Genomic DNA, 121896 nt, shown 5'->3' with positions numbered 1-121896 from the left:
GCTTTGTGTCTCAAGTACCTCGAAAAGTATGTGACCTGGAGTCAAGAAAGTTAAAGGAAGATTGGTCATGATGTGAACACATGTTAGATCCGGAATTTTATTTAGAATTATCGACCCATCCCCTCTCCTAGCCAAAGGCAATTACACTTTCAGTTTCTTTTATCTTGTTCTTCTTGGTGATATTGTGTAGTATCTATACCCCCACCCCAACTCTGGTGGGTGGGTGTGGCGGGGTGGAAACTGTCACACCCAACCCAAAGAAATCTGAAAGATTATTTAGCTTTGCATTGTCAAGAAGCAACATTTAACCATGTATCATATGGACGCGCATCTAGTAATTATATCAAGATTGGCCATATTTTAGGAATGTTTTCAAAAGCATACTTCCAAGAATATCTAAAGGTATTATTGGGCGATTCCTTTGCTGGTATATATGAGCCGCACCATGAGAAAACCAACATAGTGCGTTTGCGACCAGCATGGATCCAGACCAGCCTGCGCATCCCCGCAGTCGGGTCAGGATCCATGCTGTTCGCTAACGGTTTCTCTAATTGCAATAGGCTTTGAAAGTGAACAGCATGAATCCTGACCAGACTTCGGGGATGCGCAGGCTGGTCTGGATTCATGCTGGTCGCAAACGCACTATGTTGGTATTCTCTTGACGTGGCTCATATAGGCACTGGGTCAGGATTATATTGTTAAGGTTGTTGTTCAGTACTGTGTTATAATATTGAACCTCTCTAGGGTAGTGGAGACTTAGTGGTTAAAGTTCCGACTGCTTAGTTCTAAGGTCGAAGGTCATGTGTAAAATCTCCCGATGCTGAAATATCACAGTATGCTGAGTATAAAACGAAGCAAAAAGTGTAATATTAAGAGTAAGTCAGAATAAGATCGGGAGATAATAAACCATCAAACTATTAACCTTTTTTTCACTTGAAAACATCTAAAGTGACCATTTTAAACGTAAATAACTGAAATAGGCCTTGCTTGAACCTGAACACAGTTTACGATACTTGAGATGAAATGTACAATACATTTTGCAAAATTTGTAAAATGAAAATGGGTCTCAGAAGCTACTGTTTCTAAGCCTTGAAAAGCATTTGCAAATGTTTCCTTTAGATCTAGTCACAAGAAAACACGTATAGTTACTATACAACTGAATTCCTATTTATAAAGTGGAACTGCAGACATGTGTTTATATACTCATGTTGTAACTGAACTTAGACAATAAAAGGTAAAGCTATGACTTGACTGTGGATTCAGGTTGTGAAACTAAGTTTATGAATATTCTCAGAATTAATCTGTTTTAAGATAGTGCTGAGAAACGTATAAACAGAGTCAAGTGTTATAAAACAGAGTCTGAAGCCAAGTCTTACATCGCTAGCTTGTGGTCAACCTAATCTGAGCCCTCTCATTAACCAAAGACAACGCTGCATTCCGAGATAGATCTCATAACTTTGTTTTACATTTGGAACTTTGGCTTCGGGAGGCATTTAACCATGTCTTTGTAAATGAGTTTTAAGATTAATCGAAACCAATTTAGAATGGATCATGGTCATACAGTGACTTTTTTCTACTTAATATTTAATGATGTGATTGTAATTATATTATATTTGTAGGATGAGGCTAGAGAGGCTAATGTGGCTCTTAGTGGTGGTACACCTATGTTTAGCGTGGCAAAATTTTCTGTGACATAAAAGAGACAATTTTCGATAGATTTGAAAAGGCATTTGGGACGAATTTGATTTAAACGGATAGATAAAGTGTTAGTGCATTGTTCTCAAGTGTGGTATTGGTGATATTTTGCTGACTTTTGGCGAAAATTGAGTTTTTACTGAAGCGGACTATTCGCTCGGGAACAATTGTACAGGTGCTCCGGGTAAAACTGTTTTGAAAAGTCTCTTCCGGGTTCGTATTTAAGATATTTAAGACATTTGAAGACACAGAATGACTGATATTTCCTAAAATACAAGAACTTTTCCTCTACGAATTTTAAAATTTATCTGAATAAAAAGTCCTGTCAACATTTCAATGCCGTGAACTCCTGCTTCTGAAGCTGGCCTGTTAAGTACATAGCTCTTTAAAATATTTTCTTTCAAATACACCTGTTACTAGTATGATGACAGGGAAATATCTAAAACTGAATTAATCTTTTCTAATTACAGATATGTACTGGATATACGGGGGTATTTTTTGACATAGAAAGAGATGGAAGAATGTGTTTTAAGGATTGGAACAGGCTTGCGCTACGAACATACATACACTGAACAAATATATATGCCCCAGAACCTTCAGTTTGTTATTATTGCAAACACATTGTTTTGTTTATAAAGGCATATTGAGACTCCAAACATCAAACCTAAATATCTGTTTATTTTATATATTACTTACATTATAATTTATTTTATACACGTGAATATATATATATATATAGAGAGAGAGAGAGAGAGAGAGAGAGAGAGAGTATGAGAAAAAATATATGTTCAAACAGTGTCAAAAGTTTAATTATAAACCCGAGCGCTTTCGGCTTTTTAAAAAAGCCTTTTTCAAGGGTAGCATAAATCAAAACAACACAGCAACGGCGTAAATACCGCCTGTATAGTTGATATATAAATGCTTAATGAACATATCGATCAACAGAACGAGTGATAAATAAAAATAGCGGTTTTATAAAAATAGAGCGTTTTTGATTGGTTCCCTGTATTTTTCCTGAGGATTTCGTTCATTGGTTTTGTGTTTAACGCCGTTTTCAACAGAGAAGGTATTGTAAAAAGAAAATCTATGTTGTGGTCGATGTTAATTAAAAACTATGTCCGATTGCCTGAAGTGATTTAATATATGCTAAAATGAACTTCTAGTATCTGTGTTTTTAATCTTAGTGGGGAAAATAATGCTTCAGCAGGCTAATCTAGTCTCCCTTATTGATGCCTATAGGTTGTAAGGTGTTGAGACGGCGGATCCAGTAGGTTTCTCTTTCCTTTCTTTGCTTATCCGTCCATCTGTCATTGAATTCAATGCAACATAGTAGGATATCCGCAAAGGTGTGACTCTCCATGTTAAAATGTTCAGCTACCGGTGACCGATTGAATTTGCGTGTTTTCCAGTCAGATCAGTGGAGATTCATTCGCTTGCTAGCGTCTGTTTTGTTTCCCCGACATATTTTTTGTTGCACTTCCTGCATGTCATAAGGTATATGGCATTTTCTGTTTTGCAATTAGCCACTTCTTTAACTGCAGATTTGCTTCCATTGGAGGAAAGGAATGTACTAGTGCTTGGCATGGTAGTGCATGTTTGGCATCTTGGGGCACCACAAGGACCTGACTGGCCTGAACTGGTTGTGTCTGTAGCCGAATTGACTTTGGCCCGAACTAGAATGTCTCGCAGACTTTTAGGCCTTCTGTATGCGATGAGGGGTTTCTCAGGGACCATACGACTGAGCCGCTGTGATGACTCAGTTGTAGGCCAGTGTCTGTCTACAGTTGCACGTATGTTTGGCAGATTTGGATGGTACGTGACCACAAAAGGTGTGCGTTTGCTTGATTCAGTTGTTTTGTGTTTGTATTGTAACAGTTCTTCCCTTGAGAATGCAAGTGCTTTTTCGGTAGCAGCGAGAACGCAGTCTGAGGAATAGCCTCTTTTTAGGAGGTGTTTTGATAGCTCCTCTGTTCTTTCTTGATACGTTTCTGTGTCTGAGCATATACTGCGGATTCGCAGTGCCTGACTATAGGGAATGTTTTGGCAACAGTGTTTAGGATGACAGCTTGTGGTGAGAAGATACTGGTGGGTGTCGGTAGGTTTTGAATACAGGTCAACAACAATTTTGTTATCTTTAAGCTTTGATACTGTGTCAAGAAACACGTGTCTTTCATTTGAAACCTCACTGGTGAACTCTATAGATGGATGAAAGTTGTTTGCATGGTCAAGGAATGTTTGAAGAGATTCCCGGCCATGAGTCCATTGCATATCCACATCGTCTATAAAGCGTAACCATAGATGCGGCTTCAATGTGACCGTCGAGAGTAATTGCCTCTCAAGACGGCCCATGAATATGTTCACGTATGAAGGTGCCATTTTTGTTCCCATGGCTGTACCTTGAATTTGAAGGTAATGCTTGTCATTGAACACAAAATTGTTGCATTTAAGAACCAGCGTGAGCAATTCCACTAGCATTTCAGTAGGAGGGATCTTAACACTTCTGTTGTTCCATACTTCTTTACATGCAGCAATACCGTCCTCATGCGGTATGTTTGTGTACAATGACGTGACATCCATTGAGACCAGTAAAGTGTCGCTAGGTACCTGCTGGGAATAAATTTTTCTCAAATAGTCAGTGGTGTCTTGCACGTAGGACGGTAGGCTACTTACATGTGGTCTGAGATGCATATCAATGAATTCTGAGATTCGTTCTGTAGGGTGTCCATTGGCTGAAACGATAGGACGGCCAGGGTTTCCAGCTTTGTGAATTTTTGGAAGATGATAAAACCTTCCTTCCTTGGGATTCGGAACCGATAGATATTCTAAATTTTTATCGCTAATGAAGCCCCCATCAAACAGTTTGTCGAGTGACTTGGAGACATCCGCAGCAAATTCTTCTGTCGGATCGTGATCAAGTGGTTTGTAGAATCTGGTATCACTAAGTTGGCGATCGGCCTCTGATAAATAGTGCTCTGTGTCCATAATTACTACTGCTGATCCTTTGTCGGCTGGCTTGATAATAATGTCAGTTCTTGTTCGCAGTGACTTAAGAGCCTGTTTTTCAGATTTAGTGAGGTTATCTTGACATTTCGACTTTGGTTCAAATTTTGATATATCAGATTCAACATTTTATATAAATGTCTCAAGTCCAACAGATTGTCTTGGGGGCTGCCATGTGCTTTTAAGTCTAAATTCCGGATATTTTTCTGCTTCAACATTACTTTCAGATGCTTCAGTTATGCAGGGTATTTGCTTTACAAATGAAGAAACATCTTGTGTATCGGAATCAGGCTGTGACAGGGATTGACTGAGATCTGTAGAAGTATTGTCATATTTTGGATCCGGCTTTGTAAAGTGCGAATTGAAGCAAACTAGGAATAAATTTCATGACAAATTGGTTTAATTTCTTAAATTTTCAATTTTGTGCACAGGTTTTAGCTAATGTCATATACATCAGAAAGAAATTATTAAAATCATGGGTATCCATGCTTTATTATGCTATATTTAGGCATTTCTCGAACTTCAGTTTTGCCAGGGGCCATCTACTACTATCCGAGTGCATTGTTTCATCCTTTGGATGTTTGATTTAGAAAATCTTATGGAACAGATATGAATAAAGATGGGTAAGAGTTTAACTGCAATAGTATCAATTCGTGGCTACACTACCAAAAGCTACATACTCTTTACTTCCCGTCGTCTTACTGGTGAACAGACATCTCTTTTTCATTGATTTTACCTTTCGTTTCAGTCAGTATTTTAGATAAATTCGAGATTATATTGAAAGTTTCTTTCCTAATCGATATATTAAATAAAACTGAAGGGTCTTCGCGTTAGATTTTGCTGTATTTTTGCGTCGTTTCCTATTCCACTTGTCTTATCCGTATGTATAATGCATTTATATTCAGCTTTATTTATTGAATAAAATATTGATGCTGCTGCTGTTATAGATGATGATAATATTGATGGTGGTGGTGGAGGTAATGATAGTATAGTAAAATAAAAATGATTATAAATATAATAAATCAATTATAATGATAATGATAATTTATTGTACCCCCCGACGACAAAGTTGTAAGGGGGGTATACTGGTTTCAGGTTGTCTGTCCGTCTGTCCGTAGACGCAATCTTGTGCGCACCATCTCTCCTTATCCCCTTGACACAATTTAATGAAACTTCACACAAGTGATCAGTAACAACAGTAGTTGTGCATGGGGCATGTTAGGTTCTTTCAGCGACAAAAATTGCAGAGTTATGGGACTTTGTTTCTTGTTAACATACTATGTACATACAGTCTGCATAATGCAATCTTGTGCGTGCCTAATCTACCAAACCCTTACACACAATTTAATGAAACTTCACACAAGTGATCAGTGCCAACCCTAGTTGTGCATGGTGCATGTTACATTCTTTTAGATAAATATTCTGCATAGTTATGGGACTTTGTTTTTTGTTACTATACTGTATACATACAGTCTATATACATACAGTCCACATAATTATGCAATCTTGTGTGCATCAAATTGCAATGTACTGTGTCAGTGCATGCGGGGGGTACATTCATCACCTTTAGTGATAGCTCTAGTTATTATTATTATTATTATTATTATTATTATTATACCTAAATGAGAAAAGTGAAAACCAAACAAAAATATTTAAAAAAAAACATCCAGACGTTTTATGTTAGAACAAGAGCTTGTGACAGGGCTACTTGAAGACATGAACACTAGCTTTTGCAAAATGTTTAAATTTAAAAAATGAGGCATATCCCCAAGTACTCGTCTGTAATTTTGACGCCGCTGATAGCCCATATGGGCAACTCCTCCAGGGCACTGCCAGTAATTTTAAAGGGTTGACAGTACAAGATACAGAAGACGCTCCTGAAGTTTCCCTAGTTCTTTAGCGTGTTAGATGTAAAGCGACCATAAACCGGGCTCTTATCCGAATGTTAGTAATTTAGTATAAACGAGCAGGCGCTCGGACTCGCGTTCTCTGGTTTCATAGTCAGGCAGTATTACCACTTCGTCTGCTTTTTTCCTAATTACTGCTATCCTTGATAGGATTGTGCACTGGACTCCAGCATTTGCAAGAAGTCCCTTTGTAGTTTATACCCTTTTAAAATACCTATCAAGAGTCATTTATAACGCTGATTGTGTTCAAACTTCATGTTTCAACAATGACCCTATCTTCCTAGCTGTAAGATGATCACGATCACTTAAAACGCTCTCAACTGAAACAAAAACGTCAGAAAACTTTTGGGAGTTTATTATCTTCTAATCAATACATTGCACTTAGCTTCGGTTTTTTTTTGTCCTTAACATGTTACCGTATTTCAGTTTCGGAAGGACTCGTACAGTTCTGATATTTTACACTTGAAAATCCATTGGAGGGGAGGAAAAAATGTGGCAACGTTTCAGATAAGATTGTTTTCTTGAAAACAACATTGTTTTGGTTTCATTCACACCATCCAGATAGCTGTTGTAGAACTGCAGACATATGTCTATATGATCATGGTGTAACTGAACTTTGACCTAAGCAATTAAAGGGAAAACGTGACGGCTGCAGGAGACCAGTTCACAGTTTATGCCTGTCATTGTTCAGCTTTAAGGTATTGCTGAGAAACGAACAATCGGAATCAAGTGTTTTGAAACTGAGTTTGAAGCCAATTTTCTTAACTTCTGCTGAAAATGAGCCGATTCTGATCTCAGCCTTCAGTCAAATACAACTTTGCATTCAGAGACAGATCTTAAAAACTTTGTTTTATACCTGGTACCTTGGCTTTGGGAAGTTTTAAACTATATATCCAGATATATAGGTTGTAGATTAATCGAATACAATGAAAGAAGTGGATCAAAGGCCAAACATGTTGATACATATTACATGATATGATAGTAAATACTTATTATCATGATAAAGAGCTTACGTCGGTCTTTATACTTGTTAAAAAGAAGTACTTATATTTGTCTGTATGAAAAGTGTCTGTATTCATCATTTAGACATTTTAATCACTTGCACAGCTGTTTTGTTGTTATAAATACTTCTGATATCATTTCCTGTAAAACATTTGCTTTGGTTGGCAATATCCTCTTAAAATGTGTCGCTTTCGTTGTAGAATGTACTTTACCTAAGATTTTATTATCATACACATTGTGTTAACGTCAAACGTTGCTGACTACTTCATGTATTCAAGATGTTTCAAGCTGAGTGTTTTATCTGTTCACACTAAGAACATCTTGGTCCTGAGGTGCAAGAAAAAAGAAACGGTTTCAAAATGCATCTACATTTTATTTTCATAACTCCTATATAAAGTCACAAATGAAACATAAAAGACAAGAACATGGGCGTATAAGCCAGGCTTAGTTAGTTCATCAACACATAGAGTATTTTTTATCCACATGGCATGGTTACGGCAGCGGGACACTGTCACAACATACATCCGGCAATAAGTCGATCTCATACAATTATATATTAGTTTTGTCAATACAACAGTATACTGGTCACGGCATAGCGATGTACTTAGCACAGTGTCCATGGTCCGAGACTGATGTAAGTGTTGATTTAATGCGCATGCGTGGAATATGTACACGTGAATGTTGCTATGGATGATACGCCAATGTACATGTCCATGAGGAGAAGCGCGTTAATTCCTGATTGTATACAAGATCGCCAATATCTCTAGGAAAGTCCTTTTTCTGGTCCAAGTTGATTAATACTTCTTCCCTATTGAAAGAAAGTGAAATGCAGTAATATATGTACATGTATGTAAATATACTATCGGCCTTAAAATAGAAAAGCAATTGTTGTTTTTCGCGATTTTATTTTTATTCTGGTTTTTCTTTTTCAAAACAGGGATCAAAGAAAACATACGGTCAGAAAGAGGTGTAAATGTTCATGTTAACATATAAGCATTCAATACAATTGCCCGACAAAAAAATAGGCACCTTATGCCCCTTATACTATATCATCGATTAAATATAGAATCATGTCTAAGAAAATAAAAAATGTCAGAGATAGGCCTACGCGAAGTCAGATGACATCAATAGTTCGAATCCCATAGGAAAGAACTTTCAGGTATTGTTAAAATACTGTTCTCTAGAAATGATATTACAGTTCGTAAATGATCAGTTCACGGCGTGCATTGTGGTAACTGCAAGCATATGTACCTTCATGTTGGTGATACGCTTTTGTAGAGTGTTACCCTTTTGTAAAAAAGATTGGCACAACTTATTTTAAAGATATAATTCTGTAATAACCACGCATGCTATTTCTAATGTCATTCAACCTTTGGAGTCTTTAAATGTATTTAACGTATGACAAGCAACACAACAGTATAAATTCAATTCTGCATACTATGAAAACTATATTTGATGCTAATACTTCAAAGTTCCGATAAAAGCCTAATTATCTTAATGTAATATCTGAGAAGTCTTAATCTTTACTGCTAACGTGTGTTCTGATATAATAGCAGTGTCTGATTGTTTGAAGCACCTTTTGATAGTAAAGAATTCTGACATTGGCGGACACCTAGTTAGAACCATCAACCTTCCGTAAATCATCACATGGAGAATTCTGCACCTAAGCAAGGTTTCGATACTGCATCAACTTGAGCAAGTGATTCGAAGTCAGAGACCTTAACCACGCGGAAGATCCTGGGAAAACTGTGGAGTTTTAATCTAACAATATGTGCATGTAGTTGTTTAGATACAACTTAATAAGTCATCTTGAGTTTTACTGGATAGTAGCATTTTGTGAACTTGTAATGTTACTTAAATACAGCTTGATAGGTGCACGCAAAACTTTTAACAAATTTTCTTAAGTTGAAAATGGTCTCAATTTATACTAAATTCAACCACGACGTATCCAACAACTTAATTAGATATGTGAATAACACTTTCAGGTAGGAAGCATTGTTTGAAATTTTAGTCCAATATCATACGTAATTGTTCCTAAGATATTGCTTTAGAGTTGCGTGGAAAACTTTAATAAGATTAAATAGAAGTACACAAAGGGAAATACTATATAATCAGTTCAAATATTCGGTTATGTAACCTGATCATGTATGTGATTTCACGACAGAGAAGCACTGTGTGATATTTCGATCTAATACATGCAATGGTTAGAGAGAAATTGCACTGAGTACAAAACAAGTGTAGTATTGGCGCCGAAGAAAAACTCTCACTTCGCGCTAAAACCAAGATGTCATTTAAAAAAGCTATGGAAATACGTTGTATTGTAACGTGCTACAATTAATAAGACATGATTGAGGATATACTGCACGAAAACAAGTCATGTGCAAATTATTTCACGTGTTCCGTTTCATGTTTTCGTTATGGATGTACGCCGTGGCATTCTAGCTCAATTTATTTTATGCAAATTTCTATTATAGTTAAGCCGGTTCTGGACAAACCACAAAATGCAGTTGTTCAGTATAGGCATGGAACTTAGGAAATTTACTGCATGTGTGCCTATGTTAACTGATTTCTTGTTTTTGTTGTTGTTTCTTTTTTTTTATTAGAAAGAATTTGTAGGTCTATTCAAATTCCATATCGTAAATGAAGTGTATGCTTTATCAAGCATGTCTCACAAACAGTAATTATTAACGTTTGGAAAACATTATCTTGTTTTTTGCCTGTTTGTTTTTTCTTTCTTCTGTTAAAGGTCCATCATTCTGGTTGTATTAAAATAAATTCTGGTAGCAATTTACAGAAAATTATGTCAGGCTTCAACTTAAAACAAGATTCAAAATTTTGGGTGTTCTTGTATAATTTTGCTTTTATAAACATTAGAGCATCTAATAAATATAAAACGAACACGTCACCTATAATTATCATTAGTTATTTTTAATTTATCAACAAAATGACCCAAATATTAGAAAAAAAAAACCTTTAGAAAGTAACTGTCAGATGTACCTTTAAACTGGCTGACTTCGAATCAGTTGCACATTATAGCTGATTCTGATATATGAGATAGCCACCCAGCTGTTTATGGAAGGATGGTGTTTCCACACAGGTGCCTACCTAGTTGAATGGACACCTGGTTTATGAATCGTCCCTCGCAATTTCTAAGTCGCCATTAGACTTAAACTGAGTCAGTCCGACGTTAACCCAATGGTGGTAAACAAATACACAATAACCATGGCTCAATGTTTGTGATCTTCCCTTAATCGGGACATGCAGATTAGTAAGCGTACAGGACCTATTAAATCTTCATTTGCGTGATCTAGATAAAATCAGAAATACAACTGCCTGTGTACCTTTTTCCTTCCTGTTTCTTTATAAAACTATAGTCCTTCTAAATTTTCTAATCTAGCAGACAAATGTTATCGACGTTAAAGTTATTGTTTACCTCCCATTCCACCTCCCATTGGCATCATCATACCGCCGCCCATTCCTCCATTACCGCCGCCCATTGGCATACCACCTCCCATTGGCATCATCATACCGCCGCCCATTCCTCCTTTACCGCCGCCCATTGGCATACCACCGCCCATACCACCGCCCATAGGCATCATCATCATACCGCCGCCCATTCCTCCTTTACCGCCGCCCATTGGCATACCACCTCCCATACCACCGCCCATTGGCATCATTGGCATTCCACCGCCCATTCCTCCTTTACCGCCGCCCATTGGCATTCCGCCTCCCATACCACCGCCCATTGGCATTCCACCACCCATACCTACAATAAAGATAAAGTTCATTAAAATGCTCATCAAGTAATTGCTGTTTAAAAAAATGCAAATAGAAATATATCGCGACAGTTCTGATCATCCGAAAGTATTCTACACTTTTAAATTAAATTGAACTAATAGTATATTATAAAAACAGAATAAGTTCTTTAAATAGAAAAGTCTTACCTCCTTTTCCTCCCATTGGCATTGGCATTGGCATTGGCATTGGCATCGGCATTGGCATTGGCCTTGGCATTGGCATTGGTCTCGGCATTGGCATAGGCATTGGCATAGGTTTAGGCATTGGCATCGGCATTGGCATGCCTAAATTATGATAATGCATTTCGGTTAAAGCAGATAAAATCGAAAGAAATAAAAGCTTGCATAACGCTTTAAAGATCATCTATTATTTATTAAGCATATTCTTTTATATTCATTTACTACTTTTTATGTGTTCTTTTTAATTTTTTATAAAATTGTATGACATTCTCACTTATTTATTATACTCATATAAAAAATATATTCTAAAGTATAACCAATTTAAGTTTAGCTTCATACCTCCCATGCCGCCTCCCATTTTGCCCATGGGCATACCACTACCCATAGGCATACCACCACCCATAGGCATACCACCACCGCCGCCCATAGGCATCATCATTCCACCACCCATTTTGCCGCCCATGGGCATCATGCCGCCTCCCATTGGCATACCGCCTGAATATAAAAAATAAACACCATAAAAATAGAAAAGGTGTATGCGACATTTTTGTTATGTTAAATGTGATTTAATTGTTGTTTTTTTTTTGTTGTTGTTTTTTTTAATAAATGGTTTCATACTTAAAAAAGAGATGTAAATAGACAAGAATTATGCTGATACATTATAAAATTGCATTAGATTTCATCTGCTTTTGTTTCCTTACGTGATGCATTGCATTTATGATTTATAAATATCGGTTTATATTCTATTTTGTGTTCGTTAACTGCGCCTGTGCGAAATCAAGATGAAACTAGAACTGTCACAGGAGTGACTCATACCCCCACCATACAGTCTTGTCACAGAAGAATGGCAACCATAAGTAATCTTAAAAATACTTAGAATAATATGAAAATGTCAAAAAAGCTTAAAACTTAAAAAGAAGTTTACTCGTCTTTGGAGTACTTCATCCTGGGCTTCCACATATAAGTAATACTAGTGTAATTATGTGCCCTGGATGAGGGATGAGGTAAGTATAAAAAATCTCTAATATTAGAGATACACTAACAGTGAATACAAAAAAGTGTCTTACCGACCCATGTAACCACAGAAAAATGTATTTACTTTTTACATAGGAGTGATAATAAAAAAGTTAGAAAAATACCAAAAATATTGAAAATCTAAAAATAGGATTTCCAAAAATAGACTAATTCATGGAATTTAAGGGGAAGAAACTCAGTACAAAAGTTAAAAAAGGTTACTTCCCTTTGGCTCTAAGCCAATCAGAATGAGATATAGTGAAAATACAACAAAATTAACCTTAAATTCTAAGTAAAAGGGGACATAATTCATGAAAACTTGGTGTCAGAGTTATGCACATTGTGTCACATGATGTGGGTGATAAGGTTGAACATCTATTTTAAGTTTGAATCAAATCCATTTAGCAATAATTGAGATAATAGATTTCGGGACGGGACGGGACGCGACGCGACAAAACTGACTCCTATATACCCACCTCCAAACATGTTTGGTGGGGGTATAACAATGAAGAAGACTAACCCATACCGCCGCCCGGCATCATTGGCATCATTCCGCCACCACCACCGCCGCCGCCACCACCTGTAAAGATTAAAAAGAATAGAATAGAATTTTATGTACCCAAATCATGGGCCATCACTAGCATATAAATCTCCGTATAAATGGAATGGTATCAGTAGTGCATTACGCCTAAATTTCTTAACAAAAACTTAGCACTGTAGCACTGGTAACCATTACCCTTAAGTGGGTTTGCTTTTTGTAACATGTTTTTTGCAGATTTATAAGAAAATATCAACACTGTAAAAGAAATAGTCAACAACTTCCAACAGTATGTCATTTTTTCCATGATATAACGTTCTTTAAAGGCATTTAACTGTTATCACTCCTTCTACGGGAAGTAAATATAAAAATTTTCTGTTTCTTGTTAATACCGTCATTGACCCTTCGTTCTACTTATTAAAGCGTTTTTTTATACTTACCTTTATATGCGGTGCTGAGTGCCAGAAGGGCAGAGATCAATGTTACGTGAATTGGATTCATGTTGACTAGTTCTGAAATATCATAGAAACGCTTCATTTATTTATTGCTCCGTAAAAATACAAAAAAGAACTAACGAACAATAATACTCGCGAAAGTGGAGCAACGAAAACCTATTACTTTGATGATATTCATTTTACTATTTATTTAACTTACAAAAAAGTGATGTTTTTTATTTGCTTGTTTCTACCTGAAAGTAACCTCATTATGTTTTGTTTCTTGGGAGCGAGAGGGGTTGGGGTTAGAGACACACTAACAAAATATAGGTCGTCTCGTGACTTTTCACATTTGATGGTGAAGGAATACCGCAGGTGCCTCAAGGCATTATCTCAGGTATAGAGATATTGACGGGTACCTGGGTAGACAACCGATTTTCTATAAGCTAGCTGAATAGCTTTCTCACATGAAGATATCGGCGAGGGGCAAGTGATTTGACATTAGCCAGCTTAACCACTAGGCCCTGCTACTTTACAGAAGTTTAACTCGCAGTATTTTACAAAACAAAAAAGGAAAACTTAAAATGCCTTTGATTTGAGTATTTCCAATGAAAACTGTCATCTATTATTTTAGATAGCTCCTAACTGCATTCTTAATAGGCTACAAATACCATCTAGCAATGGAAAAATTTTAAATGCCAAGAAAAACACTTTATTTCTCAGATTGTATTACTATTTTAACAGACTCTCGGCCAGTATTGAATGCATTTCCAAGTCGGTACATTATCATCTGATTCGGACCATGAAGAATTATCTACTAAATCTCTCATGGACTTTTATATGATAACAACTAACACTGTAAATATATATAATCAAAATGCTTTAATATTGTATAAATGATAATTTAATGAAGACAATGAAACTAATTGTAAATAAATGACAATGGTTTGCTTGTTAAAAGTAGTACATAAACACCGTTTTAAGAATTGCCGTTAAATTTATGTTGTTTCATGTATGACCTTTGCTTCGAAAAATATACAAATTTTTTATCATATGCAATTGTCTATAAAATGTTTATTTGTAATATGTATATACGTCATGTTTCCCCGTGACATTTTCTTTTAAAGTATATATAATCTATATCACTAAAAGGAGCAAATAGATTCTATATGTATTTTAGCATATAACACATTTTGCTATCATTTGTTCGCATATGTAGACCTATATTTATGTCTATATTTGAAATCAGTCTAATAGAAAGTGGAAAACATAGATTGTATATAGATAAAGCATCAAAACATTTTTCTATTATGTGTTGTCATTAGCAGACAAGTGTTTAGTTCTATATCAAAAATCTGTATTACTATAAAGCGAAAACAACGATAGCCTATATAAAGCTAAAAATAACATTATGTATGTACAACTATTAAAAGGACAAATTTCCTTTTATTGTCTTGACATCAATGTAAGATCAAAAATCTGTGTTAAAAAATGAAGAGAAAATGAAGAGGTATCCGTAATTTTAAAGTTAAGTGCCAGTTATCTTTTCCTGAAATACATGAATATGAAATAAATATTTTTAACAGAAACACGTAGAAGTAAAGTGGATACAGTTCTTCTTCACAAATATGTTCTGCTACTAAATACAATGTACACATATGAATTTATTTTACTTACATTGAAAGACGCGCGGATGTGCGATGAGGTCCGATAGTCCTGGAGGCCTGCTGAGACAAACTTAAAAACACTCTCTTATATATCCATGCGTAGGGAATATCATCACGTGACTCGGCAAACAGAAAGGAGGCTTGTGACCGGAAATTTAGGGAACAATTTTCAAGGGTTGATACATGTGTTTGTTTTTCGCAATTGTACATTTTTACTCCCATACACGGACATTTATAATAGTATATTAATGAATCTTAAAGTTTTCTTAGGTGTATTTGGCGGAGCCTTCAGCTTATTGGTTCCATTTTCTGAAGTGATCGTTCAAAACACACGTATTTTGGCGAAATGCATATTGACTACTACATTAGATGACATATAATTACTCATTATATCTTTTTAAAATTCATTAAAATTTAACCTATAATGGCATGGTGCGAGTTAATTTTATTTTTTGATAAACATTTTACAGAATTTAAAGCTAAAGGGAAAATGATTTGATTAAGGTTTACAAGTATTTATGTACAAAGTTAATACAGAAAAAGAACTTTATGGACCAGCCCTTAATTTTGCCTTCTATATCCGCAATAAATATTACACATTTTACGCCGGTGTTACATACTAACTACAATGTTAAGCCGTTGTTTTTACTTATTGCAAGATATGATCAAAAGAGGGGATGTGTGAAGCGTGTTCATACCTTCCTACTAAACGAGACGTAGAGTTGTCTTAATCAGCGTTTAAAACAACTACATAGATATTAAGAATGAATGGGCTAACATGCGTGGATGTAATTTAATGTATATATAAAATAATGACTAAAATATGCTTATATGGATAAACTGGTTGGCAGTGGACGAAAAATTAAAATATATTTCTTAATTGAATAAATATGTTTAGTACCATATTATGTATTATATTTCACTTTGGCGGCGTGGGTGTGCAAATTTCATGAGTTTGCTAATCTGGCCTATGTATGCGTACGTACATACGTTTTTGAAAATTTATTGAAAAATAACATCTGCATGTATAATATTATGTATCTATACGTCCATGTTTCGTCTTAATGAGCTACCGTCGTTAAATAAAGTATATTATCATTATTCTTATTGTTATTGTTGTTGTTTTTATTATAATAATAATAATAATTATTATTATCATTATTATTATTAGTAGTAGTAGTAGTAGTAGTTCTTATTACAGCCGTATAAGAGAAGATCACACTTGGCGATTTTAATGCGTAAAGTTATAATGAAAAACGGTTGTTAATAGAATAGAATTTTTAATGATAATAACTCTTTAAAAGAAAAAAAAAGAAGCAGACCTCACAAAATTAAAAGTTAATTGCCGGTTTCTTTGCTTTTATATCTATACCATAGATACATCAATATGAAATAAATAACTCTAATAACAGAAACACACAGGAAAATTGTATTTAAAAGCACGGTAAGATTGTTTCCAAAAACTTGAACTTTTTGCAAAGGAAAATAAATTGATACTATCTGAAAGAATATGATCGCAGAAACTTAATACAAAAAGTTGCATAAAATCGGCCTAGCAATTTTAACAAGAACACACTTGAAGATTTTCCGATGGCCAAACGCGAACACCATATTAGCGTGTTTCAGTTAGCGCGTGGCAATAATGACGGCCTACGATAACTTCTACATCGCCATGTTTTCAGTTCTTAAGATTAAAACAAAATTGCGCAGGCAGTTTGATGCTTTAAACAGGGAAAGTTTAAACCGTAAGTTGTTTTTATTTATTTTAAACTTGTTTATGCGACTAAGTATAAGGACAACTGCCTAAAATTCTTTCAGAGGTCAACGGGTCATATCACATGTGCTATTGCAATTTGTTGGTATACATTTTTAACAACGAGTATATATAAACCTTTAGAACAACCACTGATGATATTTTCAACTTGAAATTATTAGAAAAGAGACACAATTTGAAAAAAGTGAATTGTTTTTGAAAAAGAGGTTTGTCTGAAAAATAAATGTACGGAAGCGGATAAGTGTCATTTTACAGAGGGGGTGTCTGGTGCCTCTTAACTGTATCTACAACGGTTGTTTAGCAACTGGAAATGAATTTAAGTTGACGTCAAAATGGAATGTACAGTTTAAAAGTATGGAACTTATTCCTTACTTTGAATTTTCGTATACTCAAACAATTAGCTTTAAGATAAATCGGTAAACATAATATCTCTTGAAACGCACTAACCTCCAGATTTGGTTCAAAAAAATATCTTTCTTTCAAATTGAAGTTTGGTCATACTTTGAACATTAGAATATTCGTTTTTGTTTCTAAAATATTTTTAAAAATTCCAAGTCAAGAAAAAAAGACGACTGCGTCGGGAATCGAAGCCCGGACCGCTGCGCAATAAAGACATTTTCCAGTCGTTGTAACCAAAACTAAAACTAAAATGTGGGATAAACACAGAACACAAAAAGGTCTATATGTGCAATAACAGGATGTGACACAGAATCTAGAGTATCCGGAATAGGGAAAGGGACAGCTTTGAAAGCATTTATTTCTAATACACGCTTACGAGAAACTTCATGCAGGCGCTGACAAAATATGAGATATCTTAAACAGGTGAACAGGCTTTGATTCACCTTTTTGGAGATTTGACAGCAGATAACCTAAACGTTTTAGGTTTTAAGACGTTTCCAACCAAGGTAATGACAAGTACGTCTTGTGTTCAGGTCTACACACTGCCACCTACAACAGCTGGATATGGATGACTGATAATAGGCTTTACTGATTTAAAGAAGTAAAAACAAACGAAGGAATTATGACTGGAATATTTATTCAAAATCAATCAAATAGTATGCTGAAAATACTTACATCCATTTCGAAATAACACAAACATATATATATATATATATATATATATATATATATATATATATATATATATATATATATATATATATATACAATAGTTGATGTTTTGTGCAGTTTGTATTTAATTAAAGTTATCGCTGATGGAATGAAACTGTGATTTAATAGATATTGTTAGGATTGTTAATAGTACATTATGACATTGTCAGCATTGTTTATACGTATTTTAAGTAGGTGGGGTATAATATAGACCCTTGACCAAATTAAATTGTTATGCAATAAAGAATTTCCAGTTTCAGCCTAATGTGGTTATATGTTTATTAGAATTGATGTGCTTATGTTTTGTAAAGGTAAATCTTAAATTATTTTGACACATGTATTTGTATTTTAAACAGCAGGTTAAAATGAATTCAAATTTAGCGAATACTTTCAGATTAGCAATACCTTCAGATGTTTATAGACGTAGTTTGTATATATCATCTTGACACTCTATAATAACGTTCATATCAATTGTACTGTGACTGATAAGCATTACAAATTTTGAAAGAATGTTAGTCTATTTTAGACGAGATAAACATTATTTCAAATGTCTTTGAAATAAAAACACTTTTTTTTCTACAAAACTATCTGCATAAATTTGTATGTCAGAAATGAAATGTATTTTAACCCTTTACCAGTCTTTTAATGTTTTTTTTTTCTTGTTTTAGATATAATAGATGTCAAAATACGAAAAGAAGTTGATATTTATGATTTTTATATCTGGACTGTGGCATTACAACAAAGCGGGTGAGGTAATTTAACCCCTGTTCAAAAGGAAAAATATCTATTTTATAATAAATTAAGACAAACGAAGAAGGAAATGTTGTTTAAAGCTAATATGAATATCCATTTACCCTAATATATATAAAAATATTTTTTACAGGGGTAACAAATGTAGATTTAGTTAAATTCGGTTTAGCGCAACATTTCACTTTATATTTTACTATGTGTGTTCAGGGACCAATTCACAAGTTTTGGGTACTTGCCATGACATGCAACTTTTAGTTGGTCAAAAGAAAGATATGCCCATGTCAAATCTGCCTGAAACATATCTTTTGCATTTTCTTCAAGGTTGGGCCCTTTTTAAGGCTAGCCTGATTAGCCTATATATATTAATGCGCAGGGAGTATCATTACGTCACACGGCGAACAGAAGTGAGACTTTTGTTACGTTGTTAAGGGAAAGTAAAAATGTTTTTATTGTTTTGCAATACCATATACGAACATCTATAAAAGTATATTTATGAACTGTTTAACTAATAGTAATGTTTAAAAAATGGCATTTGCTCGGTATATTCTTAAAGTTTCGCACTGTGTTGCAAATTTTAAACAATTTTTACCATGCCGTTTTCTGTAAATTATGTATAATTTATGGTTTTTCCTCAAGCTCAAGTAGAGACAAATTTCAATGTGACGGCCACTATCTAAACGTTTGCAGAGAATTCATTACAGCATTAATTTTGATAAAAGAAACATCAAACTATTGTTAAACAATTATAAAACACAAAATAAAACTGTAAATATCATTTTTTCTAGGGTGCCTCAATTAAACAGATTTAATGAGACAGAATTCTAACTCCAACATTGAAAAATTACGGTCGAAACCTCTGGGTATGTGTTGAATTTTGCTCACTTCATTCAAAAATAACCTTGGGGCAGAAGTAAAACCTACCTGCATTTCTTTCATAATATGTAATCTTAAGAATGAAGGCAAAATAGAGAACTTTTACCACAGGTAACTCAGTATTTTTAAAGATGTCTAACTCTGCCTCTCCTTATTCAGAGGTAAATTCACTTTGAACAGCAAGAAATCGCTTATAAAATGAATATTTTCCACTTTTATACAATACATCCATTATAAGTCTTGAAAGAAGTAAAATCTTACGAGAAAAAAAGGAAAATATGGAAACAAAACTTTTGGTCCAAGTGGGGCTTGAACCTACGCCCCCTGAAAATTGCAATCAAAGTAGGTTTATGGTAGGAATTGAATACTCTTCAAAAAGGAGGCACTCTATTACGGGTCCAACACCTTAATGTGCTTAGGAGTATTAGTCGGAAACTAGCTTTTAAGTGCCGTTTTTAGTGATCGTTTGAAATACGAATATTCAAGTATAACGCATAAGAATGCGCGTACGCAATACCAAATCGCATAGAAAACTCGTTAAAACTCAATAAAATTAAGCCCTACCATCAGGGAGCGGGGAAGAACTGATTTATTGATGAAACTTACAGAATCAAACACTAAAGGAAAATAATGCGGCTTAAAGGGATAATAAATATCTTATAGAACAACCCTTATTTTTCACATATATCAGAAAACAAGAAATATCTTTAAAAAAGATGGTCGGCGTGATGTAACTGAAGCACAAGTTATATATGGGCAGAAACCTGTATTTTAAATATTCTGGCAATGTTGAAAGGGGCCTCTGTAAAGTTTTGTATAAATGAGGACAGTAGTTCTGAAGAAGACTGTGTTTAGAAATTGTGGAGGGACACACGACGGATACCAAACAATCACAAAAGCCCACTTTGAGCCTTTGGTGCTTAAAAGATGGTAACAGTAAGCAAACAATATTGAAATACGTTCTATACTTTTATTTCTGGAATTGTTGGAAGCAACATGAGCCCTTGCCCTACTTCAGCTTATTATCAAATTTGTCTATCATTCAGAATATGTACAGTACTGTTTTCACCAGTAAGATTAATTTAAAATTTAGAGTCTAAAATTTAACAGTATCGGACATGTTGTTGCAGGTTAGTAATGATTTGCACTGGTTAGAAATTGTTGCTGTAATGTAGGGTAAGTGTTAATGACTGTATAAAACAAATAACCTTTTTGTAAAAACAAAACTTAAGGAAAGGAAACTTAACAAAACAGAAATAACTTAAAAAGAAAACTTAACTAAACAGACTCTATTGAATATGGTCGGATGAGCAGATGAATATTTGGTTACGCACACCTGTTCAGGTGGTACGCATACAATCCGATGGTGCTGTACTTATAGAGGTTATAGATGACGAACGCGTTGTCATTTCACCCAGTGTCACACATGACTCAGCCCTTCCTCCAATCAGCACCACTCTTACAAAATCTCTCGTTATGGCTGAAAATACCGAGAATACCTTACCAAGCAATTGGTACATTATTCAGGCGGCATAAGGTCATACGAGGTCATAAAATCGTGCTTAATACGGCACGCCGAAAAAAACATTACATATTTTATATCTGAGAGCCAGCTATTGCTATATAAAGGTGAAGCGTGTCCCAACCTTCGCGTTAAACAAGACGTAGAGCTGTTATATGACATGTAAATTTTCGTTGAATTAGGTCCACAGATGTAGAGACACTTGTAAAAGGTTAAACATGAGTTTGCCATAGATAAACTACCTCATAACTCTTTAATGTTTTCTTTTTACGGTTGCTTAACATAAAAATGTTCCTGTTTATGGTATATTTAAATTCTTTATAAATATGAACTTGACAAAAGAAAAGAGAGTAAGTCATGGTATTTTGATCTTCTGTCTTTGTTAATGTCTTAAAGAAATTATGCTTTATCTACTTTATCTAAAAAGGGAGCACCAAGATGTCATTTAAAAGACTGTTTTAGAACGTGTTTAGAACAAAGCATGTCAGGTCTGTTATATTACTAGAAATATTGTCAGAACCTTAAACTAATTCCGATACAGGGTTCTGTTGATGATTTATAATCTTTAGTTACTTATGCAATACAGGTAAAAAGGGCCTGAAAAGAAATCTAAGCCAAACTCTGAAAATTAGGTGATATATAAGGGTAGCTTTCTTTAAATTCTAGTTAATCAACGTGCCGTAAATTCATCTAAAACAAACTCAGTTAAACGAAATATGAGTTTTATTTCTTTATTCACATGCATGCATTGCATGATAAAACAGTTCAAGAAGCATTTCCTAAATAATTGCTGTAACCGTTTAAGAATATCGAAAAAATATTAATGTTAGCAAGTACCTAACCCTTCTGCTGTAACAGTGTGTTTACAAACGCCCTTTGAATGTTTTGTGTGCCCCCCTCCTCCCATGATTGTTGGGGGCATATAGATTTGCTCTTGTCCGTGCGTCCGTCCGTCCGACCGTGCGTCTGTGCGTCCGTCCGAAGTTCGTGACGCGCCTAGCTCAAAAAGTATTTGATATAAATTGATGAAACCTTGCATGAGTCTTTATCATGACATGAACTTGCGCACCTCCCATTTTTCGTCTGGCTCCGCCCCCTATTTTTAGAGTTATAGCCCCTGAAATAGTAAAAAATACACATTTTCACCTTGTGACACGCCTAGCTCAAAAAGTATTTCATATAGATTCATGAAACCTTGCGTGAGTCTTAAACATGATATGAACTTGCGCGCCTCTTATTTTTCATCTGGGTCCGCCCTCTATTTTCAGAGTTATGGCCCGTGAAATAGTCAAAAATGCACATTTTCACTTTGTGACGCGCCTAACTCAAGAAGTATTTGATATAAATTGATTTAACCTTGCATGAGTCTTTATCATGATATGAACTTGCCCACTTCCTATTTTTTATCTGCCTCCGCCCCCTATTTTTAGAGTTATGGCCCCTGAAATAGTCAAAAATTCACATTTTCACCTTGTGACGCACCTAGCTCAAAAAAATATGATATAAATGGATGATAAATTTACATGAGTCTTTATCACGATATGAACTTGCATACCTCTTATTTATTTGCTGGCTCCTCCCCCTATTTTTAAAGTTAAAGTTATGTCCCCTGGAATAGTAAAAAAATGCACATTTTCACCTAATAATGTGCCTAACTCAAAAAGTATTTAATGTAAATTCATGAAACCTTGCTTGCGTCTTTATCATAATGTGACTTTGCACACTTGGCATTCTTCTGTAGAATCTTAGCATTTATTACAGAGTTGTGGCCTTTGAAATAGCCAAAATAGTGGATTTTCGTTTGTGATGCTCATAGCTCAAAAAGTATGTGGTATAGAATAATGAATCCTTTTCATATTTTTAAGCTATATCCCATTAAGACATTTGCAAACATTTGAATTATTTCCCTTTATTTGTGACAAATGTACTAGTGGGGGGCACACCCTGTGTCCTACAGACACATTCTAGTTTGTTTGTTTTTTTTGTCTGACTTTGAGATAAACATGTTTGGTGTTCAACCTCTTTTGACACCAATGCCGTAGAGTTTATTTTAGAAATATTTATGTACATGTATAAATTTGCTTAGAAATTCTATGTTCTGATTTTTGAAACCAATGTTCTGAATTTTGACAAACCGACGCTTCTTGACAAAGGATTTTACTAAACGTAGCCTAACAGTACTTGCTAGAAATCTTAAAATATATCTTTTAATATATTTAAAGTAAACATTTATGGTAAAGTATCCCAGTAGCAGAACAATACAGCATTGATTCACTGTAACGGCCACAATGTTGCTGAAGTCAGCAGCCTAGCGGCTTGAAGTCAGCAGCCTAGCGGCCTGAAGTCAGCGGCCTGGCATGCTACTCGTGTATACCTTCTTGGAGAATGATTTATATGATAAGATCAAAATAACGAAAACTAAACTGAATATAAACGTTAAAACTCATAAAGCGTAAAAAAGAATTTTGCTTATTTGCAACGCAGACTTTGAGAGATTAACAAACATCAACATCCTGTATGCAGTTAATGTTATGTCCGATAGAATACAAAAAAAATTACCCTGAAAACTTCAAACCGAGCGGCCTGGGGCCTAGTGGCCCAGTAGCCTGGACGAATGATTTCTATGATAAGGTTATTGTAACGAAACCTATGAATACAAACGTTTAAACTCAATAATGCATGAAAAAGATTTTTTTTTATTTGCAACGCAGCCTTTGAGAGTGCACTTACTAGAAAGAAATTAACAAAGAGTCGTGTACATAATTAATCTATGTTCAATAAAATACACAAAACAGCATTTTTAATTACTCTAAAAATATCCGATCAAGCGGCCAGGCGGGAGAGGTTTGCTTCGCATGCATCTGAAGGAGTATTTGACCGAGAGTCATGAAGTACCAGCGGATTATGTATCTTGATATATAAGTGACCCGGAGTCAAGGACGTAAATAGGAATGTTGTTCAGCATGTGAGATTATGTCACTCCCGGAGATTTATTTGAATTTACCACCGACTATCCAGAGGCAATTACTCTTTCAGTTTCTTTTATATTGTGCTTTTTAAAATGATGATACTAAAAAATAGCTATACTTCCTTCGCAGAGGACTCTCACACATGACCCAAAGGATTAGGAAAGTTTATATAGTAACATATTACCATGTAGTTACACAAGTGGGGACACCATGTCGTACGGACATACATCGAGTAATTTTATCAGTATTGACCACATTTAAGCAATGGTTTCAAAAGACGAATTCCAAGAACATCAAGCTAAAAGTTGAAGCATCATATACAGGCAACGACCGAATCCTTACCTAGTATATAAAGGCACTTAGTCATTGTCTTTTTGACTTACAACATTAAATATGCTAAGTCGAGGATTTTTTTCAGAAGCGACTTAGGTGGTAGGTCAAGTGTAAAAGCTCAGAGCTAAACGAGTCCTCCAAATATGAAAAGCCTCAGCATACTGAGGATGAAACTAAACAAAGCGCAATATAGAGAAAAAGTCAGGATAAGAGATAACAAAACCTCAATTTATTTCTCATGTGTTTTCTTTTGACCATTTTTACATCGAGGAAAGTTAAACGCCAACAAATAAGAAAGGCTATGATAAAAGCATTAAATCTAAACACACGGCTCTTGAGATGCAATATGCAATAAGTTTTACATAATGTTTAAAATTAAAATGGGTCTCAGAAGCTATTGTTGTCAAACCTTGAAATGCTCATGCAAATGTACTGGATTTCTGTTTATAAAAATGGACTGTAGACATGCGTTTATATACTCATGGTGAACTGAATTTAGACCTAGAAAATTAAAGGTAAAGGCATGACGTGACAGTAATTGTGGATTTAGGTTGCGAAACTTCGTTTGATGACCATTCTCAAAAGCAATCCCTGTTATTTTATGCTTATTGGTGAAATACTGGAAAATAGCAGTGAGATATAAATCGATATCACTCACAGTGCCGAACTTCTTTTTTTCCAGATATATTATCTCCCTTGAAATATATTCTTTAATTACCTCCCTTTGCTGCCTTTAAAATTACTGGATTATACTAATACTCAAGCCATACAGTGATACACGAGTCATGAACTGCTAGACAATCCTATATAAAACAGGTTAGCTATAATTAAATCTGCAAAAGAAATAATGTTACCTAAATGTCAGCATGGTTGCTTGGCCTTGCCATTCGTGTATCTATGCTAATTTCCTCTACTTTTTTCCATTGTTTCACTATCGTGTGGTAGATTTTACTGGCGACAGCACATTTAGTTGGTTGTTGTCTTAGTTAATTATCACAATCAACTCAACCTTACGTAATATGCCAGCATTTTCGTCGAAGTACTTTCCCACTCCAAGCCTAGTCCTGGCTTCCAAAACTCTAAATGCCGCTTTTTTATATTTTTTTTTCATAGTTGCGGCTTTAGAGTTTTGGACCAGGCCTACTATGAAACCATACAAAAATAAAAAGTTGTCCAACTTTTCGTCGCAAACGTAGTCAACTGAAATTTTGAACGAGGACGTATGGGTATCTTGATAAAGTAATCACTTCTACATCAGTTAACACCATTTATCAAATTCTGCAAGCAAATCTTACAATAAAATCGCCGATTTTTACAAGTCACTGTTAGATCAGCATCATTTCAGCGGCCATTGTTGAATAGCTACAACGAGATTCTCGCATGACGTAACCGCGCGAGCCGCTAAAAATATACATGTAGAGCACCTTGTAAACAAAAGAAATGATTTATACATACAAGTTTTCTTAAGGATTTGTCTATGAAAGTAATAATTCAAATCAATTTCGATAAAAAATAACCATTTTCCCAAGTTTTTTTGCCACCGGGATGCTGATGCAAGTTCAAACGCGAAGTGGCACATGTAAGTGCTCTCTTAGCGGTTCGCGCGGGTGAAAGGTCAGTCTCGTATTTCAAAGGAGCAAGATGGCGGCGTAGAGTAAACGTTTCAGACCAGTTCGAAATTGTCAGGTAGTTCTGCCATCAATTATGGGTTTTAATGCGTAAAATTTGGCACAATGGTAGATTTTACTATATATTAACTGATCAGAAAGTGCTGCTGCCGATTTCTTTTAAAATGTACAAACGCGAGCGTGTCAGATTTCTGGCACGATTATTGGTATGATTTCCCTACGGAGTAAACTTCAGCTCTCCCGTCCAAATCCAGTATATAAACCGAGAGAGCTGAAGATCTTAAGCTACTCCAAGCCAAGCCAGTTGTGTTCCAACTTCCATCCATTTTGTTATGCTATGCAGCTCCTAGATCAATATTTCCTAGCTATTTCTATTGAATCCGTGATGATATTTTATTCTGCAGCTTGCTTGATTTTCCAAGGACTTACGCATATTCCACAGTTGTTTAGATTTTTCGTGTCGTTTTTTTTAATATGACCTTCAGCGTGTGTTTGGTAAACAAAGCAAGCTTCCGGTTATTCAACGAACTGACGGATTGACACGAAAAGTTTTAAATATGCCTCTACTTAACTACCGGCATCTGTCAATGTCTCTGTTAGCCGCGGACTGTGTATTTTTTTACACAAAATATTTAAATGCAGTTTTTGTTTTTAAAAACAAAATGGCGTCGTGTTGATTTAATGAACCTAATCACCAATATTCGATATTAATGTGCCTAAGTGTCCATGGTAATTTAGCGAATGTATCATATGTAACACGGTAGCTTAAATAAATCCGAATTTCGTCATGAAATATTGGATTTATATGAACATTTATGTACGTAACAAACAGAAAATTCGTTGATCTTCACAAACTAGCATAAAATAAAAAGAAAATCGCCTGAGTGAAAATATCAGAATTGTCTCCCTTATCGGTGATGATATATTTCGATATCTCACTGCAAACAAACAAATATCCTCTATTTATTGGTCAGTTTTAAGATAGAACTGAGAAACCTATAATCAGACTCAAGTGTTATGAAACTGAGACTGAAGACAAATCTATGGTCAACCTATTCTGAGCCGTGTCTTTAACCAAAGACAACACTGCAGTCTGAGACTGATCTTAGAACTTTATTTTATATAAAGCTATGATATATATATAAATCATATTTACGTTTAATATTATTTTTCCTCTTTCAAGCCCTCTGGAAAAAGGCATTAGATATAATGACAATATAGATGTCCAACACAAGTACAAAGTAGTCCCTTATAGTCGATATCGTTACGTCGAACTTCGGATACGTCGATGCAATTTTTACAGTCCCTTGAATATCGAGGTAACGGTATTCGACTGTATATATATATATTGAATATTATAATATAGTTATGTACATGTCTTTATACTTACTATTGACCTTAACATGGCACAGCAATTCAGAAATTATTATTTGTATAATGTCATCTGACAAGTGACAAAAAGTGTAAATTTAATTCTGTATACAATGTAAACAGCGATAATGTTTAACCTACAATGAATATGACCCTTTCTTATATGAGTTTTTTTTTTGTTTGTTTGTTTTGGGTTTAACGCCGTTTTTCAACAGTATTTCAGTCATGTAACGGCGGGCAGTTTACCTAACCAGTTTTCTCTGGATTCTGTACCAGTACAAACCTGTTCTCCGCAAGTAACTGCCAACTTCCCCACGTGAATCAGAGGTGGAGGACTAATGATTTCAGACACAATGTCGTTTATCAAATAGTCACGGAGAACATACGCCCCGTCCGAGGATCGAACTCACGACCCTGCGATCCGTAGACCAACGCTCTACCTACTGAGCTAAGCGGGCGGGCTTTATATGAGTTTAAATGATCTGAACAAAAAGAACTGTCAACAATTTGATACCGTGAACTCCTGCACCTGAAGCTGGTGTGTTATGTACATGTTCCTTCAAATACAAACAGTTTAAGATAACAGGGAAATAGTATCTAAAACTGAACTGATTTTTTCCAATACCATATATGTACTGGACATACTTTTTGTACATAGGAAAAGATGCAAAACTATATTTTAAGGATTGGATTGCGCTGTGAATATCATGTACAGTGAACAAAATGTAGGCCCAAACACCTTATTTGTTTTGTTTGTTTTGTTGGATTTAACGTCGCACCGACACATGATAGGTCATATGGCGACTTTCCAGCTTTAATGGTGGAGGAAGACCCCAGGTGCCCCACCGTGCATTATTTCAACACGTGCGGGCACCTGGGTAGAACCACCGACCTTCCGTAAGCCTGCTGGATGGCTTCCTCACATGAAGAATTCAACGCCCCGAGTGAGGCTCGAATCCACATCGATTAGGGGCAAGTGATTTGAAGTCAGCGAGCCTTAACCACAAGGCCCCTTCCCAAACACCTTAAGTTACATGTGAATTTAGGTATAAAGAATACATATACCTTTTTCTGAGTAAAATATTATATTAAGGGCATTTCCTAGATTTTTTCTAATGACATTTTTTTAATGTTTCATAAATCTACGTTAGTATGTACTCTATCATTTTCAGCGTTCATAAAGGTATGTCACCACGCTCGTTTTTATGTAATTGACAGGATATATAAGTGCATGGTCAATTTGAAATTTGTTTCTAAATATGAGAAACAAGGACTGAAGCTATGAATAAATTTCATGACAAATTGGTTTCATTTTCTTAAATTTACAATTCAGTACATAGGATATTTCGAAATTGACACAAAAGATTATACTTTGTTTTAAATTCCAAACATTACAATAAAAGTTATTCAGATTTTGATCATCAAAAGTTCAACAAATGATCATTTACGCTAAGGCTTATTTGTGTTCACTGAATGTTTAAAACATGACTTCATCTATCTTGGTTGCGCAACAAGGATAGATTTAAAATCAGTGAATTTGGAATCTATAGACTATTTTAAAACTTACATTTTGGTTAAGATTATTGAAATATCTCAATATCTATCAAATGCAAACATAATTCTCGAAAGTATATTGAAATCAAATGAAATAGTCCACTTTTTGAATACTTTTATATTAAAGGGGAGTAATTACAAAAATTCATAAAATATAATAAAACATGCATTTCTGATTGGGATCCAAGTCTATGTAATTAGTACTTTTGTTCCTTAAAAATTCTCAGTACAGAATACACTAAAAATGAAAAATGTCATAAAATGTGGCTTAAATGTGATTGACCTCCTTTAATTTCTATTTTTGAGAAAATTCTCGCATATACCAAAATGTACAAAAACTATACTTTTTTTCATATATTTTTTTTCAACGGACATTTTTTTCTTCTTTTTTACCTCATATCATATACATCAGAAAGAAACCATAAAAATAATGGGTAGCCATGCTTTTTCGGCTATATTTAGATATTTCTCGAATTTGATTCATTTTTGCCAAGGGCCATATCTCTACTATTCGCCTGCATAATTTCATTCCTAGAGTGTTTGATCCAGAAAAATCGTCCTTTATACACGTTTCTTATGGAACACTTAAACATGAATTTAACAGTAATTGTATTACTTCGTGGCTTCACTTCTTAAAGCTACATACTCTTATTTTTGTCTTACATATACTTGTAAACAGACATCTCTTTTTAAATGCGTTTATCTTTCATATCAGTCAGTACTTAAAATGAATTCGAGATTATAAATTGAAAAATCGTTTCCTTGTCGATATATTTAATAAAACTTAAAATGTTGATGCTGCTGCACTGCTGTGGATTATGATGATGATGATGATGATGAATGATGGTGATGATAGTAAAATAAAATTAAAATAATAAAAATATTTACAAATCAATGATAATTACAATAACAATAATAATATCGAAATGAGAAAGGTGAAAAGCAAAGAAAAACATTTTAAAAACTACTATTCACACGTTTAGTGTTAGAACAAGAGCTTGTCTACTGACAGAGCGCTAGACTACTTGAAGAGATGCCCCATATTATATACTCGTCTGTAAGGTTATATTTTGATGTCGCTGGTAGCTCATATTGGTGACTCCTCTAGAGGACTGTTAGTTCTAGTTTCCCTAGTTCTTTAGCGTGTAAGATGTAAAGCGACCATACATCGGACTCTCATCCGAATACTAGTAATTAAATTTTGACGAGCAGGCGCTCGAACTCGTGTCCCCTGGTTTCGAATTCAGGCACTGTTACCACTGGACAACTTCGTCCGCTTTTCCGTGAATACAGTGCTATTTTCAAGATTTGCAGGAAGTCCCTTTGTAGTTTATAACGTCAGTTTTAAAATACATCTCAAGAGTCATTTGTAACACTGATTGTGTTCAAATTTCATGTTTCAACATTGATTTATGTTATGTATTGGCGGAAAAATCTTCCTAGCTGTAAAAATGGTCGCTTTAAACACTTCCAACTGAAAAGGAACGTCAGAAATATTTTGTGAGTTAATTACTTTCATTGCACTCGACTCGTTATTTTGCTGTTGCTGTTTTTTTTTTTTTTTTTTTTTTTTTTGTCCTAAACATATTGCTATATTTCAATTTTTGAAGGACTCGTATAGCTCTGATATTTTACATTTTGAAGGAAGACAAAATGTAGCAACGTTTCAAATAAGATCGATTTCTTGAAAACAACATTGTGTTGGTTTCATTCACACCATCCATATGGTTGTCCTAGAGCTGCAGACATGTGTTTATATGCTCATAGTGTCACTGAACTTAGACTTAAACCATTAAAGCGAAAGACGTAACGGCTGACGGAGACAAGTCACAGAATTTATATCTGTCATTGGTCAGTCTTAAGATATTGCTGAGAAACGAACAATCGGAGTCAAGTGTTTTGAAACTGAGTTTTAAAGTCCAGTCTCTTAACTTCTGCCTTTGATCGCCTTTAAGAAAAGACAACGTTACATTCTCAGACGGATCTTCATTTGAAACCTTGTCTTCGGGAAGTTATAAACCGTATATCTAGATATATAGGTTATAAGATTAATTGAATACAATGGAAAAAATGGATCAAAGGCCAACATTTTGATATATATTACATGATATTATAGTAAATATTCATTATCATGATGAAGAGCGAGCTAACGATCGTCGTTCTTTATACTTGTTACTTTAAAAAGAAGTATTTGTCTGTTTGAAAATTGTCTGTATTCATCATTCCGACATTTAATCACTTGCACAGCTTTTTTGTTGTTATAAATACTTCTGATATCATTTCCTGTAAAACATTTGCTTTTGTTGGCAATATCCTCTTAAAATGTGTCGCTTTCGTTGTAGAATGCATTTTACCTAAGACTTTATTATCATACACGTTGTGTTAACTTTTTGGGCTACAAGTCAAGCGTTGTTGACTACTTCATGTATTCAAGATGTTTCATGTGGAGTGTTTTATGTCTTCACACAAACATCATCCTTGTCCTGAGGTAAAGAAAAAAAAAACTGTTTCAAAATGCATCTATTTTTTATTTTCATAACCCCTACATAAAGTCACAAACGAAACATAAAACGACTAGGAAATAACAAGACAAGAACATGGGCGTATAAGCCAGGCTTAATTTGTTCATCAACACATAGAGTATTTGTTATCCACATGGCATGGTTACGGCAGCAGGCCACTGTCACAACATACATCCGGCAATAAATTGATCTCACATGACTATAGTTCAGTTTTGTCAATGCAACAGTATGCAGGTCGCAGTATCACAGTGTCCATGGTCCGTGACTGATGTAAGAGCTGATTTAATGCGCATGCGTGGAATATATACACTTGAATGTTGCTATGAATGATACGCCAATGTACATGTCCATGAGGAGAAGCGCGTTGATTCCTGATTGTATACAAGATCGCCAATATCTCTAGGAAAGTCTTTTATATGGTCCAAGTACATTAATACTTTTTCCCTATGAAAGGAAAGTGAAATGCAGTAATATATGTACATGTATATAAATATATTATCGGCCTTAAAATAGAAAAGCAATTGTTGTTCTTCGCGACTTGATTTTTATTCTAATACTTTCTTTTTGAAAAGAGGGATCAATGAGAACATGTGGTCAGAAAGAGGTGTAAATGTTCATATAAGCATACAGTACAATTGCCCGACTAAAAATGAATAGGCACTTAACGTCCTCTATACTATATCATCGGTTAAATATAGCAATTTGTCTAAGAAAATAAAAAAGTCGGAGATAGGCCTATACGAAGTCAGATGGCATCAATAGTTCGAATCCCATAGGAAAGAATTTTCAGATATTGTTTAAATACTGTTCTCTAGAAATGATGTTACAGTTCGTAAATGATCAGTTCACGGCGTGCATTGTGCTAACTGCAAGCATGTGTACCTTCATGTCGGTGATACGCTTTTGTTGAGTGTTACCTTTTTGTAAGGAAGATAGGCACAAGTTAATTTAAAGATATAATTCTGTAATAAGCACGCATGCTATTTCTAATGTCATTCAACCTTTGAAGTCTTTAAATGTATTATGCTTGAGACAAGCGACAAGATAGTATAACTTCAGTTCTACATACTATGAAAACTATATTAACACTAATACTACAAAGTTCTGATAAAAGACTAATTAATTAAATGTAATATCTGAGAAGTCTGAATCTTTACTGCTAACGTGTGTTCTGATGTAAAAGTAATGTCCGATTATTTAGACCTGAATGGCCGTTGCTTCCTTCAATAAACAAGACAATTTACTTAGGTGGGACTGGTTTTACTTGAATGCACTTTCATAGAAATGTACATAAATTAAATATGTATCACATTCTACTAGTTGATACTCACGTACATTTAACATTATTTTTCATGTATTTACGATTTGTTCTTTCTCTTTTGTTAAGGTGAAGTACACCCCGCCCATTTTGGCAAAATAATCGGACAATACATGTTCAACACAAAAAGCTCACGAACGTACATGAGTTAATCCCCTTTGGCACCACCGGCACCACCTGCACCACCGGCTCCGCCTCTCATTCCACCGGCTCCGCCTTTGCCTCCTCCCATACCACCGCCCATACCTCTTCCCATACCACCACCCATACCACCTTTACCCATTGGCATCATCATTCCTTTATAAAAAGTAATAATGATTCTTAAATTACCGGTTAATGCCGTAAGTTGGCGTGGTAAAATTGTTTTAAAACTTAAAGTAGACATACCCTTTAATCAAATCTTCACGAAGAACCCTTTGAAATATAGAATGCAGCCAAGTAAACTTATTACAGACTTGGTTTGAATGATTTTTATGTCAAGGACAAACATCCTTACCTTCACCTCTAGCATTAGCTTAAGCGGAACTCTGTTATGTAGCAACATTAAATGAATTATATAGTAACACTTAATATAGGGCGACCATTTATGGCCGCTGCACGACAGTTAAAGACTGTTACAATGAAGGTCAGTGGAATCTATAAGAATATTTTGGCAGCAAAGAATCTAACCAAGCAAAATGATAGCAGACTCCTACTGATCAGTTCGTGAGATGTGATGAAATGTGCAATGCTCATTAGGCCATCGTGCACTTAGTCCGCTACATTAAATATATGATATGCAGTGTTCAAATTGTAGGAACATATACTATAGCATATTGATTAGACTTAGTTTTCCGAAGTAAGTCACAAAACTGTGGGTCTCCCGTAGTCGAGTCACCATACAGCTGTAGATACATGGTAAAATAATATGGATTTAGCAGCTGTTTTATTCCTAGATCTGCGTTAAGCTCTTCATCTATTGGCTACGAATGTATCTGTACATAATAAAAAAAATGTATCTAATACATTTAGGCGTATTTATACAGCAGAAGGCGTAAATCTATGCGATAATGGTGGAGTTCTATAAGAATAGATTAATTTCATTTAAACTATTTAAATCATTTTTATCGATCTTTCTGCATATAGATCTCAGATATGACGAGTAATATGGATTGTAAAATAAAAACTTTTCTCAAACGGCTTGCTGATGCACCAACACAAAAACATTAATTTCTCTTTTGAACAAGACACCGGCTTGCTGAAACATCAAGAGAAACTTCGGTTTGAAGATAAATGAGTCTGTTAAAAAGTTTTGGTGTTCGAATTGATGAGTATTAATTTAAAAAAAATGCAAATACAAAACGCATGATCTACCATCAGTTCGAGGGTATCAAAAATTTAACTCGAGTGTATCATTTTCAAAAGGAATTTCAGTCTTTTTAACCATGAACCAAATTTTCTTTGATGCCAGTATCGTGCCCACGTTGAATTGTTGCATTTTAGTATAAGCGCAAAAGCTACTTTTCTCTTAAAATTAAACTTTAAAAAAAGCCGCTGTGCTAATTTTCTGTAAGCCACTTATAACCAATTCTGGTGATCTGTTTCAATTTCTCACATGGCTTACCTTTGATAATACAATGTAGATGCATTTATGTTGCGTTGTCAGCTTATAAATCTTTAACAAGACCTTTCACTGGGTCATCGCGTGGCTTGACTATTCGAAAGAAATTACCACAGTGATAATGACTGACACGGATGCAAATTTGGATTTAGTTGCATCTCAGTAAATTCGTACTCACAAAACGTTCTTCCTATTTGATTATGCAAGCACGTCTGATGACAAGAACGCCTCATGTGAAGTCTCAATACAATATCTATGTAATTACTACAGCTTGATATTTAGCTGCAGGCAAAACTTTTGGTAAAAATAGCCATAATATACTAAAATGTTAACCAAATGTCATTTAACTTGGTTATTAGTACGTAAGTACAATAAAGGTTCATCTGGTTGTATTGAAATAAATTCTGGTAGGAACTTACAGGAATAATGGCTTGCTACAACTTAAAACAAGATTCAAATATTTTGGGAAATCTTGTATAATTTGGTAGTTTTAGTTTAGCTTTCATAAAAAATAGAGCATCTAATAAATATAAAACAAACACCTGACCTTTAATTATTATTAGTTATTTTCAATTCATTTGTCAAAGTCAACAAAAGACTACAATATTAGAAAAAATCTTTTAGAAGGAAACTGTCAGATTTGCCTTTAAGTTGGCAGACTTCGAATCAGTTGCACACCATAGCTGATTCTGAAATATGAGTTTGCCAAGCAGCTGTTTATGGAAGGATGGTGTTTCTGCGCAGTTGTCTACCTATTTGAAGGGACACCTGGTCTATGCATCTACCGTATCAAGTTTCTAAGTCGTAAATTAGGCTTAAACTGAGTCAATCCGACGTTAACCCAATGGTGGTAAACAAATACACAATAACCATGGCTCAAAGTTTGTGATCTTCCCTTAATCGGGACATGCAGATTAGTAAGCGTACAGGACCTATTAAATATTCATTTGCTTGATCTAGATAAAATCAGAAATACAACTGCCTGTGGAGTTTTTCTTCCTGTTTCTTTATAATACTATAGTCCTTCTAAATTTACTAATCTAGCAGGCAAATGTTATCGACGTAAAAGAAATTGTTTACCTCCCATTCCACCTCCCATTGGCATCATCATACCGCCGCCCATTCCTCCTTTTCCGCCGCCCATTGGCATACCACCGCCCATTGGCATCATTGGCATACCACCACCCATTGGCATCATTGGCATACCCTCGCCCATTCCACCCTTTCCGCCGCCCATTGGCATTCCACCTCCCATACCCCCGCCCATTGGCATCATTGGCATTCCACCACCCATACCTACAATAAAAATAAAGTTTATCAAAGTGCTCATCAAGTAATTGCTGTTTTAAAATTTTCAAATAGAAATATCCTGCGACAGTAAACTGTTCTGCTCATCCAAAAGTATTCTACGTTTTTAAATTAAATTAAGTAGATTAAACTGATAGTATATTGTAAAAACAGAATATGTTCTTAAAATAGAAAAGTCTTACCTCCTTTTCCTCCCATTGGCATTGGCATTGGCATTGGCATCGGCATTGGCATTGGCATTGGCATTGGCATCGGCATCGGCATTGGTGGCATCGGCATTGGCATTGGCATTCCACCGCCCATTTTACCTCCGCCCATACCTCCCATCATTGGCATACCACCCATACCTCCCATCATGGGCATTGGCATCCCACCCATACCTCCGCCCATCATGAGTTGCATCATCATACTACCCATACCTCCTCCCATACCACCGCCCATACCTCCTCCCATACCACCGCCCCTGCCTCCTGAAAAGATAATCATGGAATTGTTTTATAAAACGGAATCTTCACTTCTTCCTTCACGAAAATAACAGCACCAATGTGACAAAATCCCGCCATCAGATTGTATAATATACACACTATACGCGGCAACATTTGCGAAACATGAAACGTAATGGTAGCAAAACCATGGAAACTTGATATATCACATAATTGTTTAGCCCTGCTGTCTGGAAAAATAATACCTAGCATGAGCGTAAATTTAAAAAAAAATGATCTTGACAAAGTCCTAACAACTATTCGAACCCGCAAAATCCTGCTTGTTATGTAGCTCTGTAAATTAATTCCATACAAATACAAATGTTTTCAGATGTCAGAGATATATCTTCATGAGAAATTTCTTTTACCAGTAGTATATATGTATAATGGCGATACTCTTTTTAAATAATGCATGCTTCCGTTAATATGTTTTACGAATAGAGACTTGCGCTTCGAACTGAACAAACAAACGTACACCAATTTTTCCGTTTGTAATTATTGCAAACACCGTTTAAGTAAAAGAATAAAGAAACCTCTTTCTGAATCTATTCATCTATATATTTTAATTTTTATCTATGTAATTTACTGTGCATTTAGGTATAAAGAATATAAGAATCAAAGGTGTAACTATACCTTTTCTGGCGTAACGCTTGTATCCTGCAATAAAGAAAATTAATTTGAAATAGTTAATTATATTTAAAAACGAAATAGAACTAGGGAAAACAATTTTACGTAAATTATTTTCGTTGATGTTTAAATTAATCAGAGAGTAAATTAGATCTCAAAAAATGTATTATTCGATGTAACATAAAATAAAAATTAATGTAAAAATTAGTTATTAATTTACTTACGTTTTCCTCCTGAAAAAAGAGAAAGAAAGATAAAGGTTTAAATACATAATTTTATGACTAATTATAACATGTAAAAACACGGATTATTAGAATCGCAAATGATCTATTATAATTCCAGATAGATATAAATGATTGAGTTTTACACAGCTGAAATTTCTTTATATATTTTAATTGATGCAGACGGTTATGTAAAGCTCGTTTGGTGTCTTCGTAAACATGTCGATATTCTAGAAAAATGCGAAGTGTCTGTATGTGTTATTTTTGCACTGTGACGACTCGCGTATTGTATGTATATAGTACCTACCCATGCCACCTCCCATCATACCGCCTCCCATACCGCCACCCATAGGCATCATACCGCCTCCCATACCGCCACCCATAGGCATCATACCACCTCCCATACCACCACCCATAGGCATCATTTTCGGCATTGGCATTGGCATTGGCATTGGTCTCGGCATTGGCATTGGCATAGGTTTAGGCATTGGCATCGGCATCGGCATCGGCATTGGCATTGGCATGGGCATTGGCATGCCTAAATTACAATAATGCTTCGGGTTAAAGCAGATAAAAACGAAAGAAATAAAAGCTTGCATATCGCTTTAAAGATCCTCTATTATTTATTTAGTATATTCTTTTATATTCATTTACTATTTTTATGTGTCTTTTTTAAATCTTTCATAAAATTGTATGACATTCTCACTTATTTATTACACTCATATAAAAATATATTCTCACGTATAACCAACTTGTTTTGTAGCTTCATACCTCCCATGCCGCCTCCCATTTTACCCATAGGCATACCACCACCCATTGGCATACCACCACCCATAGGCATACCACCGCCCATAGGCATCATCATTCCACCACCCATTTTGCCACCCATAGGCATCATGCCGCCTCCCATTGGCATACCGCCTGAATATGAAAAAATAAACATCATAAAAAATAGAAAAGGTGCATATGACATTTTTATTGTTAAATGTGATTTACTTTTTTTAAATAAATGGTTTCATATTTTAAAAAGAGATGTAAATAGACAAGAGTTTTGCTCATACAATATAAAATTGCATTAGATTTCATCTGCTTTTGTTTCCTTACTCGATGCATTGCATTAACGATTTATAAATATTAGATTATATTCTGTTTTGTGTTCGTTAACTGCGCATGCGTGACATCAAGATGAAACAATAAAGAATATTAAGCCATACCGCCGCCCGGCATCATTGGCATCATTCCGCCACCACCACCGCCGCCACCTGTAAAGATAAAAAAGAATAGAATAGAATTTTATGTACCCAAGTCATGGGCCATCACTAGCATATAAATCTACGTATAACCTGGAATAGTATCAGTAGTGCTGTACGCCTAATTTTCATAGCCTAACAAAACAATGCACTGGTAACCATTACCCTTAATCGTGTTTGCTCTTTGTAACATGTTTTGCAGATTTATAAGAAAATATCTACAATGTAAAAGAAATATTCAACAAGTTCCAACAGAATGTCATTTGTTTTCCATGATATAACATTTCACTCCTTCTACGGGTAATAAATGTAAGATTTGTGTGTTTGTTGTAAATATTGTCATTGGCACTTAGCTCTACGTATTACTGCGGTTGTTTGCACTTACCTCTGTATGCGGTGCTGAGTGCCAGAAGGGCAGAGATCAACGTTACGTGAATTGGATTCATGTTGACTAGTTCTGAAATATTAAAGAAACTCTTCATTTATTTATTGCTCCGTAAAAATACAAGGAACTAGTGAACAATATTACTGTCAAAAATAGAGCAACGTTAACCCTTTTCTCCGATGATATTCATATAACTATTTATTTAACTTACAAAAAAATAATAATGTTTTTTATGTTTGTTTCTACATGAAAGTTACCTCATTATGACTTTTTTTCTTGGGGGAGGTATGGGGGAAGGGCGGCGTTGGAGTTAGAGACACACTAACAAAATATAGGTCGTCTTGTGACATCACATTTGATGTTGAAGGAATACGCCAGGTGCCTCAAGGCATTATCTCAGGTATAGAGATTTAGGCGGGTACCTGGGTAGACCACCGATCTTCTGTAAGCTAGCTGAACGGCTTTCTCACATGAAGATATCGGCCAGGGGCAAGTGATTTCAAAATAGCCAGCTTAACAACTCGGCTTTGCTACTTTACATTGATTGTGACGGAGAAGTTTAACTCACGGTATTTTACACAAGAAAAGGAAAACTTAAAATGCCTTTGATTTGAGTATATATTTATTTTTTTAAAGAACTGCCATTAATTATTTTAGATAACTCCAAACTGCATTCTTAACCGTCTACAAATAACATTTAACAACGGAAAGATTTTGAATGTCAAGAAAAATACCTCTAATTTCTCATATTGTAGATCTATTACTATTTTTACAGATTCTCGGCCAGTATTGAATGCATTTCAAGTCGGTACAATATTTCTGATGCAGACCACTAAAACTCTCATGGATTTTTATATAGTAATAATTAATACTGTAAATATATATATACAAAGGAACACAATCGAGATGCTTTAATGTTGTATTAATGATTATTTAACGAAGACAACGAAACAAATTTTAGTTAAATGACAATGGTTTGCTTGTTAAAAGTAGTACATAAGCACCTGTTAAATATGTTGTTTCATGTATGAACTTTGCTTTGAGAAATATACAAATTTATAATCATATGTAAATGTCCACTTCATAATTGAACAAATTGCTTATTTGAAATATGTATATGTCATGTTTCGTCTTGACATTCTCTTTTTAAGTATGTATATGTCATGTTTCGTCTTGACATTCTCTTTTTAAGTATCTCGGCGATACATGAGCATTTTGTGTCGATTCGCCGTAAAACCCAACTCACTCACTTTTTAAGTATATGCAAAATTTGATCTTTTATTTTCATATTGTTAACCGCTTTATACGATTTACACGAGACAATTTTCTATTTTTTGTCATTAGAAGACCTGTGTTTAATTTTATGTATAAAATCAATATCACTGAAAGGGAGAAACAAAGACTGTACCTATGTAACAAATAAAACATTTTGCTATTAATAATTGCCATTAGTAGACCTGTGTTTAATTCTATAAACAAAGATTGTATATATAAAACATAAGAAACATTTTGTTATCATTTGTTCTTGTTTAATTATGTATATAGGTTTATGCTCACCTTTATCTTTTAAAGTTATATTATTAAACGCTTCTGTCATTTATACGATTTACACGAGATAATTTGCTATTATTTGTTATCATTGGTAGTTCTGTGTTTAAGTCTATATATAAAAGGAATTTCACTAAAAATGGAAAACATAGACTGTACTGTATATGTAAAGAAAAGCGTAAAAACATTTTGCTACTATTTGTTGTCATTAGTAGACCTGTGTTTAATTCTATATGTCAAATCAGTACGACTATAGCTTAAAATAACATTATAACTATTGAAAAGTACAAATCTTCTTTTATTGGCGTGACATTACTGTAAGATAAAAAAAAATGTTCAAAAAAAGAAGGGAAAATGAAGACGTATCCGTAATTTTAAAATAAAGTGCCAGTTATCTTTTCCTGAAATTACATGAATATTAGATAAATATTTTTTTTTATCAGAAACACGTACCAAATATACATATGAATTTTATTTTACTTACATTGAAAGACGCGTGGATGTGCGATGAGGTCCGATAATCCAGGAGGCCTGCTGAGAAAAACTTTAACACTCCCTTATATATCCATGCGCAGGGAATATCATCACGTGACTATGTAAACAGAAGGGAGGCTGGCGACCGGAAATTTTGGGAACAATTTTCAAGGGTTGATACATATGTTTGTTTTTCGCAATTGTACATTTTTCCCCCATACACGGACATTCATAATAGTATATTAATGAATCTTTAAGTTTTCTTAGGAGTATTTGGCGGAGCCTTCAGCTTATTGGTTCCATTTTCTGAAGCGATCGTTCAAAACACACATATTCTGGTAAGATGCATACTGATTATTTCATAAGATGACATAGAATTATTTAGAAGGAAAGATTAGTGTTGTAAAGTAATTGAAACTCATTAAAATTGAACCTATAGTAGCAGGATGCGAGTTTGAATTCATTATTCGATAAAAATCACACAGAATTAAAGGCTAGGAAAATGATTTGACTTAGGTTTAAAAGTATATTTCTAAAAAATTAATACAGAAAAAGAACTTTATTGACCAGCCCTTATTTTTGCCTTCTGTATCCGCAACAAATATTACACATTTTACGCCGATGTTACATACTAACAACAATGTTGAGCCGCTGTTTTGCCTATTGCAAGATATGATCAAAAGAGGGGATGTGTGAAGCGTGTTCAAACCTTCCTACTTAACAAGAGGTAGAGTTGTCAAATGGCATGTAAATTGCCGCTGAATTAGGTCCGTCCACAAATGTAGAGAAATTTGTAAAGGGTTAAACATGCGTTTGTTAAACTTTAATTACTTTACAACTCTAATCTTTCCTTCTGATGTTTGCTAAACATAAAAATGTTTCTGTTAAATGGTATGTTTAAATGCTTAATAAGCTGAACATAGCAAATACAGAAAAATGCCACGTAAGTCGTGCTATTTTGACCCTCGATTTGTCTCAATGTTTGAAAGGAATTATTCTTTATCTAAAAATAGAGCCCCTAGACAGAAAATGCGACTGATATGTGTTAGATGTCATTCAAAAACTTCTGTTTTTCAAACCTTTTTGAATAAACTTTGTCCTTTTACATTAAAATTTTGACACTATGTTTTAACATTTGTGTTTGGAGCACAATTAAATACGTTTGTTTGTTTTTTGTTTTTGTTTTTTTTTTTGTATATTATTTTTATTGTCAGCGTCTAAAAGAACTATATTAAGAATGAATGCGCTGACATATTAGTAACAGTTTAAGTGCATGTAATAATGTATAGGGAATAAATTATACGACTTAAATGTGGTTAAACTGGTAAACTGATCGTTAGTGGACGAAAAATTAAAATATATTTCTAAATTGTATTAATATGTTTAGTAAACTATATGTGTTATTTCTTACTTTGGCGACGTGGGTGTGCCTGCAATTTTCATGAGTTTGCTAACCTTGCCTACATATACGTACGTACATACGTTTTGAAGGCTTTATTAGTTTTAGTTTATACTAATTCGTTTTATGTCGATTGTGAAGCAAGTTCTACACCTTATATTAATCACTCGCGACACCTCATTCCTGATGGAATCTATCGCCACGAGGGTATGAGAGAAGAGGCCAGTTTCCCTCTTAATGCTAAGCGCCAAGCAAGGGAGCTACTGGTACCATTTTCCACGTCTTTGGTATAAAAAGGCTTTATTAAAAGTAAGATTTGCATTTATACGTACTTATCCGTTAATGTCTACCGTCTTTAAATAAAGTTTATTAGATTCTAGTATTATCATTATTATTATTGTTATAGCCAGTTAGTAGATTAAACTTGGTGATTTTAATTCATAACTTTATAATAAATATAAATTAGTAGAATATTTTTTCAATAATAATAACTCTATAACAAGTCGGTTTTCTAAGTTAAGAAGCCCAAACCATTCATGTACTGCAGAAGAACTATCTCATTATTGAATAAATTCAAAAGTTTTGTGACATCTGAGTTTTTCATTGATTTGAATTGTTTCAATATTATTAAGTAACAATGTTTGATAGAATATATGGCTAGCAGTATATACCTAGATATCTTGTGTAAAGGTAGGATCAATGCATAAAACAGTTGATTTTTTTACATCTAGCAAATTATATATCTAGGTAGTTTTTTTTAAGTTTAAACTGGCAAGCTGAAAACGTTTTCTATTGGTTTTTGATGCACACGTGTTGTAATTATGTAATTGTCTGCAAATATGAAATAAATAGTAGAAACAGTATTTTCAATTTGATTTTAGAATGTAAAACAAACGAAAAACTATCAAAATGTTTTACAATTTTACATGTCAAAATGTGTTCTTATTATCTAGAAAATAAATATGAAAGATTACAGGGAATTAAAAAGGCATGACCGTATCAGTAAAATGTGTAGTACAAACATGGATGAATTTGAGTTTCACTTTTTTGTTATTTTAAAGGCACTGGCCTCCAGATTGTTCGACATCAAATAAAAATAATTTTTGTTAGATATCTGGAAATTAATGCTATAGTTCTTAAGAATGCTTTGAAATTTAATTACTGACAGACTATACGTTAAGATAAAAATTGAAAAGCGTTTGTAACGCTAAACTCGACGTAAACTGCCTCGATTATAAATATGTATATTTAATGCGCATTGACCACTAATTTCTTCATAGCGCTATTGGTAGCGACAGCGGTTCCCGACGCGGTCATCTTTTTTTCTTGATTTGGCATTTTTAAAAGTGTTTAGAAACAAATACTCATATTCTAATGTTCACAATATGACCAAACTTCAATATGAAAGAAAAATATTTTTTAGCCAAAATCTGGAGGTCAGTGCCTTTAATATTATGTTATCATTAACGTTCCAACCTTTTATCTATGATTACAATAAAAAATCATTTATTTTATGTTTTTCGGTGGTTTATCGAAATATAACGGTGAATTATATCCTGATAAACTCACTGGCCACTCAGTGAAAATTATCAAATCTGATACCCGGATTAACGTCAAAAAGTTTACCGAGCGTACTGAAAGCCGGAAACAATATGACGATGACGTCGTTAAAATGACGTCATCTTTGCGATGCTTCCTGATAAAATTTCCCGCAGATTTCGACATCTTATTGAAATAAACACAACAAAAGTAGAGTTTTAGACATAAAATAAACAGAAAAATTGTTGGTATCGATGTAATATCACGGTAATTTCACTCGTGAACACCAAAAGTTGTTATTTTCACTCGTGGCTGTGCCACTCGTGAAAATATCACTTTTGGTGCCCACTCGGTGAAATTATAACGTGATATTACACCGAAACCAACAATTATCCTCTATGTAACATTAGCCAAGATTTATACCAGCCGCTACATCACATATTTTAGGCAGTCAAACATACTTCAACTTGAGGTATAAATACCAAGGTTCGTCCGCTAAGTCATACAAAACTGCAAAATGTCTGTACGAGGCTGTCTAATTTTGGGAGAAAACCAGTTTCATGAATGATGTAAATCTGTTTTCTTTTTGTTTGAAAGCATATTTTACACTTAATGAATAGGAAAATTTTCTGGTCGTGTTAGAATGATTTTCTTCTCATTTAAGTGTATTTTATGACTTTTCGAAAATGAGAAGTCGTAAAATAAATAAATGTTTATGATAGCACAGTTCGATTTCGTTGGAATTTTCACATACGCTATGCAATGCTTTTGACCAACTTGATGAACATCCACCAAGCATTTCAAGAAAAGTGTTGTAAAGGTCTTTTGTTCATTTAAAGGCCTGGATGTCACTAAATGCAGTCAAACGGAAAGAAAGATGTTTGAATATCCATGAATAGTTTGTGTGCATGCTAGTTTAAAGTAAAATGTTGATGACAGCCGGTCACCAGATCACCTACCAACACAAACTTTTCTCATTTAAATAAAACGCTTTATGCGTTGATTACCAAAAGCGGAATGGGCACAGTCATGCCTACATTAAGATGACAGAGCCTTGTACCTTTATAACCTACAACAGCGTTATAGTCCTCATCTTTGTGCGTGTTTTTTGTGTGCAGTCGAGTTTTAGCATAATTTTTCAATGACTTTTCAGTCATATAAACGACGGTGTCTACTTGTAGCAGTGAGCACAATACCCAAAGTCATAGTACTGCCTTACTGAAAAATCACGCTGCAAACACCTGTTATGATACTCCACCCAGTCGTAATGTATTGACACCGGACTGACTAGTCCTTTATCTATCCTCTTCATGCCGAGCGCCAAGCAAGGAAGCTACTAGTACCATTTTCCACGTCTTTGGTTCGGCACGGCCTGGGAGTGAGCCCACGTCTTCCCGCACTCACAGCGGATGCACTTCCACTCTAACGAGCATCATCCATTATACAGCTATACGTGTAACAGCTATATTATCAAAAGGAAAGCTAGATTCAAACCAATTTTTTATTATTAACGTTACCCGGCATTGTTATATATCCGAGTCAAAGGCGTTTGGTGTTTATGTGGAAAAGGTCGTCTTGTGTACTTTCACACCATCTATTTGATTTTAACCGTTCATTTTGTTTTCTGCTGGGTGGCGACTTGAATTTGATTTTTTTTTTGTAAATACAATGTAGTTAATTCGGGTATAAAGTTGCGATTTTGAATAGTAATAACACTTCAAATTCTCAAAACTTCTACGGGGTTCAAACGAACTACCAATTATGAAGATGTCGGGACAAAACTATTCGGTCTAAGGATGTTTTAAGGGTTTTGCTGTATATGTAGATCTATTCACCTAAGTCAATTCACTTGAAGGACAGTACATATTGTAGTCCATTTTTGATCAATTGTCGTATCATGGGGAGGTACTAACATATGAGCCATGCCACGAGAAAACCAACATAGTGGGTATGCGACCAGCATGGATCCATACCAGCCTGCGCATCCGCGCAGTCTGGTCAGGCTCCATGCTGTTCGCTTTTAAAGCCTATTGGAATTGGAGAAACTATTAGCGAACAGCATGGATCCTGACCAGACTGCGCGGATGCGCAGGCTGGTCTGGATCCATGCTGGTCGCATACCCACTATGTTGGTTTTCCCGTGGCACGGCTCATATATCTACTTCCGCTTAAAGTAATTTATAGATATAGCAGACAACTACATCAATTAATGCGTATCCAACCTTTTCACTTTTACTTAAGGATGTACGAGCGTTTTTTTTTTCAGGATATCCGCCATTTTGAAAATTGTTTCTTTAAATATTGCCTTCCAACAAAAGTTTTGCCGAAAATTGATGCTAATCATTAAAATATGGCTAATAAAGTACCATTTAAGCAAATAGATTGTTTTTTGCGAAAAAAAAAATTCACCCTTAGTTTTGGCTAGCATTTGTCTAAAATTGACATATGTTTTACAACGGAGTAGGGGTAGGTAATTTCAAATATCTATGAAAGTAGATCTAGTTTCGTTTTGATATTTTCCTGACTGATACATATAATGATAAGCTATAATTGAAATAAAGTTTTTCAAGATATCTCTTTTTTATATGGAAAATATTAATTCAATGAAAAAGAACACAAAATATCAAAATTTACCAGTTTTTTTCTTAATAAATCTTTTAGATGCACGGTGACCCCTACTTTTTTTCTTTCCATTTCAAAGCATTTTTGTGCGTCATTAAAGCTGCAAAATATTTTTAAAATCTTACAGTCAGAAATTTATTTTTCCATTGAAAATAAAGTGGGTGGGGTAATTATGTCAACATGTAAAAATGAAAGAGATTTGTTTGTGACATTTATGCTTATATAATACTGACATCACCTTGTATTCATATTAACCTGTAAGACATGAAACCCCTATAACATTAAATGGGATATTATATGTTTTATAAAGTACAACCATTTTTTCAATTTTACAAAATTTCAGAAATGCTTGAACAGTGGGTGTAGAAAATGCCCTATAAAATTAAAACGAATTCGGTGACCTATGGTTTTTCTTCTCTTGTTTGTCTTAGAAACTAAATGTTCTTCAAGCTCACAGAGTATGAAAAAATTCTTAACGTTAGAAAAAATTCGATCGTACATCCTAAATGAACCAATGTACTAATTTCGACAATTGTTTACACTGATCAAATATCATTTCAGATTCTGTTGTATGGACAGTCAACAGAATTTCTTAAAATGTAATCACCGACGGAACAAAATTTAATAAAATATATGGAGCTTATATTCACCAAATTTTCCGGCCATAAAAATTTTGTAAACTGGACGTGCAATAATAGATAGCACTGCTAAAATAAAACATCTTGTATTGGTATCAAATACACTTTTCCACAAAAAAAGAAAACAAGTAAATCCATAAATTTTATTCAAACGACAAACCTTCAACGTATTTCATAACGTTTTTCATAAATTAAATTAATTATTTTAAGTATAACACAAGACAGATGTTCATCCTATATTGTAAAACAGAACATACTGGACGGAAAAGATTTATACGTTCATACTGAAAACAGCATGTTTAACTTGCATGTATGTAAATATTTTAATTATAAATATATATATTTATTCATAACAAAAAGGTTAAACAAATTATTAATCATAATCGATCGATAATATTGAAATGATACAACTTAATTCTTTAAATAAATAGCAAATACATTGTATGCAAATTTAAGCATGACACTGCATCATTTTATATAAAAATAGTTCCATACATATTCGTATTAACTTCAAAGCGACTGTACTTCCTTCAACACCGATATTTGAATCTGGATCTCTTATTCTTTACGTCGAATCAGATGGAATACAACTTAATACAACTCGATCAACAAACATGTCATAGATATGTTGTCACGATCTTATATCTGACCAGCACTGCATGTCCTTAGAGTCGGTCAATTTTGCTGCTGTTCAACATTATAAGTATTGCCTACAAGTAGCTCATAAGTTAGTCTTCTCAAATGAAATTTTCACACATATATAAAGTTAGTCAAGTTAGTATATCGTGTAACACGTTTAAGTGCCTGGTAGAGTACGAAGAGTATTACACCTGTAGAAGCAGGGCAACACCTCCCAGAATCCATTTACTGGGCTTCTCCTTTGTCTTCAAGTTGAATGTCCAGACGAATGTCGGTCCTCTGGTCTTTGTCTTGTATACGGGGCACTCGTAGACGTTTCTCATGTCTTGTCTGTCCACTGGAATGGCCTTCAGGAAAATGACTGGCATAGCAGGGGCGAGTTCCTTCAGTCGAGCTTCACTGATCATACCCGTCTGCATGTCCCACCGTGCACCTTCCATGTAAAGACCATGTACGTATGCGCCTTCACGTGGCGGTCCCGCCATATCTTCACGTGCTTTCTTCGTGACGTCACACTGCAGACACATACGATCAAGCGGCCATTCATTCTTTCTGGCCATCTGCTGCATAATAGCGGTAAGGAAGGACTGTGGGTTGAAGAATCCACCGAGCCAGACTGCGGCTGGCAGCTGGAAGTCAGAAGTCCAAGTCTCCAATTCCTTAATACGCTGTAACAGATCCGGGTACCATGGGCCAAGGTTGTGCAGTGATGGATACGCTTTCTTCGACCATGCAGGAGGAACGTTGTCCAGGAAAAGGGCGTTTCCAAGGTCTTCCATATCAGCAGTGATAGTCAACTCTCCCTGTATTGATAAAACAGAGACTTAATTAAATACAACATATCATGATGGCACTTCACTTTTTATTCTTTCTGACACAAAGCAAGTGCTTTAAAATACAACAGACGTTTCAGTACCTCATTTTCCGTAACGTAATATTACTAAACTTTTCTTGTTTATACAAAAACAGTAATTACTGTATTGATATGCATGTACTGCTAAATGGTTTAATTTAAGAATTGTGTATTTCGAAAGAAAACATTATGAACCTGTTGACATTATGATAGTGCAGGGGGCACGAGTAGTATATATATCCATACCTTCAAACCAAGATCCAGTTCTTTAAGGGATCTTCTGATCTCGGATGTCAGGCCATTCATTCTTTCACATTCTTGGAAGGCAACAACAACATATGGTGTTCTCTCCTCCGGAGGTACTTTACCCATGATCTCAAACATATTAAACTCCTCAGGTAGTTTCTCAACAATTTCATCCAGTATACTCTTGATCTGTAATATACACATCAGGCGATTACTATGTTGTTTAACAATTATTTTGTTTTAGAGTCACATCAACATAATGTAGTCAAATGATGACACTTTCCGCTTTTGATGGTGGAGGAAGAACGAAGGCGCCCCTCCAGATATTGCTTTGAATCAACATCAGTAAAGGGCAAGTGATTCAATATCCCTTTTAAAAAAACTCTTATGGAAAAGCGTATACAAACAACTTTCTTATGGAAAAGCGTATACAAACAACTTTCTAACTAAATATTTTATACTGTAAGCATTTAAAAAATGCAAATTTTACTTGATTACAGATAAAACAGCAAGAAATGGACGCAATTCATTAAATGTTACCTTCTCTTCTCGACTGATTCCACCAGCAGCACCGGCTCCAGAATCACGTGGCTGCATTTCAAAAACAATACGGAACAAGTTCTCTGAAGTGTTGGTCAAGAACTCAATTTCAGCATTGGGGTGAAGACCATACAAGTATGGCGTCTCTGGTGGCAGGCATTCATCTATATAGTTGTGGTAACCCTTGTAGTCAGTGTTTGGTGGGATGGGGAATCCTGGGGCGAGGTACAGCTCACCTTCCAACTGTAAAAGTTAAAATTATTTTTGATAAAGAATGCATTAATCGAAATATGCAGATAACGAAATTCAAAAACATCTAAACTGTTCAAATTGACTGTTAAGTATTTATAACGGTCTTACTAGATAAACATACTACTTAACTTAAATCCGGTACATTCATTTCAAGAAGTAAAATACACCACAGCTCAAAACCAAACGCCACTTAATCAACTTGAAGGAAAATGTTGCAGAAAAAAAAATAATATGACAAAGTAATCACTTTTTAATAATTAACATCCAACTACTAATGCATGCTCAAACAAGTACTCTTCTTTGGCGAGTAGATATTTAGCAATTGGTATATGTATGGGGGTCTGTATTTACGCCAGTCGGACCTAAGTGGCATATGACGATGTCCATGAGGCACTTTTTGTCTGACCGTAAACTGCACATAGACCGAAATGTTTTGTATTCTTTCTTATTTCTTATTAAAATAAAATCAAAGCATGCCCATGTATAAATCACACTCTGTGCTATATACAACGTTGCCACGTCATACTCAATAAAACGGGAACATATACAAGTGATATATAAAACACAACTTGTATGTTTATAAACAGGTGAAAATATATCGATACATACCATGTCAGGGTGCATGTATACTTGTAGGTAAGTTCTGCAAAGGTTTCTGTCCCAATCGTCTGTGATGTGACCGCCGTACATAATTTCTCCAAACAGGTAACGCAGATCTTCCCATGGTACCTAAAGTAGAAAAATTCACCCATGTCTTACAATAGTGTTAATTCATAATAATTATTTTTGAAGTGTGTTTCTAATTTGGCAAAGCGAATATTGTCGTTTTAAAATTGTGTCTTTTAATAAAAAATTACTAATGCAAAAATAGAATACAGATTAAAGAACATAAATAAATATTTTCTCACTCGTATTTCCTTTGTATTATTTTGCAATTTCTTACAAGTGACATTGTAAAGAGAAAATGCCAGGTCTAAAACCTTACGCTACTTTCTCTGAAAGGCGAAAAAAAAAACACCTCAGAATGTGAAATCTACGTTCAAGTAGAAACATAATATATCAAGATGATGTACCTTTGGATTTGCCTCCAGATAGTTGTAAAGTACGTTGACAGAGATGGTAAGATCTCCAGTGTTGAATGGATAGACTCTGTTCCATCCCTGGGCGCCGAACTTCCTCCTCTCGCATACCACAGCGTGGAAATAACAGAGTGAAAACAGGATGGCCTTGAACTCTGTCTCTCTGGCACACATCTCCAAAGTTTCCTGTAAACAAATGAAAACTGATAGTGAGCAAGGTAAAAGGTAATTATCATACATACTCATTTATAAACTCCGCAAGGTTGCAAGTGAACGTCAATGTTTTTCCTTATTATATACCTTACTATAAATAGTAACACAATGTACTTGTAACTCATGCCAATAACTGGGTTACGTTTAGGTATATAATAAACAACTTGTTAAATGACAACGGCGTGCCTGAAGTTACTACGAGTAATTGATTTTTTTTTTATTTTTAAATGTGTAATTAGGTCTAATATATCTTTAATGAATAGTTCGCACTCACTATTACGTGCTTACCTGTGTGAAATTATCAAGTGCTTTGTGCAAGTTAGCCATCATACCAGATGGGGGTTCATTGGTAATTTTAATGGACGCCTGAAGGATACCCTGTGGAATAATATGGGAATCTGCGGTTGCTGCTGGTTCAGCACTGATGTATAATCGGTATGCTTCATGACTTCCTGTCGAGTACTCCTCCACTTTCTTCTCAAGCTTTGCCAACCATTTAGCCACTAAATGGACGTTCTGAAAATAAATATTAAAATTCATTCAATATTGATAATTGACATTGTGTTACTGTAATATAAATTGATATACTAGAGACAAAATTTGATCAATATAATAACATTTATGATTATCAAATATTTCAGCATTTATTCTCCTACTAAATGAAATCATTCTCTTGTTAGCAATCAAAGACCATCATGACCTCCTTGTTTAACACAGAGATGAGACCAAAGTTCTAATGTAAATTGATTTCTTGTCAGCTTTAAACTTAATGACTCAAGCTTAGCTGTGATCAACAACTCGATAGTATTCTATAACTACATCTAAATGATAGTAAATACATTAGATGGACAAACATATCAGTTGCTGCTAAATCTACCTGGAGAACAACCCAATGTCCTTCTTTTGATCCTAGCTCCATCTTTTGTTCTGCAACAATCTCCTGACCTTGACCTAGTGAGACATTGTGGAAGTTTCCATTGTCCATTGTAAATCCTAGTTTCTGTCCCTGCTTCTCTACATCCTTCAGGGGATCCACACCAGGTGACAGGATAAAGAAGATTGGAGTTCCAATGCCAGATTCTTCATACGATTTAGCAAATTCAACAGCACGACCCTCAATATATTTAGTGCCCATTTTTTCTTCAATAAATAGTCTAAGTGCATATGTCATTCTGTCTGGACGGAGAGCACGCATCATACAGAGTTTCTGTAGGGATGACTTGTTCTTCCATTCTTGTGGGAACTTCTCTTTTTCTGGGCATTCACTCTCAACAAACTTCTTCCATCTTTTTGCTGAACCTTCAATATCACGATCAAGGTTGCGGAAATCGTCCATGTTGGCTAGGGCCTTGATACCACCCCAACCATTGTTACTGAGGAAGTCTACAGGTGTTGTGACGTTCTGTGTAGCTGGGAAACGCAACAGGAAATCTAATTCAATGGGATTAAGATCTTTAGCCAAAAGAAGAATTTGGAAGCACATCTGGGTTGTGAAGATAAGCTTATCCTTCTCAAACAATCCTCTAGCTGTGTATGTATACACAGAGAATGTGATGCAATCAATAAGATTGACAACACGTTGTTTCACCTCTTCGGCTGGCTCAGCCTTATCGATGGCTTTCTCAAACACAACACTAAATGCTTTCAGAGAGAACTGGTACATAGGATTGATCTTGTTCAAGTCATTCAAGATGAAGTACAGAAGTGACGCACGAGCGGCAGCAGGTCTGTAGTGCTCACGAGCAGTGTTGATTTCCACTTCTGTTTTTTTGGCTTCCTCAGCCTTCACTTCAATCTCAGCTGCTGTTCTCTTGGTGGTCTCAAGATTTTCAACAAGTGCATAATCTCCGAGGAAGTTACCTTCAGCAGCAGACAAACGTGCCAGCAAGTTGTCTTCAAGTTCTTTCAATGTGATAGTGAACTGATTCTGTTGCTGTGTCAAGTCCGATTTCAGCTTTTCCAAATCAGGTCTTTCCTTGCTGACAACAGCAGCCAAAAGCTGGTCTTCCAAACCATCTCTTGTTACTGTAAAGTTGATAAGTGTTGTCTGGGCCTGCATCTCAGGCTTGTAATGAGGGTTGGCTAATTTGGTGTGAAGAATGAGGCGGAAATCAGCGTGGTATTCTACCTCTTTGTCACCCATCTTAATGGCTCTTCCCTTTTTAATAGTGTTTCTTCCAACAAGGGCATCCAGCACGGGGTCAATAGATTCACCCATATTTTCAATTAAAACTACATCACCGTTGCATACAGCCCTTTCAATAGCATCAAGGTATCCTTTCTGACCCAGCTGAATAATTTTCAAGTCGGCGCCATACCGTGTCTTAATCCATTTGGATCCCTGGAGCTGAGGATCAATCATCAAAGGCCATCGTTCACAGCTGGTAAGGATAGTGGCATTTTCAGTGGACATTCTGTCACTTGGCAAACCCTCGTTGTTCCATGAGGCAATCTGGGCATCGTCTGTCAGCAGCGTAAGAGGATCAAGACCTTCAGATACAGGTATAGGATTCTTTAAAGTCTTCAAGAAAGGCAACCAGCATTCTTCTTGCAGATCCGTTCTGTACTGTTTGGTGAAGCAACCCACATATGACACAAAGGCTGTGATCAGTAAGACATCTCCAGGTAGTGTTTTTTCTTGTTCTTTGTAATTTTTCACTGAATCGGCCCATCTGACATTTTCTGATGCCAATCCTCCCACAAGACGATTAGCCAGTTCAATGGTCTTCGCAGTTGTCTCTGCTTCTTGCTGACAACGAAGCTTCTCATTTGTAGCCTTTTCAAATTCGGCTGTCAATGTGGCCAAATCAGACTCGAGCTGCTGAATCTTGTTGGTAATAACTCGTAACTTCTCTCTGGCTGCAGACAACTCAGCGTTTGCCTGATTTAGAGCAATTCTCTTGGGCTCAACTTCACAGAATACCGTGTAGTACATCATAATGTTGATAACCCATGAGCAAAGACCGGAAGCAGCTAATGACTTGGCCCGAATGAAATCTGGATCGAATTCAGGGTCATTCAAAAAGGGTTGGACAGCTTTCTGGCAATTTTCATGAATATTGTCCTTATCATAGTTGACCAAATTATCCAAGAAGACGTCAACCTGTAGCGGAAAGAAAGAATTGGTATGTTTCGTGAAAACAATATCAAGATAGCTCTCAAAACAAATGTTCGTTTTCCTTTATACTGACAGGCATATTCAATGAAAGATCTTTTCCTAGTCCAAAAAGTCTGTAGAACATTACAACAGATCATATAAGTGGTTTTTGAAAGGACACTGCACCTCTATTTCAAAATATTAATGGTTTAAACTTACCTTTGACATAATGGTGCTCTTGGCTGCTTTCCAGCTCTTGTCCTTTGGAACTTTTCCTCCTGGAGCTAACAGACACATGACAGCAGCTGTAACGTTCACTACAGCTGCGGGTGGAGAACCGAAGGACTTCAATTCTGTCAAGTTATTCTGAAAGATGAAGAGAGCGTAAGATTATCATTCAGAAAACTTTCATTTTGTCAGCCTTTAACAATATTTTCTGTATTTCTAAGTACACTTGTGTTCTACTGAAATATATTTATGGCATAGGGTATATCCTTCTATGTCTGAAAAATATTTCTCAGTACTACACTCTTTGGTAGTCATCAAAATTTTGATATTCTAAATGGTAGAAAAAATACTGTGAAATCATTAATTTTTTGTGGGGGACTAATTTTTCGTGGATTTCGTGTTTGCATCAATTGACAAAATTACCAGTGCATCCAAACAAACATTAAAAATCACGTTTCTTTATCTTTGAAATTAGTTATCCACAAATTCAAAGTCTCAGCAAAATAGTCATGACTGGCTTAACAATGAGATTTTATGCCAATGAAATTGAATTCACAATATTCACCTTGTTTAGAGTGTTCAAGGCTTCCTTAGCTGCGAGCAAAGCTGGTTCTGCTTTAGCCAGGTCATCACTACAATCCTTGGCCTTTTTAGATACTTCTTCATTAATTTTGGAGACTTTCTTTTCTTCCTCATCAGCAATTGCTTTCTCCTTTGATACTTTTTCAGTCTCGGCACCAACAACTGTGATAAGTTTGTTTGCATCTTCATTCTTCTGGGCTAGTTCTACCTCTTGTGAGGCAAGCTTAGCTTTCAGATCATCTACCTATTTAACAGGGAACAAGAAAATCTTACTTTTCTATTTGAAACGGATCAACAATACCTAATCTATAACGCTACCGCCTCCATTTATGCAGCTAAACCAGTAGCTTTTCAAGTCGGACTTTTGTATTTGTGTTTTTAGCCAATAACAGAATATTTTAACATACAAGTAACATAATTATATGATATTACACGTACTGAAAATAAGTTACAATACTGGTTATTATATGTATAAGTAATGGTTTTTAAGACCTTGTATGAAATATTTTAACAAAATGTACATCATGTATGAAATTGTATTCAACATAATTATATACTTCACATTTCATACCACCTTATTCAATGTCCTTTATCTAAAGCACATAACACCAAAAGCTGGAAAACTTGATTTAACAGTCTATCTGCATAGAAAAGCATACCTGCTGTGCTGTGCTCTTCAGTTTCTCCAGACCATTCTCTAAACGAATGATCTTTGCCTGTAATTCAGTGTTCTTTTTCCCCAAAAGATTCTGGTAGAGAGCAATTTGTTCTAAGAAACTCTTAGGTGTAGTGTAGTTGTAACGTCTTTCATTAATGAAATACTGATGGCTCTTCTCATTCACAGATTTGTGCACATAGGCCATAAATGTGGAAATTGAGTCACAAAGATCAGGCTGAAATGGTTCAAATCAGACATAGAGTTCAACAAATTATGACTTGAATATTTTAACACATCTTTCAGTTAATAATATAGATAAAGAGGGTATTACGCAAGTGTCTTTTCATACTGAATTTATTAGGTGAGCTGAATGAAATCATAATATGCGAGGCTCTGTCTAGCACTTTATTTTCTTTTATTCAACAAGTTTCATAAATTCAATGTGGAAAGACACAAATGTAATATTCTTTTCATTATATGTTTGCTTTTTCTGCTGAAATATCGAACTTCCTTCTTTCTTTACCTGCTAGACCAAGTTAATTTACCAATTCCTCTATGCTTGAAACGATGTCAAGGTCAATATGTTATTACACTACTGCAGTGCCAAAAAATATGTAATGAATTTATTTCACTCTTATAACTGTCAAACATGTGATATTATGCCCCATAAGAATGTGTTAAAGTGACCACAAGATCACAATTCATTGCATATATTATTAAGGCATTATTCTAAAATATTGGTAAAATGTTTAGAAACCTAGATTTTTCAAACTCATTTCAAATGTATGAATTGTTTCCGTTGCAAAAAATAACATCTTCTTTTTGGTATTTTATGTATGTAAGTTCCTATAAGGAAAACATGCAAGTTTTTTTTAACTTTTTTCAGAACTTGTATCATCTATGCAATTCACGAAATGCTTCCACACAAGAAAGAAAGGTGGAGGATAACGGACTTTCAGACATAATCTCTTTAGTCACAAAAAATGTCAGACTTCTGAAAACTTTTATTTAATATTACCGGGGGCCTACTACATACAAAATGTATAAAACAACAAAATCTACTTGCTATACTTTGTGTACTTACTGGTAGTTCTGTTCCCTCGGACAAAAATCTTGCTGATACAGACATCAAAGCGTCTTCTGGCCACTCATGGAACCAGTCAATGCTGGTGCAATTTGTCAAAGCAGGGAATTTACGACTACGTACACGTAATGTTGCACCAACTGGTGAGAAACATAGGACAACCTGAAATTCAATAAAAAAAAGTTGTTTTACGTCAAACTAGCATATATCGGGTCATATGGCTTCTTTCAAGCTTTCAAGATGCAAGGTGCTCCTTTGAGCATTATATCAGGCATGCCCACACTCCAGGGTAGAACCAGACTACGACCCAAGCAATGCTATAAACAGGGGCAAGAGGAAAGAGCTTTGAAATCAGTAACTGTATAACCACTAACGACATCTCAATAAAAAATGAAGTACAATCTTGTTCAACAAACACACTGTTGAAACAGCTATTTATAGTACTCTATACAATTTGACATCTCAATAAAAATGAAGTACAATCTAATTCTTGTTCAAGAAACACACTGTTGAAACAGCTATTTATACTACTCTATACAATTTGATGTTAAAATCAACAAGTTCTTTTTTGGAAATAAAGAAAATTTTGACATCGCCATTTTTATAAATTTTTCTAAATATTACAGCTCTAATAATATAATTAAAAGAAAAGTCATTCACCTTTAGAAAAGAAGATTATAAAAAAAAAACTAACCTTTAGAGTTCTACGGACTTTATCAATAAAGAAGCTCCAGCAGTTTTCTCGACTATCTTCTAGTCCCATTCCTTTTACTTCATTTCTGACACCATTAATAATGTTTTCATATTCATCATCGGCAAACAGGTCTGGAATCTCACCGGATGCCAACAAGTCATTAATCAACACCAAGAACTTCTCGTCAGCAACTTGTGCATCGGTCATCAAGAATACAATACCCATATTTTTCAGTCCTGCTTTCAAGTAAAGCTGAGCAAGTTCGGCTTTCAAGTCGGCAACCGAATAACCTTTTCTTAGGGTAATTTGATACACGTCTAAACTGCTAATAAATGACGACAGCCTTGACAAACTCTGTTTACCACTACCACCGACTCCGATAAGCAGGGCATTACCCCGAGGAGATTCCAGAATACGATTGATTCGGCAAATATGTGACATGGCATCTTCAAAGAGCACAAGGTTCATTGCGGCGTTAAGTTCATTATAATTGTCAAGAGCTTCAACAAGAATCTTATTCAGCTCTGCCCAACCCTCTACTGGGAGGTATTTGGCTTCTCCAATGCCATGTGCAAAATGGCAATAAATTAATGGTTGCTTGTACAGAAGATTCTCATCAATATCCTGAAAAATAATCATTATTATGATTATATACTGTTAAACTGTTATATACTATTATAAGAATTATTAGGCGCATAGCTTTACATATGAGCCGTGCCATGAGAAAACCAACATAGTGGGTATGCGACCAGCAAGGATCCAGACCAGCCTGCGCATCCGCGGATGCGCAGGCTGGTCTGGATCCTTGCTTGTGGCATACCCACTATGTTAGTTTTCTCGTGGCGCGGCTCATATGCATTCTTTACAAAAAAAATTCCTCTTACATATTTATTTTTCTTCATCTTTCCTGGAAATATAACAAGAGCTGTCTAATGACAGTACATTCATCTATATGAAGCCCTTTCACCCAATACTAGCATATATACTAAAGCTTCAATAAAATTTTCAAAGTTGAAAAACAGGCATATTTTTTTAAATTATAACTTGGATATATGGAATATAGCTCAGACTGGTCATATCATGATGCCAAAAACTGGAGATTTTTATCACATTCCTAATAATAGTTTCAGTAAAACTTCTAAGTAAAAAGGGGGCATAATTTTGATTTATAAAAATCTAGAGGTTTGTATCTTATCCTCTGATGTCATCTCAAGATGCCAAAAACATGCATGAAGTTTGGAAGCATATGGCTAAGCAGTTTAAATTTCAAACAGTCGAGCTAAAAATATGTTTCAAGATCTGCAATAGCACTTCCAACATTTCTTATATGTAATTTAAGTTTTCTTTCTGTCTTAATGTTTCTAATAATTTTTGAAGAAATTTGTGTCTAGTTTTTATTTTCCATGCAAAACTTATAAACTCGGAATAAAAATCTTGGGTTTTTTATTTTCTTAGCAAGAGAATGTTTTTTCAGCAGAAAATCTTATAAATGTTTCCAAATTTCTTCATCCTGTACCTCAAATGATTTCTTGACTATGTCCTGTCTGAGTTTGTCAAACGATTCCATATCTGCTAAATCTACAAGTTTGTCTCTGTAGACACGATCTGCTTCATGCATCCACAATCTCACAAGCTCCACAGGTGTCTTAGCACAATCTGACATGGCAAACATCACACCCTGAAGTAAAATGTAATACACTTTGAATTATGCATCATTCATCGAATAAAGTTCTACCAGTTTGTGCTTTTATAAACTCCTAATTCCATCATAAGTTTACATTAGGCCAGATTTTATATTTTAGGTCTAGCACCGTTTTTCAGCAGTATTAAGATATAAATGTGACGGCTGGCAGTCAACTTTACCAGTGTTCCAGGATTCTGTACCAGTACAAACTTGTTCTCCACAAGTAACTGCCAACCTCTCCACATGAATCAGAGGTGGAGAAAGGACTTAAGATACGATGTCTTTGATCTGACACTTTTTTCTTGCTTTATAACATTGAATTTTCTTGTTTCTTGAAACATCTATTTCTATTTTATGTGAATCTATTGAAAGCACAAAACTGCTGTATCAGAAATCTTTGTAAGAGATTTATGCATTAAGTGTCCATATTTGCGAAAATGAATATTTGAAAAAGATGTATTAATTTTATAAATAGCCCTATTTTTATATACATCTCAAAACTGACGTTATATCATGAATATTGTACCACAAGACTCAATTCCAATTCTTAATGTTACAAACATTCAGCCCAGCGGAAATTTTAATTATACAATACAACACGTTATTATTATTATTATTATTATTATAATTCCAGATTTATATAGCGCCCTCTTCATGATAAACACGTTCAAAGGCGCTTTACATCCTCTACTAGTACAGACACAGAGCGATCTGACCAGAGGGACAGAGTGAGATAAAGCCCCCAGAACAGATACAGAGAAATCCTTTTTAGATACAGACTTGTCCGGCTAACTTAGCCTAGCTCTTTGCGAATAGACAGTCTGGTTCTTTAATGTGCCCTGTGTATAGCACCGATACACGTGAATCCTTCTTTCCTGGGAAGAACCAGTACAGGCCTCTAAGTTAGGTGGGAGACACTCGAGAGCATCTCAGAAATTTCCAGTGCCTGGACCGGGATTCGAACCCCGGACCTCTGGATTGACAGTCAAGTGTAATACCACTAGACCACCGGCCAACGTTACCTGGAAGATGTTGGACAGATCTCTCAGGTTGAAAATATAGTGGAACTTGATGGCTGTAGGCAGGAAGGTTGATGTCACTTTGTTGTGCAGGGCCAAAGCACCGTTGATCAGTGTGGTAGCATATTTCTGCACATTTCCGGCAAAGCTGTTCATTGCCAAATGCTGAGCCAAGATACTTGTGTAAATTGTCTGCAAAGCCTCTTGGTTAGGGAAGTTCACAGAGAACACGCAGAAATGTCTCTGAAATGTACCATACGAAAATATTTTAATTAACTGGGTTGGAAAAGGAAAGAACAGAATTTAGATTAATGTATTACATCTCATGCAGTCTTTATACCAGTTTCTCATTTTTTCAATGGACAATGAAAACTTCTTTTGAATGAAATAAGATTAGAAGGTATTCAGATACAAATGATCGTAACAGACACGCACTTTAGTATAATATTACAGACAAAACTGGACAAGAATAAGGTATCTTACAGCAACTCTTTCAATGATGAATCCTTTAAGAACTTACATTGAAAGCAAAACTTAAAAATTTCAATAATAAAATTGTACCTGAAGTCGAGAGTCAATTGTGAAACTACCAGCTGTTGGGTTCATGCAAGCCACATACTGGGTATTGTGAATTTCCTTTAGAGTCAGCTTGGCACGATCATACCAATGGCTATGGTCAACATGCTGTCTCATCATGGTGTGAGGCTGTACTGTGAAGTATTTGTCCACCTCTGGCATGTTCAAATCGTCAACAAAGTATATCAGACGTCTTGTTCCAGGTGGACCAAAGTTACGGCCAGCTTTCTTCTCCAGTGGTTTTTCTAGAACGCTCTGCAGCATGTGTGAGGTTGTGTAGAAATTGAATGGTACATTGGCCACCATGTAGTCCTCACTGAGCGAACGAAGTTTGTCATTCATCAGTACAGTCTTTCCGGTACCTGCATTACCTACCAACATCACTGGACGGCGCTTCTCAATCAACATGTCAAGGAACCATTTTACCCTTGTTGTCTCTGATGTGTGCACCAAGGCTGCCTGCAAGCATTCAAATAAGCATGCTGAATTGTTCTTCCTAAGGACCGTTTAGTTTAAAATCTGCATAAAGTAAACAAAATGTAACTTTTTGGAGATAGATACAACATTTCTAACTCTCTATTCAGGGTCAAAGGTTATAGACTAAAACTTCAGAATCTGATGTGACAACTCTGAGCTCAGTTTTGAAACTGACCAATGGAAAAGCTGCATTCTCAAACTAATCTCTAAGCTCAGTATTATAATCTCGAACCCCAGCATATTTTTGAATGTGTACTTTTAAATACTTTGACCACATACAAACCCTTCTGGTATCACTTTACCAAAAAGTCATTTCCTCATTGACAAACAAAACTGCTATATTGTAATATTTATTCTACATAACTTACCCCTTTTTTTTATGAAATTCTCGACTATCAATTTTACTGACATTAAACACATTATAGGAAAAAACTGAATAAACAGGCAATTATGAAGATACAGAACATTTTCTTTTTCAGTGGCAGAACGGAATATCTTTCAACAAGTGAACTACAGATACAATAGTGTAGAATAGTATGTTAACAAGTGAAAGGTATGCAGATAAAATTACTCAGCAAATTACTCACTTGAAGCGGTAGATCAGGATCCAACTCAAACTTGGGCACCATTTTTGTCCAGGGCTCAAACTTGTGTGTCTCATTGTCAATGTAGTAGTCAAATACAGTACCTTGGGCTGGGAACTTGATGGTCTTAAACTCAGTGGTCCACCACTTTGTGAACTCTACACGGTAATCTACCAACTAGTAAAAATATGAGAGCGTGTTAGTACTGGTACAAAACTACACATTAATGGAATCTCTCTATAGACTGCATTACAGATAACATACTACACTCCAACGTATTGAGAATAGTAGTAACTTATTTTACAGTCATGTAAGTAAAGTAAATTGTTTCCCTTAGCAAGTACAGTAATTCATTCCCTTTGCAAGAACAGAACTGTCTCCCTTGACAGTGTTTTCCTTGGAAAGTACAGTAAATTGATGAAGGATGCAGATATTCCTTACAAAGATTATTGTTTGATACTATTTTTTCAACAGTATTTCAGTAATGTAAAGGCCATCACTGAACCTAACTAATGTTCATTGACTGCTTATCTATACAAACTTGTTCTCAGCAAATTGGTAAAAACTTCTCAATATGAATCAGAGGTGGAGATCAAATGATGTCAGATATACTGATTTCTATTCAACCTAAGAAATGAATTTACAACCTACTGATTCAGTCTTGTGTCCTACCTATTGAGCAATGTGTGAAAAATGCCTAACCAAAACCCTATATAGCAAGTTTAAAGGTAGTGTATCCTTAAAAACATTTGGCAAATTCTGTTCGAGCATGCAATCTCGATACTTCTTCAGCATTCTTCAGCGTTATTGTATTTCACATCGTCACATGGGTTTCCGTACCAATAGATTAATGCCAAACTTGCATATAGCAAACACCTAATAAAACATCATTACAGGTTCACTACCTTAAGAACAGCACATTTATCTGGAATTCATTCTTACCTGATCTTGGAATGTACAACCACCAAAGGCCCACACTGATGCAAATACAAAGTACAACTCATAGAGTTCCTTTGGACAATCTGGTGGTGTGTTTTCGGCGATCAGAAGACATTCAAGCAGATGACACAACATTTGTACATGACTGATCTCGGCAATGGGTGTGATCTTCTTGAAGCGGTGCTTCATTGTCTCAAGCAAGATAGGAACGTACTTTTCGAACAAGATCAGCAAGTTTGCTCTCTCTGACTGTACTTCACGTGTATCAATCCAACTCTGAACATATCTATGACATATAGAAAGAAGTACTATATCTAAATGCAGAATGTGTCTATTAAATGTCTATTAAAGAAAAAAAAAAGCAACTGAAAACTCTATGCAGGCTTCCATTGATTTTGGACTTCCTAGCACAGTAAACTATTTGATAACTACTTTTTAGAGCTAATTTCGTTTTGTTCGATACCACCAAAACCAAAAAATGATAACTTACAAGATGGTATATCTATGAACTAAGGAGTCAAAACTATGCAATAATCTCTGTGATAATGGGCTAAAACCTTATCAAACATACAGATTTGCCTACATACCGTGGAATAATTTTATTTAGTGGACATGTAATTTTGTGGAGATATGATTTTCATGGATTTTAACTTTTAATTATAAAATGAATATGAATTTTATGTTTTCGTTGGGTTTTAAATTTCGTGGATCAACTTGACCATCAACTCCATGAAATTTGGTCCATCTTGAATATTAATCATTTCACAGTATTTGCATTGCTTAAGTAATTTAAGACTTACGGGTTCCAGCCAAGATCTGTGGTGTTAATGAAGAGGATACCAGCTCTTGATACTGTAGCTGGGGTGGCTGTTCTCAAGTGACTGATCTCAAACAGCAGTCTCATTGATGGTGTCAGTGGGATTCTCTCATTACTGGCCAGAGTGAGCACTTTGTTGTCGTCCATCACGGTGTTCAAGGATTCAATCCACATAGGATCAATGTCACCGTCCAGGACAATCCATTTGGGTCCATCAGTTGTCAAGTTGGCCAAATCTCTCATGATAACAGAGAAGAGACCTGAAGCAAACAATCATGTGTCTGTTACAGTCAGCCAGTCAGTCCGTTAGCTATTAAACTATACAATTACAAAATAATAATTAAAATTTGATGAATATAACTGGCTTAAATGACTTGAGAGTGAATTTTATGTTGCTTTAAAATTTCAAGGCAAAATTATAATTTTCGTTATTGTCATTTGGCAATTATCATTAGAATAGTCACTGAATATCTCCATATACTGTAAAATCATTAATTTTCATGGAAGACTAATTTTCATAGATTTCATGGTTGTGTCAATCCAAAAAAATTATGTTCCAATGAACACAAAACAATTTCTTTATATTCTTTAATCTTAGTCATCCTCTAATTTAGGCTACTGCGAAATAGCCATTTTGGCCAAAACCAGGGATTTTTATGCCTGTTTAATGATTTCATGTTACTCTGTTAATTAGAAGACTAGACAGTTTTCATCCTTCATGTGTTTAACCTTTTCTATCTCAAAATCAAAGAAATTATAAAAAGTATTGTAAAATATAGGCTGTTTCAAGAAACCTCTCGAAGATACTCTGAAATCATATAATTTCCTGGGTATGAAATTCCATGGTTTTGCCCAAAATAGCTATTTCATGGGGATTTGAATTTATAGATTCCATCTTTTTAAAGATAAAATTAAAAGGAATTTTATTCGTTTGTTGGGATTCAATTTCATGGACTGATTCAACCATGAAATCCTTGGAAGATTCGTCCCCTATGAATATTAATGACATAATTCATGACACAGTAAATTATAGGATGAGGCAACTGGCTATTGGCCCATGTCCCCAGATCCACTGTAAACTTACCGTCTTTCCATTCACGAGTAGATGGGTTAATGATACCGAACAGCTCATTGTTTGTTACAGCCTTGGGGTCAAGGTCAATGGCCTGGGGTTTACGTCCCTGGTTCCTGTATGTGCGTATCAGTGTGTTCCATACCTTACTCTTGCCAGCTCCGGCACTACCCAGCAAGAATACAGAGTGACGTACTTCAAACAGCTCCTGCAGCTGTACTACCTGTGAATGAACAATTATCGTTCTATTCAATCATTGTTCTGATTTTCATCACTAAAAATCAAAACAAAGTTTTTTCTTTGGAAGGGACTAAACTCAATATAAAACAGAACACTGTTAGAAATAATTATAAGTGTTTGTACTATGCAGAGGTCAATTTTATGTGAATCTCTTCTACAGGAAAACAAAAATCTGCCTGCCTTTATAGAGAGGTGTTTGCTTCCCAGACGTACTGTTAACAAGAGGTATCAATAACAAGGTGTCAATAACGAGAGTATTAACTGAACATGAAAATTTTACCTGGAGAATATAGTGGTGTAATTAACAAGAAGTTAATGGATGCCAATTTACCTAGAAAAAAAAGGTAGCACTGAAAATAAAAATTTTACCTTGAGAATAAAGTTATCCTCAGGTTGAAGTTTCTGATCAAGAGTTGCCTGTCTGATCAGTTTCTCAAAGTCCATGTCACGCTTTCTGGGTACGTCAAGAGCCGGGAACAAGTCCCCAATGAGACCCATGATAATTGGAACGTCGTCTGTGACGATCTTCGGAAGGTTGAAATCTCTCAGAGCTCTCATCAATACCTAGTAATAAATAAAAGTAAATTTTAAAGGCATCATTCATAGATGAAAAACAGAAATTAACAGTCAGCTTCCGGTATATCTGAATTCATCAAAAGGATCCCGATGAAATAATTACGCTGAAAAACAAACCAAGCAAAATATCAATATGTGAGAATGGTTAGGACAGGTGCTTATTTGACATCTATATGTTTACTAACAGACTTGTGTAAGTATAATTTACTTACTGAACATCCACTATTTTCAGATAAACTACATAATGGAAGTAGAGTATATCTAAATAAACATTAACAAAGCTTTTAAAATATATTAAGCTGATACTTTATTGCAGTTTTCAACAGATTATAAATCTAATTTTGATTGGATGTCAAGTTTAATTATTTAAATAAGATTTTAAAGAGACAACATAATGCAACCACAATTGATCATGTACAACATTCTGACTGACAAAAAACACTGTACAATGTCACATGCAACATTGCACCACCATTACAAATACAACCACTTTTGACAGAAAAAAAAATCATTCTTTCTCAGACTTGTGACTAAATACCATTTCTGACAGAAAAAAACAAAAAGCGACTGGTGACTAAATACAATTTTTGATAGAGAAAAAAGCATTTCATCTCTGACTGGTGACTAAAGTAAAATGTAATTCTTAAAAAATGCTACTCTGTTGATTAAGTGCAAAAAATCCTATCATTATAACAATAAATATTTCTTTGAGAAAGTACAAATATTTGATTCTCTATTCTTGTTCTTGCCAAGACACAATCAAAAGAAATTTTTATTTTTTTTAAATTAAATAATCATTAAATTCTACACTGGTGGTATAAAATATTTCATTTTGTTTCTTAAAACAGTAAATGTTTCACTCCCCCACCCTCCAAAAAAATGCAACATTTTCTATTAATAGCAAATGTGTGAGTAGGTTATTAGTATCATAAAAACAATTAAAAATCTCTGAAGTATTCTGAAACAAGACAAAAAAGTGCATATTTCATGCTATATGTTTGGTGTCGATATATGACATCACCACAATGTGTGGACCAAAACTGAAAAAAACATATATACAACATTTCGAAGAAAATAAACAACATTAGGCGAAGTTTCTAACATTCTCTTGATGAAGAAATATGGCGGGATTGATGGAACGTCGTGGTGCAATTGGGTCATCAAATTCACTCAAGTGAATCTGAAATATAAACGTGGACGAGTTTACGACAATGACGAAGCCCCATAGTTTCCGCTGAACAAACCTTAGCCGCATGTGGGCAAAGAAACGAAGTTTGAACTTCCTGCGGGGAGGATTCGTTCTCGTCATCACGAGTGATTTGATGAAACAAATCCAGATCATGCTATTCAGGATAAATGTACAGTAAATAATAATTACAAATTTTGAATGTTATTATCTCCCTTTATTCAACTTCAATCCTAAATTGGCTAACAGTGCAAATTCAATATTACAAGAATACTATTTTTCTCTTCTCCAGAATTTTTGTGTTTTTGCTTGTAACTGATGAGCAGCTGAACATAAAGAAGCAGTTCATCTAAAGCAAAATTGTTATTTTCTCTTGAAATTACTAGAATTAAGCAAGTTCAGGCCCCACTGAGCTCTGAATTGACATGACTTACCATCATTACAGATGTGTCAAGTCTGCACCAAATTTACTTTTGTATCACAAGACTTAAAACCTAGAACATTGATCTATTAAGCACTTACTTGAGTGATCAATTGTGTTCTCTGACCTAACTTGGAAACACTTTTAAAAAGGCTTCATGCCCCTCTCAAGACAACTGATAAATTAAACTTTTCAGTTTTCTAATTATATAAATACTCAGAAATCATTTCATTTAATGGATACTAAATTTGGTGGTTTTTCATAGAAGAGCTATTTCACCCTGATACAAGTTCTTGGATTTCCATTTATCAACACAAAAATAATTGGAACTTTACATGTTTGTTGGGACTTAATTTCGTGGAAAGGCACAACTGTGAAATCCACGAAAATAAGCCGCCCACAATTATTAATGATTGTACAGTATAATAATCATGACTTTATATAATAACATCAGCAGTTTATACCAAACTGTCTTTAATATCATCAAGAAGCTACTAATCATAATTTACAGCGGCTAAGTTCCTCTGTCAGTATTCACTGCAAGTTACTTGACACCTTAAAGAAAACAAACTGGCGTCATATAACATATTTCACTTCAAATCATTAGATAATATTACCTGATCCTCTGGTCTGTCAGGATCATTTCTCTTCAGGGAACCAGCCACGACCAACACAGACTTGATGGCACGCAAGCCCCAATCGTAATGGTCCTGTTTTGAAAGCAGTTCTCGGCACAAGCTGTACAGTGTCAAGAATTTTCTGGCCAGCAGTCTGGCTTCCAAGAATCCTTCAGCCACCAACATAATTTCAGCAATCAACTCAAAGTCAGGAACAACCATAGCACATGGTCTGTTTTAAATACAGAATTTAAGAATTAACATTTCATGTAATATTATTTGAAGAAAAAGTGTCTTAAAATTTCTGATTTTTTAAAAGAAGTTTACATTAGTTACAAAAAGAGACATAAAATGACATCAGTTTCCTCGATAAAATATGGCTGATTTGACAAAACTTGACTTTTTTTTCCCCAAAACTCCAGGGGATGCCTGAGCAAACTTAATTAATCCAAAAAATTATAATCTGACATTACAGTCACAACAACATGCAAATGTATACTAATTCTATATGTTCAAGACATATACCAAGTTTAATTTCAGCTGGATGGAAACTGTAGGAGACCCCTAGTAAACAAAATATACATGTATGTGTAACTTTGTAAAGTCTAAACAAGGGGCATAATTAAAAAAAAAACAGAAAATCCCAACAATATGTTCATGTCCACTTCATGATGCTGATGTTTACCAAGTTTCATTTGAAATTGATGGAAATTATAGCAGTTGAGTACACAAGGAAGTGTGATGAACTGACGGACAGGCTGACGTTTAAAAATAAAACACTACATGACTCCCCGGTCTTCAACACTGGGGACATGAAAATTCAATAAAAGATAAAAACAAACCTGAACAGAGCTTTGAGGTTTTCTGGCAATTCTGTTCGTCCAGCATAACCTGGGTTCATGGTAATAAAGAGACCGACTGTTGGTTTCAGCGCAATGTTTTCACCCAAGAAATCGAAGCGTTGTTTCTTGTACTTGATGGCATCCTGAATACATTTCACTTGTACAGCAACCACGGACAACACCTCTACGGCAATACGGTTAAACTCATCAAAACATCCCCAGGCTCCAGACTGGGCTAGACCTTTGTAGATGTTACCAATTGACTGGAATCAAAATTTAGCAAAGTTAAGACTTAAACTATGCCATTACTAAATTTATATCAGTTAATTTCTAAAATTTCATATTTCATATTACTATAACAATTATGTTATCATTGCATCATGATTATTAATATTAAAGCCAATAAGGGAAAAAGCATGTATAATTTGCAGTGACAACTAAATACTGCATGCTGCAGGATTTAACAGCAGCAATTCAAAGAAAGTTAACCTCAAGGTCTAGGGCACAGTGAAATACTTTTTCTTTTCGAAAATAAAGTGGAAAAATTTATGACAAGTTTCAAGTAAAATTTAGTCTGAAGATCAGTCTCAAAATGAAACTTTCAAAAAATGTGCTCAGAATTGGCCAATCAGATGCTGTAGTTTCCAGACTGGTCTCAAAACTCTAGAGTCATAATTGTGAAAGAAATATCTCCTGGAAAATTAATAAAGTAAGCTTTTACCTTGTAGTCCATCTGTTCTGAGCAGTTGAACACGTAGACCATGATACCAAGGGCACGACCCAGATCCTTGGTGGTCTCTGTCTTTCCTGTACCAGCTGGACCAGCAGGAGCACCGCTCATGATCAAATGGAGAGACTGTGTCAGAGTGATGTAACATCTAAAATAAAGTGAAAGTCAGAATTTTTCCTTCAAATTGAGAAAGACTTTTAAGCAAAAGCTATGTCAATTCATTTTTTTTTAAATATTTTCTTTTGTGTTCTCGATTAAAAAATATTTTTAGATTGCTTTTTAGTTTTTGTTTGGTTTTAAAATCAAAGTCAAGAAAAGATAAATAAAGCACTATGGTGGCTTTCCAGAGTTCAATGGAAGAATCCCCCTCTGACCATTATTTCAAAGATGGGCAGACAACTGTGTAGAACACTGATCTCCTATAAACCAGCTGAATGGCTTTCTCACGCGCAAGCAGGGATTCCAACCCGCCTAGGTGACGTACAAGTAGTTTGATTCCACCATATAATTAATTAAGCATGCTTTGTATGGAAAAAGACTTAATTAAGTCAAATATTCATTCCTTTTAATAAAATTCATGGTAAAAGGTAACTTTTTTTCACCTGTCAGTCAAAGGGGTGATCACAAGACGTGGTGTGTTTCCAAGATACTCATGGGAATATCTGAACTGGGCATCACAAATGTTTGCGAAACAGTCACGTTCATTGTCATCCCATCTATGTCTGAGCTGTGACAGCCAAGCAAAGGCTTGGGAACTGTCCACCTTTGTAGAAATCAGTTTGGCAATGACGTCACGAGCGTGCACATCAATGGTACACACGGTCATAATCTTCTGACGGTCTCCAGAGGACAGTTTTCCGATCAACATCGTAATCAAAGCATTCAACTGTGCAATCTGTGAGCCAGAAGAAAACAAATATTCCAAAAGACTTGTAACTAAAATAATGCACTTTTCTCCGAAACCGCAATACATAACACAGCAAACATTCAACTGTTATCAAATATTTATTTTATACAGAATGGTAACTAATTTAATTTGCTCCACATTTTAAGATGAATCAATCTTGACTTTTTAAAAGTATAAATAATTACAAAAACATCTAAAGATAATTTACCTTTATTATATGAGCCGTGCCATGAGAAAACCAACAAAGTGGGCTTGCGACCAGCATGGATCCAGACCAGCCTGCGCATCCGCGCAGTCTGGTCAGGCTCCATGCTGTTCACTTTTAAAGCCTATTGGAATTGGAGAAATTGTTAGCGAACAGCATGGATCCTGACCAGACTGCGCGGATACGCAGGCTGGTCTGGATCCATGCTGGTCGCAAACCCACTATGTTGGTTTTCTCATGGCGCGGCTCATATTATGTTAGGCTATTCCTAATATTGTTTACCTGTTTTTTGTTGTAATCCTTGAGGGCATTTTCATAACCTTCCTCAAGACGGCTGAAAGCAATGTTTACTTCTGTTGTCCACCAAATCTGTGTGCCGCACAAAGCTACCTGGGCAGGGAAGTCAAACAGCCACTGGTCACGTGGTTTCTCCTCATAGGAGGATACTGCTTCCGTCATCTGGTAGCGGACAGTTGCACAGTGACGTTCCAACAGCCTCATCAACCATACCTCAACCTATGTACATGAATAATAGGTAGTTGTCAAAACAAGGCTGCTCTCTATGATGTAAAAGGCTAATTTTCTGATCATAAGCTTTTAATTTAAAAAAAAAACTGCAAAAATACTAATTCATTGGATTCTTATTCCTGATATGTTTAGAAATCTAATTATCTAACTACCAAGCACTTGAAAACATTTTTAAAAATATAATTTTATGACCAGCTAACACTGATACAGCAATTCATAAAAAATGACAGCAATTCTAGTCAAAGAGTCTGACTTTGTTTGTAACTTCAGTGTTTGACATTCCAAGTTAAAATGCCTTTGACAATACCGTATTTACTCACCTATAAGGCGAATCACTCATAAGACAGGGTGCCTACTTCGCATGTCATTCAAAAATCTTGCTAGTTTGTTTAAATCTAATTATAAAGAAATTTATCTACAAAGAGTTTGCACTGACTGACCTGTCCGCCAAGATCACATTCGGCATCAAGGTCAACATATTCACCATCCTTACTGAACATTCCAAGTGCCACCTTCGTATCATTACCCTTGTCGTCTTGCTTGAACTTCAGTTTAGCCATGCTGTCAAACAACTTGGTCAAATGACGAGCAACCTATTATACAAAGATGCAAATATTTTCAAACACTGTTATATATCCTGCGCCGCTCAACTGATATATCTATATTCACTTCCGTGACAACTAAGGAATATAAGACAACAAAGGACTATAGTTGAGTGTTTTACTTCAAGGGAAATATTAGCCAAAAGATGTGTTTATTATTTATTAAGACAAAATATTTTATTTCTTCAAGTCTTTATTACTTCTACTTCTCCGCATCAAATTATCAAAAAATTACATATTTTATAACTTGGTATTGAAAATATTATTTTTTATTTTCAAACTTACTTCAAAGCAAACTATTTTGTCAAAAAGTGATTTTCAAACAGAAATGCCTGAATTGGTATACCGACTGAACCGCTTTTATTACAGTATAGGGATACTTGATGTAAGTTCTTACCACACTGGGGTTATTGCCGTTAGACAGAATGTCGAGCAGATCAGCAGACGAGACGAAGTAGAAACGTGGGAAGGCCAATCTCTTGGTTTCCAGGTATTCAGCAAGAGCTTTCTCACAAAGAGTCAACTGGCCTTGCAGGGTATCAAGTCTCTCATACAGGTTTGGAATGTTTGTGGCATCAACAACGTTCTTTGTCTTCTCAACTTCTTTCACCAGTTCCTAAAACATCAGAAAATGACAAATGCAAACAATGCAGCAATAATTTGATTTCTGATTTCTGCTGTTTTTTTGTTTTGTTTTTCAAAAGTTTAATTATATCATAATCATCATGATTTAGGACTTTTCACCCAGCTAATATCTGATTTCTTTAAGACACAGGCTTCTCAATGCATTTGTTTTCAGTACCGACAAATAACATTGGTCATAATATTATGATGGGAGACAATCAATATGTGACACCATGGAAAAAGAGATTAACTTTTGAGACCAAAGCTTTGAACAGGTAGGTCATCCATTATATGTGAAAAAACCATGAGCATAGATAAGCAAGAAGACACTATAAATTTCACAGCTGGCTTGAACAAATTTGGTAGAAGGTCACACAAAGGAAATATCTGTGAAATTATGTATTGAAATCAGGCCAGCGAGTGAGTTTTGAGACTTTTAAAGCTTTTTCTTCTGGTTGCCATGGCATGCAAAATTCTGCATGGATGGCTTAGACGAGAATCTGCAAGTAAACCAACCTTAGAACATTTCTGTGGTGTATGGTTGAAACTGACTTGGTGGTTTGGAGATGTTCTTTGTGCTCATGTGAGCTAAAACAGCTACACATTACAAATCATATGTAAATACTAATAAAATTCAATTATATTACCATATCACTGAACTATTAAAAAGAGTCAGATATTTTTGACAATTTACAATAAGTTGGGTACACTGAAAAAATAACACGACTTGGAAATGAACAAACCTTGAAGTCAGTATCAATGCCGTCAAATCGTTTAGAATCTTCTGGCAGCTGATTTCTGATATCCTCAGACCCAATAAAAATACTCTCAAGATGGGACCAGGTCCTCTGCACTTCCATCCAGATTCCAATGACCTGATCAGCTGTCGACAGTTTCTTCTGCCAAGTCGACACTTCTTGCAGGAAGTGGGCAATGTATTTGGAGGTGAGCATGTTTTGCAGTTGTACCTGGACAAGTAAGAGGATACGTTTATTGCTAAATATGTTTCTAATATTCATTCCTTGTTACAAAACTGGAAACCCTAATGTCTACGAGTATTAATTGGATATGAATTCATTCTTGATTAACATCCCCGAGTCCAAAACTTGTACCTTACACACTTTAACAAGCTATAGTTTCCATTCCAAATAATTTTCAAAGATAAGAACGTATCATAATTAAGTTTTGCATAAATAAAGCTCCTACAAACTTTGAAAATTTCTAATATTAGATGCCTTACAAACACAAATAAATGACACTGAATATTTGATATAATTAGTTCTATGTCTTCATTTAAGATTTGAAAAAATATGAGCCCCATAACTTTTCCAAGAAATTGTCCTTTTCTCAGATAAGAGTACCATTAAAAACTTTAAAATTATCCAAATGAATCAGACCTATTAATCTACATTCTTGGAATTTTTTTTATTATAAGAACTATCTCCATACAGACTCATTTTCTCAAAATTTAAGCCAAGTTATATGAAACCTGAACTGTCCAAAATTTCAATACATATAAAAAGTACCTGGTTGTCCTCAAGGGTTTCAATAAGTTCTTCACTAGTCTTCAGCATGGTGATCTTTGTACGTGGGTGAGGATCATGTTCAAACTCCATCTGTGCCCATGTTACGTCGAGTTCCTTCAGCACCTTCTCCATGCTCATTTCCTTCACGGCCTTGTCCACAATGTTTCTTACATCATCCTCAAAGTTGTGCAGGTTGAGGGACAGAAGATCGGCCAGTGTTGTGCTCTCATCCATGACAAATCGTACCTATAAATAGAATTTATATAATTGGCTGCATTCATAAAAGATACAAACAAAAGTTTTTGAGTAAATTCTTGTTCAAAAATACAAAAAATAAATAGGACAAAATAATATGTTTCAAGGTTATAAAACTGAATTTTGGTAAACCAGTCTCAAAATACAACCTTGTCATTGGTAGATTTAAAAATTGTGCTCAGCATCAACCAGTTAGATGCTGCAGTTTTGAGTCTGGTCTCCAAACTCAACTCTACAACTGTGGAACCAGGATATAGTAAATCAATATATATAAATTTACACTAATACAACATTACTTGTATTATAACTTTACATTTCTTTAAAAATCCTTTCTGCAATTCTGATGTAAATTTTTTATAAAAACACTAACACAGAAACAATATACCTACTTCTTACAATGTCTTCTCTAACAATTTTAATAGTCAAAAGAAATAGTTTTTGTACAAAAGAAGTAATAAAAGTTTCACGAAACAAGGAAGTAACTAGATACCTTGGTTGCTGCCATAAGCTGTTGCCAATGTCTCTCTCTGATAGCTGGGTTCTGGAGCTCACTGACGGCACGGAGCGATGTCAACATGTTCTTTACAACGTTCTCCACCCCGCTGTATGTGTCCCAGGCACGCATTTCCTTGTCGAGCGTGCGGATGTCTTTAGCAAACTTCTTACAGTCCATGTCCATCTGTTCCACATTGATCTCCTTCCACGGTGTTGTTTTCCAGTCGTCAATACTGCTACGGACCATGATCACATAGTCCCACAGTGTCTTCAACATCTTGATCTCTTTGCGACATTGTTTGAGCTGCTTGAAGTCAGGAACATTCACTTCAAACAGTCCGGCAGATGCCAACAGTGTTTGCATCTCTTTCTCCATGGTCGCAATCTCCTCATGGTACTGTGAATAAATTCAAGTAAAAAGTTTAAAACGTCAGTAATGACAAGAAAATAAAGAAATGTCAAAGCTGCTAAAATGAATTTATTTATAGATTCTACAGCAGTTTTCTAATATGATCGAAATGGGAAACAATGACATGTTTAACAGTTGACTGTGTAATTTTCAAATCACTTATGTTTTCAAATTTGAAAAAGAACAGATTTAGACTTAGGAATTTAAACTATGAAGTTTGTTAACCTTTTTTGTGTCTCTCTGATATTAGCAAATAAAAAATCACAGGGAACAATACCCAATCAAAAGTATTCTTAACAAAAAATATAACAAAGACATGAAATCTTCACTACCTGCATATACCTAACACATGAACTAGGTGAACTTTAATAACTGTCTGAGATAACTGTAAGATGCTGAAATCTCAAAGCCATTACATGTACAAGTAGATGATTTAACTTTTTTTTTAAATAGTTTTTTAGAAAAAGAGGTCTTTAACATCTTTCAATCCATAACTACTAATTCAAAATACTTAGAACCACTTTTGGATATCCTATCCACTCACCTTATCAAGTGACTCGTATGGCCTTTCGCAGTCATATCTGAATGCTGGAATCTGTCGGAACTTTTCTCTGAACTTATGTTGGTTGACATCAAACGTGGCACTCTTACGTCTGATGTTGGCCACCTCTGTTGCCTGTAGTGGTGCCACCTGCTGTTTACTAGTGATGGCAATCTTCTTTGTGTTGTTCCACTGTTCTGGCAGTTCCTGTTTAAAGACAAGAGATATTGATTATTCATGAGTCATTATAAGTCTACTTTTTTTAAGAGTATTCAATTTCTCCCAAAAATGCTTACAATTTAACCAATGGAAATTTTCTGCATTTCTTTCTGACTCTTCAGAAAACAAGAAAAAATATGCTGCTTTCTGATTTACACTTAAAATTCATTTCAAATGGAACATTATTTATTTAAAATTGTAATTTGTTCAGTTAAGCAGTAAAATTTACCCAATTTCAAAGAAAACTTGCGCCTAAATTTTCATTTTTTTTTCAATTTATGATAGTCTTGCAGAACAGTTCTCGAAAAGTGCTATTTGTATCTGAAGCTTTGTGTTATTTTTTCAATAATCAATTAGAAATATCCTGCGGAATGGTATTTTACCTGAAATAGTTAATCTCTTGCTGACAATCTGTCTGTTTTTGTTTTAACCCTTATTATGTTGGACACAATTGGTCCTGGCTTTGCGACCAGTGTAGATCATGATCAGCCTGCACATCCGTGTAGTCTGATCGTAATCTGCACTGTTGGCCATTCAATCAGCATCTTTTTGCTAAGCACCCCTTTTAACAGTTAATGGTACTGTCCAAAATTGAAAGATGGACAAGTTCATTATAGAAATTTGGCAGGGTAAGGGTTAAGTCCCACTTACAAAGTTAGGTCATAAGGCGACTTTCCCACTATTTACAATGAAGGAAAACAGTTACTGCATTTGCCAATTTGTGCATTATTTCAGAACTGACCTTTAGCAAGCCAGCTAGACGGTTTTTTTTTTACATGGCGACCATAGCATGAAACTCGTACCTACAGATGACAGCGGCAAGGAATTTTAGTCTACCATTTTAACCACATGGCAACGGTGACCTCTTGCACACAGAAAAACTAACAAACATCTCTACCTGGAGTTGCTGGTGAACCTCCTCGGGCATTTCCTGGTCGTAGGTTTTCAGTAGCTCAATGGTCTGCTTGAGAGGATCAAACATATCATCAGTGGTGGCCTGCCGGTCCTTCACTGCAAACAGGTGACCCATACACTCAACCAGTTTATCGTACTCTCCCTCTTCCACAGGCTTTGTCAAACCCTTGTCTGTCACCTTGATGAACTCAGAGAGCTCCTTCAAGCTGTATATTATAAAGGTCAAGAGGTCATTGGGGTATTTTTCTATCCATTTCTTTCAAATAATGCTTACTTTTCTCAATCATAAGTTTCATTAAGAGCCGTGCCATGTGAAAACCAACATAGTGGTTTTGCGACCAGCATGGATTCAGACCAGCCTGCGCATCCACGCAGTCTGGTCAGGATCCATGCTGTTCGCTAACAGTTTCTCCAATTCCAATAGGCTTTAAAAGCGAACAGCATGGATCCTGACCAGACTGCGCGGATGCGCAGGCTGGTCTGGATCCATGCTGGTCGCAAACCCATTATGTTGGTTTTCACATGGCACGGCTCATTTAAATTCATCCATGTGACAGAACTGCAACTTAATATTCAAGAAATAATCTACAGGAGAATCATGTACAACAAAACACGTATACTTCCTAAGGGCATAGTGAATTATTCTGCTCAGCATATAACAAATTTGGAGCGATTAATTTAATTAAAACATCTTTCTGTTATTTGTAAGTTTGATTCTAATAGGACTTAGCAAATATTATCAACAATGTTAAAATGACCTGATGTTATACTTTAAATCAAATGTACCTGTTGGTGACATGGTCAATGAGATGCTGCTTGAACATGAAGCTCCACCTCTTGATGATATTAAGGAGAGCTTGTTTGAAGGGCTTGGCATCGATCCTGAACCAACTGTCAAACACCTTCACTGGGTGGATTTGTTCGCATTCTTCATAGATCTTCTCATACGTGTCAATCTATATTAACAAAAAATCTTATTGTCTAGAGTCACTAAATCTTACTGATACAAAGTTTGATTCACAAAATGGAACAAGGTAGTCAACAGTAATAAAAATGTCCATGAAACTTACACATTGCAAAAGTTATCTTTGACTTTCCGAAATCACTTTTCACCGACATTCATACAGTCTACACAAAAGGTCTATTTCAGTACATTTTACATTTAAACCAATTCAAGTTGAAAAAAAAAAAACGAAAGTCAACAGTTATGCATCATAAAGGTTACATATTCATTTAACTGATAAGAGCTTTTGTAGCATAATGTCAAACTGGCATGATATGTATTTTTGAAGTTGAAAATGTTCCTTAACTTACCTGTTCCTTGAACTGCTTCAGGGTTGGTGGATTCTCCGGAACACCTTCCTCAGCGTGAGCTTCAATCTCCTCTGTCGTGAGCACATGACCATACAACAAGAACTGGCGCATGAACTCATTCCTGTAATGCAGGACAATATTTTACAGATTTTGCATGAACTAACAAATTTGAAGTGTATTTCAGATACTATGAAATTGTTCTTCTTTAGGGGATACTTTTTTTTTATTTCTTGGTTGCATAGATACACTGAATCTCACAGGAAGTACAAAATTCCTATTCTTTTAATCATACATTAAATGTAGAATCAAAACATTAATGTCCCCACATATTGCTATTTTTGTCAAAACCAAAAAGTATGTGCCCAAGAAATTAAGTGATTCATTGTATCAAATTTGTATCAAACTCCCAAACAAATGTTAAGTTGAAAAATTCGTCTGAGACATCTGTTATCTAGATACTCTTGAGTAAAACTGAGATGAAAATTTGTAAAACTTTTGCTGCATTTTCCAACAGTCTGCATAAGTATCAATTTGAAACTGGTTCATTTATCATGAATCACCTGCATACATTATCAACTGTTCCTAAATGTACAATATTTTGACAGAAAACTGAGCAAGCCAATTCATGCAAGTTTTGCCAAATTTTTTATGAAATTCGTACCTGTCATCGACCCAGAGGTAGGCATAGTTGTCGAAGGAGTTTCTGTACTCCATGCTCTTGTTCATGATGTTTTGGATACGGTCCATCAGCTCTTGTCTCATGTCTGATAACTCTTCCATGTCTTCAAGGTCTGGCTGATAGTGCTCCTAAATAAACAAGCAAAAAACGCTTATTATTTTGATATTTATTCATGCTATTTTTCAATTCAGTTCTAATTTATTGTTTTAGCTATTGATGTTACTGGCATCAACAGTATAGCAATAAAAATATTTTGGAAGAAAAATGCGGAACAAAGTAAATAACTCTATTACCTGGCCACTGTGCGCTGCCAGACGTTTGACAAGGGATGCCTGCTTGTAGATATCACCGACAAGACCATCAACCAGATCATAGAACCCATCTGGTACACCGAACTCTAGCGAAGGTACAAACACCATCTCTGGAGCTTGTAGTTCAAGGATTGCCTAGAAAAGGAGGTTAAACAATTTTAGTTATCAGAATAATAATTATTATCTTTGTATTTCATACTGACTTACTGAAAAAAGCTTCTAGCAGTTCTGATCTGTTGTTTTTTTAAAGGAATTACATGTAGCTTCTGGCTAATAAAGCTATGTCACTAGACTATCTTACATTTACTTCTACACCAGCTATTAAAAATGTCTTGATTTCTTGTCTTACACTGCTGCTACCTTTGCTATACATTTGTATACCTCTTCCCCACTGTACACTAATAGGCATAAATATTTAATGAAGAAAGACATAAATTTTATGATGTTGGTTTAAATCAGACTAATATTAAGTTGAAAAACAAAACAAAATCCATAGTTTTTGGTTTTCATGTCCTCAGCCAACTAAAATTGGAAACCAGTCTCAGAATGAAACACTACCATTGGCCAATTTCAAAACTGGGCTTGGTTGTTTTAACCAATCAGATGCTGTTATTCTTTTTTGGACTGGTTTCCAAACACAGATTTATAAACGTATGACCAGTACAGACTTATGGCCTACCTTGAACAGATCATCAGGATTGTTCTTGACATCTGTGTTGTCAAGCAGGAACTTCAAGCTACAGTGGATTGTGTTGAAGAAGCCATCGACTACCATCTCGTCCACATAGTCTACATATGCCTTCCAGATGTCCGAGGTCTTATCAGCCTTGAACAACTCAAGATTTTTCTGTGAAATAGAAAAGTGCCATTTGAATAGAACATTTAGTGCAACTGATAGCACGCTACTGCATCATCACCTAATAAGGTCCAGATATAATCTTAATAAATATATATTATACAGTAAGCCATAACGTTATACAGTCAAACTTTGTTCGCTCTAACTCCACAGGACAGTCAAAACTAGTTTGAGTTAATTGTAGTTTGAGCATTGGAACAATATACATTACATAGGAATTTGCCGGGACCTGACTATGAGTTTGAGCAAAAACTGCCATGGTGTTCGAACTATCCGAGTTCAAGCAAAGTAAGTCCGACTGCATATGATAGAAACCGCTCATTATATCATAGAATGACAGAGCAAGTAGTCATGAGGTACTAGTGCTGACATTCTTATTAACCTCATTGTTTTTGTGCTGTAAATTTGAAAAAAAAAGTAATGGGCCACAGTCTGTTAATTTCTGCAGTATATTGGATAAAACAATGGGATTTTCCCTCAACATGAAGTACAGTTGAAAATCAGTATTTCAGATTCTAAGGGATCAAGCATTTTAGACAGGGATAACTGAAATACGACTTAAAATAATATTTTGTGTATGTGTTTTCTGTATGGGACTAGAGAATATTTTTGATATAGCCTAAATATTGAGATATGCGAGTTCGGGGTAAAAAGATCTGACATAACTGCATAACACACAAAAAAACCTCTGTTCTATGTGAAAAAAAATGTTTGTTACAATTTACTAACCCCAAGCAGACCATGGATCTGGTCTCCGATGTTCTTGATCTCATCGTAGCGTTTCTTGAGGCGGTCTTCCCGATCGGTCAAGTTGAGCAGAGTGTCGTTCTTCTCTTCCTTCCTTACGAAGAGTGCATTCTTGCTCCAGGTGGACATGAGCTTTTGTACCTCCTCCACATTGTTCTTCGTCTGCTGGACACGTGACTGGAGATCCTGTACCTGGTCGCGTGTACTCTGGATGTACTCCCAGATACCTAGCACATGATATCATTGCAATATTATGTTGGGTAAAATTAAAATCACTTAGTACAAAAAGGGCCATAATTCTGAAAAAATGCATATCAGAGTTATGGTTCTCAGCCTACATAGTCTCCTAATGATGATAAACAAGTGTGCAAAGTTTCAAAGCTGTAGCTCTTATAATTTTTGAGAAAAGTTGGACCTAAACAAAAATTGTAACCAACGCCGACACTGACAATCAAGTGACGACAATACCTCGTAGATTTTTTTCAAAAATCAGATGAGCTTAAACTTTAAATGGTTCTGCCAAAAAATATTCTCAGAAAATCTGTTGAAAGTGTTTACCCATTAAAAGCAAACTAATGTTGCTGCAAATGGTTTCTAACATAGAGTATGAATGCCTCAAACAAGGAGTCTAAACTTTTATTGAAGTATATAAGTTTCAAATCCTTGTAGTGGATACGATGTCCCGAGAAACGATTCATCCTAGACATAAACAATATTTAACAATCTTAACATACTGGAAATCCTAAATATCAAATAAATCGGAAGTACCGTCAGTATTCCAGTTCAGTGTTCCCTCAGCCTGCTGAAGCTTCTGGTCGATCTCGGCGACCTGACTCTCGATCAGCGGGAACTCGACCTCTAGGACAGTGGTTCTGACCTTGTTGTACAGCATAACTGTTAGGTCAAGGTTGGTCACATACTTCCAGAGAGTATCGTAGCGAGTGTAGATGGCAGATGCACTTTCAGGTATCTGTTCCTCTGCACGCACCTCCAGGTACTTCACTTCACGCAGCACGGCAACAAGTTGGGGGTCAAAGTTGACAGTGATTAGCTTGGTCTCTTCGTTGCGGGTTATCAGTGGTTGGTTCAGGTTGAAAGAACAAGCCTCGTCTACACCAGCAATCCATTCCTTGTAGATCTCCTGGTCCCATCTAGATTTTGAATTGAAATATTATCAGTAATTTTGTTAATTTGGATGAATCAGTTTCTTAATTAATCAACAAAGGCTTTAATCTTTGCCTTGATGAAATTACGAACCAGAAAAAATAAGGTTATAAATTCATGTTTCTTGATATAAGTCACCAAAGATTTGAAAAATGTTAAACCTCCAGGCTGATTAAAACAAATTTAAATGTACAGCTTTCATATCACTTTCCTAGTTCTGAATCTATTCTGCTTGTCTGCCTACAGATAATTTTGCCTCAATTTAAACAGATCCATGGCTACTTTTAATTTTTATTCATTTAAAACTTTCCACATACGAGAAAGTTCTTCAAAGTTAAATGCGCAATAAAAGTATAGACACAGTTCTTACTTGCTGAGAAGTTGTAACATCTCCTCATACTTGGTGAACACCAGCTTGGCTTCCTCACTCTCCATCACTCTGTTGTAACAAAAACATAATCATGCGTCAGCTTATCGATAATACTTAAAATTTGAAAACTTCAAATCTTTTAACTTTTTTTAGTGTATAATATTATTTAACCATAAAAATATCCACCTCTATGCATTAGTGAGTCAACAAAAAGTAAATGAGTGTAAATCTTAAGGTCAGTGTTTTTTCCTTATTTGTATAGGTAGACAGATCTTTTCCAGATTTTAAAAAAAAACTACCAAGTTTTCAAAAAAATCTCTTTTTTATTTTAGTCAAAACTCTCCCTATGACAAGTTAAACATTTGAAACAATAGGCAATATGTCTCCAATTAAGTGATTAGTGAAACAATTTATTGTGAAATGCAGCAGCTATTCCATAAAAGTACAAATTTTTCAAAAGTCCCAATTCGAATTTTTTTGCAACTTGTGTTTTCCAAATTGACAGGTTAAATTTCACAACTCAAATTAACTGGTACTAGACCTGCTCCCAAACAGGTAAAGAAAAAACACTGAAGTTTCATAGTCTTGTATAAAACGTTAACCCTTACCAAGCTGGACACGACTGGTTTTGCCTCCTTTGCAACCAGTGTAGATCATGACCAGCCTGCACATCCAGGCAGTCTGATTATGACCTGCACTGTTCGCTATCCAGCCAGTATCTTTTTGGTAAACACCACTAATATAACAGTTAATGGTACTCTCCAAATTTGAAGATGGCCAAATTCATAACAGAAATTTAGCATGGTAAGGGTTAAACACAGGCATACCAGAAAACAACAGAAAGGAAATGACATGCAGAAAAGAAAAGAAGAAAAACCATATAGTATGTGCATTATTCTTTTTGTCAAAAGATGTGTACGTAGCTTTTTCTCTTTGTTGGCTAAAAAAGGTTAGAATGGAAAGCATTCATCAAAGGTAAGTATAGAATTCCTCACATCAAAACATAGACAAAAGAGATCAAGCAACAACACAGACATATGAGCAGCGCCATGAGAAAACCAACACAGTGGCTTTGCGACCAGCATGGATCCAGACCAGCCTGCGCATCTGCACAGTCTGGTCAGGATCCATGCTGTTTGCTAACAGTTTCCCTAATTGCAATAGGCTTTGAAAGCGAACAGCATGGGTCCTGACCAGACTGCGCGGATGCGCAGGCTGGTCTGGATCCATGCGGGTCACAAAGCCACTATGTTGGTTTTCTCATCGCGCAGCTCATATATGCTTTCTTGTACTACCAGAAAAAGACAAAATAGTCGCTGTGAATTCCATGGAAAACAAGAACATGTGCATCCTTAAAGTCTTCAACCCAAAGAAGAACATATAAAGAAGTCCAATACATTTTCCACTGTAGTGCAATACTGTACTCCACAGCCATATATTTCAAATACACATAAAACTGTGCGCATTTCTACCTCCCCGTCCAGACTTCTTCAAACTCTGGAGCCGTAGCAACATGAAAGTATCTACTAGCTGCAGTAGTACATGGCTTGGTATCTTCAGGCTGTGGCATTTGCTCTATCATATCCTTAGTTGCCTTCCTTTAGAAATATTGTTATGTTTCGTCATGAATAACTTGACTGTTTCAAATGTTTTTGACAAGAGAATGAGTGGACCGAGAAAAATACCCCTGACCTCCGCACTCCAAAACATGCTTCCCAAGAACTAGATTAACCCACCTCCCAACTGTTTATCTTTTATTCCATTTTCATGCATTTTGTTCTTTTTTTAAGCAACACAAGAAATCTGGCATAAAAAAAACTCACAAAAAGGACATAAATCAAACAAAATACGAATAAAAATCTCAACAAAAGAACTAAAGTCCAGAAAGCAACTTTGAGCTAATATACTCACATTCTTTTTGAAATAAAATAAATAAAGAGGTACAAGTTTTATTTCATACATTTCATCTATGTTCTATTTACCATGTATATTAGTTCTATATTTTAGATTTAAGAGTATACACAATTGTTCAAGGTTCTGTGAAATCATTAATATTCATGGGGGACTAATTTTCACAGGTTTCAAGGTTGTATCAACCCCATGAAATTAAATCTCAATGAACATAAAAAATTCCCATTCATTTTATCTTCAGAAGTTGAAATCCACAAATATATATCCCCATGAAATACCCATTTTGACCAAAACCATGAAATTTCATGCCCATGAAATTTTAACAATTTCACTGAAGTAGTTTTTTTCTAAATAAAAGCATACAAAGTAAAACATAACATTCACAACCTAGCCCTGCCTCAGTCCATCTAAACTGGTAATTTGATGATGTAGAAAGGTTGTTAAATTGATTTAGTTGGAACTTGGAAACATGTTGCAAAGTCACAAAATAATACCAGTAAATAAATTTCAAGAGAAAAATTAAAAGCAGTCAAATGTAACTTCTTATTTCAACACCCTAAAGCATGTCTTCCAAAAGAAGTTATTCCATGTATACTTGATATCTGAGCTTTCAACCTTTCATTGTCTTCCATCTATTCATTTTAACAGGATAAAAATCTAAACATGATACATACGGGTGTTCAAGATGCTTGAAGTTGGCCATTGGAATGCTGATTCTCTCTCTAAGTTCCTGGGCCCACTTGAGCCCACCAGTGACTGTGGGCATGTTCTTGTGAATCGGGACTTTACCCTGGGCTGCCTTTATCTGCATCTGCTGGTCATAGATCTCCTTGGCAATGTCCATCTCTTTGTTCATCAACTCGACGAGGATCGGGTATTTCTCCTCGAAGTCCTTCTTGATCAATGGACGATCAAGCAATGTGCCCATGATGTCCAACAGCTGTTAACAGAATGAACCAATTTGATCACATCTACTTGTTTTATTATAAAGACAGTCTGAGGTGTCCTGATTAAAATTTCTTATCTGGTTTTGAGACAAAAGTACTAGTAAAACCTCTGCAACATTCGACAAAGCTAAAACGGCTGGTAAATGGGTATATTTTTTCCCCCAAGATTACAATCTTAAGAGAAAAAGATCTGGACCATTAACTCTTGACTCAAGTCACTTGTAGTTGTGATTTATAAACAACATACCTTGAATGCATTCTCTAGACCGGCAGCATCATCGAAAGCCTGACATATGATAGTTGCCAGTCTGCGGTCATAGTCTTCAACAATCTCTTCAAACTGCTTGTACTGGTTGATAAAACTCTGAAAATATTACAACAGACATGAGATTAAAATCATCGAAAGTAAAAAATATGTTTCACACCTTAACCAGGGTTTGAACATTTCTTCAAAGTTAAAGGGAGGTATTTCTATAGTTTCTATTTGTCCACTGCAAAATAAACTGTAAAATAAACTTAAGTTCAATAACATACTTGTAAACTTGTTATTTGTCCACTGCACAATAAACTTAAATTCAATAACATAAACTGTGTTTAGATACTACAATCAGTCAATTTCAGGGAGAGGATTTTAAAAATCTCCTAATATTCTACATCTCAGATGGGAATATAAAATGTTTAGAAATTTCTAAAGCAGACACATCATTCCGAAATAAATTTCATCAATCAAATTGAAAATAAGGGCAAGAGCAAATCTACTACATGTACTCATCAAGTACAATTCAATCAAACATCTATAAATATTTGATCATAAAAAACAACAACTTACGGGATCATTTGGATCCAGGCAGTTATAGGTAGCATCAGTGAAGACCTTGTATTGGACCTGGAACTCCTCGAAGATGTTCACCACTTGTTGACTGAGCACCTTACCCTTGATACCGCCAATCTCGATCTTCTCCAGCTTCATAAATTCCAGGGCAGTCTCCATCAATGTCTAAAATATACACGGAAAAATAACTCTTTATGCCATTAGTAAAACTGTTTACCAAATAATTATATGCAAAAATTCTGTAGAGATTTTGTATTCCAATTTGGCATAAATTTGCTAAATATTAACTACTAAGTCTAAACTATGAGTAGACTGGCTAACAAATTTTAGAAAGAAAGTATCCGAAAATGAAATTGAGAGGAGATATTGAAACTTGGACCATCCTGCTTTTCTGAATTTCAGTTACTTTGGTTAAGACACCAAACAGACAATCTCCTATGTTGCTGTGTCAAGCATCTAACATATACTGCTTGTTATAGACAGGAGTTATTCAAAATGTTTCTACCAAAGTTTCAGCAAAATATGTAACACATGCAACTGGTTTAACTATAATGCAAAAGTTCCATGAACTGCATATGTTGGTGAAACGAACCAATGATTTTTTCTTTAACTCACCTTAACAGTTTCTGCACGTTCACAGAACTTGTCGTAACGGGCAAACACAAGCTTGGGGGCAAACTCCCATTCTCTTGGCTCTTTTCCATCCTTGAAGTAGGTGTTGAGTTTCTGGCGATGTACTTCATATTCATCCTTGAAGCCTTTGAGGACATCACAAGCCTTACGTACTTTGTCTATAGTCTCTTCAACCTCACCTTTGAACAACTCATGTGGCTCGAGGAATGTGCTTGCCTGAAAATTTGAAAAGAATGTTGGATGCTAAAAATATTTTTTGTAATGAAATATGTGTAGTTTATCCCGGAGTAATTCAAAATGTTTCTACCAAAGTTTAAGTTAAGTTTCAGTTACAGATCAGTTTCATTATTGAGCAGCAAAATTTCATGAAAATTTACCAATATTTTGCATGGTGTTTAACTTTCTCAAAGATCCAATGATGACAGTTCATCCTTTGGTACTTGTGAATCCCCCCAAAATGCCCTCAGGGATTTGCATTTTGTAAAGGAGGGGTGTTTACTTACGGTCCCAATTTAATTTAATTTAACATAAAAAGAAGAGGGTATGGGTACGAGTAAATGGGGATATCAATACACAACTAATCGAGTATGTTTGAATACCTTAAAAGCAATATAATGAAATTGTTATTATATTTAGCAGCTGGATGTCATAAAACAATATTTTAGCTTTATATCTTCAAAAAAGCCAAAGATTTAAGTGTTATGAAAAGGGACTGTCTAGGTAATGGAACATGTACTTTTCTCTGAATTCTTAGAATAGGAAAAATATTTCAGGTTCTGTTCTTTTCTATACCCAAAGAGATGAATTTGTGATTTGATAATAAAAGAAATATATAATTCATGAAAGTCATTAAAGTAATGATTATATGGTGAAAATTACTGCATGCCTATTTTTAGTTTACATAATCAGTTGTCACCATGCTAGTTGCCAAAGCATATCACCCTTAGATTAAATCAAATATTTTAATACCCTAAACTTCTTTACAATATTTAATCATTCTATGGGACTTTTTTAACCAATAATCAATACATTATGCAAGATTTTGGAAATGTGCCAAGATAAAAGACAAATTACACCAGCAGGGGAATTTATATACCGGTATGTCTAAAATTGTACTACAGCCATCAATTTGCCAAAAATCAGTACTAATCAATAAACACTTATCTTTTATATAATAATGGTTTACATTTATATTAGGTATGGGGAAACTTAGTTAGAACATTTTTCATGATCATAAGACTAGTTTTATATTTTGATAAGGTATCTTGAAGCTTTAAGCCTTATATTCCAACAACCTTGAATAAAAAGCTGGTTCTTTATTTTTTGTCCAAGTCATGTTTATAAATGACTTTAAAAAAGGTGTTTATACTAAAAGTATGTATAATAATACATATGTTGCAGCTTCAATTGCCTCTACATGAAGTATATTATGTAAGGCTTTTATCGAAGAAAACAATAAAATCTTAATTTTCAGCTGGGATCTTAAGGGTTCTCAGATAATGGAGTATAATTAGCTTAAAGCCCATATTTTCTTTGGGTGTATACTGCTTCTGATAGTTTTTTCCTTACATTTTTTATGTATATATATAACACATGCATGTCTCAAAAGCATGTGTGAGAATCATGTTTGATAAAATCCTAGTGGGAATTTAAGCCCTTGTCCTTATGCAACTAGAATATGTAAAACTATACAAACCGTTTGCATGATCATGTTGCACATTTCCTGTAGGAGTACAATGATTCTCGCCGGGGTATTGTAGTATTCCGAGTTGGCCCAGACAAGACACAAGGCGTTCATCATTGGCCCGAACAATTTCTTGCTTTCATCAAACTCTGCTTGTTCATAATCTTCAAAGTGATGTCGCATTGGTTTCAGGTACATGTTGATATCCTGAGCCTCAGTCAATGCTGTAAAAAAGATTTGCAGGACATTAAAACAAAGCAATTAAGATTTATGCTCTATAGATGCATTATTTGAAAAGTTCCAAAAATGATTGTGGTAAAAATACTTTATAAATCTAAATCTATAAATACACTACACTGGATCCAATAAGAAATAAAAAGAGTCAGTTTGAAGTCAACATACCTGCAACACAGTCCCTGAAGATTTCCTTGAAGGAGATGAAATAGCTGCTTCCAGTTTTCTCCAGCAATTCTGCCATCTTGCGTACTTTGGGATCCCTCAGCTACAATAAAAAATAGGTTCAATTTCTTAATTCTGATGCAACAAATTTGTTTGTTAAAAGAACAATCACTCACTTAAAGCCCCACTGTTTGGTATATACGAAAATGCAGTTAAGTATTCTGTCATTGCATAAAGGTTTCTTGTTTCACATGGGTAGTTGACTTAAGTAATATGATGGAACAACTTATTTCCAGCTTAATCCAGGGCAGGTGTCACATTTACTTCCCAGCATCCAGTCTAAGACAGTTCTACTAGAAACAATTCCAATTTAAGAAACTCACTTAGCACTGAACACTAGTTGGGATATCAAATGTGACAGACAGCTGAACCCAGATTGCTGGCATTGTATTACAACCTGCTAACTGATGTGCCACCGACACCCTTGCATAATGAGATGTTGCTTATGCTATCAATAGGTCAGAATAGTGCTTTAAAAGACAAGTATCTGTTATAAGCCAATTTCAACTTTACCTGTTCATAAATACATTCAAGGTTGGAGGCCTTGTTCTTCCAGAATTCAAGCTCCACAAAGGGTGTTGGGTTTAGACCTTCAAGCAGCGGCTGGGCAGAGTCCCTCTTCAGCACATCTTGAATCTGATGAGTCCATTCAATCACCATTGACTCAATGGTGTGAATCAATGCACGGTCAAAGGCATCACTTCTGTAAAAATATACAGACAGGTTTAAGTTAAATATACAAGTGTACACCAAATAATTTTACAAGAATCAAATGAGCTCTTTTTCCAACTGTCTTATTATATTGAAAATAAAACGTTTCATTAACTTTTAACACTTCTGAAGTAATGGAGAAAATCAACATTCTTCTTGCATTTTTTCCAGTTAATATCTAACGCTTATATTCAGTCACATTTTTAACGTAATATCTAGATATCATATGCCACATCTAGTGGAGATGAGCATCTTTAGAAAATTGACCACAACTGTGGGTTAACCGGGGCTAGAGGACGTGGACGGTAGCATCCATTTCCACTACTGTCCATGAAATAGGCTAAATCAAACCGAGCCTGCAACATTTTCATTTCTGTTGTGTTGAACTAGCAGCCTGTGGAGTTTCCACTTCTATTTTAGAATCAAAATATGCATGAAATTTTACCCATCTAATTCAATCTCATGTACACGGTCGGCTCCAACTGGTAATGGAAGTAAGGTCTTTCCTTTTGCTTGACCTGACACAACAAAAACATTTCCTTTCAAGTTGTGGACATGTCTTGTAACATCCTTGGAGACAACATTTGGCCAGTGGTCGTGGTTTCTTTCATTGGATAACAGTGGTACCAAAACCTGTAAAAGCAAGAGGAAAAGTATTGCTCAAAAGCAGACTGCAAAATTTTTGACACACAACAACAGTGCTTAAAGCAGGTAGACGTAAACATCAAGAAAAAATACAGCATGTTTGATTGTTTCTACATGACATAACCACTACTAAATTTTTTATTTGATTAGATCTACATGATAACGTAACTTTCATATTTTGTACCTGCAGCCAGATTCTTCACTAGACAGTTTCATACACACACACATAAAAAAAAATCAAAAGCAGCTCAAATCAAAACATTATAATTTACATACCTCATCCACAAAGGCTGAAAGCTGATCCAGTGGAGAATATGAAAGATCTCCATACAAAACTGCCTGTCTGAATGGAATGTCCTTTGGAATAGCCTCCTTCGTCTTTTTCACAAAATAACAAGCTTTCTGTTTCGGATTTGCTGGCCATTCGTACTGGGCGGTAAGAGATCCGCCAGGATTGCTGACAATTACCAAAGAAGGATTGTCTGCTTTATCAAACCATTCTAAGATCATCTGCTTAGTTTCATCAACATTGTACATTTTCATAAATTTGTCCGGTTTACATTTTGTTGTTTTTATCACATAGTCTGCAATAAACTCAACTCGGCTATCGCCGAGCTCTAAATCCGCAGCTGACATGTTTAAGGCTGTTTTACTTCATTTAAAATTAAGTATTTTTCAACCGTCTTCCCTCCAAGAATGTTGTCCGTGTGCGTTCTGTTGTCGTGACGGTTGCTAACGATATCAAGTGCCCGTCTCGTTCTGGAATTCATTTCCGGCTTTTTTTGATTGGTTAGAATTTTGAGAGGGAAAAAATTAACAGAAACTTTGTGTAACTACCACAAAGTACTTAACAAGAGCGTGTCAGCGAGTTTTAATTGAATTTAAACATTGATATTAAAAATGGTAATTTACCAACCTGTTCCTTGAATAGAAAGGTTAAAAGTTGCTGAATGCCTCCATTACTATTTTATATGTAAAACAAACAACAGCAATATCTAGCAAGTTTTTTTCCAGCATTTCAAGATTTCCAGCCTTTTCACTTCTTGTGAGAATACTGTTGTTTTAATATCTGTCTTAAGGCAATAAAAAGTTTGGGGTACCATATCATGAGAGTCCTGATCTTGTCATTAATTAAACGCACAAAAAAAGCACATAATTCATAATATGGCCACCCTGATTCTGCTCATTAGGGAAGTGCAATAATACTCACTACATGCAAACCTGGTCGTGCCCAAAATGTTCGAATCCAAGTGTACCCTGCTACCTTAAGGAACCAGCGTGGGAGCCATCTGGTCTAGTCGCGTAGAGGCGGACAGATTTTTGAACACTAATTTTCACTTGGCATGACAATGTTTAAATATCATTTTGGATGTATTTTTGACATATTGGTAGGAAAAATGGGAGAGGAGGTTGTATTTGGTGAAGTGAAACTCAATTTTAGTATGAGTAGTACTTCAAGGTCACAGCAGTGTGATTTTGATGTGATTTTACTGTAAGCAAATGTGACAAGAGAAATCTCTCTTAGAAGATACATGACCCCTACTTTTCTCTTCATTTTATATCAGTTTTATCATAACTCTTTAAAATAAGGTAAGGATTTGTTCTCTGAAATGGGTCTAGCTATGTTTTGTAGCTCTTTAAAATGTCAGTTTTATATAGAATATATAGGGAAAACTATTTACTGTAGTGTGACCTATCAGGAAATAACTGCTTTACACTTTCATTTTACCCAGCAGCATCTACATGAACTTATGTAACGTAGCCTTAAATCATCCACAGACATACATTTCTGAAATTAAGGATCAATAAAGCCTATTTCTGGCAAGAAAATGGCCTTTAGTAGGCGAGAAAATGGCATTTTATGCCGATAGGGATTACATTCGAGTGGACCTCGAAGGCATTTCCTGCGAATTAACTACCTTCGTATCAATAAGACATTTCAAAATTTTCAGAATCATTCTATAGCTGTCAAGTATTATTTGTAGGTCAATTGTCAACAATTTTGCCAACTTCCAGCTGGATAGAATGGCTATTGTCGGAATTATGCCCCTTTAACCCTTATAATGCTAATCACGACTGATTCTGCTTTTGCGACCATTGTAGATCATGATCAGCCTGCACATCCGTGAAGTTCTGATGATTATCTGCACTGTTCGCCATTCAGTCAGTATTTTTTGGTAAGCACCCCTTTTAACAGTTAATGGTACTGTCCGAACTGAAAGATGGACGAGTTCATTATAGAAATTTAGCAGGGTAAGGGTTAAAATAGGTCACACATACATGCGAAAAAAGTATCAGAAATTTCCACAAAGTGTGAATTTTTCGTTATAGGTTAGAAAGTACTGAACGCCTCCGCTTTTATTTTTATGTAAAACAATAATATCTAGCTAGATTTTATCAGCATTTCAAGCCTTTCATTTCTTGTGAGACTACCATTGTGTTGAAGATCTGTCTTTATACAAACAAACGGATCGATCATAATGCAATGAAACCAATGGCACGTGCCTGAGACATGTGGTAAAAGCAATAATATTGCGTAGGTAGGTATCAGGAAATACCTACTTTCATTTTCATTTTACCCAGCAGCTTCTTCATGAACGTAGAAGCATGAAACGTAGCTTAAAATATTTCCCAGACAACTGCTTTACAATTAAGTATCAATAACCTTTATTTCTGACATGGAAATAGCCTTTACCAAGCAGGAAAATTACACTATATACTGATATAGACAACATTCGAGTGGACCACGGAGGTATAGCCTGCGAATTACTACCTTCGTACCTTAAAAAAGAAACTTGCAAAGAGTTGTGTTTTTCTTGTATGAATACATTTCCCGAATTTCAGAGTATACACTTTACGAATCTTTTTATGCCCATTGACATTTGTTTGTAACAGCTTTCATATAACAAAATAGTATATTCACGAAATTTTACACAATGTCATGTAAGGAACAATAAGTTTTATGTAATATATTTAAATTTCAACAAACTTGAAAAGAGATGTGATGTAATTTAATAATTTTAAGGGAAAAAACACATAATTTTCTTTAAAAAAAAGAACGAATTTCGTTATAAAAGGCAGGAAATTTATGTCAAAAGCAAAACGGCACTTTTTATTCTGTGAAATCCAAGAATCCAATTTTAATTTGGCTTGATATTTGATACTTATAATTGTTTCAACTAATTTACTATTTTTCAACTGTTTTCACGTTAAAGTTATTACATTTGTGGCAGCTCTGCAAACATTTTTCACATTAGAATAAGTAGTGTATAGTATTCTATGTAGGACCTATACTCTCCTCGTGAAAAGCCCGCCCGCTTAGCTCAATAGGTAAGAGCGTTGGTCTACGGATCTCGGGGTCGCGAGTTCGATCCTCGGGCGGGGCGTATGTTCTCCGTGACTATTTGATAAACGATATTGTGTCTGATATCATTAGTCCTCCACCTCTGATTCATGTGGGGAAGTTGGCAGTTACTTGCGGAGAACAGGTTTGTACTGGTACAGAATCCAGGAACACTGGTTAGGTTAACTGCCCGCCGTTACATGACTGAAATACTGTTGAAAAACGGCGTTAAAACCCAAATCAAATCAAATTAAATCTCCTCGTGAAACCGCTTGAGGTGCAATATGTTTATTAAAGTATGCTTTTGATGCTCTGCAGATTTTAGTTTTCTTTATGAGCTGGGCATGTCTATCTAAAGCTTTTTCATTTTCTAATGTAATGTTTTATTTTTATAAGTACAAAGCATTTTCTCTTTTACAAGGTAATGTATAATCATACTGTAATAATCTTAAACCTTAACTGAGGTAAAATATTGATTTTAAACGGAAAACTCCAACAATGACGAGCTGTAATCGCCATAAAAAGCAACAGAAAATACACCTGATTAAAATGTGAATCGAAAATTTGTTCGCTTGGTTAACTAGGTGTATAAATATCGATTCCCGTTTGACATACATTGTATATCAACTGAATATGTAGAAATGGCGAAAAATTACGATTACATGTTTAAAATCTTACTAATCGGTGACTCCGGAGTTGATAAAACTGAAATTCTATTTGCATTTACGGAGGAATATGTGTCATTTATAGGCCCTATAGGTATGTTAAATATTGTTAAGGTATGTTAAATATTGTTAATTCATTGTTGATATTCGTAGGTGGTACGGACATTTTTATCATCCATTGACTTACGATGAAATAAATGTTGAGTCAATGTAGCTTGTTTTAAGCAAATTTGTACAATTTATCTATTAAATTGCCACTGACATTTTGGTATTTGTAAATGATCTGTGAAGTTGTTGGTTTTATGCTTTTCTGTGGTGACGGTTTATCCTGCTCTACGGGAACTTTTCTACCCAGCAGAGTGAAATATATTGTCTTTGGTGATACAAAAAAAAATCTACTCAATTTTCTTCGTTGATACAAATATTACTTTTTTGTATGCATTGTTCTGCATCATTTCTCCACCAGCCCCACGCCTCCCCTAGATTAATGCTATTTTCTTTGTTGTAAAACTTTATTTAAGTTATATTTTAAAAGAACAGTATTAATTTTATATACATTGCATATAAATGATGCATATTGTACTTTACTGTTGCAACATTACAGGTATTGACTTCAAAATCAGAATTATTGAGCTTGCTGGAAAGAGGATCAAACTTCAGATATGGTATTGCATTTATTTTAACGATTTTAAATTATTAGGATAGCATCTAGTGTAACTTAATTTACACATTGTCCTGTAATTTTATAACATGTAGGAGATATAAAACGATGTTTTTGCATAAGTAGCACCATAATAATAATGATAATATTCATAAGGTGGTTTTGTCACTGACCGTTGCCAGATGAGCCACCCCAAATCCCTCTGTGTTCATTCATTTGTGTTTTTCGTACACTACAATCACACTGAAAGGAATGGGATGTTCAACGGATATTGCTTTTCGTTTTAGGGATACTGCAGGTCAGGAGCGATTCAGGACAGTAACTTCAGCTTATCTTCGAGGCGCTATGGTAAAATTATTCATTTTATGTAGTAATTTGAAAGCTTCAGACATTCTAAATTCGAAGGAAGTAATAATAATAATAATAATAATAATAATAATAATTTATTTATAGAAGGTAGCACATGAAGATATAGATCAGTACAAAGAACAAATGACACATCTTAATTTTATCCAAATACAATTTACACTGTCACATAACCTAACTAATATCACATTCATCCTTATTAATATTACATTCATTCTTAGACAAATACCCCTAAAAATAGATATTGCCTTTAAGTATCCATTTATACAATTTCCATTTAGGCAATCAATTAGTTATAATAGTCAATGATATTATAATGGCATGGTTATAATTCTGATATAAACAAAGAGATTCTTTAGGCAGTCAACTACAAAATATACTTTTTATATTTCTATTTAAAAGACGTTAGAGAACATGTGGAGCAAATTTCATTTGATATTGAATTCCAAACATTTGCACAATTGTAACAAAAGTTGTTGTTTTTTACCATAATTTGTACGATATTTAGGTATAACTATGTCATTATGAGCAGCAGATCTTAGATTGTATGTTTCATTGCTGGAAAAGGTTAAAATTTCAGAGATATATATGAAGGTGATAAATTGTTGCAAGCTTTGTAAATACGACAGCCCGTGTGGAAGTTACATCTTTCATTAAATCACATCCACCCAAGTTCTTTTAACATATCATTTGTTCTTGTTTGGAACGTTTTATTCAAAATTATTCTTGCAGCTATACCTTGAATTTTCATTTTTTTCTTTAAAGAACTCTTCCTTGACACCATACAGTACAAAAATAATCAAATATTGACATTATATATGCATTATAGAATAAATGTTTCATTTCATCTGTCAAACAGTACGATATACGTCTCAACAATGCTATTTTTGAGTTAAGTTTAGAGCAAACTGTTTCAACATTCCACGATGTGTTGTCTATATAAATACCTAATACTTTTTGAACCTTGACATTTTCTATTACTTGCTTGGAAATACTTAAAAATAGTTTCCTGGTATGAGCACATTTCATAAACGTGCAAAAAAGAGAATTTTGTTTAGGTGTACTTTTCAATTGTGAAGCGATACTAAACTTGTTCTGTCGACTTTAGTTCTCATTTTCAAAACTTGCCGGAAGTTTTCATACAGACGATTTTAGAGCATTTGGTCGCATAGATTTCTATCCAGTTGCTTCCTTTATAGAATAATTTAATAGTCTTAATTCACATTTGCATGGTTCAATGTAAACATTATAGTCTTCCTGAGTCTCTGCCAAGATAATGTAAAATACTATTTTTCTAGTTTGTAAATTTTATGAATAGATGTATTGCTTTTTATAGGGCGCAATGTTGGTGTACGACATTACAAACGAAAAGTCCTTTCAAGACGTAGAACATTGGCTGAAGAATATAAAAGAGGTGACATGTATTATATAACATAATAATCATAATAATCTCATTGCCTTTGCTTCATCCGGTCACGTCATTTCACGAACCAAATCGTTTAAAATTAATATTATGATTTTAGATGCTGAATAACAGTACGCAAATTAATTTAAAACAATTCTAAGGCTTTTTTAAGTTTCATTCTCATTTCTGATTATATTTTTGTACACATTTTCAGTTTGGCGCAGAAGACATACAACTTATTCTTGTAGGGAACAAGTGTGAACTGAACCATTTGAGAATGGTTGGGGAAGACAAAGGCAGAGAGGTATGTTGAACAGTCTTAGGTCTTGGACATGTACAGCTTTACTGGCAAACCTACAGAGCACCATGACAAGAATAGTAAACGAGCTTCAGACAAAGATAGAGGATGATGCTCAAACCGAACAAGATTATGAAGTTTAATACATCTTTCTTCAGAAAAAAATGAAGAAAAATCTGAAATGTGTAGCAGTAAAAATGGTGTAAATTGGGGTACCTGTTGAACAGGAAGTATTGTGATTGATTTAAGAAGAACACGATTTAAGTACCCCTTAATCTACAAGTTCAGTAATTTCAGGAATGGAGGCTAAGTGATAAACTGAAAACGTTTGCTAGAGTCTTAAATTTTTGTGACAAACTGTCAATTAAATTTAAAATTTCTATGTAAAAACCTATGTGTGTCCAAGCAAATTTAAATGTTGACGCATCATCAGCACTGGTAGGGCATCACCTGTATCGATGCTATACACAGGGCAAGTTAACGAACCGGACTGTCTATCAGCAAAGAGCTCTCTGTTCTCAATACTTTCTCTCGCTCTGTCATTCTGCTCAGCCTTAAGCGACAACCTGTAATACAACTAATATGCATTACGGTTAATGTATCTGACTCTGGTCTTTGCCGATCAGACGTAACTCTGTGAAGTATATGATTATCTCTTGAAGACAAGCACTCGACTGATTTGTGGAAGGTCTTTAGTTCTTAGGTGAGCTCATTCATGCCAGTTGTGCTCCACATAAAACGTTGGAAAAGAGGCAAAATATATCTAACGTTATCAAATGAGCCGCGCCATGCACAACATAGTAGGGGATCCTTATGCGACCACAGGACCAGTACGAACCGGCTGCTGTCCAGCACAGTCCTGTCAACTCACTTACTGTTCCGCCTAACGAACCTTTATACATCTAATATGACAAATATGGCTTTGCAACAACGAACCTAGTCATGGATCTTGACACACTCGCGATTCGTGGAGTCAGCTACCTGGAGACTCCATGCCTGAGTCGCACGCACTAAATTTATAGGTTTTCTAACGTGATCAAATATTGAATTCACATCAGTATGGCAATAGTAACAATAGGAATACCAAAATGTTAAAAACTAGTTTATTTTTGAATTTATCACATATACTACACAAATTGTTTTCCACTAGCCTTGTTAGATTTTGAACACGATTGTTTTTGACATTAAAAACAACTGTAGAATAATACCTATTGGATAAAAATAATGCGGAATGAAAATTAACATTTTTTATAGCATCAAGTATATAAAGCTGTCTCTGCCCGTTGAATATACGTGTATGTCGTATTTGAAAGTCTTATCTGCTTTTTAGCTCGCATTGTCACACGGCATTATACGTGTATGTCGTATTTGAATGTCTTATCTGCTTTTTAGCTCGCATTGTCACACGACATTATACGTGTATGTCGTATTTGAATGTCTTATCTGCTTTTTAGCTTGCATTGTCACACGGCATTAACTTCATAGAAGTTAGTTCAAAGAAAAGGATCAACATAGAAAAGGCATTTTTCACTCTAGCAGAAGATATACTAGCTGTCATGGAAAAGCAGTCGGTAAGTATTACACGTGTAAAATAGAATGAATAGACTGACGTTTGAAATAATGTTTAAATAAATGTCTTCTTGCTTGGTGTCCGTACGGAAGCACAGTCCGTGACCTTATCACATTTTACACATATCCTCTTGTGTGAAGATACAAATATATTTTTGTAGTGTAGTGTACGTAGTGTTTCGTATGTGAAGGCCCACATATATGCGTGTGTTAATATGTACAATAAGTGATATCCTCGTATATGAGGATGCATATATCCTCGTGTATCTTCACGGAAATGAATGTACACTATACAAAAAGTGCAAGGGGACTATGTTCATGTCTAAATAAAATCAAGTGTAGTTCATAGAGAAATATGAAAAAAGGATCACTTTTAGAAATTTCTGTTTTTGAAAAAAGTCAAAATTATAAGAAATTAAGATTTTCAACAAGGATTTGTTATCATTTTTTTTTAAATGACGCTATATTAATTACACACAAGTTATGTCATTGCTCATCAGTTCAAAACAAATAAATGCACCTTGTTGCTCTCTCTTTTTTTCCAGAAAGAAAAATCTTTGTTTTATAATAAAGCTCAAAAAGATTCTGGGACCGGGAAGGACAAGAGCATTTTCAAAAGAATTTTCCAGCCGGTAAGTTTGCTAGGCTTATTTTGTATACAATAACTCTTCTTCCTGAAATCATTTAGATGTTATTTAACAAATTTCACAATTGAACTGTACATATTGTTGGCTACTTTTAGTATAAAAGGTGGGTTTTGTTGTTCAGTACATGTAACAAGTATGAATCTTAGTCTAAAAGTCTAGAAGCTCATAAAGTTGATGGTACTGTTATACGCGCCATGAAACGTTAATGGGTATTTAATGAATTATAGAGCAAAATTTGTTACAGTTTACTGGGCAACAGACTCGTCTACATATATTTGCATGTAAAACAATTAAGTAAAGAATTATTTTCGTGTTATAGAGCTTGTGTATAGATAAGTTTAACATATATGAAGGATTTAAATATTAGAAAGACTCATGTTAGAAAAAATATGTCTTTTTTGGTGGGGTTAACGTCCCACCGACACGATTATGTGTCATCAGGAGATGTTAACGCTATTAATGTTAGAGAATGACTACAGGTATCCTTTCGGGCATTATTTTAGACACGAAAGATCACATGGGTTAACTGCCGACCTTCCCTGGGCCAGCTGGATGGCTTCCTCACATGGAAGAATTCAATACACGGAAGTTAAGTTTTGAACCGACGACAGCGGTGAGGGGCAAATGAGTCGGAGCCATTGGCCTTAACTATTCGGTCACAGGGGGCCTTAAACAATATTTGCGACACTAAAACTTTTAAACACATTTTAAACAAATTAGTAGGATTTCATAATTTTTTAAAGTACTGATTCTTTTAATTTCAGCTCTTTGGGGGAAAGACGCAACCATCCACATCCGGTAAGTCATTCTAAGTGAAGATATGAAATTATGAATATTAGTTTTATGTGTACGATACAGGTAAAGAATGAAACATGGTAAACTGATAAAGATGTTTTAATATATTAATAGATTTACGTTAGACATAGTTTAGAAACCTAAATTTTATTCTATCGCTGACAGTCAGCTACTGACACAGTAAATTATCAGCTATTCTTTGTTATATTCGCAGTTCCTGAGGAGATAAAACAAGATCCTTACGCTTTAGATCTATACGAGAGAGCTTTGAGAGACGGCAAAGAAAAGGATCGGTCCATTCGTGTGAACATAGTTGGCAACTACAGACAAGGTAAAACGTCTCTGATGAGAAGACTTTTAGGTCAGAAAGTCACTGATGTTTTAAGTACAGATGGTATAGATGTCATTCATTACAAATGTCTGCGTAAAACAGATGGAAAATTTTCTTTCAAAGCAGTTAAAGAAAAAGATGAATCTGATATTGTAGAACGACTGGTTTCTGTTGCTTTGACATCAAAACATGAACAACAACAACATCAACAACACCTGACGGCAACTACACACACAGAAAGATATGGAAAAGAACATAAATTAAACACGATGACAACTCCTCAAGAGACAAGAAATTTGGACAGTTCTGAAAGAATTGGGAAAAACAAGGGCGAGCAAGTACAACTGAATACAAAAAGCCATCAACTGGAAAAACTAGGTTCACCCGATAAGGATATAGCAACCTCTGATGAATTTTTATTGACTGCGAGTATTGAAAGTAAGAATAAAAACACTACGTTGTCTGTAAAAGAAAAGGAAACATTTCGTAGAGAGTTAGCTAAACGAAAAGTGCCGTCTTCAACCAAGGAAATCCAAACTTTGTTTGACATATGGGATTTCGGTGGACAACATATATTCTACGCAACACATACAATATTTCATAGTAAAAATGCAATTTATCTATTGGTTTTTGATCTGTCCTTGGAATTAAAAAGCGTGATTGTTGATGAAGACTTTCCAGAAGAGACTGGCGACAAAGATATGGAGTATTTCCTTCATTTTTGGATGAATTCCATTCATTCATTTGTTGGTTCTGAGGATGGTTATAAACCGAAAGTTATTCTTGTAGGTACTCATAAAGACAAAGTAAAGGGAACTGCGAAAGACAAATCGCAACACATAGAACAATACTTCAATAAGATAAGAACAAGTTTTGATGGATCCAAGTTGTTAAATCATATACATTCTGAAGACTTTGCAGTTGACAACTCTATTGCGAATGACAATACAGTCTTGGCGTTACGCGAAACGATTATAACACTTGGAGACGCGCAGTCAAAAACCATAGAAATACCAGCGAAATGGATTCAGTTGGAAAAGTCACTGAATGAACGGAAACATATCAAAATAATTCCATTTGAACTTGTCCTTGCCATTGATGAAGAAAATGAGGTTCCTATAGGCGAACCAGAACTGATTAAGTTGTTTCTGCGATATCACCATAGTAAAGGAAATTTCGTCTTTTTTGATGAGGAACCACTGTCAGATCACATTGTTCTTGAACCACAGTACCTCATTGACGCTTTCAAATGTATCATCACTACAGAGCGTTTTTGTACAAATGATCCAGATATAAGGCCACTTTGGAAGACATTACAGACAGAAGGAAGACTAGAAGAAGCTTTAATCGACAAACAGTGGGAAAAAGACAAAGATAAAATGTTCATGGAACATAAAGACATATTGATCTTATTTCTTACTAAACACCATATAATTTCAGAGGCAACAAGCTTTGACGAGACCACACAACAATCTTTTCGACTTGGTTGGTTTGTCGTCCCAAGCTTGCTGAATGCTCACTTACCTCAGGTGGAAATACAACAATTTTTGAAAGGAAGAAAACAAACCATTGTCCGTTTTGTGATGTCGTTTGATAACTCAACTATAGTTCCAACGATATACCATCGTCTTATGGCAGGTCTGATCGGACAATGGCCGATTGCGCTACTGGGCACAAAAACCCTCATGTCTAAAGATAAGTGCGTTGTTAGATTGAATATAGATCATGCTGGAATAGCAGAAATGAGGTTTGATACGACTGAGCTGACAGTTGTAAGCCTTTGTCCTTCTTCTCATGTTCATCCTGTGCAAGCAGATATTTTCAGGCGATTTTCGGAAGCTCTTATCATCCATGAATTTTCTAAGTTGGAAAGGAAGCACGAGGACCACACAAAACCGTATAGCACGTGGGTCAGGTGTAACCATGAGTATCACGATGACAGCGGAAGTATTAACATCATAGATATTGACCAAGAGGTCGACAAAAACCTGATTCCATGTCCAGATCTTATACCACATGATATAGATGTTCAGAAAACAAAAGCGGAATGGTTTCAAGATCATACCGCTATATCACCAGTTCAAAGTTCGGAACTGAATGACAATATTTTGAGTAAAATATCACGGTGTATAGGACATAACTGGCAGCTTCTTGGGTTGGAACTTGGCTTGGGACAGGCAAAGATAGAGCAAATAACTGAAGATCATCCACACAGTACTGCAATGAAGATATATTACATGTTGAAATCCTGGTGTCGTCAAATGGCTGATTCAGCAAATATAAATGTCTTGGTACAGACAATGCAAAAATGCCCAAACGTGACTTTTCAGTGGGATGAAATTAGAAACATTGTTGATGATATAAGGTGATCAGATCACTCAGCGATTGTCAGTCCGAATACAGAAAACTCGATACATTTTAGTTTCAAAAAATGAACGTAATAATGTTTGAGAAAACTCGTTTTGTGCTATGCAAAACAACAAATAAAAGAGGAATTGCTCCCAATGTATGCCCATCTTTTAAGTTTTCAGCAAATTTGACTTTTCGAGTGAATAATTCTCCCGTAAGAGGTAACATTCAGAATGTCTTGAACTAGTGTGAACTTGAAATATACAAAACAAGGCATTCAATGACATAATAAAGTTAAACACATGTAACTTTGTTAGAGATTTATTCAAGTTTAAAACTTGTCTTCTAGTGTAATTATCAAAATAACTCAAAGATCGGGTTTTGAAAATTTTGACATTTAATAATGTTCATACTAAGATATGATTACTTGCATCTGTGGCTATCAGTGAAATAACATAATGTATCGGTATTGCATCAAATACTTGCTGGCGTGTCTGATATTTGAAAAAATTGTGGATTATCGCGTAGATGATTGTTGAATAAGTCGTTGTTTAAGCTACTGCATTTGTTACGTATTCTTGCATGATGTACTTGCAGGAAACGGTCACCTACAAGAAAATATGTTGGAACAACGGGTGGGTTAAATAGTTTAATTAGCTTTCTTTTAAATGTGGAGAGAGTTTCTGAATTTCGGGTTTCTATATCTAAATCATTCCAAAGCTAAATAGATGATGGTAGTACTGATCTGGAATAAATTTCGAGACGACAGGCAATAGTTGCATAGTCGAGATGATTTCTCAAATTGTATGAGTTTGTATCACTAACCATATCAGGTAAAAGTTCATTTAAGTAGCTCGGTAAATCGCCATTTTTGAGTTTTGAAAATAAGAATTAGTTTTTGTAATTTACATCAATCGGATAATGAAATCCAGCCAATTTCCTTAATAAGGTTATTTATGGAAACAGATCTTGTTAAACCGGTTACTGTTCTAGCAGCATCGTACAGGATTTTCTCAAGTAATTCGTATATTGTACAATTGACCCAGATAATAGAGGCATACTCTAAAACTGACCTTACGTAGGAGATGTAGATTTGATTGAAAGTTGCTCGTTTTAGTGCAAGTTTTAAAAATTTCATTGTCCCTAATACTTTAGATGCTGAAGAAGCTATGTTCGAAATATGTGTGTGCCAAGTTCCATCATCACGAAACGTTACTCCAATGTTTGTGAGTTTTAACATAGCTGAGCTGAACATTGTCAAAAAGTAAGGAGGGTCTAGCAATATTGTTTTTGGCAAGAGTAAAAAACATTACTTCTGTTTTAGAAGGATTAAAATTTACTAGCCATTTTTGAGCCCAATTTGATATCATATGTAAATCATGGTTTAGTACTGTTTCGATATATTCAACATTGCCAGAACTAACGGCGAGTGAACTGTCGTCAGCATTTAGTCGAGATATACTTAAAAGAGACTCGATAATGTCGTTTACGTAGATACGAAAAAATAAAGACCCCTCGGGGCACTCCTGCTTTTACTTGTGTTTCACCAGAATAGGAAGATCCAATAAAGACTTTTTGGCTTCGATTGTGCAGAACTGGTGATCCAGTTTATTATGTTTCCGTTTATACCACATTGTTTAAGTTTTACTTATGTCGCAGAATATAATACAAGTAGATTTACGTCCATCAAAAGCCGAACATCACCTGTTCCATGACTTTACCCACGCAACTTATAAGAGATATAGGACGGTAGTTTGATATTTTATCACCCTTTTTAAGTAGAGGCTTACATGTACACCACAAATACGGATATACGTTTTCTTGAATTGACCTACTGAAAATAATAGGTAATGGTACACAAACTGTTTCACATGTTTCCTTCATCCGGGCCGTTTGCTTTATTTATGTTAAGGTTAGATAGGACATCAATAGTATCTTGTTCGGTTATCGTGATATTTTATAGTTGTTTGTCAGTTTTTCTAGAAAAAGTTGGTAAACTTGCATGCGAATCATCAACATTTGAAACAGACGAAAATGATCGTTTAAAGTATTAGCCTTATCAATATCAGTAAAATAATACGTGACATTTTCATTTAGTAATGGAGGAATAAAATAACGTTTTGATGAACTTTCTTTAACATGCATTTTAACGATTTTCCAATATTGGCGAGTATGGCATGTCAACCGTTGCTAAATCATATATGTATGTTATTATTATTGTATGTTTGTTATTGTTATTCAATGTCATGTCATTCATATTCTAAAATTTGGAATTGTTATTGTATATGTCGTTATTCTTATGGCATGTTCGATATTCTTATGGTAAAAGTTATTCTTATTGTATCTTTGATATTGTTTTTCAATGTCGTGTCATTCATATTCTAAATGTTACCATTGTTATTCTATATGTCGTTATTGTATGTTCGATATTCTTATTGTAAAAGACGTTATTGCTGTTGTATATTCATTATTGTTTTTGTAAGCTTGATATTCTTATTGTATGTGCGATTTCCCGCGATATAAAAAGCACAGCGACGCTATACAAATACAGTCACATAACATAGAATAAGAAAGACACGTTTTGTAAATAGAATCGTCTCCAAGACTGATGGTTTGACATTGATGCCGGTCTCCAAGACTGATGGTTTGACATTGATGATGGGATAACTGGTGTATATGACAATACGAATTCAATAGATCTGCCTCAGCGACACAATCTTCTATGCTTGCAATCCAGGGACTATTTTATCTAACATTATCCACTTCTTCGACAAACATCATTTCAACATTTTTATCCTTTTAATACAAAGTTTATTTGTTTTGTTGTGTTTAATACCGCAGCGATACAATTATAGGTCATAAGGCGACTTTCCAGCTTTTGATGGTGGAGGAAGACCCCAGGTACCTGTCCGTGCATTATTTCATCACACCTGGGTAGAACCAACAACCTTCTGTAAGTCAGCTAGATTGCTTCCTCACAGGAAGAATTCATCACCCCAAGTCAGGCTCGAACCCACCGGGTTGGTGAGGGGCAAGTGGTCCGAAGTCGGCGATCTTAACCGCTTGGCCACTGAGGCCCCGTATATTATAAAGAGTATAATTATAGACTTGGATCATTTAGTCGCAAACTGAATTTTTTATTTCTAGATTCATCTATGTGTTTCAAAGCAAAGTCAATAATCAGGACGAGCTGCGAAGTAGCAATTTCTATCTGCAGCAACTGCAAAACGCTTCTGCTTATTGCAGCAACATGCAATTCATGGCCTGAAGACGTAATTGATACTTATCGCTTAATTCTTTGTTAATAAATCTGTAATTAGATCCTTTGGAAGCATAGAAAGCAATTAAAAAAGAATAATAGCAGACTCTGTTCCATTGAGTCTGTTAATGAGAGGTAATAAAATGTGCAAAAGTCCTCTCACGCCCCCTAGCACCGGCTTAAGTGGAACTCTATTACAAATACATTGAATGGACTCCATGTTCCCAAAGGACCAGAAAATATAGGAACACTGAATCCAAATACTACGGAATTCCGTTAGGGCTATCGCTTTTAAATGTGTTGATCCGAAACGCGATACTCGATAGTATGATGATGAAAACGCGAAATCACGAAACTACAATAACGAAAACGCGACAACACGATAATGATAACGCGATACTACGATAACGAAAAAGCGATAATGCGATAGTACGATGATGATAATGCGATATACTATCGCGTTTTCACCATCGTACTATCGCTATGTCGCTTTTTCGTTATCGTAGTGTCGTGATTTCGCAATTTCATTATCGTACTATCGCGTAATCACCATCGTACTGTCGCGTTATCTTTATTGTACTGTCGCGTTATCACCCATCGTACTGTCGTACTGTCGCGTTATCACCATCGTACTGTCGCGTTATCACCTTCGTACTGTCGCATTATCATCAACGTACTATCGCCTTTCGGTACCCATGCACATAGAAAAATTTCCTTGTCAGTGTTCTGGTTTCTATTTGACTTGTTATTTCAGCACTGTTAAAATCGAAATGATATCTGATGCTTTTTCATGGTTTGTACAACGTTTTTCAGCTAAAACCAAATATGTAATTTGGCAAATACTCTGCAGGTCAATCGCTTTGAGTTTTCTATAAAGTATAAGATTAATAAAAACATAAAAAGAATCTCATTTTTACCATGATCATGTTTTTTTCTGACGTGAATATTTTCACAAATATGATGATGAATACTTTCACAAGTATGATAGCTTTTATTTCTGCACTAAAAATTGAGGCTATTGCATGTCATGTAAAGCTCAACTTATCGATGTTGAATTCCATAAGACGCATTACTCCACTGAAATCGGAGCATCGCAAAACACCATTCGAAAATATTCGAGGAATATTTTTTGGCAGTTTTCATACCATATATTTTCATTTTATGGCATCAAAGTCTGGCAATTTTCTGCAAAAAATGATAGCATTTCATTTTCGATTTTCACATGTCAAAATAAAAAGTAAAGCGGTTTCCAACCAAAAAGTGACAGAGTTAACGCCCCTTTACTTAGATATTTTATTTGTGATTTTACAAGAATGAGAAATGCATTCAAATTATATCTGCATAGCATTTTGAACCTGTTCAACAATCAACATCCCACACGCTACGCCTTCTTAAATTCATTCTCTGTAAATGTTTCTTAAGTTGCCGATACAAAATGAATGGTTAGTTATGTTGCTTTTGGCTAACTAGCAGCTGTAGCTATAGGAGGATCATCAATAAATATCATGATTTTCACACACGAGGACCCGCGCTCGAATCTGCATGTCAGCCTATCACCCGAGCGGGAGCTATAACTTCTAATCTTCTAATTTAAGCATGCACATGGACACCGGAAGGCGATGGTGCGATAATGATAACGCGACAGTACGATGATGATAACGCGATAATACGATTGTGATAACGCAACAGTACGATGATGATAACGCAGCAGTACGATGGTGATAACGTGATAGTATGATAATTAAATTGCGAAATCACGATAATACGATAACGAAAATGCGATAATTCGATAGTACGATGGTGAAAACGCGACAATTCGATGGTGAAAACGGGATAGTATATCGCATAATCACCATCGTACTATCGTATTATCATGTTTTCGTTATCGTAGTATCGCTTTATCATTATCCGTTTGTGGCGTTTTCGTTATCGCAATTTCGTGATTTCCCGTTTTCATCATCGTACTATCGAGTATCGCGTTTCAGATCAACCCATTCAAAGGTGATGGCCCTAGCGGAATTCCGTAAAATACGGGGAGTATTTTTACAGCCGCCACACGGCACTTAAAGATTGTTGATGTGATACTTAATAAAATCTGTAAAAAGATCCCTTGGAAACATAGAAAAAACTTTTTCTTTTCCTCGTGCACTTAAATAATTGTGAAGCCTTTTTCTCGATACCCCAACTCCGCAACAAAACACTTAAAGACTTCTTTGGGTTTTTACTTTGATTTAAACTTTTCATTTCGTTGTTTGTTGTAAACATGCCTTGGCAAAATGATAGCAATGTATTGATTCTATGACCACTAAATGCTGATTATCATTATAACAATGCACTTGAAATCCTAAACCAATTTTTCAAACACCTTTAACTGATATCAATAAAAGGGTTTATGTTTCGCATTTGATAACACTGCCTGGAATAATAAGGGCATATCTGCCGAAGAACTTCATAAAAAGAGCAGCCAATTCATTTGTACCATATTCTGTTTCATTAAGAAGACAGGAAACTGCACATTTAACAGTATTACATAAGTTTTCCTTTATTTCTTCCTTGAGCTGCACGTTGTGTCTGTTTAATTTTCATGTTTTAAATTAAAGACTTCCCTTGCAATATCTCCCAATATCATATCAATATCATAGCGTAATACGTCCGGTTTGTCTAAACAGTCGCTCTTTATACACACATCGGTACCCGCATCAACTGTTAAAGCTGAGTAAGGCTCTTTGGAGGCGTCAGTATCAAAAACATTCACTGTCACCTTTCCTTTCTCTGACTGGATAGTCCGACTACAGTCCTTATCCAGGTGAAACAAACTTTTTCTTCCGCAAGGATGAGTAAAACTAATTTTCAGCGTTTTCTGATAATGGTTTAATACGTTTGTGTCTTTTGTGTATGTGTTGCCCATTTTATTGACAAAGCACTTTACATATCATGTAGACCTGAAAGATAAATTCAATCAATTGTACTTATGACATAAATGACTACTGAAATGATTAAGACGTAATTTGTTTCTCTCTCATTTTTTTTTTTGGCTCCCAACTGGGATAACCCCATTTATTTTTACAATGTATGAACATTTACAAGACAATAACATAAAAGAAGACAAAAAATGACCAATTCATACAAACATATGAATAATAAATTCAGTAATTGAACATAATAGTTACATCGCCAGTGAAACAGAACTTGTTCGAAAACGATTGTTCATAAACATCAAGCTTCAAAGAGGCAGTACTTATTTAAATTGTGTTTTGCTTTCTTGTCTCGGAATAGACAAAAGCATGTTTGTTTGATGCCAGAATAAACTACATGTAGAAAGTGCACATATTTTCAAGCATGAATTTTTGGTCTACTTTACCTTTAAATATATGTAACATAGCTTGTTTTATAGAATAATGTCATTGTCCAACATGTTCGGAAATAAAAGATGTCGTCTTTAGGAGAATATTAGGTTACTGTCGATAAATTTAAATTTATTAGGCGAGTTGAAGAAAATATCTTAGGCGAGCCTATTGCCGAGCCTTATATATTTTCATAGACGAGCCTAATGAATTTAAATTTTTCAGACAGTAATCTAATATTCTATTTATCCTACGTGCTCAGAATATTGGGGACAAAAGTCGTTGGATAGAGCAACAGCGTGCAGACTTGACGTCATATATAACGTTTGCAAGTGCAATAAAATTTGCGGATAAAATTGAAAAATTGCAATAACTTTTTTGTTTTTGGATAAAAACTTTTGATATTACCACTTATTTTCTTAGTTAGTACATTTCCAATACAATGATAACTGTTTCAATTAAAAATTCGAAAAAAAAATGTTTTCAAAATTTCCGGCTGAAGTGCCGTAAAAGTGAAAAATAACAATAACTTTTTTGTTTCTATATAAAAACCTTTAATTTGACCACTCATTTTCTAAATTCAAACATTTCCAATACAATGGTATCGGTTTCAATTAAAAATTTTGATAAAATATGTGATTTCAAAATTTCCCACAAAAGTGATATTTTGACACTGACTGAATAAAGCAAAGTTTATTAGGCAGGCCGATTTTGTGCTATATCTTGTATAAGGGTAGGATAAAACAGTTTTAAAGTATTTGCCTTTATTCTGAGATTATCTTCAGCACAGGTTTCATTTTAAATACATTATATATACTGTGAAATCATTAATATTCGTGGGGGACTAATTTTCGTGGATTTCGTAGTTGAGTCAATCCACGAAATTTAATCCCAACGAACAAGTAAAATATCCATTCGTTTTATGTTTAAAAGTTGAAATCCGCGAATTCATATCCCCACGAAACTGCCGTTTTGAACAAAACCACGAAATTTCATGCACACGAAATTAAATGATTTTACAGTACATTATATTTTTACATTAATTTTGGTAATCATTTTTTTATACAAATGTTGAATGTTAAATCAGCACAATATATTATATCTAATCAATTAAATTGACATGAGTGTATATCTTTCTGTTTCATCAAACACGTTTTTAGACATCAGTGTATCAAAGTGAGACACCGTTTGTGTTTTTCTTAATAGTTATCATTGCAAATTCTTCTCTGGTTCATGTCAGGTGATTTCCAGTAAAACATGTTGTTGACATTTGTTATAAGTAATTAATTTGTTTCTGCTACAAATGTCTTCGTAAATCATTGTTTAGTTTTACACAGATCCCACAAAATATAAATTAATTATTAAATATCGATAGTCTGGATTCGTATGTTATCAAAATTATGCCTTATTTATGTTTGTTCGTGGAACTCTAGGACACAAAATAGTTTCTCCTTAATGCTTTGGCTTTGTGAATTTCATATAGGATGTAGGAGCAACATGTATATGTTGGTGTACCCTCTAGATAAAGAACACTGGTTATATTAACTGCCCGCCGTTACACCCTTGTTATCCGGATAATACGAAATGCTGTGATAATTCCAAAATGCTACAAAATGACAGATGAACGCTTCTGAAAATTTCAGGTTTTTCGGTTAGTTGCTGTGGCTTGATAAGAGATTTTAACCACTAGATGTTGCAAAAAGGACGAATGGTGATTTGTTTCCATGGAACTCAAAGTATTTGACTTTATTTTTGTGAATACAATACACAGTATGGTAAATAGTTTACAAAGTCCATGTAAGTTTAGTTTGAAAATTCATAAAAAATATTTAGAATTGTTTTGTATGCTTGTAATTCACTGTATATACAGCTCTACCATTTCACTATCTGACATAGTTTAGAGTAAGTTGTTTACGTTTGCTATTTCATGTCAAAACCATTTATATTGATCCGGCAGTCACCCTATACAGATCTTTGGCTCCTTTAGAAATGACTTTTGGAGTTTGGCTGGAGGTTATCTTCAACCTACCAAAGTCTACGAGACGTATAATACTGTCTTCAAAAATGCCTAGGATTTTCAACACCACAAAACATACCACAGATTTTGAACAGCAGTCAAAATACCATGGTTATTATAGCCCAAGGAACAAAGCGAAAAAAATATGACCTGAATTACTATTCATAACACCAACTTAATGTATTGAACTTACAGAAGAAGAGGGAAGGGGATATTGAACAAATTTTAAGTTAACAAACGTAGATCTTATCCTATTCACTGGGACCAACTCTTTATATTTCAGCAAGAAATGCATGCGAGTCTTGTATTGCAGATGAAATTTTGGTAGGGGATAACTTTGTATGGAAAAGCTAACAAGTGTACTAAAATTATTAAGTACAATATCAAACTATTATCAGTTAAGGGATAGAGGGATTATACTTCTATGAATTCACAGCAGTATTCAACATATTCCAGCAAAACTGACCTGTTAAAGTGCCATAATTTTCACACTCTTAAAATGCTAACAGACGCCTAGCATACTTAATTTCTAAATATGGGTGTACTCCTCCCCCTGTGGAATCTCAGCACATTTAGATTCAGGTGTTAAATTTACCTGTTCTGGCTTATTTAATTTTTTTACCAAAATCTAGCAGAAAATATACTGGCGTGTAAGCTTTAGAACCTTCTGACAGCGGACTTAACAGAATTTTACAAAGATATTGACATTTACCCTTTTGATAAAATGTTTCAGGAACATCTGGTACTGACCATGTGTATAAAACATTACCTTGGGCATGCTACAGCCATTAGTTACCACATTTTATGAGTATACTTATTCAATATACAACAATCGGTACATTTAGAACAGCATATGCAAAATGTCAAACTACAATATTGGCTATTATCCTCATAGCATTTCGGGCTTTATCTTCGAAATTTCTATGAGCACATGGGTCAGTATCCATCGACTACTACATATGCTTATATATTTGTCAATGTGGGTTATTTGATCTAAAAAAAACTTTTGAACATGTTCATATCATTGTTTATATAATAACTAAATAATACAAAATGATATTCATTACCGAAAGTCCATTAAATGAGGTTGACAACGCTTTGAATCGCCAAACTAATTCTCAAAAGCAAAATAGAATAATGTCATTGTCCAACATGTTCGGAAATAAAAGATGTCGTCTTTAGGAGAATATTAGGTTACTGTCGATAAATTTAAATTTATTAGGCGAGTTGAAGAAAATATCTTAGGCGAGCCTATTGCCGAGCCTTATATATTTTCATAGACGAGCCTAATGAATTTAAATTTTTCAGACAGTAATCTAATATTCTATTTATCCTACGTGCTCAGAATATTGGGGAAAAAAGTCGTTGGATAGAGCAACAGCGTGCAGACTTGACGTCATATATAACGTTTGCAAGTGCAATAAAATTTGCGGATAAAATTGAAAAATTGCAATAACTTTTTTGTTTTTGGATAAAAACTTTTGATATTACCACTTATTTTCTTAGTTAGTACATTTCCAATACAATGATAACTGTTTCAATTAAAAATTCGAAAAAAAAAATGTTTTCAAAATTTCCGGCTGAAGTGCCGTAAAAGTGAAAAATAACAATAACTTTTTTGTTTCTATATAAAAACCTTTAATTTGACCACTCATTTTCTAAATTCAAACATTTCCAATACAATGGTATCGGTTTCAATTAAAAATTTTGATAAAATATGTGATTTCAAAATTTCCCACAAAAGTGATATTTTGACACTGACTGAATAAAGCAAAGTTTATTAGGCAGGCCGATTTTGTGCTATATCTTGTATAAGGGTAGGATAAAACAGGTTTTAAAGTATTTGCCTTTATTCTGAGATTATCTTCAGCACAGGTTTCATTTTAAATACATTATATATACTGTGAAATCATTAATATTCGTGGGGGACTAATTTTCGTGGATTTCGTAGTTGAGTCAATCCACGAAATTTAATCCCAACGAACAAGTAAAATATCCATTCGTTTTATGTTTAAAAGTTGAAATCCGCGAATTCATATCCCCACGAAACTGCCGTTTTGAACAAAACCACGAAATTTCATGCACACGAAATTAAATGATTTTACAGTACATTATATTTTTACATTAATTTTGGTAATCATTTTTTTATACAAATGTTGAATGTTAAATCAGCACAATATATTATATCTAATCAATTAAATTGACATGAGTGTATATCTTTCTGTTTCATCAAACACGTTTTTAGACATCAGTGTATCAAAGTGAGACACCGTTTGTGTTTTTCTTAATAGTTATCATTGCAAATTCTTCTCTGGTTCATGTCAGGTGATTTCCAGTAAAACATGTTGTTGACATTTGTTATAAGTAATTAATTTGTTTCTGCTACAAATGTCTTCGTAAATCATTGTTTAGTTTTACACAGATCCCACAAAATATAAATTAATTATTAAATATCGATAGTCTGGATTCGTATGTTATCAAAATTATGCCTTATTTATGTTTGTTCGTGGAACTCTAGGACACAAAATAGTTTCTCCTTAATGCTTTGGCTTTGTGAATTTCATATAGGATGTAGGAGCAACATGTATATGTTGGTGTACCCTCTAGATAAAGAACACTGGTTATATTAACTGCCCGCCGTTACACCCTTGTTATCCGGATAATACGAAATGCTGTGATAATTCCAAAATGCTACAAAATGACAGATGAACGCTTCTGAAAATTTCAGGTTTTTCGGTTAGTTGCTGTGGCTTGATAAGAGATTTTAACCACTAGATGTTGCAAAAAGGACGAATGGTGATTTGTTTCCATGGAACTCAAAGTATTTGACTTTATTTTTGTGAATACAATACACAGTATGGTAAATAGTTTACAAAGTCCATGTAAGTTTAGTTTGAAAATTCATAAAAAATATTTAGAATTGTTTTGTATGCTTGTAATTCACTGTATATACAGCTCTACCATTTCACTATCTGACATAGTTTAGAGTAAGTTGTTTACGTTTGCTATTTTCATGTCAAAACCATTTATATTGATCCGGCAGTCACCCTATACAGATCTTTGGCTCCTTTAGAAATGACTTTTGGAGTTTGGCTGGAGGTTATCTTCAACCTACCAAAGTCTACGAGACGTATAATACTGTCTTCAAAAATGCCTAGGATTTTCAACACCACAAAACATACCACAGATTTTGAACAGCAGTCAAAATACCATGGTTATTATAGCCCAAGGAACAAAGCGAAAAAAATATGACCTGAATTACAATTCATAACACCAACTTAATGTATTGAACTTACAGAAGAAGAGGGAAGGGGATATTGAACAAATTTTAAGTTAACAAACGTAGATCTTATCCTATTCACTGGGACCAACTCTTTATATTTCAGCAAGAAATGCATGCGAGTCTTGTATTGCAGATGAAATTTTGGTAGGGGGATAACTTTGTATGGAAAAGCTAACAAGTGTACTAAATTATTAAGTACAATATCAAACTATTATCAGTTAAGGGATAGAGGGATTATACTTCTATGAATTCACAGCAGTATTCAACATATTCCAGCAAAACTGACCTGTTAAAGTGCCATAATTTTCACACTCTTAAAATGCTAACAGACGCCTAGCATACTTAATTTCTAAATATGGGTGTACTCCTCCCCCTGTGGAATCTCAGCACATTTAGATTCAGGTGTTAAATTTACCTGTTCTGGCTTATTTAATTTTTTTACCAAAATCTAGCAGAAAATATACTGGCGTGTAAGCTTTAGAACCTTCTGACAGCGGACTTAACAGAATTTTACAAAGATATTGACATTTACCCTTTTGATAAAATGTTTCAGGAACATCTGGTACTGACCATGTGTATAAAACATTACCTTGGGCATGCTACAGCCATTAGTTACCACATTTTATGAGTATACTTATTCAATATACAACAATCGGTACATTTAGAACAGCATATGCAAAATGTCAAACTACAATATTGGCTATTATCCTCATAGCATTTCGGGCTTTATCTTCGAAATTTCTATGAACACATGGGTCAGTATCCATCGACTACTACATATGCTTATATATTTGTCAATGTGGGTTATTTGATCTAAAAAAAACTTTTGAACATGTTCATATCATTGTTTATATAATAACTAAATAATACAAAATGATATTCATTACCGAAAGTCCATTAAATGAGGTTGACAACGCTTTGAATCGCCAAACTAATTCTCAAAAGCAAAATGTACAAATTGTTTGGGGCTCTCCATACTGAACAATATGTCCCATATTCAAATTGTTTAGTGCAAATGGTACAGCTTCTAAACCATGTTGAATCAGTTATAATACTTTAAACAATCAGAATGAGTATTATTAATAAGAAAATATTGACAAAAACAATGTCCATACCAAGTTTGACATTTCCTCCAGTTTGTAGCATTTTGGAATTATCACATCATTTCGTAATATGACTGAAATACTGTTGACACACGGCATTAAACCCAAAACATAAAAAAAAATGTTGGAGTACAGTATTGGTATTGAACGCGTATGAGACATGTATACACGTTTAGTTAAATCCAGTCCACATTCCATCATGAGTGAAATTTTAAGGTCTAATTTGTCATTAAATGTAATATAAATATAAGATTTTTGAAGTACCGACATCAAAGTAACATAAGCACTTTTGATTTAATACTGGATAACACTGATCAATAAACTGTGCGAGTTGCATTTTATTATGAATTATATAAACTTATTTTTATAATATTTAATCCTGGTGGCTTTACATATAACCAACAGTAGAAGGCAATTGCAGACTCGGTTTGACCGAGTCTCTTTGTACTTTTTCTAGTGAAGATAAATAATAGTAACTATTTATCTTCTTTCATTTTTTTCTTATTCATTCTTTGAAATAACTTCGCTGGGTTTAAAGTCAGATCGACACATTTATAAACGATATTGCGACTTTCCAGCTTTTGTGGTGGTAGAGTAAGACCTGAGGTGCCTTTACGAGCATAATTTCATCACAGGCAGGCACCTGTGTAGAACCATCGACCTTCCGTAAGCCAGCTGGTTGTAAATATTATCTGCAAAAAAAAACTTGTATATAAACCTTGCACGTATGAATATATTCTTTAAACCCTTCCGTAAATCTGTGAATATGATATAAACTATAAGTAAAATCAATTGGCAATGACTGACCAACTCAGCCAATATATTTTTCTTCTAAATATGTTTATAAAAATAAACTAATTAGAAGGCAATAAACCATGCAATAACATCTACAAAATTATGTATCATTCTCACTCACAGACAATATACAATGTACGTGAAAACAACTGATTAATTTTTTAAAGGATATTTTAGGAAATTTAAATAGCCGTAATCAAAGCTGACAACCTAAAAGTAATAGATGAGGTAAAACAAACATGCGAAAGTATACAATATGGGAAGGGCCATATAACGCAAACTTTTATTTTTGTGATAAGTACAAATTTGACCAACGATTCAAAAGCCTAACATTTTTATTTTTAAATACTATCATCTATCATTTTCAAAAATATTTTCAAACTAAATTTACCAGGTATGTGTAATACATGGAATGGCCCTTAACCTACTATGAACCAGCGAAAGATATATTTTCTAGAAATACAAAGTCTCATAATGGTCAAAGGGGAATGTGGAAAGGAAAAAGTTCCTTGAATACCAATGAATCACTTTATCAAGTTATTGCAAACTCTTCTTCGTAATGTTATCATCTAGTAAAAAAGTGTGACATATGGACAGACATACGGACGGGCCGATTTGATCTACTTCATTCACATCTAGTAAAGGAGATGAAGAAATATAAGTGTGAGTTTATATCCTTACTCGCTTCACATGGGATGTAAATGTGGCGTTCGTGCGTGTGTGCGTTTGTTTGTACGTATGTGCGTGCATGTGTGCGAGTTTATTTGTAGTCGACAGTATGTGTGCACCACTGGTAGCACATTACTGTTAGTATGTTTTATTGAGAGCAGATGACGCTCTAATTTTAGAAGCTCCCCTCATACCAGATGTAAGGCACCAGTACATTTTCAATAATTTAAATGGAGGAGCGGGGGCAAATTTGGTACTCAAACAGCATTACCACGGACCACTTCGTTCGTTGTTGTTTCATACTTTATACACGGTTACTTTTCAGATATCATAGTTGGTACAGATGAAGCGGAGTGATATCTCTAAGCCTGACTGTCCAGAGCGTTTTAACAGTTCGAGATAGTCACAGAACACACTAGGCAAAAAGATTCTTCCGCATGTTCAGAGGGTTATTCCGTCAGATACTTCACACATATATGAACGCTAGAAAGTATAATAATTTGCTTTGAAATGAGTCTCATGTTATGAGATACTTAGCAATAATCACGTAAACACTGGTTTAGTTTTTTTGACGATGAACCATCATTTTGTTTTATCTCTGAACCCCAAACCACAAAAATCCAAATCACACAACTAAGTTGATGAAAGTCGGAACCACGTTGTAAAAGGTCAAAATTACGATGGTAAAAGCTCGAATCTACGATGATGAAGATTAAAATCACGAAACTATGATGATAAAAATGCGATATATTTTTACAGTTTCTAGTTTTGACTTTCGTCATCATAGTTTCGGCATCCAAAAGTTACGTGGGTTGGCCACAACTGTGCCACTTACTATGGAATTACCTTGTATGTGTAACATGTTCACGGGTCATTTCAGGATTATTTCATACACACAAAATATACTTTATCGACGGTGTCGATCAAAACTCCCGAAAAATAAAAAGGTAGTTAAAACTAATTTTTAGTGTTTCCCGCCTTTTCCAAATCAAACATAAAATACCGAATAATGATTTTTTTTTTCCAGATCAATTTCTGAAAAAAAGTAAACAACACAGAACATTTGCAATGCTGATTGGCGTTTGGATGTGCTACATGCTTGACTATTTAAAAGAACCCTGTAACTTAAAAAATGTTGAAATTCACTATTCGGCATTTTTCAAATCAGCGAATTCATTATGCATTTTCTATGTATCTCAGTATTCTACAAAAGACCCGTGGTGACATTTCAACTTCATTATTTCATGCTTTCTGCTTTATAATTTCACGATTTTCACTTCATGAATTCACGAATCTACGATTTCTGCTTCCTGATTTCACGATTTCCACTTTTTCATAAATTGACGATTTCACGATTTCCACTTCACGATTTCATGATTTAACTTCAGGATTTCTTGATTTCACGATTTCCACTTCACAAATTCACGATTTTACGAATTCTCGATTTCACCATTAAGCTTCACGATTTCACGATTTCACAGTTTTTATCATTACCTGTAGGGCTAAAATGAGTACCCGGGTAACCGTTGGTAGGGTAGAAAATTGTCAGTACCCGGGTACATATTCATTACCCGTTACCCTATGTATACATTAGTTATTCGGATATATTAAATAATGTAACTGGATAACAAATATGAAAATATGTTCGTTGTTATAGCTGATTAATTAACATGGATATATTTTGTAGTTGTTTATAGGGTTATAAATAAGGCCTTGTTTGTGGACATTAAAAGACTTGATTTTTCAAGTGTCGAGATGTTAATTTGTGATAAAATCAAAGATAAGATAGTGTTGAAGAAATGGAGTTCTTATTTTGTGCAGCTGATGTTTAGTTTTTAGTGCATGACATATTCATTAAGTACATCAATACCTTGGGGATCCAGTCTACACTGAAAAGCATCCCAGAAATATCTGGCATTGGCATGATTAGAACCCGCATCACCAGACTGCTAGTCCTAGGCAGTCCCACTGCACCAGCGTGCCATGCTGGAGAGTTTAATGACTAAACAAAAGAAGATGTGAAAATGTTTAAATCTACCAGGATAGTTTTACCTCCAGGCCCATTTTGATAATATTCATAACCTAGCAACCTCCAAAATTACAAAAAAAATCAGGAAAGCTCTAGTTTTTAGCCACATTGACTATAATTGTGCTTTTTCCTCACATCTGAACATGTTCTGCATCCTGCCACCCCCATCTGAAAATGCCCCTCCATTCTCGTGAAATCGTGAATTCGTGAAGTGGAAATCGTGAAATCAAGAAATCACGAATTCGTTAAGTGGAAAACGTGAAATCGTGAAATCAAGAAATCGCGAAGCTTAATCGTGAAATGGTGAATTCGTGAAATCGAAATCGTGAAATCAGGAAGCAGAAATCGTGAATTCATGAAGTGAAAATCGTGAAATCAGGAAGCATAAAGCGTGAAATAATGAAGTTGAAATGTCACCACGGGTCTTTCGTAGTGTTCGGTATTTTATTTCTTCATGTTTCACCCCTCTCCCATTGGCTAATGGGCCCCAGATTTGTAGAGAATGTGCGCGGGTAAATGCTGAACATAATTCGGCAAAGAAAAAATAGGCATATTCGTTATTCAGGATTTTCGATCGACACCGTCGTTATATTTGGCCTTAATCACCATAAAAAAATATGATCTTAAAATTGAATATCAGTTCATAACACTGAAGGCTACCTCCTCAACGTTTTAAATGAAGTTTATTTGTACAGTGAGTGATAAAACGAATTTGAGAGCTACCTAATGCATACTTTAGCAAAATAATCAGACCTCCTACAGCTTAGTAAATACTTCACCATTGTCATCCATATAAACATAGCTATTACAGACGAGCATTTTTAGTTCACCATAGAAGTAAACCGGGAGAAATAACCTGCTCTAATACAGATGATATCATACTTTCTTATGTCATCGTAAATTATCGACCATTTTTACAATAAATGCACGCCAGGTTAACATATTTTGATATCATTTCAGCATTAAGGCACGTCTGTAATCTTTAAAAGAAAGCCAGATTTACTGTATCAAGTTTTGTGGTCAAAATGTTTACTTACTCAGTTGACAGTTCATGTTATCACATACACTTGCAACGTAATCTAGATCCACCGCTAAATGCAAAACAATTATCTGTGGAAAAATGATCCGATGAAACTGCTAGCGTAATAAACGCCGCAAAGAAAGTCGTTGTGATTTTTAAGTTACTGAGATGATATAGACATAGATTATAGTGTCACTGCATTTGTAAAAAAAACGAGGGAAAGGCTCTTAACAACTGAGTTCGAATAATATAAACAGTCAGTAGTCTTATTACTGTAAATGTAATGAAAGTTTAGCTTTTCATATATGAATTCAAAAAATTGCAGGAAAAACAGTACCAATGGGAGACGCATTTAGCTACTTTTATAGCACAAAGAGTAGCGAAATAAGTTTCCCGTCGAAATTCATTGATTTCATTGACTTATGCAACTGAAACAAAGAATAAACAGCTGTTGAACCCAATGATGACTTTTTGTTCAACATGGTATATTTCATACAATGCATTGCTCAAAGTTGTATCAGTATTTTTAATGAATAAACATTCGTAAATGTATACGTACCATACTAAAAAGCAGTGCACTTTTAGGCTTTATAGCGTCAAATACATACTAATGTTTGTGTCAAACAAATTATGTCATACATTGTTAAAAATTAAATATCAAATTCAAACGCTGAACTTCCCTATTCAGTTTCAAAAAAGCTCCCATATTGTAGTGTCAAAGCCAAGGATGAGGGCCAATCTTAGAACTTTTCATATGAAACAATAGAGTTGCTTCGTTCGTACTCTTTACTAGAGCTCTGCATAAGTCATGTTAAAAATCTTCATTTCATTTTAAATCTCACTCCCTCAGCCTTCAATTTTCATTTATTGAATTTTTTTTTCTATGGAAAATTGACCATATATTCTTATGCCGAGCTACGTGCCTATCATACTAGCCATTCACTTTGGACAAACGTCACCAGTTATATTTCTATTCTAAAACTTTCCTATGGGGATGTTCTACTGACCCACAAAAACAGAAGAGGATGCCCCCTTTCCACACCCTCCCGTTGAGTAACTTAAGCTTTGGTTGCGCTACGTCCCTGACTCCCCTATATTTGATATAATAGGTTTGTCAAAACCAAACAGAAGGCAAACATTCATAAAAATACATTTTTTATTTGTGTAACATTCCGAGTTCTAGGTGGAAATTGATTAAAAACCAGAGCAAAAATTATACGGAGGCTAGGTGATTGGATGGAGGGGTTGGTTGTATGTTCCACCAAAAAGTATTCATACCTACATTCAATTAAGTACGTAAGTACGTTTTCTGACATCTTATAACAATAAAAATGTTCATAATATCCGTCCTTCGTTTTTCTCTCTCAAACATAACCTAATTTCAAAGTATGGTTAAGACTCTAAATTCGATAAAGATGAAAAGTTGCTTTTTTATTTATCTATTTATTTATTTATTTTTTGTTTTGTTTTGTTTTGTTTGGTGCAAACTCATTTAAAGTTGAACACTCCTTACTTAATTAGCTTTATCTGGACATGTGATGATTTTGTTCGAATTAAATTGCATGTGTAAGCCAAGCTGGACATTAGTCCTTAATTTTTTCTGCATTAAAGAGAAAGTCAGTTAGGAAATAAAGTAAAAGGTTTATTCGTTTTGTGCATTACTTGGCAGGATTTCCATATGTATGAACGTTCCAGGTACATGCATTTGGATCGCGGTAAAATATGGAAAGGACAAGTTCACTTGTCAGATGATTCCTTAATTTTTATCATTGCCACTACGGAACATTAATTATAATTCTTATCTTTCTGTGTATGGTTAAGTAACAAAGTACGTATCGTATATAAAGAATTAGCTATAAGCGGATAAATCATATCTAATTATTTTGGTTTATCATACATGTACAGACTGCGACGGTCATCTAATTGAGGTATTTTAATAGACATGGCTATGGCAATTCAAGCACACTTATCATATCATACATTCAAGGAAAATTTATCTAGTGAAGATTTTTCAGAAAAGTAATCAAGATACTGACGATTGTGTAACGGGGTTTTCCTATTTGTTGGATGAAGCTGCATCACCTTTGTTTAAAAGAAATATACATGTTAAACTGTCTAGTGAAAGGAACATTGAAAATCAGAATAGTAACAATAGTAAATGGTTTAATGCTGAATGCCTAGAAAAAAGGAATATGTTTTATAAAAAGTTAAATATGTATAGGCTGAATAATTGTGATGTTAATAGGGTTGAAATGATTAATGCCAGATCTCAGTACAAAAGTTGTATTAGAAAATGTAAGTACGAATATGATAAAGCTGAAACTATCAAACTTAATCAAGCAAGACATAAAAATGCCAAATTGTATTGGAATATGTTGAAGCAATGCGCAGGGGTTAAACAGTCAAATATTCCTCTGGATGCTTTTGAACAGTATTTTAAGGCAATAAATAATCCCGATGAT

The 121896-nt window shown here is 34.8% G+C and overlaps 6 protein-coding genes across 12 annotated transcripts; 1 reads left to right on the top strand and 5 right to left on the bottom strand.

Annotated features, from left to right (window-relative positions):
- Nucleotides 1-3120: 3120 nt before the first annotated feature.
- Nucleotides 3121-4677, bottom strand: LOC123533368 (uncharacterized). The gene has a single exon (XM_045315011.2). It carries the CDS (start codon nucleotides 4675-4677, stop codon nucleotides 3121-3123), a length of 1557 nt encoding a protein of 518 aa, XP_045170946.2.
- Nucleotides 4678-7956: 3279 nt separating this feature from the next.
- On the bottom strand, nucleotides 7957-15319 carry LOC123533300 (uncharacterized). 2 transcript variants are annotated; one of them, XM_053519877.1, is made up of 8 exons: nucleotides 15245-15319; nucleotides 13574-13645; nucleotides 13116-13175; nucleotides 11921-12076; nucleotides 11549-11686; nucleotides 11113-11370; nucleotides 11038-11049; nucleotides 7957-8412 (listed from the first exon to the last, which is right to left on the bottom strand). In XM_053519877.1, exons 2-8 carry the CDS (start codon nucleotides 13632-13634, stop codon nucleotides 8399-8401), a joined length of 699 nt encoding a protein of 232 aa, XP_053375852.1. In that variant the 5' UTR covers nucleotides 13635-13645; nucleotides 15245-15319; the 3' UTR covers nucleotides 7957-8398. The 2 variants fall into 2 exon arrangements, with proteins under 2 accessions (XP_053375852.1, XP_053375853.1); XM_053519878.1 differs by having other exon boundaries at nucleotides 13122-13175.
- A 16306-nt stretch (nucleotides 15320-31625) lies between these two features.
- LOC123534846 (uncharacterized) lies at nucleotides 31626-37140 on the bottom strand. Of its 3 annotated transcripts, none has more exons than XM_053519880.1 (5): nucleotides 36982-37140; nucleotides 36049-36336; nucleotides 35639-35854; nucleotides 34562-34651; nucleotides 31626-32084 (listed from the first exon to the last, which is right to left on the bottom strand). In XM_053519880.1, the coding sequence occupies exons 2-4, from the start codon at nucleotides 36317-36319 to the stop codon at nucleotides 34605-34607; spliced, it is 534 nt and encodes a 177-aa protein (XP_053375855.1). In that variant the 5' UTR covers nucleotides 36320-36336; nucleotides 36982-37140; the 3' UTR covers nucleotides 31626-32084; nucleotides 34562-34604. The 3 variants fall into 3 exon arrangements, with proteins under 3 accessions (XP_053375855.1, XP_053375854.1, XP_053375856.1); XM_053519879.1 differs by lacking the exon at nucleotides 34562-34651 and adding an exon at nucleotides 33102-33255 and having other exon boundaries at nucleotides 36982-37138; XM_053519881.1 differs by lacking the exon at nucleotides 34562-34651.
- Nucleotides 37141-37411: 271 nt separating this feature from the next.
- Nucleotides 37412-40942, bottom strand: LOC128547126 (acanthoscurrin-2-like). Of its 3 annotated transcripts, XM_053518850.1 has the most exons (6): nucleotides 40864-40942; nucleotides 38832-38903; nucleotides 38411-38458; nucleotides 37968-38117; nucleotides 37594-37734; nucleotides 37412-37560 (listed from the first exon to the last, which is right to left on the bottom strand). In XM_053518850.1, the coding sequence occupies exons 2-6, from the start codon at nucleotides 38890-38892 to the stop codon at nucleotides 37427-37429; spliced, it is 534 nt and encodes a 177-aa protein (XP_053374825.1). In that variant the 5' UTR covers nucleotides 38893-38903; nucleotides 40864-40942; the 3' UTR covers nucleotides 37412-37426. The 3 variants fall into 3 exon arrangements, with proteins under 3 accessions (XP_053374825.1, XP_053374824.1, XP_053374823.1); XM_053518849.1 differs by having other exon boundaries at nucleotides 37412-37721; nucleotides 37967-38117; XM_053518848.1 differs by having other exon boundaries at nucleotides 37412-37734.
- A 6238-nt stretch (nucleotides 40943-47180) lies between these two features.
- Nucleotides 47181-90215, bottom strand: LOC123533859 (dynein beta chain, ciliary-like). Of its 2 annotated transcripts, XM_045315796.2 has the most exons (50): nucleotides 89762-90215; nucleotides 89286-89473; nucleotides 88643-88832; nucleotides 88073-88172; nucleotides 87683-87894; nucleotides 85969-86202; nucleotides 85351-85518; nucleotides 84769-84885; nucleotides 84249-84514; nucleotides 83136-83261; nucleotides 81664-81732; nucleotides 80898-81280; nucleotides 80112-80356; nucleotides 79206-79373; nucleotides 78509-78661; nucleotides 78198-78343; nucleotides 77537-77657; nucleotides 77009-77178; nucleotides 76206-76428; nucleotides 75092-75295; nucleotides 74134-74535; nucleotides 73389-73634; nucleotides 72606-72830; nucleotides 71636-71854; nucleotides 71077-71229; nucleotides 70391-70624; nucleotides 69599-69891; nucleotides 68988-69144; nucleotides 68267-68529; nucleotides 67425-67656; nucleotides 64994-65188; nucleotides 64397-64607; nucleotides 63296-63572; nucleotides 62499-62781; nucleotides 61560-61733; nucleotides 60481-60954; nucleotides 59923-60162; nucleotides 58733-58894; nucleotides 57217-57840; nucleotides 56523-56684; nucleotides 55440-55673; nucleotides 54764-55024; nucleotides 54190-54336; nucleotides 51751-53976; nucleotides 51162-51389; nucleotides 50655-50846; nucleotides 50191-50310; nucleotides 49330-49572; nucleotides 48790-48978; nucleotides 47181-48493 (listed from the first exon to the last, which is right to left on the bottom strand). In XM_045315796.2, the coding sequence occupies exons 1-50, from the start codon at nucleotides 90119-90121 to the stop codon at nucleotides 47876-47878; spliced, it is 13527 nt and encodes a 4508-aa protein (XP_045171731.2). In that variant the 5' UTR covers nucleotides 90122-90215; the 3' UTR covers nucleotides 47181-47875. The 2 variants fall into 2 exon arrangements, with proteins under 2 accessions (XP_045171731.2, XP_053375850.1); XM_053519875.1 differs by lacking the exon at nucleotides 83136-83261.
- A 3245-nt stretch (nucleotides 90216-93460) lies between these two features.
- LOC123534657 (uncharacterized) lies at nucleotides 93461-103499 on the top strand. Its single transcript, XM_053519874.1, has 9 exons — nucleotides 93461-93587; nucleotides 94098-94158; nucleotides 94442-94502; nucleotides 95857-95934; nucleotides 96140-96229; nucleotides 97678-97794; nucleotides 98338-98424; nucleotides 99204-99237; nucleotides 99449-103499. Exons 1-9 carry the CDS (start codon nucleotides 93470-93472, stop codon nucleotides 101932-101934), a joined length of 3132 nt encoding a protein of 1043 aa, XP_053375849.1. The 5' UTR covers nucleotides 93461-93469; the 3' UTR covers nucleotides 101935-103499.
- Nucleotides 103500-121896: the final 18397 nt, after the last annotated feature.

Source organism: Mercenaria mercenaria, chromosome 12 (assembly GCF_021730395.1).
Source record: "Mercenaria mercenaria strain notata chromosome 12, MADL_Memer_1, whole genome shotgun sequence".
NCBI lineage: Eukaryota > Metazoa > Mollusca > Bivalvia > Venerida > Veneridae > Mercenaria > Mercenaria mercenaria.
The sequence above is the reverse complement of the archived record's forward strand: the minus strand, read 5'-3'. Positions and strand labels throughout refer to the sequence as shown.

Bases quoted from the DNA above. Each gene is read 5' to 3' on its own strand.
- LOC128547126 (XM_053518848.1), bottom strand. From the start codon at position 38,892: ATGAATCCAATTCACGTAACGTTGATCTCTGCCCTTCTGGCACTCAGC. The intron at 38,459-38,831 runs GTAAGTGCAAAC...TTATCTTTACAG, and splicing joins ACTCAGCACCGCATACAGAG to GTGGCGGCGGTGGTGGTGGC. The intron at 38,118-38,410 runs GTATGGCTTAAT...TTTCATATTCAG, and splicing joins GCCAATGATGCCGGGCGGCG to GCGGTATGCCAATGGGAGGC.
- LOC123533368 (XM_045315011.2), bottom strand. From the start codon at position 4,677: ATGGACACAGAGCACTATTTATCAGAGGCCGATCGCCAACTTAGTGAT.
- LOC123533300 (XM_053519877.1), bottom strand. From the start codon at position 13,634: ATGAATCCAATTCACGTAACATTGATCTCTGCCCTTCTGGCACTCAGC. The intron at 13,176-13,573 runs GTAAGTATAAAA...TAATCTTTACAG, and splicing joins ACTCAGCACCGCATATAAAG to GTGGTGGCGGCGGCGGTGGT. The intron at 11,687-11,920 runs GTATGAAGCTAA...ATCATAATTTAG, and splicing joins AATGGGAGGCGGCATGGGAG to GCATGCCAATGCCGATGCCA.
- LOC123534657 (XM_053519874.1), top strand. From the start codon at position 93,470: ATGGCGAAAAATTACGATTACATGTTTAAAATCTTACTAATCGGTGAC. The intron at 95,935-96,139 runs GTGACATGTATT...ACACATTTTCAG, and splicing joins GGCTGAAGAATATAAAAGAG to TTTGGCGCAGAAGACATACA. The intron at 98,425-99,203 runs GTAAGTTTGCTA...TTTTAATTTCAG, and splicing joins TCAAAAGAATTTTCCAGCCG to CTCTTTGGGGGAAAGACGCA.
- LOC123534846 (XM_053519879.1), bottom strand. From the start codon at position 36,319: ATGGGAGGAGGTATGGGCGGTGGTATGGGAGGAGGTATGGGTAGTATG. The intron at 35,855-36,048 runs GTAAGACTTTTC...TTTTTATTGTAG, and splicing joins GCCAATGGGAGGAAAAGGAG to GTATGGGTGGTGGAATGCCA. The intron at 33,256-35,638 runs GTAAACAATTTC...CTTTTTATAAAG, and splicing joins AATGGGAGGTGGAATGGGAG to GAATGATGATGCCAATGGGT.
- LOC123533859 (XM_045315796.2), bottom strand. From the start codon at position 90,121: ATGTCAGCTGCGGATTTAGAGCTCGGCGATAGCCGAGTTGAGTTTATT. The intron at 81,733-83,135 runs GTAGAAATGCGC...TTGTTACAACAG, and splicing joins GAAGAAGTCTGGACGGGGAG to AGTGATGGAGAGTGAGGAAG. The intron at 54,337-54,763 runs GTGAATATTGTG...TTCATCTTTCAG, and splicing joins CCTTGAACACTCTAAACAAG to AATAACTTGACAGAATTGAA.